The 129,283-nt window shown below is 40.9% G+C and overlaps 2 protein-coding genes and 2 long non-coding RNA genes across 4 annotated transcripts; all 4 read left to right on the top strand.

The window, feature by feature from the left end:
* Positions 1–12,142: 12,142 nt before the first annotated feature.
* Positions 12,143–42,009, top strand: PPP1CB (protein phosphatase 1 catalytic subunit beta). The gene is made up of 8 exons (XM_027748875.2): positions 12,143–12,368; positions 24,770–24,901; positions 28,213–28,443; positions 28,789–28,893; positions 33,698–33,769; positions 37,167–37,318; positions 38,883–39,017; positions 39,646–42,009. Exons 1-8 carry the CDS (start codon positions 12,317–12,319, stop codon positions 39,748–39,750), a joined length of 984 nt encoding a protein of 327 aa, XP_027604676.1. The 5' UTR covers positions 12,143–12,316; the 3' UTR covers positions 39,751–42,009.
* A 19,576-nt stretch (positions 42,010–61,585) lies between these two features.
* Positions 61,586–93,209, top strand: LOC120322802. The gene is made up of 3 exons (XR_005562726.1): positions 61,586–62,021; positions 79,348–79,408; positions 93,034–93,209. It is a non-coding gene; the product is annotated as an uncharacterized LOC120322802 (long non-coding RNA).
* Positions 93,210–95,339: 2,130 nt separating this feature from the next.
* Positions 95,340–109,872, top strand: LOC120322801. Its single transcript, XR_005562725.1, has 6 exons — positions 95,340–95,482; positions 96,588–96,740; positions 103,653–103,692; positions 105,542–105,625; positions 109,340–109,427; positions 109,546–109,872. It is a non-coding gene; the product is annotated as an uncharacterized LOC120322801 (long non-coding RNA).
* Positions 109,873–114,727: 4,855 nt separating this feature from the next.
* Positions 114,728–128,226, top strand: CALM2 (calmodulin 2). Its single transcript, XM_027748877.2, has 6 exons — positions 114,728–114,877; positions 119,304–119,334; positions 124,268–124,411; positions 124,485–124,591; positions 125,451–125,586; positions 126,996–128,226. Exons 1-6 carry the CDS (start codon positions 114,875–114,877, stop codon positions 127,022–127,024), a joined length of 450 nt encoding a protein of 149 aa, XP_027604678.1. The 5' UTR covers positions 114,728–114,874; the 3' UTR covers positions 127,025–128,226.
* Positions 128,227–129,283: the final 1,057 nt, after the last annotated feature.

Below are 129,283 nucleotides of genomic sequence, written 5' to 3'. Positions count from 1 at the left end.
CATGTGCCAAGGCTCCACTGCACTCCTGGTTCCTGGTTTGGCCATTCAGTTTGTCCTTTCCATAGCTTTCAACGCTGGTGCGATCTCTCCCAGGATTATCTTTACATAAAGCCCTTCAGAGGTCACAGTAACACGACAGACTTTCTTTGCCTGACACAGTACAAATGTATCACGAGCCATAATATCTGACTAGGATGAAGCACAAGTCCTATCTGTGGCAAGTAGGAATCCCCTGGTATTTTCTGTAATAAAGATGCAATGCCCTAATTTAATTCCATCTCGGCTAATTACATTGTCTAGTCGCATTTGCCAGTGCCATCACCAGGATGTAGCATTGTGCATTTACTGCTTTGATTGTTGCTAACAAATTGTTTAGCTGTCACACTGTTGGCTAGTGGTAACACAGGATGATCATGGACATTCACATATCTGTAAAATAAGTAAAGCTGATTGAACAAGTTCATATCACACTGCAGAATTAATTGCATCTCAGAGAAAAATTAGGTTTCTCCTTTATTTAGTATGGGCCTGAATCTGCTTCCTCTGAATTCAGTGGCAAACTGTGAGTAATTCCAGGGCAAATCTGGTTCCAGTCCTTCATTAGCAGATGGACTTTGGATATCAGTGAGTGAAATTTGAACTGTATATGGAAGATAGTATTGTCTTTCTGTGGGATCTAATAAACAACTTTCTGTGACTTCTTCAGGTCCTAGCCTTGCCAATTGTAAAACCTTATGTCATTGTTTTCTGAGGAGCAGCATTTTCATTTTTGAGGAAAGCTAGCAACATTCACGTGCAAGACAATTAAAACATGGTAGACTATTATAAATGTAAGATTGAATTACTGTCCTTTGGGGGAAATTTATCTGAGTGTGCCTGATGACATCCTTTAGCAAATGACACTCAGCTGAAAAGATATATTGTCATTTGTATTGATAATCTACTATGTTAATGTTTGAAAATAGTTTAAATTAAACAATTAAAAAATTGTAGGGAGTCTGAATTTAAAGATCCAGTGGAGTATCCATCAAAGTGACAGACATTTCTTTCTCATTGGTGTCTCAGATATGTTTACTGTTCATGGTATCAAAAAAAAATGGAAAAAGCCTAAAAGGAAAAATGACTCAACACACTTAATTGAGATCACAACCAAAGTAACAGGTGTCAGAATAAGTATGTCAAAAAGCCAGTGAAAAATCAACTGAAATAAAGCAAATTTCACTCTGCCACTATTAAAATTAGATATAGGCAAGTTGAATGATCCTTGTCCAACCACAGCTATGCAAAAGTCAAATTAGATTATACCACTCCACATACATGGTTAGTTAATATGTTGCTAAATGGGATTTAACTTCGTCTCTGATGACTATTCAGTTGTGGTCAGCATGTTTTAACAGATCTACCTTGATTTTCCATAACTGTATTTAAAGCACAGTAACATCTGGCTGGGTAGACAAGTTTTCAGTTTGCACTTGAAGGCTTTGTGTTGTGTAGGGTGATTTTTATGACATAACTACTTCAAGAAAAGCCCTACAGTAGACACAATTACACTGGAGAGGGGCGAAGTGGTTTTGATGTTATGGCTTATATTGCTTGCCAAACTGGAATGCATTTTACAGGCAAAAAGCACTCTAATTATGTGGGAGGAGTTTACTGGCAGAACTCTACATGACAAAATTTTCAAATGTAAATGGTAGCTAGGTGCTTATTTAATTCACTGTGTCTTCTAACCACTTAACAAAGTATAATTTGTTTTCCAAAACCTCCTCTTCCCCAGCCATGCACTGGGTGTGACTCTTACCCAGTTCAGAAGTCAGCAGCAGGATGCCAGCCCATCTGAGAGGGAGGATCAGGCCTGCTCCTTTAGAGAAAGGCTGCACTATTGGCATTCCCCCACTAGCGGACGGTGGTATAACAAGAAAAGCAACACCCTGGGAAATACAAAAACGTGCAAAAAATTAGTCCTTGTCCTACACTCTTCTCTGCATAACTGACAGCTCTAACTTCCTTACTAATCAGTATATGGGTGCACCTGGGACAAAAGGGATTTAAGAAAAGTGTGTGAAATGTTACCCGGACACCAGGCAGGCTGCACACTGCAGAGGGTGCAGAGAGCAGGTTCTGCCTCACACCACAGAGCCGCCAGCTCTGGCTGCCATAACCAGCCACAGGAGACTTTTTTCTTGTCTGTGGATGGGCTGCTGGACTAGACTGCATCTGTGTGATGCTGTGGAAGGAAGCCTTACCAGCACAGGTTGTTGAGAGCTTGGCTCATTCTTCCAATTCACAGTGCAGATTTGCCCAGGAAGGCTGGGCAGGAGGTCAGGTTTAAAGGATTACAGCAACTGGACATTACTGTACCTGCCTTTTGTTTTTTTGACTGTTGTCATCACTATTTCAATAAGCTCTGCATTTACCTTTTCCGCTCTCCCCTAACCAAAAGAATCCAACATCAAGTCAGATGTGGAAACACCTGTTTTGTACTTTTTCTTGCATTTGGCTTGAAAAGGGCAAAGGAAAAAAAAAAAGAGAGGGAGAGAGAGAGAAAACTGTAAGATCACGTTCCAGAAATACTTTGGAAATCCACAGGCTTAATGAGAGAAAAGAACTAAATGCATGAATGTTGTCACTGGCAAGCCATCTGGAACATGGAAGCAAAAAATGCTTTCAAAATCTTGAAAGTAAACGATCATGCAAGGCACAGATAGTCCGTTCTTGAGGCAAAAGGTGTTTAATTAGAGTGGGAAAAGTCTTTGTTCTAAGTAATTAAAGGTAAAATTCCACAGTAGATGAGAGAAATCCAAAGTCCTTAAACATTTGACAGTTTTAAAGAGAAATCGGAAAGGGTTCAGGCATAAACCTGCAAAAGTAGAGGTAGAGGAGGAGCCCAGACTGCCTGCTTAGGCAGCTCTGCTGAGACATTGCAAGGGCTGAGAAGTCAGTCCCTGCCCATGTAGGGTGATTCAAAGCACTCCAGTCAGGCTCATAGGCATTCCCGACAACCACAGAGTAGAATAAGCAGCCTCCAAAGTGTGATGAAAAATCCCACATGCTGACCAGGGAGCTGCCTTGAACTAGTTGGGCAGTCCTTACTCTCAGAGCTATTAATGGATTTTATATTAGGTGGCATCTTCTTTACATAGGACACAAATAATCCTGGCATCAGGGACAACTAATGCAGCCAAAGGAATGGTAAGCTCAAGGATCCTCATGAAACAGAGATGTTGAGGTATCAGTACTGACCGTGCAGGACCACCCCTGGACACGCTCAGAAATAGGACTGCAAGCACATGGAGGACATCTCAAATCTGAGATTTACCAACCAAAGCCTTCATTTGGAGGTTGATAGGGCAATTATGGGCATCACAGTTTTGGAATTTGGCATTGTCAGAAGGAACTGTTTAGGAGTGAGACACCTCCACAATTTTGGAGGTCTAACTATCAAGATGTACAGGGACTGTTTTACACGACAAAAGGTTCAATCTCCTAAGTGAAAAAACCAACCAACCAAACAAAATCCTAGGAAAAATCCTCAGTGTGCTGAAAATGTTCTTTTTTCTTTTTCATTTGTTATGGGTACCACAAAGTCAGGTATTAATAGTACAATCTTTTGATTCCAATTGTTTCCAATAAAATCCATACTTCACAACAAGTTTTGCTGAATGAAAGTCATGACTAAGCTTCAATAAGTTGGATTCCACTACAATTTTTAATAGCATTTTCCAGTTTAGTACTTTCTCTCTTCTCTGTAATGGTTATCATTATAAGATTATATGCAGATTTCCCAACAAGAGGATTTCTTACCACTCAGAGCTTTCCTACGGAGACACTCATCAATATTAGCAACATTTTTTGAATTATACTTTTGACACAATTATACAGCTACCAAGTGTGCTGCATTTCTCCTCATTAACAAGCACACTGATGTTTGTTAAAATTTGTTTCATTTGGTTTATGGATATAAGAGAGGACACTGTCAAAAGCTCTGTCTTTTCTCAGTGCTGGCCAAGCCAAAGCTTTAAGATTCCGTTCCAGCTTCTCACCAGCATGTGGGAACAGATTCATCATCATCTGCACAGAAGCCTAAACCATTTCCTAGCTCATTATTTTAAAAGGCTTTCCACAAGTGGAAGTGTGATTACCTAGGACTATGTAGTGAAAGCTTATCAACTAAAGCAGGTATCAAATGGTATGAAAAATACACAGATGGTTACCAGAAATCTTTCTTTCCTGGTGGAACAGAAGAGCTAATTTATATGTTAGCAAACAGCAAGTCATATCACTGCTGTCTGAAGAAAAAAGACAAATGTTGAGTCTTATCAAAGATATTGCAGCAATATTTCTGACCCTCGGGAAAGAGTTAAAACTACGTAGTGGTAGCTGAAAACAGCCAATTACAGTTTGCTCTGATCAGAAAGTGCTCTTTTGGAGATCCCTACAGGGGTAGAGGACTGCAATGCCTGTCACCCTTTTGACTTTGGACCGTACACAAAATGCAGCCTTGTCCTTTTACTTCTGCTCCTGTGAAAGTCATGGAAGTGTTTGTAAGAAAATGTTTTCTTTTCCAGTTGTGATAGAGCCTCAGCTGAAATTGCCTGCATGTTCTAAGTTTATAAGCATCATCCCACTAGAGATGTGTTCTTGAATGTTAAATTTAGGCTAATTGGAGGCATATCCTTTAATTTAGCAAGCTGAGGTTACTAATACAGATCAAGAGCTAAAAATTAACTGTGGAACTGATGTATGCTAAATGCTTAAGTGATATCTTAACCTATAATTATACAAGTTCTGTTAATAGTGAATAATTCAAATCTTCAGGGATTTCAATAGTCTAATGGGTTGTAGTTATTTTGAATTTACATTATGGTTGCTAGGTTTCATTAAAATGAGCAAAAGGCTGTGTAGCATAGCAGAGGAAAATTGGTGTTTGAAGTTATCACCCAGAAATCAAAACACAAAATTTAAATTAGAAGGTGTCCAAGCAACACAATGACACCAAAGCTGAGTGCTGATAATGCAAGTAGGAAGACAGTGAGTTTGCAGGGAATATTAAAGAGAGATGGCACTACTAGCAGCACACTCTGTAACAGCTATGCCTTGAATTCTGCACTACTGTATGTAAGGAGTCCAAAACATATTACAATTAAGCCTTACAATTACGATTAAGCCTTGCTGTGTTCTTCTGAATTATTTAAATTTTGTTATCACTGATTTGCAGGTGGCAGGCTGAGGCACGAAAAAGCACATGGCTTATCTGGAGTCGTGCAATGACTCAGTAGGATGCGAGAGCCACAGCTGGGTGGCTGCAGCCTCCTCGCTGACGGGTACAGTTACACCACACTATGGCTTTAGAGGCTCAGACAGCCCCCTCCACCAGTGGCCACTGCCAGTTTCAGCCTCATGCTGCAGCCTTCAGCTGAACTGAGACACGTGTCTTTGGGAGATGTGCTGTATGTCATATCACTCAAAGCAACACGGGCTAAAGCTTGTGCTTTCCGGAGAGCCAGAGGGAGTCGTTATTCATATGGATCACTGCGGATATCTGACTTGCAAGGCAGTCCCACAAACACATCAGCACGATGGCAAGGCATTGTCATGGAGCAGAGGGACGGCGGGAACTTGGAATGACCACCTTCAGCCAGTGCTGCCACCAAAGAAAGCGCTGTGTAGCCAGCCAGGGCCACATGTGTTTCTACAGACCTGCGGCACACTTTTGGGGGGCCATGGTGTACATCCCCCAAACCGAAATGACAGCTAATGGCCTCCTCTGAGCCAAGCCCACCGAGGCTTTGAGAGTAAGTCTAGGTTTTGCTGACTCAAGACTTAAACCTGTCAGTGTGACTCACTGCTACTAGTCACAGTGATGTGGTTTCTCTCAGCTCCTGCTCTTCTGAGCCATACTGTATGCAAATGAACTATTTTTGGAACAAGAGGGATAAATGAGATTACTTGATAGATAATAAAAATACCACGTAAGTTAAAAGGAATGAGCAGCACTTGTTACAATTTGGTGGAAGTCAAGCTGTCTGACACGTTTTGATATCTAAATTTGACTTTAAATTTCTTTTTCATTCTTCTGGAGTGTACTGTAAATATATAGTGTCTCTGTTTCTTATGAGCAGAGTAACAACTAAAATAAATGTTCTTCTCTACCTAAAGATTAGCTATTTCCCTAACATTTAGTTAGTTGTTCTTGCTACTTTATCTAAATTCAAGTTCAAATTCCACATTTGTATATCATTTCAGTTTCTGAATCTAAATTTAAGTATCTGAATTTCTCTAAAAAGGCAGAAATGGTGTTTTGGTATTGCTCTTTTGGGTTTTTTGGGGGGAGGTTTTTTGTTTGATATTTTGTTGAGGTTTTTTTAATTTAAACACATTGAAGCTCTGCAGTTTCCATGTTAGTGAATAAGCTATGAGATGAAAAGTTATAAGTAGTTCTTTCTTTTACAAAATAGGTCTTCGCGACAGCTCCTTTTTATTTTATTCTGAATCAAAGTAAGGTCTTACATCTCAGTCTGAAATACATGTATCCATTTTGCAATGTGTTGCTAAATCTCTCTAATTTACACAAGAAGCAACAGCAAAACTCCACGTACGTTGTGTTAGTTAAATTATTATTATTATTATGTAATTACATAATGAAGAAATAGCAAATTCAAACTCTTAAAATGCTGATCATGAAGTATATTAAATTATAGCATTGCCTCAACTGCAGGGCAGGTGTGCTCAGTGGCACACCCTCCGTCATGCAGAGAATGGGACAAACCAGAGCACAACACAGCTCTTCTTTGGGAAAGTGAAGGAGATATTGCCGGCCTCTGCTGTGTCCTGCAACCAGGACTAGAGGGGCTTTAGGACTTACGTTTGTAGGTCTTAGAAGAAGAAATACCTAGTGATTCACAGGAAATAATACATTTCACTAAGTGATCCAGAAAATTGATGTGCTTCTGTGGGAAGGTTCACTCTGAAATTGCAAGTACATAGAGATCCTTCCTAAGCTTACTTTTATATGCTGCAGATGACAAGGAGTCAGCAGGGTCAGATTTGGCTTTGGAACATGTGCTGCAGACATCAGTGACTACAAGGCCAGAAGGCCCTGTAGCCTTGCCCTCCAAGCTGACTACCTCATCAACCTTCCAGTAGTCCAACAAGACACTTTACCTATCAGAATCACATACTTTAATAATTCATTGGTTGAAAACCACTTCCAGATTGATAGATGCCTTGTTACTACAGTCATGTTAAGCAATAACAACACAAATCAATAAAAATCATCAAATAATTCAGTCACTTAACACCCATTGCAACTGCCATTAGCAAGAGGTTTGAGAGCTGTTCATAAATCTCTTTAGCATATTATAAATTCCCCAGAGAGCACTCAGGTGCCCCAGCTATGGTGATAAATGGTGCACACACTCCAATCCTGCTCCTGTACTATTAACTGTAATAGTTTCACATTTAAAAATTGTGTCCTGGGAATATGGCTGAGGACACAGCACGCTAGAGACGAGTTAGCAAGAAAAGACATGGATGGTCAGAGCACACAGGAGACCAGACCATGACTCACCACATAACCCTGAGGAACTTATTTACTTTCTCATTTTAAGTGTAAGCCTCTCTGATAAATGTATATCAAAATGTAATCACTTCATGGGCTTTTATGTAGTCTGATTAATGATATTTAGAGAGCACTTGGAGATCCCTGGATGGAGGTTGGGGGGTTTTGTCAATTTGTCATTACTGCCTTCAGAGCTTTAATTTCTTGTGTCAGGTCCCTCAATTTAGAGAAGTTCTTTCTAATGCTCTGCATGCACTTTGTGAAACTGACTGCTGGTGTCAAATGCCAGCATATTCACAGGGCGTAAACCATCTGGTTTTGCTGAAGTTAAATATTCCCATGTTTACTGAGGAAAATAGATGTGGACACTTTCAATTCTTGCAGCTGTTCCTTCCTGACAAACAGGAGGAGAAGATTTTTTTCTCTCCAAAGCAGAGGAATAGTAAGCTTGATTGACATTCTTCAAACTGCAGATCCTGCAGGGCCAAAGTATTTACCTTGTTTTGTTTCAGAAGTCCTTCCCCCTTCCTCGCTTGGGAGTAACACTTCAGCAGGTGTTGTGTATTTCTGATAGTTTGTGGGCAGTAGGACAGGCTGTCAGAGGAACTGAGATTGTATCACATGCCAATAAATATAATCTAAAGAAAAAAAAAAAACAACTCTTCTCACACTTTTAAATAGTTCTGATATGGAGAGATGAAGTAACCTGTGATACAAACCCCTGATTATGTCTCACCTTGTCCTTATTTTGCATGTGGCTCCTGGAGGGCTCTCTCCTGCCTTCCAGGCAGTGCCTGTCTCGCCCAGGCTCTCTAACCCAGCTGGGAGCTGTCAGGATAGGGCAGGGGGAGCTGCTCTTTTCAAAAAAATAAGATTTTCGAGTCACACTTACTGGATTGAAATATTTATTCTATTTTTTTAACTGTTTCAGCACTGGTTCTTGACATCAACAATCTGTTTTCTTATTTTAATTCCAAATACAGGAACATCTAGACCTGCCTTGTCCTGCCCTGCCTTTTAAGTATGCATAAAAGGCAATGATAGCATAACTACATTTACAGGAATCAAGGGTCAGTATTAATCTACAAAAAAATCTTGTTCTTCAGAAAATACTATTAACAAAGCTTTGATGAGTACAGCATATGTATTTGTGTATCAACCAAAGATCTCATAATGTGTTTCAAATAATAGCTACATCAAGAGAGACGGACCAGCACTACCGCTGAATGATTGGGGCATTCACGTGGCACAGATCCATAATCGAGTCCCTGGCCCAGTGGATATTTAATTGTTTATACAAAGTGTTTCAGCTCCAAACAGTGATACCAAGAGAGCCGGTATGGATACAGCAGTTCAGAAGAAGATACACTCTTCTCTGTCTATCTTAGGTATGTGCCTTCAAATCCAAACCACTGGCTAGTCTGGGACTCTTCTCCTTCTTTTATTTCTCAGGAATGTTGAGAAAGTCTTGGTTTTATCCCAGTGTAGAAGATAATTATTTATTTTTACATCTTAAAAGGATATAACCCAAACCAACTATTTACCCAGTTTTAGTGCAAATACTGACAAATGATAAAGGGTCATAAGGTACTACGCAGTGGGATCTGTTGGGTGTTCTCCACCTATCTATGAATCTAAACTTTTGGGACAAAATAGGGATAATTTATCTGCAGTCTTTGTTAAATTTTGAGATTGCCTTGATACAATTTCCTGCCATTTCTGATTAAAGAAGCAGGATCTGTGAGTATTTTTGTAAACAAACTCTCCTAAGAAAATACATTGGTGATTTGGATCAGTAATTTCTGCTTCAAGTAAGAAACTGGAGAACAACACTGAGGAGGCAGCAGTGGTTCAGCTATTGCCTCCTAGGGAGAAACTGCTCCTAATTACATGCTGGAAAACTAACCACATGGCTCCTACTGGCCTCTCCCTCCCATCCACACCAGAACTGCAGTCAGCCCAAGTTACAGTTTGCAAAGGTTATAAAGTACTCTAGAAACAAGCTGTAGTGACAGGATAATATTGTAAAATACTGCCATGTGCTATCTAGCAGATAACTGATGACAGACCTAGGAGGGCAATGTAGCTGAGGCCACGGTTTTTGAAAGTTACAATGGCATAATAAATAACTTAAAAGTGCATGTAGCGCACTAAATTTAAAGTGCAGTGAATAACAGAAGTATTGTTTAAACCAACGTAAGGTTACTAGGAAAGAGTAGGTAACAGAGAGATGCTGAGTCAGTGCTCTGTAGCTGGGGAAGCAACTGTTTCAAATTTGCAGCAGCAGACAAAGTGAGAACTCATGTCTAGAGAGCCACAGTTTAGGGAATGGCATTAAGTAACATATAATTGTTTTGCCATCTTCTTTGGAAATTTCTGCCCTGCAGAGCTGACAAACTCAGCAGAAGAACACTACAAATTAAAGGACACCTTGAGACAGCATGTGGACGAAGAGAGGAAAAGTGACATACAGGGTATTAACAGTAAATGAGGGTGAGACCACGTAGGGCAAAGTTAAAAGAAAAGCCATGTTGGTGGATATGAGAGGAAACTTCAAAATGACTGAAAGGCAATTTAGAAAGGTGAGCATTACTAATGGGATTTTGACAGAGGCATCAGTGACGCTCAGCTGCCCTTGCTACTTGAATTGCCAGTTAGGTATCTTTGGCCTGTATCTGTGTACCATATAATGCCAAAAATTACTAAACATCTCCCCTTGATCAAAGAAAATTCACTCATTCCACATTAACTGTTTCTTTCTGAATCACAGAAGACAATGAACCTCATTCTCTGATCTTTTAATTCTGTTTACTGTACTTGGATTATGCCAACATGAAAAACGGGACCTGTCAAGTTTTACCCACTGAGGGAGAAACTCATGTACTTGTTTCCCTGTTCAAGCTATGAAGAAAGGGGGGGGCAAACTTTACAGGGTTATGCAGCACAGTGAGGTGACCTTCCAACTGCTTGACAACCCACATACAGCTGGGGAGTAACAGTCACCCAGCCATGTTCCCAATAAAATAAGACACTGGCACAGAATCTACAAGGAAATTAGTGAGGTATTTTTTGTAGCTTGTTCTTTTTCACAGCATCTCTGCTAATTAAATTATTTTGTTGTTTTGATATGCTGCTGAATTGTTTCAGGAACATGCTGATATGCCTAGTAAAAAAGAGTTCTTAGAGAATTATGTTTTGCTCAGTGTATCTGAAACTTTAGCATCTTCTGGAGTTTTGGAAGATATTAATTGTATTGTTATGCCACAGTAAAAGATAATTTCATATCCCCATTTAATTGTCAATGCAGAATGTTCTGTGATAATATGATATAATTATGTCTGAACCTGATGTTGTGATGGCTTAAAATAACCCTCAGGGCAGTTTGGTTGTGTGAAACAAAATTGGGACAATTCCTAAATGCTCAAGAGGGACTGCGGATCTATTAGTTTTGGCAGCAATAAAGTAGCTGGGATAAGAAAGAATCTTTTAAAAGACAAATAATTATTTTTCTTACTTAATAAAAAATGAAAGAAAAATATTTTAAGATATCTTTTTTTTATTTAGATCACAGAATTTGAAAAATAAGAAAGAATAGCTGTATGTGCTTTCAGCAGATGAAATTATATTTCCATATATCCTGTCTACCTGTGTAAGTATTTCAAAAGGGTGTTCTTTTATTTGACTATCTGGACACCTGGCATCATCTGATGTCTATTCATAGCCCCACCTTGTCCTAATTGCTTTTGTTTTGCTCATACTCCCTTTATTCTAATCAAGAGATAAAAAACTAGGTTTCGAAATTATGTAAGGTGACAGGATTTTGCTGGCTTGTATGAACTGACGGAAAAAATTCAAGTTCAAGCTCACAGAGATAAGTTTCTCCATCGACATCTATATTTAGCCATATAAAGAAGTGGTCTGTTTTTTTCTAGAACATCTGCACTTTGTTACTTTGTCAGCGTACATGTATTTGTGTGCTGTCCCAGCTCACAGTAAGTTTTCACCACCTCCATTTTAAAGCACTTCTCTGTCCAATCGAGGCAAGCATCTGTTGACAGAAGTATGTAAACACGTCTTTAGAGAGCTCATCTTAAAGAAAAAAAAAAAAAAGGTTCAGAAATCACCAAAAAAAGTACTCTTAGCAGATCTAGCCGCGATGAAACACAGTGGTTACGAGTTTTTTCTGACAACTGCGCGAGAAAAAGAGCACAACTCGTCACTCCGGTCATGACAGAATTTTTTTAATCAACTGCGAGATTTCACAGGTGCAGCCTTAGCACAGGAAGGGGTGACACGCGGCCTCCTCGGACTGTTTTCCCTGCCTTTTGCCCGTAACTGAGGCTGCCAACGCCCCCGATCCCGGGGGTTCCCGGGACACCCGCGGGGACGGGGCACTGTGGGAAGGAGGAAAGGAGCGGCAGCTCCGCGCACGCGCCGCGCTCTCGGGCGGGCTCGGCGGCGCCTGCGCGGTGGCGGAGCGCGGAGCGGCGGCGGCGGGCGAGGCGGCACATGCGCCCTGGCGGCTCCTGGGGCTCCTGGGGCGGGGAGGAGGCGCGGGGAGGAGCGGCGGCACTTCCCCTGTTTTAGCTGCGAGACAGCGGGCGCAGGAGAAGCCGGGCGGCCGCCGGGGACCGCCGGAGGGGGGTGGGGGGAGTGCCACTGTCGCTGCGGCCGCCGCTCCCTGCTCCTCCTCCTCCGCGGAGCGCCCTCCACCCCGCCCTCTCCCCGCCCGGGACCGAGTCTGGTGGCCACAAAATGGCGGACGGGGAGCTGAACGTGGACAGCCTCATCACCCGGCTGCTGGAAGGTGAGCGGGCCGCCGGGCAGCCTCTCCCGCCCGCCGCAGAGGGCACGGCCGCCGCCCCCTGGGACAAGCCGAGGCTGCTGGCGAGGTGTGGGGGGAGCGAGGGCAGCGCCCTGCCCGCCCCGCCGGGCCCGGGGTGGCGGCCGGGAGCGGGCTCGGCGCGTCCCGCCGGTGCCCCGAGCCCCGGCCCGGCCCCGCAGCCCCACGGAGGGAGGAGGTGCTGGTGTGCGCGGGGGGTGCAACCACCTTGTCGGGGTGAAGGGGCTGCCTTCCTATTTAAAAGGAAGAAAAAATTATAAAAATGCCTAATTTTCCGTCTTCACTTTTTTCACCTGGCTGCAGCTGCCTGGCTAAGGGGCGAGCTGGGGACCCACCTCTAGCCGAGCTGAGGGCGGCCTTTTCCCCCCCTCCCTCTGGTCGCGTTGGTAGTCGCAGTGCTCCGTGTGTAAAATTACGTCTGCGAGCAGCGCTAGGTGTGGAGTTGTGTGTACGTGAGTGTCGGCGGGAGCAGGGGGATTTAGTGCGCTGACATTCCTCAAGCCTGCCTACGGGGCAGTCTCCAGAAGTGGCTCTCATGGGTGGCTGATAAAGGCTAGAAGCTCCTTTTGGAGAAGCCGAGGAGCTATTGCGAGCATTTTCTTTTTATTTAAGTTAATGTTCTGAATGTTAAGTCTTCTTGGGTCTCTTCTCCCATTAATCTTGCATTCCATATTCAACAAATACCTGGTATGCTGGAAATGAGAGTACTTGCATGGGTATGTTCTGTTCATTTATTTGGTTGCTGTACTCCTCAGATAGTTGGATCACATTGCAGAAGGCTTATAGAAAGGAATTCATGGAGTATGTAGAGTTTTAGAAGTGAAACGAGTTTTGTAAGGCTGAAAGTTTTTTGTAACTACAAAGCAGAGTTTTTAGGTCTTTGAGGCTATTTTAATATCTGCTATCTGTTCTTTTTTCAATGTCAAAATTAATAACAGAAAAATCAGTATTTTAAAATACAAAAAGGCTTTGGGCAGTTGTATTTATGTTTGTGATTTAAGGCATGCAGTTTAGTATGAAGAAACAAGTACTATCAGTAGATCACTATTTCAGATAAAACTCCCTTTTTCTGGATGTTGAAACAGATTATTAAGTAGGTTGTTAAGAAAGACCACAGAGTAACCTAGTAAACGTTTACCCTGTACGGCAAATTTTCTTTTTGGACATCAAAATGCAAATATAATTGTGGTGGTGGATTTTTTTGAGAAATGCTTTAAATAATATATTTGAAGGATACTTGTTGCTCATCAGTGTAGCTATTTAAATATAGATTGCCTCAAGAGGAGGGGATTCTGCAGTGTTTTGGTATGCAACTTAGATTGTTCTGTTCCCTCCTAAATATTACTCTGCTTATCCTTTTTTTTCACAAGGTCTTTTAAAATACATGTTCCATGCCTTTTACATAAACCATAAATACTTGTGTTGCAACTTTGTAGCTTTTTGGGTTATGATTGGGTACCTTGTTTTGGAGCAACCTAACCTGTGCTTTTTGTCTTCTGTAGTACTTTAATCTTTGGGGATATGATGTGCAACTTCTGAACCAAGCCTTGTGTGTAATTTTTCACCTCTGTTTCTCAGTCTGTTTTTCTCTCTGAGCAGAGGTTAGGAAGATTAAGGGAAATGTGTTTTCTCTCTGCTTGTCATCTACTAACAGAAGTGCCTTGTACAACATCTTGTACCTGAAACGTAATAGAATCTTAAGAGTTTTATTTGAAAAAACACAAGATTAAAAGATTGCATTGTATATGCATTATCTTTCCTTCCATTTAACATCCTTTATTTATAGCACTGCTAGCTACAGTATTCTAAGCTGTGGTTCCAATAGTAATGTTTCACAATGAAGCTTTTTTTTTTTGTGCGTACAATTGGCAGCTCACATTCTGGAGCTCATGCTGTTGCTTAGCTGACCTGTTCTGGTAAAGTGAGTGTGAATCCTCCCCACGCTGGTTGTGCAGAAAAAATTCTGTTGACTCTTATCTGCAGTTAAATCGTTTAAAGCAAGTTTTTTGGCTCCATTGCTGCCTCTTCAACTTTGATTTAAAGGATAAGGAAATGTGGCTTTTGAGCTTTCAGTGTAAGCACAGTGAAATAATAAAAAGACACTTTCATGAAATGTTGTCGTGCAGTATATATTTAGTCCTTTTGGTTCCTTTAAGTGAAATGGATGGCTTTAAGTTTGAATAATAGTCTACAATTATCTCTCAGTAGGTGCTGCACAAATTTTTCAAGGGTAGCAAATACGTATCAAAATCCACAGCAAAAGGAAGCTTCCCTGCTGTCATTGGGTTGCTGGGTGCTGACATCTGTTTCCAGGCTGTCATATTAACTGTCAGGAGTTCTTCCTCTTACTTTAGTTAGGCTGCTCTACCTGGTTTTATTGTTATTGGTTTTGGATTATATGACATGTTAACTTACCTTTTGACGGGGTTTACCTTCTTAGATTGTCTCACCTTCCACATGTTCCATTTTGGGTTTTTTCTGGTTTTTCTGAGATACCAATATGACGTGACCTATAGCCGGGCTGTTGGGAGGATTCATCAAGAACATCTTCCCAATCCTCTGCGAGCGTGCAGGCCTGCTTATCTTGAATGTATACTTATTCTGGAGATCTTCTGAGTGCTGAAAGCCAGATTGATTAACTCTTGAGCTAAACTGGAGATAGTTTTCATAAAGACTCAACTGAACCATGGTGTAATGCGTGTTGATAGTCTTCCAGGATATTAGCTTTTAATTTCCATGTTCTTTTGCGTATACTAAGTTCTTATCCTCTACTTATTGGTCAAGTGATGAATTTAGGAACGGTAAGAGTTCATTTTGAATTAACTCTCTCTTGAAATGTGTCTAGTACTTTGTCACTAATTAGTGATACCTTATAAATAACTTCTGTTTGAAGGAAAGTAAAACTAAAGTGTATGCCGTAGGCATAAAGTCTGAACATAGCAAGGCTTTCTCTTACTTGTTTGACCTCTTCCAGGTACCTTCTGTCATTCCTGTTTCTTTACTAGAAGAGTGAGGGAGATGCTGGTGCTCTTACACATGTACCTCGCTGTCTTGGAGCTACTTCAAGTTTTATTGCGGGATTTCTCACAGGAGTGAATCTGCAAGGATTTGCAGGTCATATAAAGACAAAATTCCATGGCTTTGCTAAAATCCTTTTGTACTGGTATGTGACCATGAAAGTGAGCAATCCGAATCCTTCTTGCCCTGGTAGTCAGAATCTTGGGTCAGGCTTAGCTATGTTATGGGACACAAAGATGATAGCCTTATTTTTGCTTCAGTGTGTGTGCTTTTTGCATGTTTTTATTTTTTTTTCTTCCTACCTTCCCAGCTATGCCATCTGGTGGATAGATTTTTCCCAGCCCATTCTAGCTGTGGACAACACAGGAGTATGCACACACACGAGGCTGCCATGAGTACAGCAGATGTGGAACACAGAATCATGGAATGGTTTGGGTTGGAAGGAACCATTAAAGGTCACTAGTCTAACCTCTCTCCAGTGAGCAGGGTCATCTTCAACTAGATCAGGTTGCTCAGAGCCCTGTCCACTTGACCTTGACTGTTTCCAGGGATGGGACATCCACCACCTCTCTGGGGAACCTGTTCTGGTGTATCACCACTGTCATTTAAAAAAATTTCATCCTCATATCTAGTCTGAATCTACCTTTTTTTAGTTTAAAACTGTTATTCCTTGTCCTATTGCAACAGGCCTTACTAAAAAGTCTGTCCCCATCTGTCTTTATAAGCCCCCTTTAAGCACTGGAAGGCAGCAGTAGTGTCTCCCCGAAGCCTTCTTTTTTCCAGTGTGAACAGAGTTTTTCTGCTTTCAACATAGTTTTTCTTCCTAGTCCCTGCAGCTGCTTCTTGTGTTTTGCCTCATCTTGGAACACCATGTATCCCTATGGAGGAAATGCCCTGATATTTGCAACAATGCTGAGCTGAGTGGGTACGTCAGTCTTACATTTAAGCCAGATTCTAAGCCAATTTAAGCTTTGGCGATGTGTGGAAAAAGTTCCCTCAATATCAAAGCAAGGAGACTGGAGTAGGGTAACCTTACTAGTAGAAAGTGCTGTGCGAGGTGTTAAGTGAGACTGCCATATTACTGTCCAGGTGTTGGGCTTCCTGTTTCTGTGCAGTCTCTTAAAATTTCTGGATATAAGGCAGCCCAGCTGGACTGGATTTCTGCTCTTTTAAATGTATAGGTGTCTTGGTGAATTCTAAGAAGTTTACTGTGTGGCAGAGAGCATGTACTTAGGGAAACACAGACATAGAGTAACCTTAAATACAAGATGGCTTTCTGGAGTTTGGGTTCATGTATATTGCTGTACAAAAAAATTTGCCTTGTCTAGGGAAGACTCCTTGCTTGCCTAAATTGGCTAACCTATTTAAAATTAACAATGTAAATTAATTTGATGGAGCTTAATGTGGATCTTTTCTAAAACAAAATTGTATTTGGTGAGGCTGAGGGCTACTGGTTCTGATGGTACCAATCCACCAAGAAAGCTGGGAAATAGTTATCCAAGGAGATAAGTGTCAGGCTACCAGTATTTGTGGAGAATGGTTACTGCTTCCATGTTCAGCTCAAAGTTGTTTTGTTTTGTTTTTTTTTTCTGATTGCTGCCTTAAAGCTGGTTGCGTATTGTTCTTGCTGTGTTGTGTGATGTCTTCTAAGAAAGCTACAAGCTTCATTTTCTTCTGATTCCAAAGTTCTTACAGGTTGACTTAAAGATAGAAATTTCAATATTACTTGATTTTTCAAATGAAAGTTGGATTTTAAATGCTTATGAAATAATTGGAATTTTCTTTATTACTTTTAAATGGTATAGAGCTACTGGTCTAATGTATTATGGTCAATAACATATTTCTTGTTTGGTTAGTGTCTTAACTAATTAACATATCCAGCCACCCAGGTGGTATTAGGATATGGTAGTAGTGCCTGCAGTTCCAGGCTCTGTAACTGATGCTGAAAAAGAGAGGCCATTGTAGAGAAGAAAAATAGACCTTAATGATCTGTTGCAAAACACTACAAACAAACCATGGAGGTGAATCTTGAATAAACAGGAGTTGTTACCTGGTTTGGTGTGAAATCATTGGATAATCTGCTATTAGAAAAATAAACAAGGAGAACTCTATGAGGAGTTTTTTGCCAAAGATCAAATTATTTTCTTTTTCCTTTAAATAGTCTTTAAAAAGAGAAAAAAAATAGGCAGTTTTTATAAGTTTCTAGGAGGGAGAAGAGATAGAAGAGTGAAGTTTGTTTCTGGGTTTGTATGACAGGGCAGATATCAGCCAGTTCATCTTTAGCTTTATAAGTGCGTGACAAATGAAATGGTTGAAAAAATTGCACTGAAGGCCAAGAGCTCGGCATCAGGTAGCGTGTGCTGGTGTTCCTTTGTTCTGACTGTCTATTTGGCCACTTGAAGGTTACATGATTCAGTAACTGTTTCATTTAGATACTCTGTGGCACAGGCTTTGCTTGAGTCATTCAATGTCTTGCTCATAATACAGCTAAATCATGGTATAAAAGGAGAAAAATGCTGTTATTTAATGTAGATAAGAGGATTTTTAATACTTTATAGTTGCTGTTAAATACTCATTAGTTACCACTAAATGTAGGTATGTAACTTTTTAAGAAGTAAAACCCTGCCACGGTCTGTGGTCTAGCAGTGTGAAGGCAAGCATACTATATTTGGCTATTACTCAGTAAGGTCAGATGCTGTACTTGGTGAAGGGGAGTGTGTAGGGGAATCCACTCTTAACTGCAGCCTGAGGCACATCTAATGCGACCTGTATCTAGTTCCTAAGTTGAACATTGAAATTAACCTGTTCACTGCCTTCTGTTCCTGTTGTGATTTGTCTTAGTACATCGGCTAGGTTGTCTTAGTGTCACAGTACCATTTTTTCTGTGTCATGTTGGGTTTTTTTAATACCAAGCTCAATACAAAACTTTTGTGTGTATATCCCACATTAGTTAAGTACCTGAGACACTGATGTGCAGAAGTCATGTTAAACCCAGCTTTTTGTATTATAACTTCAGTAACTTCTCTCCTTGGTACTTCTTAGGAGTTACTTCATAACTTTGTAATTTGCTTTTGCCTTCCTTGAGTTTTAGGAATTTTTTTAGCACTGCTGTAGAGGAAAAGAAAGTCAGCTTTTGAGAAATAAGCTGAAAATTTTTGTTTCATGGAATTTTTATGCTAGGTTAATCTTCCAAGTAGACTAGAACAGGAATTGTTACTGGTCTGTATATACAGCATGATGAGAAGCTTCTACCTTTACTCTGCTGGTTGCTTGAGTTTTAGCTTCAGGTGTAATTAAGCAACCAGTAAATATAGAACAATAAAAGACATTAGAGTTACACATTTTGTTTATGGAATGGAGTAATTCGTGTGATCTTGTCCTTGAACCTTGAATTCAGCAATTCTTGGAACCATGTATGATACAGAATGACTGAAACATCAGTTACTTTATAGAACTCTGTATAAAGAAGCAAGTGGTCCCTAAAAGTTGGTGTAGGTAGACGTGCATGTTTTCCTGGGCTTATTTGAATATCCCCTGAAGCAGGTTTATGGACTAGTTTCTAAAAAAGCTCCTCCACAAGCATTGATTCCGCTGGATAGCGTATGTATTAAGAACGTAAATTCAAGTTTGGGTAAAAGAACACCACTTCCTTGTTTGGTTTTTTTTCCTGGTTGAAAATTAAAGTTTTGGGCAGTCTGTTACTCTGCAGTGGATTTGTGTTTGATGGTAGTAAGTCCTGCTAAAATGAGTCTGCAAGCAATCACTGTCCTTCAGCAAAATACTTAATATCAAGGGCATCCAGTTTATAAAGATTTTAAGGTTACTTGGATATAAAAGCACAGTTCTTCAGGAAAAAACTCCTTGGGAGACTGATTCTTCTATTTTTAGTGGGAAGTTTGGGTGAGGCACCCTTGGGAAGGTACAGGTCTTTGCTGTGTACACTGTGCAGAAGAGCTGTACGCTCAGCAATATGTTCTTGCTGAATTGAGCAAAGCTCTAGCAGAGGTTCATTTATATTATTGTTGTCCACCAGTGTAACACGTGGATGAAAGCCATTCTAAGCTTAGTTCTGTTACAGCAGTTCTGAAACTTTGAAAACTTATGTTGCTGGCTTAACTCTGTTTTGCTGCAAGATAGGGAGTCATTGCTTCTGGATGGCAGCTGAACAAGTTAAATAACAGAAAATACTTTGAGGGAGTAGAAATTCTGCTTTCCAAAATGAAAGATGCATTTAAAATCCAGTGTAGGATTCCTGACTTAAACTCATGAAAATATGTAACTTGGATTTAAAAAATACTGAGAGCAGATAACTTCTGAACGTATTTCCAAAATCAGTGTAAGGATTGTTGGGGTTTTTTTCCAAGTCGTAGGTGACACCACCTTTGGCTTTCAAATCCATTCTGCTCCTGCTTGTGACAGGCTGTTCAGGATTCACCAAATACTCAGAAATACTCTGAAGTACAAAAATTAAATAGTTAAATGTAGTAGTGTTTAATCACCAGTGATTAAACATCCCACAGAGTGTGGGGGGAGTGTAAGCTTGTAGGAATTGCTTATGTGCAATTTGTAAAATTGCATGCTTGCAGTCTCGTGTTGTAGTTTTGGAATTTTTTTAGATATACTCTGGCAAAATAGATCTGTAAAGCCATAATTTCAGAAATAAGCTTGGCTGGAGCTACTGTGAAAAGAAGCAGAAACAGCTGCTTATTCTTTCACTAGTCCTAGCCCAAGCTCACAGAGGATGCATTCTTCGGCTTGGGGAACTATTTAGAATATGTTTTTGATTTGTTTTATCTTTGTACTAGAAAGAAAATACCAGTTTGCTGACACAGTTTACTGTGTGGCCACATAAATGCATATGTCTGCAAAAAAAGAGTGCTTCTTAGCAGTAATGCTGACCTAATTTTTTATGAGGCTTGGGTGAAGTCTGTCTCAGTTTTAATGTTATGATAAAACCATGAGTGTTAAGTCCAGTAAACAAGACGTGTGATGTTGGAGAACAACACTATGTAAATGCTTAGGACAGCTGTGCATACCACAGCTGACTTAGTAATTGAAGAAACTTGTATTAGTGATGCCACAAAATGAGCAGCTTAGTTGCTTAGAGAGGCACACCAGAAGCAGTGTGACAGAAGAGGTTAAATGTATTTTCTCCATTTCATGAAAGACTGTGGCAAAAAGGGATGCACACAGAACTTCCAACAGCCAATTCTTGACGCACTTTCCTTAGTGTTACTTGTTTTCTTCCTTTCCGCTATTGCCCTGTGCTATCTGCTACTCTCTGGCATGAGCTTGGAGGGAATAAAAAAATTATTATTCTGACCTGCCACTGTGCAACTCATGTCTTAGATTACTAGTTACCATTAGTAAACTTGTTAAAGTTGCTTATCCAAGACTGTGTAGATGCAGAGATCATTTTAATATCAATTAGAGCAGCTTATGGATTACTATCAGCTCTGTCATGCTTCTCAGTGTACCACATATATATTTGCTTTTATTTTTCCTTATTCCCTGCTACATCACTCTGCTTGAAACTCCTTGCAGCAAAGGCTTGTTCTGTTAAAGCACTATGCACGTATGATTGTGTATACAGCAGGAATTGCTGTCCCTACCGAAAGGCTAATTTTTGTAAATCAAAGATTGTGTACAGCATCTGCATTTTAGATTAAAGAGAATTAATTTACCTCTAATGTCAAGACACTGTTTCTGCTCTGGGTAAATGACAGCCATTAAAAATTATGGTTTTCCCAATACTGTTAAAGGCTTTTTGTGAGCTAAAGATTTTGCAATGCATGAAGCTATGACTTGCATGTTTTAACAGTGGTTAGCTATAGTAATTCATAAATGAGTCTGGAAAAATCACGCTCTTCATCTCATTCTTATAACCTCCTCTTCAATCTGTTCTTGAAGATTTGGCTTTTGAAAAACTAAATGCGGTGTTGTTTACAATCCGTATAGGGCTCAGCTGAGTCAAGAGAACTTGAACAAAATTCTAGTTGTAAGCTGGTGAAATAAGTGCTTAGTCTTGCTTGTGTACTTGTACTACAGCTGTGGCACATCTGTTCCGGATGACTACTTGGCAAACCTTTCAGTGCCTTTGTGAATCCAGTGAAGTGCTGAGGCTTTCAGGATGGGTCGCAATAGCTTCTCATTTTCAATATGTATTACTCTTATTGATGATCAGGGAACTGTGGGAGGAAACTACTTTTCTCTTAACTCTGCTACTGATGATTATTCCTCATGAAACCCTAGGCTTTGTACTACTTCAAATGTAACTGAACTTATGTGTTTACTACGTGGAGCTGTGGACTGTTTGGATGGAGGGTGGAGGGTACATTTGCAAAGGTGCAATGGCTCAGATACGCACCCTTCCCAGGGGCTGGAAGTGATTGCAATCATGAGATGTGTGTGTTCTCCTCATCTGAGAGTGATATACTTGCCATAGTTGTAGAAATGTCCTACCTGGAAAATCTGCAGTGTGGTAATAAGTTACTGCCTGGTTTCTCTGTTAAGAACTTGCAGCATTTAGAACTTTACTTTTTCAAGTAAAGAACTAATATCGAGGCACTGGAGGCACTGGCTCTGGCTGGTTAACTATGAAGTCAGAAGCTGTATGTTCACCACATCTTCTCATGCAAGAATCCAGCAACACTTAAAGCATCAATCTTATAAAGCAAATGTTCCAAGTTTAAACCTCCATGTGAGTTTCAAAAGGAGTTAAAGGCTAGTGTTTTAAGAAATATTGTTTGGATCCAAGTTATTTTGAGTGTTATGGGTGCCTTCCTTGAACTGGTATCTCAGTTTTGGCCTCTGCTTGGTCTGGGGCTGCTTCTCATAACATGAATGTTGCATATGGTGGACTTTCCTGGGTTTGAGTTCCAAAACTAGAGTGTATGTATTAAGTGCAGTTAAACCATTTCTTGGGTTTGCTCTCTGTGAAATGGCTTAACTCTGGTGTTGCAAAACGCTCTGAAAGTAGGTAAATACAGAGGGGAATTTCATTGCTAAGCAAAACAGGTTAAAAGAATGCACAGTTTTTAGTGGGAGAATGGCACTGGAGATATAGTTGTGCTGCATGGAGCTTTGGTGTGACTTTATTGCAAGCTATGGATTTAAAATACATAAATTGTTTAAATAAAATTATAGCCATTGTAATATGAAGACTGGTTGTGTGGGTGGAAGCTTTCTTTTGTATAATCACAGTTTATTGTGCCCATCAGAAGGAGTTCTTGGTCTCTGAAAGGCATCATTATATAATCTATTGGAATGCAAGCATTTGAAACTGAGATTATTAGAGCATCTTGGTACCTCACAAGTTGGATAGTCCTGTGCAAAGCTGTGAAGCCTGAGATTTATTTTTTTTTTCTTTAATAACAGGGCTGAAGATATATCTGTAAGAACATCACTTAGATGTTTGTGATGGGATGAAATGGAAGCCCGCAGGCTTATATTGTTTGCTAGTCACCTTGGTTGTGTCTAATGTCTGCCTTTGTATTCTTCTAGTATGTGAGCACACGTCTTAATGCCTGAAGAATAACAACACAAAAAGTGTTCCTAAAAAGCTGTTTGCTTTCTCAAGTATAGTTGAAATCTTAATTAGCAAAAGGAATGTGACTTACCATATGGTAAGTATCACCTGGTACTGATTCAGAGCTTCACTGAAAGAAGTCCTGTATGCGGCAGCCTTTTTCTCGAGGCGTTCTAATGGGCTAAGTAATTCCAATGTATCCTCAACTGCAGATAGGCTATCCCACTTGCTATTTTGGCTCTCAAACTGGCTGTCCCAGGATCTAGTTTCCTGTCTCTTCCCTGTTTTTGAAAACCACTTTTAAGTTCTGCCTTCTCATGTATTCCTGTGATTGCTTCCTAACCTCAGTTTAACAAGTGTCTGGTGTTTATTGAAAATAGATATTCATAGCTCTGTGTTGGAATGGTCAGATATGCAGTTACACTGGGACAATTATGCAGTGATAACCAGAGCAGAGCTTTTTGAGCTTAACACTTTGGACTGTAGTACTAGGTGACATAGGACAAACTGTGATCCCTCACATCCTTTTTTCCCCATTGCACAGTGTAGTTAATACTAGATGTAATGATACTGATCTTCTTTATAAAGTAGGTTTTCTAGGAAATAAGCAGAAATAAAAGGAAAGGGAACTTATATTAATTAATTTTTTAAAAGTTGCAAGCTTTCTCTTCTGTTTTGGAGGGGGGAAGCAGGTGACCTAGGAAGTATGAAGAACTAGTTTCTGCTCTTCTGTTCACAAATCTTATTAAACTTAGTAAAGTTGCAGCTAAAAGTTTGCAAAGTAGTCTGTTACAATGTTTGAATTTGAAAGCATTTGGATTTGAGCTGCTAAAGTTTCATACCACCTTCCCTTGTAGGTACTGCTGTGGTTCAGTGATGAACATTGCTTTCATCTGAAACAGATGGCAGGACAGGATGTTCGCCTGTTGTACACACTGATACATTCTGGCTTATTAGTTTGAACTCTGAAGTTTGGTTTATGCTGAGATGCAAGACTGAACTGGATCAGCCAAAGTGCAGACACATTTGTTCTATTTTGCTGCCTCATTAAAGACACATTAAAGCCTCTGACAGAGGAATCATGCAGATATTTGTAGAAAGAAGCAGCTGCAGATAAACTTGCCAGAGGATGTTGGTTGGAGTGCAATGACATGCAAATGCTTTTGAAAACTTAGTGCTAAATATAGGTCTGAGTACCTGACTTACAGGTTTCGTGAATTCAGTTTCATTCTAATTTGAATATCCTTGGCTGTAAAGGTTTCAGTAACTTAAGAGCCATTATATATGATTGAAAATTTCATCAAACTATCATAGTTTTTTGTGTGATGTTTCTAATATGGCAGTTTCAGCTGCCAAAAATGTAAGAAAACGTGCCTATGGTTTTTCTGTGGTATTTACTAGCCCTGTTGAACGTAACAATCCTGAAGAAATTTATTTTGTGCTAATATGGAAGTGTTTCCAGGTTTGGGATTCCCAGGTTGTTTTTTTTCTATGGTGAATACTCTAGCATAATGGGATTGTTAAATTAAAAACTTTCTGAAGTTGCTATTTATTCAAATATGGACAAAAACAAGAATTAAATTGTTTTCTTCTGAGAACCTGATTTAACAGGAAGGCATACAGACTTTAAAGCACAGAATACCACACTGTCAGAGATTAATTTTAGAGTTCATTGGACTACATACTTCCAGGGCATTTGGTAAATATGTGGAATGTGCTGCTCGCTTTTTGTCAAATGTAGGTTTCAAATACAGATCATTTGGACTTTGCTGTATATCTGTGTGATAGTGACCTTCAAATGTTAAATATCTCATTTCAGTACGAGGATGTCGTCCTGGGAAGATTGTTCAGATGACAGAAGCAGAAGTTCGGGGCTTGTGCATAAAATCACGAGAAATATTTCTTAGCCAGCCTATTCTCTTGGAACTAGAGGCACCTCTGAAAATTTGTGGTATGTAAAATTGATATGTGTTTTATGTAGGTGTTTTAATCTAGTTGTGTGCTAGGTGGGTTGGAAGAATACTGAGATGGGCAAGTGAGCATGAGTTGGCATTGGAGTGAGGTCTTCAAAATCTTAAATGTAATTTTCAATTTAGATGGGATTAAGTGAAGAAAAAGCAGCTAGCTGTTGGTAGATTGCTGATGCTCCTGGTACTATTTGAGAGCAAGTTCGCTTGGTGAAAAGGGGTGCTTGTACCCTCATCTAGTGTAAATTTTGCAACCTGTCCCTTGCTTGCACAGAGCTACTACTCTTTAGATCGCTATTTCAGAAAGAAGTTAGCTGCTTTTAAAAAAAACACATGCATGTTGTAGTTACTCACTTCAAAGCATAAGCAAAAGAAAGACCTTGTGAAATGGAACACTTGAAAAACAGAAAGCATTGGTAATCTTTCAACTGAGAAAGTAAAATGCAGACTGTTTAATTAGGCTTAGTTGCCATGTAACAAATTCCTTGAGCTTTACAACAAGTTTTGACAAAACATCATTATTACTGTGAAACTCGAATAAAACTGAAATGTGTATGTTCTTTACCTCTCTAAGCCTGTATAAGATGCTAGACTTCTTCCAAAGTACACTCTTGTTAATAGGTATGTGAGCTTGTAAAAAAACTTAACTGAAGTATTGTAAATACTGGATTGTAATCACCCTTCAACTTATTTATTAACAATAGGCGTTGTCTTGAAATGCATAAAATTCCTTGAGTTAGGCTTGCTAAAGTGTCATAGTATTAAAGTGGAAGCAGTCTCTGACTTTGTTATTACTTGCATGCTCAAAAGATACATTAGTCTTCCTGGCAGAGCTAATGTAGCAGTGTTTCTTACATTGAGAGGATGTTACCAATTTAAAAAACACCCCACAAAACAGCCAAACCCACAGACAAACCACTAAGGGCAAAGTCATTTTTAAATGACTAATTGCTTGGTAGGGTGGGGAGGAAGAACCAGACTAGCTTTCCTACTGACATAAAGTTGAAGGTAAATCCAGCTTTATCACATCGTGTTCACTTTAGTCTTTTCAGCGTGGTACAGTCTCATCGTATTCTGAGATAAAGAAAACACAGAAGCTCAGGTAGATTGAGCATAAGTCAAGGTCTGCAAAGAATAATTAGCTTACTTCAAAGTTAGTTTTTTCTCGTTTGCTTAAATTGAGACAGTTGAAAGCACGGTTAGATGAACAGTAATAGGGTGGCTAATGCACAGTTAACTAAGGCATTTGTTATTTTTAAATCTGATTCCAAACACAGTGAAAGCACCAGGAAGTGTCAGGTGCGTCTGAATTTAATATTAGAGCAATTGTCAAAGATGCATTTAGATAAAAGTGAAAGGAAGATGATCACTTTCACCAAAAGCAAAATATGCAGCTGGTACAGCTTTGAACTATTATTTTAGTGTGCTCAGGCAATGCCTGAGGAACCATTATAGGATTGTCTTGTCTTACAGTCAAGTCAGTTCAAAATCAGCTCTTACATCTTGAATGGCTGTTTTATAATGTAAGATGAAAGAAACTCTTATGTAAATGTCCATTTTAAAATAGATGTGGCTTTTACTCTTAAGGCTTTGTATCTGGTAGACTTCAATTCAACTTGTGCTCATATTAAGCTGTATTTTAAAATGCTGAATACTTGGAATGGAATAGTAAATGCTTTGGTTCCTCTACAAAATTGTTTCTATAAAATGTTCTTTTACCCACTAAGTGCATTGCTTCCTCATGTGTGGGCTCGTATGTAACTGAAAATTGTTCAAGATTATGAGCACAATAATAATATTTTCTCAGGATGCTTACTTGGTAGGTAATTCTGGTAGTGTTGAAGTCTGGGGAATGTATTGCTAATGTGATTCTGGAGTACTACACTCAACATAGAAATGACTTTTTGAGGAGTTTGTTTTCTTTGGATTGTGACCTGGAGACTTCTAAATATTACTTAAAATAGGAATCATTCTTGTTGCAACATACACAAAAAAGATTTTAGCCAGTGAAACTTCAGGTTGTGTCTGGAATTGGGTAGTGGATAATAGTTTATTAGATGAAAATTGGAAGGTTATTCTTCTCCCTGTGTGAGAAATAGTTATGGAAGAATGCTACCTGAAGAAGGAAATATTGCATTTCTCATGGAAAGTGTAAAGAGGAATGTAATATAACATGTATTCTTACCGCTGTATGTTTTAAGAATTGAACTGGAGAGCATACAGGTTTGGGAACCTTTTTAAGATGGAGAAAGTTGTGTGGGGTTTTTTTCCTCTTTTGAGGCCATAGTAGCTAGTGCTCTGCTAGAGAATAACTGTGCTGAGCAAAGTCAGTATTTTGCCACTGAACAAGCAGCAAAAGTGAAAATGCATTTATGTAATGCTTTGTGTATGGGACCAGGAGGTACTAAGTTTAAATAGCATTACAGCTTGCACTGAAGGCTGTTTGCATAGCTTTTTTGCAGTCACTCTGGTGATGAGTTGTGCAGTCAGCTGGAGTACAGTGCATGTGTTCTACAAGTTACCGTAGAGCAGCTTTGATATCTTCAACCGTATGGACAACTCACGGATAGTTGGCTTTGACTAGTATGTGGTGATGTAATTGCTGCACAGAACTGTTCCATGGAAAACCTACTTAATTTTAAAGCTGGCAGTGTGATGAGTAACGTGACAGTTATTTTTCCTAAGAACAACCTGCAGGGTTGAATATCTTGTAAGAAATACCAGTCTTTGAGTCTTTGTATTGTTTTTACATGAATAATTGCATCAAAGAGGAGTTAGTCTAAATGCTGGGGGGTGGGAATCTTAGTACAGGGAGCTGACCTTTAAAGTAAGTTCTCTTTGCCAACACAATGTTCAGTTTCTCTCCAGTCTGTTTGAATTCTTGACTGATCTGTTTTTGCAGTAAATAATGTGACTTTTTCTTAATACATTTGCTTCCTGGTTGTATACCTGTTTAATTAGAGGTTGTCTTTCTGACCTTGTTGTAATTTGAACAAATTAAAGGTTGGTCGGAAAGCTTATGCTTAATTGTTTGAACTTCTGTAGCTTTTAGTTTTCATATTGGATTCATACCTGACATAGCAGTTCTGCAGATAGTATGAGCTATTTATATTTAGTGAGTACTTCAGTTTTTAATATTAGCATAGTTCTTACTTTTCTGATTAATATTGCCAGTTTTAAAAGGCAATATTAATGCCTTTTTTGAAATCAATGAATAGAAAATAATTGGCTTAAGTTCTTGACTTGTGTAGTCTTTGTTGTTGCACTAATCCTTGGTAAACATTTCTTTATTCAGGTGATATTCATGGTCAGTATACAGACTTACTTCGATTATTTGAATATGGAGGATTCCCACCAGAAGCTAATTATCTTTTCCTTGGAGATTACGTAGACAGAGGCAAACAGTCTCTGGAAACAATTTGCCTATTACTGGCATATAAAATCAAGTATCCAGAAAACTTCTTTCTCCTCAGAGGAAATCACGAGTGTGCTAGCATCAATCGGATCTATGGATTTTATGATGAATGTAAGCAAAACCCATTACTTTTGAAAGATTATAACAGACTAATATTGTGTTTTGAAGGTGCTTCTAGTACTGACTCTCATGCTGCAAGGGTTTCAACATTCTGTGAAGCTACTTTGAAACTTTCTAAAAATACATTTCGAACCAAGGTTAAAGTCACTCAAGAGCATTACTGTTTTCTACTGTCCTTGAAATGCTGTTGTAAGAGATTGAGACTTAACTATGCTAACAGAAATAAAGCCCTATGAAGACAGTTTGCTAACATTTTTGGTCAGGTTGTGATATGTATTACTGGTTGGCTTTAAAAAACCAGCCTTCTCTTCCTAATGCCACACACTGTTCTCGCAGGCAAGCGGAGATTTAACATCAAGCTGTGGAAGACCTTCACAGACTGTTTTAACTGTCTGCCTATTGCAGCCATTGTGGATGAGAAGATCTTCTGTTGTCATGGAGGTAAGCTGATGGCTGCTTTTAAAACTGTGTCTACACTGATCTTTGGGTTAATGCTATACCAAATGGGGTGTGGATGAGCATACCTGATATTCAGCTGGAGATGTTTAACCTTGTATTGTCTGTAAAGGTCACTTTTATGCCTTGAGCTTTCCTTTGCACTTGGCAGTAGACAGATGTCATTCTTACCTGATATTCATGGCCCTCTCATGCCTGAGGGAGAAGTACCTCTGTAAATATTCCCTCAGTGTATCCCTCTCTGAAAAATACTGAATGCTACAATTATTGCCTAATTTACCACATGACTTTTTGCTGTTACTATTAGCCTTAGCTAATGTTAGCATCCTTAGCAGCGAAGAATAACTTTCACAAGCAAAGAGAGCTCTATAGTCTTGATGTCTTTAGCTGTTTTCATAACATGTTGGTGGAAGGGACTTCTAAGGTTACAAAGCCTGGGGCTTCAAGCAAGACATTTGTTAACATTGGAGCAGGTCAGCCATGGCTTGCATGGACTCCAAAAAGCCTTTGTTATTAGAAAATCTACATTCTGTGGGCACCTGTCCCAGTGTTGCTCTGTTCTTGTACTGAAAAAAATGCTTGGTGTTGATCTGACTGAGGGTTGTGACTTGTCTGAATCTGGGAACTTACCTGGGCTCTCTTCTTTGTAGAACGGGCCCCCCATGACTTTACAGGCAATGATGCTTAACAGATTTCCAGGAGCTTGCAGTGTCAAAACAGTTGACAATGATTTAAAATTACTTCTAATAAGAGCCATCCTGCCTTTTGCAGCTGTCTTTGCAACTGCCTCCCTTAATAAGCAACTTGATGCCTTGCACTGAATGATCTAGAAATGTTTTGGTAGGTGTCACACCTGTGTTGTCAGTGAGATGGAAATTAGTGGAAGTGAAAGCGCTGCAGAAACCTGTAGTTGGAACAGATCCATTTGGAGTTAAGAACTGTGTGATCCAGAACTCCTGAGGAGAATCTTTGAGGTTGTATTGCTGGCTTCCATCCTGCCTTTATTAGTTGCAAGAGCTCTGCCTATATAGGATGTGCTATTAAGATGATGCAGGGTGTTCTTGCATCTTGTTTTCTTACAGGTCATCTTTTAATCTTGTTCTCAAACAGTATGGTGCTTTTTTTTTCAAGAACTATCTTACGAGCTGGATCAAGTTTTAAAAATGTGAGATACAAAAATCACTTCTACACCGAGGTAGCCAATTATCAGTGTCTAAAAACACTTGTAATAAATTTGTCTCCAAAGAAAGGATGTGAAAGAATTACTCTCTTACTATCATCCTACTTTTTTGAATTTTGTGTTTTTTGGGAATGAATGGTGACAAAAATACTGGAGTGTTTCAGGCAAACAATTAAGTTTAGGTGGAGGGTAATCGAAGCAGTTTAGGAGGTGGAGTGGAATGCTGTGACAAAACTGGTAGTTTTGTGTGTGCAATTGAGACCCAAATTACGAGAAAGAAGCTTAGAACGGTGTTTTTCAAGAAAAAAGATTTAAAGTTTTATTGTAAATGGGGAGGGAGAGAATTAAAATTTTCCTACTTGATTAAGCAAGAAGTTATTTTGTATGTAGTGTGCTTCAAGGATCCTCTTAGGAAAAGCAGTATTTACTGATTGCTAATTGCCCCTTAAACTTGTATGGGCTTCATCTGTAACCGAAATTACTATCACTCACAACTGATCTGCAGCTGTGAAATAAAGCAAAAAGATTACTAATGTGCTGTGCGCTCCTAATAAATGGAAATGGACGTTCAGCACGTGAATAAGTTTTGCCCTTTTTCCACTCTTCTCCAGTCCTATCCAAACTGCATTCCAGATCCAATGAAGTAATGGACTGTCAACGCCTTTTCATGATGATACTACTGTAATAAACACTGAGGCAGCAACACAAACCATTCAACTCTGCTGGAGGTTGAAGCTAGCATGTAGATATCAGGTAGGTGCCTTTTTTACTATATTGCGCATTTTTGCATAGTTTATTTTAAAAATATTGTCCTCTGGGATATATAATAAAACTTTGCAAAACCGCATAACATAGTAAAACAAAAGGCACCTAACTTAACCCCAGTAGGCTATCTACAGTAACTTAAGATCCTGAGTTATGTTTTTTATCTAGAGTTTTCTGGGCATGTGTTTTGAGTTTTTTTTATCTCACAGTATAAGTCAAAACACTCTTGCTATCCCTGTTTTTAAATGTTCGTGCTGCTGAAAGGATCTTTTATTGTATCCTTCCCATCACCTCTCTCTCCATTCACACTCTTTATACGTTGCTCATACCTGTCATAATTTGTCCTTTTTTTGGCTGTCCTCTCAATTGACTTCTCACTTTGCTCTTTATCTCATTTCATTGAAGCTTATTCTGTAACTTTCCAACTTTTTCATTTTTCTCTGCTTTGTATTCTCTACAGTTTTCCCCTTTTATCTGTGACACCAGTGTCTAGTCCTAATCTTTGGAGAACTTACATGATTACTTTCAAGTTTTTATAAATAAAGTCCATGTTGTAGTGTCATGTTGATGAAGTATATTCGTCTGATGTTGGATTTAAGCTCTGAGATGGGAGTTGTGTTAATTTAGTAAAATACTGCATTTATATACTATTTTTAGGCTCTGGAATTCTGTTTTTCTTGTGACATTAATGACAATGAAATGTATGTTGAAGTTTAAGTCTGCCAGCAGTAATGACAGTTCTTTGTCTTCTCTTATGGGAGAGGAGGTCTTACACTTCAGAAAGATAGTGTACTGAAAGATACTTTTTCTGTGCTTAGCTGTATGTGACAAGAAAGCTTAATGGTGTACTTTTAGTACATTGTAGGTGGCAGCAGCTTGACAGTGAGCTTTAGCCTGTGTTTGCATTCTTATTTCCTTCATTTAATATTGATTATGTACAACTTTTATCTATAGATAGGAATTTGAGACATGAGCTATTTCTTTTTGTGCAGGGGGAGTTAGGAAAATACTTGGGAAAAGAAGACCTCTTGGGTGGTTACAAAGAGGTCTACAAATGTGTAGGCAGTTTTGTGGGATTTTACTATTTTACACTAGTGTAAAATAGCACAAAAATTAACAGCCATGGGGTTCAGATGTGTTTTTTAATAAGATTTCCTTTTAAAGAATCATAGAATGGTTTGAGTTGGAAGGGATCTTAAAGATCACCTAGTTTCAACTCCCTGTTTGTGAGCTGGGAACCTTCCACTAGACCAGGACGCTCAGAGTCCCATCCAGCCTGGCCTTGAACACTTCCAGGGGCGAAAGATGTTTCGGGTGCAACCTGAAATGCTGAGAGCTGTAACTTCATAGAAGGTCACAAACTGGTTGTGCTTATTTCACCGAGCTTGCCCATTGCTCTCTGAGTGTGATGCTGAGTGCTAATGTAATGTGTACACAAAGAGAGTAGATCTGGGGAAGGGGAAGTGGTAGGTTGGTCAGTTTAAAAGCTGATTATCTACTTGAATTTATATTAGTATTCCTGTATTGTTTTTTAAGTAGACTTGCCTAAAACTCCTTTCATAAGCAGTTTAATGTAAGACTTCTGCCCTCCCTTACAACCTCAAGGTAATATCATGAAGACAGCTTTAACAAGCTGGTGATGATGATAAAAGGCTTTTATTGCAAGAGCACTTTAACAAAAATAATCTACCACTTGGAGGAAAAGTTCCTCGAGTCTTTGTATCCAATTGAAGAGCATTGGCGTGTTGCTCCTGTAACACACACATTGCCACTGTGCAAACTCTGTTACCTGAAATTATTGTACATGGTAACTCCTTTCCAATGATAAGTTTTCTTCTGTCCTGTTCAGAGTTCTGGACTGACTCAAATGGATATGGTTTGTTAATATAAAATATGTTTCATCACAAATTGGGTCTTGATGTTCTAAAGTTTGCGATTCTCTTAATTAGCTAATTTGACCTAAGTCATTTATGTCCTTAAATAAGGGCCCTAAGTGACTTGTTAAGATTCTAGAGCGTATCTTTCATGCCTGTGTTCCTCCAGTAGAGAAGCTTTAAACTGTGTAAACTGCTCAAAGGGTGGCTTTGGAATCCCATGCTTAGGTTGTAATTGCATGTTAATGGCAAAACTTCAGAAAAATAACTGTGGCGTTATTGTGATTTTTTTGAGTAATTGAAGTACTGTGGTTTTACAAATGACTGAGCAGCTGGGCTATAGTAGATGACCACCTCTGTGGTCCTTAACTATTGCAGTTGCACAGTCTAGTGTTTGTTCACAGAATCCAGTGAGTGCTGCTTGGCTGTTGTGTGGTAAAACTGTGCCATTCAGATCTGACTTATGATTCTAGTTACACTTCCAGGCTGCTTTGTCTTGTAGTCTTTCAGACCTTGGCAGCGGATTTTCCTTTAGCTTTTATAAAGGAAGGTGGTTGTAAGGAAAGCTGTCTGCACCCAGTTTGTGTTCAATAATGGGAATGCTATCCTTCACTGGTTCTCTGTAGTGTCCTTGGCAGTGTTAGGTTAATGGTTGGACTCAGTGATCTCAGAGGTCTTTCCCAACCTAACTGATTTTTATGGTTGTAAGCTGTTTAAGATAATGTCCTTAACTGTAGAGGTCTGTGCCATGTGGCTGAAAGGATGATAATTAAAACCCCTTGCTAATTTCACTTGCGTTAGTATCTGTCCCTCTTTTCAGCAACTTGTCTTGCAGCAAACTGCCTTTTGTTTATATTGCAGTGGAAACAATGGATGCTGTGTGATTTTGAACCTGAAATTTTGTGTTCTCTGGAACTTTTTTGCAGGTAAAATACATATATAAGTCACTTGTTTTCTTGTACTTTTACAGGACTGTCTCCAGATCTCCAGTCAATGGAGCAGATCCGGAGAATTATGAGACCTACAGATGTTCCTGACACAGGTGAGTGGCATGGAATTTACTGTAAATAGATCTTAATGATGGAACAGGTTTAATCAATTTGTGTGCAGGCAATATGGTGACTTAACGCAACCTTCGTTCACAGTACAATATTCCTGATGCCTGTGTAGGGTGTGAGTCTTGTTCCTCCCGATGGCTACTTTATCTGATACCTTAGAGGTTATTGCACTTTGGCCAAGATTGTTATTGCCTGTTATAACAGAGTAGGATACATTATTCAGGTTTGGATACATTATTCACAAGTTGCCCTTAAACAACTGGGAAATCTAATGAAAGATAAAGGAAACTGAACAGCTAGTTCTTTTTCTTGCCTTAGGCACACACAAACAAATCTTTTAGTCTATCAAAGAACATAACACTCAGGAATCTTTGAACAGTTAAAGTATTTGGGCTTCTCTTTACTTGAGACCTTGTCTCCTTTAAATTTGAAAATACAGCTGCTACTTCACTGCAGATTTCAATTGCATCTATCAATGTGATAGTTGTGAAATTTTCTTCCAATGCTTAGAAATTTTGGATGCAAGTTGCCAGTGCTTTCTGTACAATGTTCTTTTGAATGGTTCAACTAATAATACTCAGTTTCCCATTTATTACAAATTTTTTTACTAGTGAATTGAAAAGACTAGCAGTACAGTGGGATAGTTTTTAGTGTTGATTTCGACAGTGGTCTGAATTAACTTTCAGAGGAAATACGAGATCTAAACCTTTTTTAAAACATAAACTACAATTACAGTTAAACCTTGGAATAGAAGAATTCTGCTTCATGTAATTTTCCTCGGTGCTGATGCATGGCAATAATTAAGGGACTAATTAATATATCTGCTGTCCCTTAAACAACCACACTTGTATGCAAGCTAGTGTAAATACACACTTGACACCGAGAAGTGTTATAGACTAGTGAATGAGTGTTTCTGTAGTATAAATTACTACATTGTTCTTCCTTTTATGCTACTTATTCACTCAGTGCATAACCAAATAAACGTCAGTACAAATGAGTCAATCTTTACGTTTATCAGAGCTCTCAGGAAAGATAGTTCTGTTCAACAGATGATTAGTACTGTTTTAGCCACCCCCACTTCAGGAATGCCCTTTCAGAATGTAATTCTGGTTTCCATGGACACTCCACTGTAGTCATATGTCTTCTTAATACCTCCTAAAAATAAGTGTAGAGTTTTTTTTTTTTAAAAAAGGCTTTTGTTTTGTATAGTGTTTTGTAGTCTTAATGCTATTGCTTGTGAAAGTAAAATTATGTGTACTGTCAGAGGGGAAAATGAAACATACCATGTGTGCATATGATAAAGTGACGTAGAAGGTCTTGCCCTTTTGGATGTACTTAAGGAAACCAGTATTACATAATGGAAGTAAATCTTGTGGAAAATGAAAAATAAACTGAAGTAGTCTCACTTCCATGAAAGTCACAAGCCCTTAAAAGCTATCCCTTTGTGGAGAGGTGTCACTTGGTGAATGTGTAGATACAGAAGTTTTTGGTAGATGTTTGTGAGGCTGTGCAAAGATTAGATCATCATGAGGATTTCTTTTAGCCTGATGGAAAAAAAGCCTTTTTAATTTGAACTGCAATTTAAAGACCTCTTACTTAGGTGGCATTTTTGTGTGGTTTGGAAGCTGTTTTCTCAAATCTGACTTTGTATTCCAACTTAAGTCACTTGCCTTTGATAAACACTGGACTATTTGCATTTTGTGAAGGCCAGGACATAAGTTATGTGTTTTGGTCAACATTGCCAACCATTTGCTTATTAGGAGATTGTAACTCTCTGTTTTGTGTAATCCTGAATGCCTTGTATCAGCCAAATTATGGTGTGCTCTTGGTCAGCCTAAGCTATTGCAATGGTAGATGTTGCATATTAAAATATAAACCTACCTGGGCAGCACAGTTTAGACAAACTTGTTGCAGGGTTCTTGTATACCACTGCTAACGATTCTAGCCTATTGCTCTGTATAAGCCTAAAGATTGTTTGATTTTGGGGAGAGAATAGAAGAGGAAGCACTTCCTAACCAACTGAGACAAGCAGCTTCTGTCACTTACTGGAAATTCATGGTAAGAAACCATTAGGGATTGCAGTGCAACTGTTGTTTTGAAAAACAAGTTAGTCAATATAGAACTAAATTTCAGTAAAGCTAAGCTTTTTTCATATGCTGTCTGTATTCAGTAGTGTATTTCTAGGTAGAAATTGTATCTAAGATGCAGTTGTGCTTGTTCTGTTCTTTGTCTTCTAAAAGCAAATAAAATTTTAGCTTCTCTTAGAGAGCAGCTGTGTCTGGCGCCAAAGACCATTTGATAACTGTATTAAATATAAAATGGTCTAGTTGTGCAATAGGTTTCAGACATTGGTTTGCTTGACTACAGCTTGAAGGATCTCCTGTTTAAGAAATAATGTCTTCAGTATTTTGTTCAGCAAATAACCAGGTGTAAATCAAACTTCTGAGTGCTTAAAGGAGCCTGTTGACATATCTTTCAGATTATGACAATGGTCTTAAGTATTTAAATGTCTGTGGGTTAGTCATCACAGGTAAAGAAAGTACAGTTTCATGGCAAGCTATGAAATGCCTTTTGAATGTTTTTGTGTTTGTCTGTGTTATAGTTAAATTGGCCTGGTTCTTTCCCATGTGAAAACTCATTGAAAATTCTATGTATAAAGGCATTGCAGTTGATCTAGAGAAATCTTTTTTTAGTACCCAGTTTTAACTCCAGAGTTAGCTGACCTTTTGTTGGCAGGAGAAAAAAAGATCTTGCTAAAACACCAGAGAGGCTTATTGTTCCAGCTTAGATTCCAGAGTGGTTGTCATGAGGCTTTTTGAAAAGTCAACAGCGGTCGGAACAAACTGACAGTGCTACCTGAAACAATATATCAGCATTTTGCTGTTACATTTTGATTTAGTCAACTAAGGTTCTTCATGTACGGTGAGAAAGGTAAGAATCAAAGCTGTTCCATGTTCAGAAGCTTATGGTACAAGTCTACTTGCTGTATTTATGACAGGCCTTGCATAGCATGTTTTAATTTACTGCAGCTTTCAAACTAAACTTTCTTGGTGTGCTGCAAAATTGATGGTTGCCTTTTAATACCCATGCATTTCAGTGTTTTTAAACTCCTCAAACAGCGTGAGTATTACAATTAAATATTATTTCAGAGAACTGTTTGGCTCTGACTTTTTTAATCTCAAGGTGTTGTCATTGGTGAGGAGGAACAGTCTCCAGACTTACACACAACATACCCTTTGAGTTGCAGTGTAAAATGTTGCTGCATTTGTTGTTAAAACTTATTTTCTTTAGCAGAATTGCTGTTAATTACGATAGAACTGTTTTACATTATAAAGTGATGCCTCTGAAGACTAGCATCTTCACTTGTGTTATCTTTCAAAGGTTTGCTCTGTGACTTGCTGTGGTCTGACCCAGACAAAGATGTGCAAGGTTGGGGTGAAAATGATCGTGGGGTCTCTTTCACTTTTGGTGCTGATGTGGTCAGTAAATTTCTGAATCGTCATGATCTGGATTTGATCTGTCGAGCTCATCAGGTATGAACTTTGCTACTGTTGCTTCTTAAAACCTCTCCTAGTCTTTCTGCCTCTTTGGTGCTCCTTATAAGTAGGATATATTTGAAACTTAATTTGAATTCTGTTACTTCTAGAGAAAAAAAGATCTTCCTAATAAAGGGACTGTACAGCTGTGTCTGTTGACTCATGTTGAACTGTGTGTCTAATGTCAGTGAAGTAGAATACTAACACTAGATATCTCCATTGATCTTTTCCTTTTGTACTGTCTGCTAAATGTTAGATTGATGTACGTAAACATCAGAGGTACAGTGTCCAGCTTAAAGTGGCGAAGTGACTTGAATTTGAGATTTACACTGAAGTTTCAGAGTTCTTCCATTTCAGTAGTAGACAGTTGGTAGTTGTGGCTTACACTACTTCTGCTTCACTTTGTCAAAGTATTAAATGCATTTTGAATATTTCTGAAACAAGTCTGTACATAAAATCTTTCAGTCTTGCCTTTGTTTCAACTGTTTAGAATACTTTGGCATAGACTGTTTTGCTTTCTGCACATTTCAGTAAATCAGGTTGGTTTTGGCATTGTCCATTTTTAGTGCACTTTTTTTATTAAGTTATTTTAAGCAAGAGTCCTACCTAGGTGGACATCAGGTTTCAATTTCCTGTATAATATTTCAATTTCATTATTTAGTCAATTTTAAAAGCTTTTTCCTGCTGTGAAACAAAAATAGGCTCTTTATTCTGTGTCACTGTTAGGCTTGGGTACACTATCAGAACACTTAAATATTTATCTTTGTAATTTTACCACTAAAACATTACAGAAGATTTAATATTTCATTCCACATACTGGCTAGATTTCTTAACTGCTGATCAAAATTGCTACCAATTTCCTGTACTCATATAGTCACTTCAGTTCTTTGTAAAAGAAGTATGTCTTTTAAAAGATCGTGGTGATTGCACCAAAGTGAGCAACTGATGCACTGGTTTCACTATGTTGTAACATGAGGCTTCTGTTTTGGGGAAGAGGGAACATCCTTAGCTGATGCATCGTACTACTTGCATGACTTTAAAGGTGTGTTATGCTCTTAGGCAAAATATGTCAGCCCCACTTTGCTTTTGGAGCATCAAAATTATAAAAAAGCCTACACTTGAAATTTGTAGGATCAGCACCAGTGTAAGTGAAGCTTGATTGTGACAAGTTGCAATGAAATGGTATCCAGGTTTTGTGGGCTCCACACTAATTAGGTCAAACATCCACATGCTGTGAGTAAACCATAAAATGCTGGGAATACTTAAACTAGCAGTGCATAATTGGACTTCAGCTATGAAAATACTGAACAGTCAAGCTGATGAATGTTTAACATTGGAAGTGTCAGACACAGGGTATGCTACTTGGCTTGGCATTCAGTGTCAGGTAAGACAAAATGAATGAACCTGTCCTGCCTGTCTGAAAGTCAAGATATAAAATACTGTTTTGATGAGTTCTTGTAATCTTTCTAATATAAAGTCCTGTTGGCCTCAAGATTAGCTTTTTTTCTTCAAAATTTGTCTTTTCTTATGTAAGCTATATTGATTTCTCTGATGTTGACAGGTGGTTGAAGATGGATATGAATTCTTTGCAAAACGGCAGTTGGTCACCCTATTTTCAGCTCCAAATTATTGTGGAGAGTTTGACAATGCAGGGGGCATGATGAGTGTGGATGAAACTCTGATGTGTTCCTTTCAGGTATGATATATTTGTGCATTAAGTCTTACTGTAGGTGTTGGGCTGTATGGACCAAGTTAGTCTTCTTGTTGCGCTCATGGTTAGTGTAGAGCAATATACTTGAGCTACAGAAAGGACTGTGCAGGAGGCTGGTGTTAGTGAACAAGTGAACTGCAAACCAACTGTTCTCCAGACAACTGGGATTTGATGTTTTCCAAACTACTGCATAATAAGTTATTCGCTCTATTCAGATGCTCATTTCAAAGTTTAACTGGGTGATTATTTTTAGTCGTACCTAGTGGCTGGTATGCGATTGGTATGCGACCCGATTATGCGAACTAATAGACTATAAGGGACCCTTTTACTATGGTTACTCTGATCAGATTTTAGTCCCTATTCCCTCTTGGACATGTTTTCAGCCCCTTTTCTTTCCTGTTCCCACCCGATTGTAGTGGTAGCACTGGAAGGATGTAGAAGTAGTATTATTGTTGTATGCAGAATTAAGAAATCTGTAGGATTGTGATGTGATTTCCCCCCCACCATCCTCAGCCCTCTTGTTCCTGCAGAACAAGGTTTCATGTTGGCTTAACAGTATTTGAAATGTTCTTAGTTGTTGCTGACTCAAAGGAACTTCTTTATTTTCTCTAAGATATTGAAACCATCTGAAAAGAAAGCCAAGTACCAGTATGGTGGACTGAATTCTGGGCGTCCAGTCACTCCACCTCGCACAGCTAATCCACCGAAGAAGAGGTGAAGAAAGGAAATAATGTAGAAAACACCATCAGATCTGTCAAGGACAAAACTCCATATTACAGTATATAATAAGTGTGCACTGTAAAACCATCCAGCCATTTGACACCCTTTATGATGTCACACGTTTAACTTAAAGAGACGGGTAAAGGATCTTTATTAATTTTTTCTAGTAGAAAGATGTGCGACACTGTATTGTAACAAGCATAGCTCCAAGTTCTAATATCCAGCATAGAGTGAAAAGAAAAATTAGGAGGAAAACTATTGCAACTTACATATTCACATTCACCACGGTTTTTAAAGTTGACCAACATCCCAGTTAAAACTTGATGTAATAGTTAAACCGGATGAGAGCATGATGTTCCATTTGTGTTATGTGGTCTTATTGTTGCTTGATTGCTTTTACTTTGGTTATTTTTGTAGCTAGAATGATGCAAATACAGTATCTAGTCTTATTTCCTGGCTCTATGAAATTGAAATGAGGAAGGGGCGTTTTAGAACAGCCATTGATCTCTTATCCTCCCCCTAATCCCTTGTTTCTCATAATAATGCCGCCCAAATGTGTGCCCTATTATAAGGCAAAGTTTATAGTACAGTAGTGATTAAAAGACAAACTAAATCCCAAATGCCCAGACTGGACATCTTGACAGCCAACATACATCGAGACAGAAAAACCTGTCCTGACATTTTAGCTTAAACTGCCACACAATGGATTTGTGCACTACACTATTTTAAATTATTGACATTACACTGTGCGATGGCACTTCATTTAACTTAGATAGGACAAAAATGGTATTGCCTACTAGTTGGTAACTTGATTAAGTGGTACCTTGGCTTTAGTTTTATTAGCATGAAACACCTTTGGCATGCTTAGCTTCCAGGTAACTCCCTACCTGCATCGAAATTCATTTTACATAGTTCCACAGAACATGAAGATCCTTATTTGCTAAGCCTTTAAAAGCTGACATTCTTTTTCATAAAGAGGGTGTGTTTAAATGGATGTTCATCACTGTAAAATAGGCTAGATGATGAGTGATGAGCTGAAAATGCTACAGGAATGTCCAACTTCATAGTAAGGCTTATGTCACTAAAGATTATATCATTTGGATTTTCATGATCAAATTTCATGTACTATTGTATAGACTTCTGCTTTGTAGTGTACTATAGTAGCAATAATTTCTGTACGTGATCGAGAGTTACGCAGTATTTCTTTTCACTTCTCTCCTTTCTTAAAAGAGTTAACATTGGCAAACGGCAAGATATAGAGAAGATACAGACTATAGTAGGATAAATGAAAGGCACAGATTTATGATGCTTTAGGATGCAATACTTATTGGACATAACTACAAAAGCTTTTACTGAATATTGTCAAATTTGTAAGATTCTTTGGGGGAAGGCTGCAGATTTATACCATTCTAAATGTGCATCAGTAGATGTGAAACTCTTGACTTCAGTATTGTCTTTGAAAATGTTAAATTGAGGATTCTGGTAACTTCCGTTTTATGAACTGGCACATTATATAGTGCAAGAGATATATTGATTTCTGACACTGAGCAAGTTCTTTAAAATGGATTTCAGTCTCTTTTCTAATTCCATTTTGTTTTAAATGCATATTTTAAATGTAGGTTTTTTCATTTAGTAAAAGTTGTCTAATTCATTTGAATGAAGTCTGACTGGTTATTTTAACATACCTTACTGTTACTCAAAAAGTGTGGAGTTGGTTGTTTTTTTAAAAAAAGAAAACTTACAAAATATATATCTGTTACTGATTTATATTGGATTGGTCTGTGGTTTTGAACAATGGTTTATTTTACCCCACCTTGGAGCAAACACCAGTTTCAATGCTTAGAATAAAATGTAGAAGTAGATTTCTTTTGATACTGTTTGAAGACACTTGTTCTTGAAAGTCAGTGATGAGAGCTGTATGAGAGTAACTTCAGTTTGTGGCAAGGCAATTAATGAAATCTAATCTGTAAGCCTTGACATGGTAACTTCCTGCTCTAAGTCATTGCTTACTTGAGGTTTAATTCTACAAGTTTTGAAAATGCTGGGTTTTACCGAGCACCAGCCTTTATGTTACCAAACATCTGGATTAACACTTTCACGTTTTTTCTTTAGTTTCTGGAACAATGTCTTCTGTATCATGAAATGTCCAGGTGTAAAACTGTATGTTGTGTGAGTACCTAACATGCTCGCTTGTGTTACAGATGCTATGTCAAAAGAAAAATAAAGTCTTTGGGCCTTCTTCTGTGTCCTAAAGAAATAGGAAATTTTCAGTTTATTTTATGGCACTAGAAAGCCAGATCTGGTGGTGGTATTCTGAAGAATTGGTATTTTTATGTAGCAGCAACCACTTGAAAAGTATTTGAGTGGTGGTTTGATTTCTGGAGATCTGAGATGTCTGCTAACATCCTTCATCGCCCTATATTGTGGAAAATATACATGATTTAATAATCTTACCCCTACAGATATGATAGATATTCCATACTAAAAGCAAGTCAGATACATAATAGAACTCGCCACTTCAGCTTAGGTTTACAGTGTTGATATAGATCTCTATTTTTAATATTATCCATTCTGAAAGAGGTAGAAAAGAGAACCTGAATCTAATTCTACTCAGATAAAATCAACTTTCTTCCATGGAAATTGCTAGTGGTCTAATTGCTAAGAATTTTTTTCCACGTAAACGTCTTGTCTATACAAACCTTAAATGCTGTTAAATAGCACAGCATGGTGTGCTAGGAATTAACAGGAGGATTCTCAAATGAGCTGTGAGAGGCATATAAAACATTACACCATTTGAGATACATTTTTGCATATTCTCCCCCCCACACACACCTTTATCTGACAGTAATACTCATTCCTGATTTCATCGTAGAGTACACCATGGCACTTGTCTCCTTCTGGTTACTGAGCATTTTGTGATTCCCAAACACTAATTTAAAGTGTGCTGCAAGCAGTGCTTCCTTGGTCTATTCTCTGTTGATTGATCCGAGATTCTTGTTTTACAGCACTTTTTTTGTATGCTTCATAGTTTTTTATGCATGGAATATTTATGATTGATGCTTTAAAGGAGGAAAAAGTGTTTCATGCAGTTGTGGTTGTGCTACTCTAATACCTTTAACACTATTTCTGTTTAGGTAGCATTGTTTGTACTGAGCTGATGTATTTCCAAAAGGTGCTGTAGAAATAGTCTCACTGAAAACACTGTAAGGGTTTACACTAGTGGCCTGTATTTGGTTTGCTGCATCTAGGCACATAGAAATACTTGTAGCCACTGAAGTCTGAGTTGATCTTTTTGCTTCTGAGTTTAGAGTGCAAGTGTGCTGCTGCCAGGCATCAACAAGCTTCATGATCCTGTTGTGAAGGTAAATCTGCATTTGTACTGCGCTCTCTGAGAGAGGAGCATCTCAACAGATGTGTCACACCTATGTAGGTGTGACACAGCTTGTAACACCCTAGTGCTGTCAGTGCTGTGTACTTACTTGCCTGGGAAAGAGATGGAAATTCTCCAGATCTGAGGAAGGAAATTGCTTTTGTTGTCAATAACCTACATCTCTGTGGTAAAGTTGTTTGAACATAGAGATCCACCTTGCCATGTTTCTACCAAAGTTGGAGTCGATGAGCAAAAAGGTATGAAGAAGTGTTTCTCTCTGTGACTTATCTTTTGATAAGTGCAAGAGGATCTTACCATCATACCGTGGAAACTGTTAGGTTTAATTGCTGGAGCTCTATGTAGTTAGTTTGGGGTTGGAAGACCCATTTTTCCTTTGTTGTAATAGAAGTATAAAAGACGATATTGCTGTTGAGTATGGTTAAACTGAAGGTGACCTGAGAGTAACTGTTATGGATAGCTGGAATTATCAGAATATGGAGTTGACAAACACAAATATTTCATGCTTGGCCTTTAGTGTAAAGTCAGAGGTTAACAGAAGAGGGAATCTGCTTTGTAGAGGCTTATGGGCATAATAGTTGTAAAGACCTAGTCTTTAACCAGGTGCTGAACTTCTTCCTGGCAGACTGTTAATGTTGTATCCATGGCTGGTGTTTCTGGGACTGTCCTTGATGTCAGGTTTGTTGGAGATGGAGATGCCTTTAACAAACCTGACAGGTAACATGACAGCTTAGTAAAGAGCAGAGACAGCAATACTGTCAATGCATTGTTGCTTTTGAACTTATTTGAGTTGTAGCTTGATTCCATGATTGGCATCCATCTGCTTTGTAATGTACATTAGGATAAAAATGGACATTTGACTTCAAATGAACTGTGAAAAAAGCAAGGACAAAAGAATATCTCCTTATTCTGGAGCAGAGATGACTACAGCACAGTCAAATGTCTCTTGAGTCCACGAGGGCTAATATTCTTTAATGAACAGCAAGGGGTTTTTAATACAAACCAGAGTTGCAGTAAAGTTCATGCACATAGCCATTCTTGTCAATAAAAAGGAACTCAATCAATACCAGGGTTGGGATATTTAGGCCAAGCCCTGGATGTTTTTTCTCTACTGTCATCTGTTTCTGCTAATTAGGAATAGAAGCTCTCAAGCTCACTCTCAGTGCAGCTGTATACTTTTTGCTCCTGGATCATACACTGATTTGCTTGCCTTGTTCCAAAGGCTTATCAAGGTTTTGGGGACAGCATCTAACCAGGTGGCTGCATGCAACTCATGTTGTGTGTACCAGATGATGAAAGCTGAAGGAACCTCAGGCCACATTGGACTGAATATTGGAAAACCATGTGGCAGTAAGTCAGTGTTGGGACAACAAGTAAGTTTTATGCAGGTAAGACACAGGATTGGGTACTTGTTTTAGGCTTGCCAGATTCTCATCTTCCATGGATTTCTGGAACTGGTAGTATCTGAGCATCTTCCCTGCAGATCCCTTGAGCTGTTGGGAAACCAGCAAAACTGTCTGGTTACTTGTTATGTGTCTTAGTGTGCCTTGTTAAAATAAACAATAATGTTAATTGGTAATAAGGACATCTCGTTCTCTTCCCCAGTATCCCATTTCAACTCATATTAATCTCTGTATCTGTATGTCCCAAGAAGTGAGAATTAAAGAACAATTCAAAATAACTGTTTGCCACAAACTCTTACCAATACATGGCTCTAATCTTTTCCAAGAAAAGCATACTGCTGCCTGAAACAGTCAAAACAGGTGGAGCTTTCAACAGGGAATACGTATTGCATGTGGCCTAGCACAGCTCCTTTCCTGGGTTCTGCTGCCTTAGTTAACAGAATCTGCTGCCCAAGCTTCCTTTTAGTCTGCTGCAGACAGTCTTGGAAGCAACCATATCAGAAAACAGGTAAATAATTAGATCTAGCTGTTAATAAAGAACAGCAAAAGCTATTTTGTATCTTCAGGTAAGCTTTATGTTAAAGATGAGAAAAGCTCCTAGGCAGAGCTGTATAAATGAGCACCACCAAATCCTCTTTAAATAGGATAGACATGCCCAGATATTGAGTTTCAGTGCTTTAACTTCACCTGAGTTACCGTTAAATGGAGGAAGTAGGCAGGATAATAGTTAGTCTACTCTTACAGAGAGCTGGTTTTCAAAAATTCAAAATTGTATTTGCAGAGAGCAAAATATAAAGCTACTGATTTTTCTCCTTGGTAGAGAGTTCTGCCTGCTCCTGTTGTTTTAAAAGTTTGATTTTTTTCAGGGTGCAAGAGAGAATGATGTGGATGGATCCAATTAATTACTGAAAAGGCTTAGCCAGAAAAAAACCCTGGTATCTTGAGAACAAAACTGGTGCAGCTCATGACATGAAGCAGAGGAGCGCACAACATTGATAAATGCAGAGGATAAGTGTAGCTAGTAAATATATTCCAGTGTAAGTTTTTTCTCCATTGTTTTTAAGTCCCAACAAACGTAATGTGAAAATAATCCCAACTATTTCACGTTATTCCCTCTGGCTACTTCCAAGCAGCATTTCTGCAGTTCCTCATTGTCTTGTCAAATTTCTGGCCATGTATAAATTAGTAATTTTCCACTAGCTGGAATATTTATATTTCAGATTCTGTTCCTCAGTGGCTTCTTGCAACTTCCCCAAAGACAGAATGTATATCATTACTGGGGAATGCTGGGAGAGGGAACATGTTAGGAAAACTACATTTTTATAGATAACTGCACCTTAATTGCATCTAGTTTCCACGAGGCTAAGTTAAGAAAACGAGCTAGAAGATGTAAGACCCCTTTCTGTTGAATCAATAATGGAGAAGAAACATCTTATTTATTTCTTTCCTACTTTAGGCTCTTTACCTAAAGGTACAACAAACAATTGACTTGCTAGGCTTAGAGGTTCTCTCTTTGCCTTTACCACCTAGAGTAAGAAGACAGATATTCTTTTCCTTGGTCTGAATTGTTTAAAACAGTACTATATGAGGATTTAACACAGTTGATGAAAAAGATGCAATCCAGTTGACGTAATTTTTTCGTGTTAGAATTAGTCTGGCATGCAGATGCCATCTAGTGGTCGAAGTGCAGTGAATGGAAAGCTGTTCTTGCAGCTGCAGTATTGACATTTTATTGCATGTTTATCCTGCACTTGTCTCACATGGAAACCTTATTCCTTGGTGAGTACTGAAATATATCCGTAGTGCATGACTTCGTAACGACTCAGATCTTGCTCCTTTGAAACTAGGCTTACCCCAGATAGATGTACAAATTTATTTCCCTTAAGTTTTGCAGACTTTGTGAAGTCTCTTGACTTACCTGAGGATTCTGAAGGGCTGGGGGGCAGAAATCGGAGCTGCCATGAAAAGTGTAAAAAAGTTAAGCTTTGTCTTAGGTGAAGGTTTCTGGGTTTCTTCCCTAGGCTAGAATCTTCTGTTTCCAAGTTTAACCAAGTAAGGTGGGATTATTTGTATTAATTTCCAGTGATTGGATGAAGACTGGTGGCAAATATGTAAGAAAAAATATGAAGTGTGTGTAGGTCTGGTATAAATCAACACTACATAAAAGGAAAAAAAATGGTTTGGGCTGAGATGGGGAGATGCTATCGGAATAGGGCTGGTATTAAATTTTAATATCTAACCAAATATTGCATGACTTTTGTTGTTTTTGATTAGACAGATCTTCTCTGCTCTACTTATGGGCTTGGTATTACAGACATGTACTATTGAAAAGAGATTTGTACAGTTTAGACCCGATTTGAGGGAATCATTGTTTAGCCACATTTCACTAGTCATCTATACTGAGTTGCTCTTGAAAAGCTGTATCTACACTGTGTTAGTTCAGAGCAGTGATGTGGTATTGAAGTGATTCCTTCAGATTGTCTCCATGTACTGGTGTTGAATGCAGAACTCGTGCTGTTGTATGCAAATTAGATTTTTCAGTTCAGTTTCGTTAAGCAGAAGTTTGTTCCTAGTGTATGGCCGTAGTGTCAGGGATCCAAACTACTGAATAGGCCATATGGCTGTGAAGTCCCTCAGCAAGGTTGGATGTCACTTAGGTCCATCAACAGATAGAATGGAATCAAAGTGTGAAGAGCTTATGTGACACAGAAGTGTCACAGTGCTGCGTGACGTCAAATTGACATCTGCTCTTCTGACACTGTCAAGAGTCACACTGCTGTTCTACAATATACCCAGCATTTTCCTCAGAAGCCTTTCCATTCCTTCTGTCGTACTTTCTGTTGCTCTGATTTTTTCTTTATTGTCTTTCTTCTGGCTTTTTCTACCCAATGATGGAAAAGTCTCTTTGGCTTCCCAGGTGCTCCAATATGGTGGCACCTTAGGCTGCAAGGAAATACTCATTTTTCAGTCTGTTGTGAGGACTGAAATTTTTGGTGCCTGGATAACCTCTCAGCAGTAGGCAGAGGCTATGCCCCTCAATAGTCACCAACTACCAGAAGAGCAGCAATTGAGGGATGTGTACAGTTCAGAAAGGTTGAAAAAGTCTTCTTTAAGACCAGGGCAACAAACATTTTAAGGTGTCATAGCATGTGTCTACTACAACAATACTGAAGAAATCTCTTTGGAAGTATTCAGCCTTTTGTGCTTGTTGCTACTAATATTCAACCCAGGCAAACCTACTGTTTTCCTATACACCTTGTTATAATGGATGAGGGGGACAGGCACGTGAGGCTTCAGGTGGAACTAGTGCATGGGCCTGAGTGTGTGGACCGGCAATGAGTTGCTAATCTGAACAGGAGGGCTGTTTAGGCCTCTAAAAGCAATTTGATATGGCTGAGAGCTGCAGGAGAAATCTGCCATGGAATAATTTTGTCTCAAAGTGCTGGTTTCCTGCCATGTGAGGTCTGTCCAATGAACTGCACCAACTGCACACAAGGATAAGGTGTTTGTGTAACCTTCCTCAACTTCAAGAGACAATACAGCATTTTCCCCTCTATAAATGCTGAAGGGTATGAGCTGATGACACTGCATACAACCCTACGAGCAGTAGCAGTGACAAATACTGGTTGAGGTGTCAGTTTACTTAGAATGAAAGGCTGACCGTGTAGTAATGTTTTTTCTCTTCCACATTCCTGAAGAATTTCATGGCTGCCCTTCCTTAGTCAGGCCCTGGGAGCAACAGCATGAAGTTTGTTCTAGAGGAGATGCCTTGTACTGCTGTGTGGTCGCTTCAGGATCAGAGACTTGGATATCAGGTACAGAGCTGTTATTTCAGTAGGCAGCCTGCAGTCATGGATTGGTTTTGTCCAACTACCCCTGGGGTGAGAAAAAGGAGAAAAAGGATGTGTTGTCCTGCTTGCTGACATGATTTTGCTCCACATATGTAGCAGTCCAGTGGAAGGTAGACAAGCTGGTGTCACAAGAATTTCAGGTGGTTGGTTATGAAGGGTAGGCCATGCTGGAAGGTGTGCTGTTCACAGCTGCAGTCTAAGGCAAAAGTGAGAAGGGAATAGAGAAGGAAGAACTTGTAGACAGCCATGGTCCTATCTACCTAGAACTTGTAGCAGGCCTGACAGCAGTTCTTGGGCAGCCTGTGTGCCAGACGCTAAAGTTCAGGAGACTGGAAAGGTGGTAGGAAGACCAGTATCTTCAGGAAGCATTTGATTTCCATCCAGAGTTTGGACATCCAGCTCTTTGATAGCGAGTCACGGGCCAGCTACAGAAAGAAAGGAAAGTGAAGGTCAGCCTGATCATTCAAGAAGCTTTCAGACACTTCTGATCATCAGATACCCTCTCTGCTCGTGTAGGTGAGCATGAGGTAATGTTGTGTGGAAGTGTACTCTATACAGAATGCTTACTGGTCCTTCAATCTTCCTCAAAACTGGGAATGTGATACTTGCCCATTACATTAAGCTGCACCGTTAAGTTTGGGCTGTTAGTCCCCATATTGAACCCCTAAGAGAAGTTTGTATTGACCCACTCATTCCTATCTGTACTTTCCCTATCCCTTCTGACCACTCCTATTTTTGTGTTTCCACCTCAAATTACCTGACTTGCTGACTTGTCGTTTTCTAGAGTGTGGGCTGAGCCACGTATAAAGCTGGAAGGACATGATAACTCCAGAAACGATGTTTCAGCAAAGACTAAGCTCAGAATAACTGGATGCCTTCAGCCTTCTGCATGGGATGAGTATAGCATGTACTTGTTTTGGCTATAAGATATGTTCAGCTCTTCTAGTAGTATGTGGTAGTTCAGAACAACAAATAACTTATGCCCTCAGGGCTGTGCAGTGTTGAACTGAGGAAATGAAGAAGCTCTGAAGCTTGTGGCCTGCATGTGGAGATGGGATTGAACATGCCTCACTGGGTACTTCTGGTAATCGTGCAAGAGCTTGTTTGTGACATAGTTGTCAGGCATCAGTTTGTTCCCATACAGTGCTGCATATTCTTTTTTTAGGTGAAAATAGAGAAATTTTAAGTATTTTTGCACTCAGATGAACTGCTTAAAAAAAAAAAAAACAAAACCACTAAACAAAATTCAGTAGTAGATGCAGGAGTTGGAGTTATTAAAATGGCCAGGCGGTGGCATTAGTGCACTGCAAATAAGCATTTGAACCTCACTTAAAGAGAGACCAGGGCTTGCTTAGTCACCCACGTCTGTACAAGTAGGCTTTGTTAGGTAGGTGAGGTGCAGCATTTTTATGTAACTTAACTAATTATTTGCAGGAGATTACGGTCAGCTATTTTTCAGGGTGTTTGGATGTAATTTTTGTACACAGTTACTCAAACTGTACTTGTGTGGTTACCAATTTGTGCACGTAGGTTTGTTATAGTGATTTCTTCAGTCACTGGTTTTGGTGTCCTGGTCTTCAAACTGAAGAAGATGTGGGTGGCTGAAGTTTATAATGTTAATGCTTTATGAACATGGGATGTTTGCTCTCTGCTGCAAACATAACTCATTCCTATCCCTCTTTCATGTTAAAGTAGTCTATGATCCACAAGCATCTGAGCAATAGATCTGCTTCACAACCTTTAAGGTAGATAAGTATGATGGTAGAAACTAGAAATATCAAAGGATTTTTTTGACAGTAGAGTGATAGTGAGGATTAGAGCGAAGATGTGAGACTTCTTGACTCTGGCCTGCAGTCAGGGTTAGATTTCTGCTTAAAGACAGCAATAGTGTCCTGTGTACAGTACTGGTAATGCTAGCCAGCATTTCCTAATAAAGGGTTGTAGTTTTTTGCTTGGTACAAAACCAACACTTTGGTTCTTCCTCAGTCTTTGTTTTATCCTTTTATTTCTTTCTTCATTTTTACCTATTCAAAGAAAGCAGTAAGAAAAATCTTCTCCACCTATATCAGACACTGCTGTGTTCTTGTCTTTTTGCTGTCCCACAAATAGCACTTCTAAGCAGTAGCTGAAGCAAACACTGCAGTTCCTCCTTCACAATTGTCATATTGACGGTAGCACTGACCTGCTGCAGTGTTAATGTGCAATGTTCTAATTGCCTTAGGTTGTTGTCTGCTCATCTTCCTATGCTAATTGCTGCTAGTTTGTCCTTGGAACTGATGCCTGCAATTCTTAGAATCAGTTCAACAGAGGAAGAAGCATTGCGAGACAAAAGGAAAAAAAAATGTGATCCTTGCTCAGCTTTATCACTAGCACATCTTAGAGGATGTCAGGCTGATTGTTTGGCACTTCAGTGATCTTGCATGTGGCTTTGATAGATAATTACTACAAAGACCGGGGAGGAAAGCATCTGTCTACATTCTTCCCATTGGAACCATATGTTGGTTCCTGGGGAAGATTCCATGTCATCATGCTGTCAATGATGTAGGAGTTGGACTTCCGCAACTTCATGAGACGCTTCTCGGTGTTTCTGTCCACAAACTTCAAGTGTCTGTAATTCTCTAAAACCCAGTTTTGCATTTGTTTTGCATATGTCCCCATTTCTTAGAAAACCAGCATGTATACTTACATTTACGTGGTATTAGCCTGTGATATCAAGTTATTGTACATCTGTCCATGTAGGAGATAGTACACTTTGCTGGGTACAATTTACAAGAGAAACAAGAGCAAGTGAAACAAAGGGAGACCATTGGAGTGATACATATGCTGCTTTGAAATAGGCATCTGAACCTACTGCTGGCTTTTACTGGAAACCACTCAAAATTCTTCTCTGAAATAATATTTGGAAGTCAACTGGTTTTATACATTTTCCTATAGGAAAAACAAAAGTGGTGTGTGCTGCAATTGATGTTTACCTCTTGTTTCAGTAAGACTGCCTTTTTTATTTTCCAAGAAAATTGTCCACGTATGACTGCAACCAGCTTTAGTTATTTCCTTTCTGGGAGTACTAAGCATTGTAGGCCTGGTGGGAAATAAGGTACTTGTTTCTTACCCACTTATGGTGGTCTTTATGTATTCACTTTCTCCTGTCTGAAAATCTGCCTGTATTTCTGTTACCTCTGCTCCATGTTTATTAGTTTGTAGCTTCTGCTGATATCCTTTCTTATAGGTACGTGTTTGTGTGTGGTTATATATACATTTTCAGTTATCACAGAAGATTGTAAGATCACATAATCACAATATTTGGAGTTGGAAGGGACCCACAAGGATCGTTGAGTCCAACTCTTAAGTGAATGACCCATATGGGGATTGAACCCACAAACCTAGGTGTTACTAACACCAGACTTTAACCAACTGAGCTAATCTCAGGGTCATCTTCTGCCTTCTTTGACTGGAGTAGAGAATTGGAATGGCCAGCTTGAGAGTTTGTTACCCCTAAATCCCCCTAGACACCCAAGCTCATTAAAAACAGTTAAAGTAAGCAGTTTAATTGTAGTTGCAAAAAGTAAAGGTAATATACTCTGCTGAAGTGTTTATGTCACAGATTATGCTGTGTTGTAAGGGACCCACAAGGATCATCGAGTCTAACTCCAGGCCCTATCCCCAAGACTCCCACCATGTGCCTGAGAGCATCATCCAAACACTTCTTGAACTCTGTCAGGCTTGGTGCTGTGACCACTGTCCTGGGGAGCCTGTTCCAGTGCCCAACCACCCACTGGGTGAAGAACCTTTTTCTTATATCCAACCTAAACCTCCCCGACACAACTTCAGACCCTTCCCTTGGATTCTGTCACTGGTCACCACAGAAGAGATCAATGCCTGCTTCTCTTCTTCCCCTCATGAGGAAGTTGTAGCCTGTGATGAGGTCTCCCCTCAGTCTCCTCCAGGCTGAACAGACCAAGTGACCTCATCTGTTCCTCATATGGCTTCCCCTCAATGCCCTTCACCATTTTTGTAGCCCTCCTTTAGATGCTCTCTGATAGCTTAATATCTTTTTTATATTGTGGTGCCCAAAACTGCACACAATATTCAAGGTGAGGCCGCTGCAGAGCAGAGCAGGACAATCCTCCCCCATTGACTGGCTGGTGATGCTTTGCTTGATGCCCCCCAGGACACAGTTGTTCCTCCTGGCAGCCAGGACACTGCTGACTCATATTCAACTTACCAGGGACCGGGACCCCCAGGTTCCTTTCTGTGGCACTGCTTTCCAGCATCTCATTCCCCAGTCTGTCCGTACATCCAGGGTTGCCCCCTCGCAGGTGCAGAATCCGGCACTTCCCCTTGTTGAACTTCATATGGTTGGTGATTGCCCAGCCCTCAGATTTGTTGAGGCCTCTCGAGGGAGTCAAAAGCTCCTCCCAGTTTTGTGTCATCTCTAAACTTTCTTAGTGTCCCTTCCAGTCATGCATCCAAGTCATTTATGAAGGTGTTGAAGAGCACAGGGCCTAAGATGGACCTCTGTGGAACCCCAGTAGTGACAGGTTGCCAGTCTGATATAACCCTCTGTGCTCGAACAGTCCAGGACACATGTTCTGTGCTGCTTTAGCAAATGTTTTCCTGGTATCCAAGCTACCTATTTTATGACTCTTCAGCTGCAGGTGGTTATGATTGGTAATACTGTTTTATAAACAATACAGCTCAGTGTGAACAACTCTAAGAACAAATACATCTTTGAAATGTGTGATGCTGCTGGCCAAAAGAGTAGACAAAGTGGCCTTTCATACAAAGTTAGAGATATGCATTTACTCTCTTGAATTTGATCTGCAGATATTTAGGAAAAAAGCATCTAGATGTTTCTGTTGCTACCTGAAAGAATTCTCTAGTCGAGTTCTGTAATCGTCAGCAAAGATAGTGATAGAATTTATATCATGCCTCATTGATCATTTACCACAGGGAAAGACTTTATCTGGCAAAATGATGACCTCTTATACTACCAATTAGTACTTCCCAAGAATTCAGTGTCCTTCAGCAATAGTCACTTGTATAAGAATGCCTAGATACAGAAAAAAAAATGGAAAAATGACTATTTTCAGTGGCAGGACATCCATATATCAAACACTTTTCTTCCTCCTGACGTGATGTTCTTAAGGACTATGGAGATGCTACAGGGAGATTGGAGGATTGAACCGCAAGCCTAAACACCTAGAGTTCGGTCTGTGTGTCCTGGACCTAGTGTATTTCTAAACATCCTTGACTTCCAAAGAACTCTTTAGGATGTTAACCCCTCATGCTTCTGTTGGAACAGTTCACACTCTGTTTATGACACAAGGTAATACGAGACTGTCTTTTTTTAAGAACTCCAAACTGTCACAGATTGGAACATTAACTGCAGTCATGTACCATCTGTTGTTGTCTCATGGCCAGTCGCGCATATGAGCATGTTCCTGAATGTCCCCAGTGTCAGTATCCCACGTATGATAGGTAGAGAGATTTAACTGTTTTTTGACAAAGCATTAGTGTATTAATATATTTTTAAAGCAAGTGATTGTCTTGCATTAAAAGGAGATTTCCCTGTATCACATGCTGCTTTATCTCAAACCATTGTTACAGTAGATATTTTGGACAAAAAACTTGTATTTTGCCAGGCATGTTAAATGTTCATTGATTTCAAATTCATAAAACTCACATAGTTACAGAATATAGCTGTGTCCACAACCAATGTATTTCTCTAGTTTATGACTTTTTTGAAATGGTATTTCACTAATAAGACCAAGTGTTGTTCCATAAAAAGCAAGAAGCTTATGTTGATCCCTGTAATTACTTTTTAAGCAGATGGAACATACATGTCCAGCTCATTTCAGAAGCCCCAGGCACAGCAGTCTTGCAGTTATGAGAAATCAGTCTCACTTCCATGAAAAGGAATGGCAGTAAATATAACTTGTTAACTCTTCTTGATCCTTACCATACAGCCAAGTGTATTATTGAAAGGACGTGGAAAGCCTTGGAAAATAGCTAAAGAGAAATGAATGCTGCACAAGGTGCCCTGGGCACTGAAAAATGCTTGTTTTCAATGTCAGCCATTCCCAGCGTGAAGCTTTCATTGCTGTGGTAGTTATATTTTTGAGGCAGGCCAGCCCTGGTGAGTCAGCTTTTCTGGCCAGAATGCTGCATGGATCATTAGCAAGTAATATCCAAAAAAAACAGGGGGGCAAAGGTTTCATCTCACATTGTACAAAAGCCGTTTATTTGGGCTCAAGTTTTATCTACTGCTGCATGGAATCAGCCTTTTATTGAGCATAAAAGTCTCATTTGAAGCTTCTCTGATGATTAATATCTGCAAATTGTCTTTTCTTGGATCCCAACAAAAAACCTGTCAGGTCATGTATTAATTGAAGCATGACAACCAACTGTTTTTTCTCATGGATAATGGCAAAAAAGCGACAATGTAAAGTTGCTAATTTGAAACTAAACTAAACTAAAAGATAGGATCTGGATTTCTTTTTTTTGGCTTGTACTTTAACATTGGGATTTCTGAAAGCAGCTGGAACTTCTGTTAAACAGAAACAAGGTCTGGCTGGCTTCAGCTGATGAGATGTGTGTTGTACTGCTTGTGCCAGCTGAGCCCCATGTCCCAGAGGAAGAGTTCCACCCTGTGGGAGGGCACACGGTGGTAGCGCCTCCTGTCCTCCTCCTGGCTCAGTCAGAGCAAATCCCAGCTCTGTGGGAGTCCAGGAGATGATGCCCAGAACCTTTGCACTCTGTTGTTGCCCTGGTAATAGCATCTTCCTTTCTGAGCTGCCTCTCTGCCACAGCTACTGTTGCATACCCCAAGGCTGCAGCTACCTTTTGCTATGTTCTTTCTGTCTGTGTTTCCAGTGATGCAAATCAGGTTATGCAAGACGTAACCTTGCTGGTGAAAAGGTCAGTGTCCTCTTGCATATATTCACCTCCCACTCATTCTGGTGAGACAGCATATCCAAGAGAAGAGCTAACACTACTTAAGGATTGGATTTGGTGATCTTGGAGGTCTTTTCCAATCTAAATGATTCTGTGATTCCACATAACCATGAAATAAGAAACTAAATTTACTAGCTGGTTCCTGTAATATGTATGTGTACATAATAAGTCTCTTCAGATCAAGCACTCACCTCAATCTGTTTCTGTTGTCTTAGGCGTTTTGTTAAATATTTACAAAAGAATGTCTGTAGTGAGATGTAGCAAGTCCAGATATGTTCTGCTCTCTCACTCTTATAATAAAAGTTCTTGTGCATTGCCAGATCTTTCTTCTGCAATGTGGAAATGGTACATTTGGATGTTGTGTGTAAATGGCATTTTGACATGGGTGTGTCAAAATTTGTGCTAAAAATTGAATAATACAGCAGCTGTATGACAGTGCTTGGACCCAATCTCAGGCCCTCTCTTGTTTACTCCTACAGACATATCTGTGAGTCCTGCAAGACTAATGAACACATCCAGAAGGGAGCTGCATAATGTGACCTCTGCAACCTCTTTAGTCATAAATTGTCAATAAGTTGCAACCTCAATGAAGCCCTTTCCAATTGCTCCTCTCATTGTAGTCATCCTGTTTGGTATCTAATGACTGTACAACTTGAATTCCAGGAAAGTTGCTCCAAAGCCGAATCCTATATTTATGGAAAAAAGGTGACCTGGAAACCTCAGAAACCTGAAGATTCATTTAGGTTTATCTCAAGACTGTTAGTAAGGCAGAGACAGCTGCCTCCTGAGAGGAAAAGGTCTTCATTGAAGGGAAAATGGCTTTGGACAGGTGCCATGCAATAGAGCTGAGCTAGTGGAAGTAGGAACTGCACTTGGAGATTGTGTATATGATGTTGTGTAACCCTCTGTTGGTACGGGAAGAGCAGTGTCTGCCTCTTTACCTCTCAGGAAAGTGGCTTGTAAGTGTTTGAGATAAGCTGCTCGCATTCCCAGGGACTGTGTTAGATGCTGGAACCTGTGTAAGGTGTATGAGGAAGAGGAAGATTATGCCATGGGAGCTCCACATCAACACAGCCTTAAGAAACTGAATTCTCACTCAAGCAGTCAATTGGCTACTCCCTTGTGAGATTGTTCTCTAAGGAAGAGAAAAAAATCTCATGATAAACCTGACTGCCTTCAAGTTGCTGACCTGTCCCAGGAAGATGCTTTATTATGCTGAAGATGAAATAAGGTGATATTGCTTCCTCTCTCCTTATGATGTTTCCAATAGAGGCCAGATCTTCTTCATCTGCCTTTCACTAATCACAGGGTTTTGAACTTTGTAATTGTTGGTGAAAAAGTATTGTAGCCTTTTCCACATATGGACTTTGGCTTTGCAGAGTCTGCAGACAGTAGTACCTGTCACTTGTTCAGATAGATTTGTTTAATCAGATTAGCTTGTGTGAGCAAGAGGACAGGCCTTTCCTTCCACTTGGGTAATCAACCTCTATGAAATAATTTGTATGCCAAGAGGAATAGTATATAATTTAAGATTTGAAGTAGTATATAATTAAGGATTTGCTGTATATGTATTCTTCTCTAGTGTGTAAGATGTTACAAAAAAGAAGGCTTTGTGCAAATGTGAGAATTAACTGGAGATGAAAGTGAAACCAGAAACATCAGTCATTTCACACGGTACTACCATCCTGTGATGTGAGTGCTGCTTCTAAAGCCAATAGGCCTTGCTCATGTTAGGGTTCAGTTGGTTTTGCTTTATCTTTTGGTACTTTTGCACTATTGAAAAGTAGTGTAGAACAGTATAGAAATTAGCCTTTCACATCAATTTATTCAATCACATTCTTCAAGTATGTAACCTAGAAGGAAGCTTTTCTATGGATTAGCATTCCTTAATCCTTTTAAACACTGATTCTGTGGAGAACCTAAGTGTATATTTAATTAAACACAGAGCTAGTTCCCTTTCGGTCATTAGGACTATTTGTGTACTGAACTTTATGGAAGTGTTCAATCACTTATCCAGATCAGGATCATAAACAGGAGCAAAGTACAGTAATGCCAGCTCTTATCTTGCCTTAACTGTTTCACATGCTTTCTCCAGTCAGTAACTAGAGCTTCTACATGTCTGATCTTGAGAAGTTTCCTGGTCCTTTAGGGTTAGCAAAGCGGTGTTTTGTCATGCATTCCACACATCTCTTCTTATTAAAAGTAAATAACCATCTTTTTTCCAGTGTTCTTTGACCTCAGCAAAATTACATGGTTGCATTTCAAAGCAGAATGTGGCTTTTGACCTACTATTTCATCCCCCAAGTTATGCCATTAGTTTTAATTTCATATATATACTGTGCTAGAGGAATAGAAAGCTCTTCCATCTGGTGTACCCCTAGTTATGAATCAACACCAAATAGGAACCAGATGTTCACCAAAGCTTATGACGTCTGTGTTCTATAGACAAGTCTCCCCAGTCCTTTCCCATATATTCTCAGAATCACAGAATGGTTTGGGTTGGAAGGGACCTTAAAGATGATCTAGTTCCAACCCTCTTGCCATGGGCAGAGACACCTTCTACTAGTCCAGGTTGCTCAAAGCCCCATTCAGCCTGGCCTTGAACACGTTCAGAAAAGGAGTAGGATACTGCATCTCTCACATGAGCTTCTTGCAGTGCTGGCACACATAGAGCCCTGGCAGCCAGTGAAGCATAGGTCGTGGTTAGCAGAGAGCCCCTAGAATCACATACTGTTAACTTTAGCTACTGTTCCCAAAGTGGTTGTGGGTCTCTGGGGTCCAAACAGGCCTAACACCATTGCATCAAAGATGACCAGCCTTTAAACAGATATGGTCTGGCATCATGTATCTCATGCTGCATTTGAAGACAAGATGTTCTGCGGTGCCCCAAATCAGTTTACATGAACGAGGGTAACCCCTGCGCATTTCTGACCATTATCTGTCTGACTGATCAATCTTTTAATCCTAATGCTAATTTTTGACATAATTTCCCACATTTTTACAAGTTGTGATTGGAAGGAAGGAGATGGCAGAGATGGTCCCACAGTATGTCAGAGCCCAAGCAGCTGTGGCCAGCCCATCCAGGCACCAACTCCAGCTCCTGGGGCCAAGGCGACAAATCCTCCACAAAGGGATGGGGAATCGCCCATGCTAGGGCACTCTTTCCCCAGAGCCACATCCTAGACTCCAGAGAAACTTTCTTCAATTTTCAAAGCCTGTTCTTATTTGCAGGATTTTTTTTATGTTGGCAAAATACATTTTTAACATCATCCAGAAAAATTGTTGAAGTGGGATTGTTTGCTAAGAAGGCGAAAAACGTCACCCTGCAAAAACCTAAACCCAACTGGTATCTAAAGAGTTAACACTGGGGTAATTAGCAGGCATCCACCTGCATGTCTGTATACTATAGACGTAGTTTAAGATCAGAAGCAGGTCTTAAAAAAGACCTGTACCGTTTCTTGAACATATTTGCTGCAGTAATTTGGTATTATACTGAAAATCTCACAGAATCATGGTTCTCACTAGCATTTGTGCAGTTGCCTGCAGGCTCTGTTCTGCAGTTTTTTTCCCAGGATTTCCCATAACTCAAATGCCTCATTAAGTTGCTGTTTGTCATTTTCATGAGTTTCATAAGTTGAATGCAGACCTTAAAAAAAAAAAAATAAAGAAAAGAAATTGAATGCCTCAGGCCATTTGAGAGCTGTAATTATGTTCTCCTTTCTTTGAAGGGATAGCAACTCAGCAGGAAACTTGATCCAAAGTTTAGAGAGGGTGGTAGAAAGGCGAGGAATCTTGTTAGCATTGTATGAGATATATGCAGGTGCGGATTTATCTCCTTGCCCATGCAGTGTCCATGTGTTGCAGCCTTAACATAGAATTTTACTCTCCCCTAAATATAGCTGCATGCAGAGGTATTGAAGAAACTTTAAGAATGAAATTAGAAGCAATAGTAAATGCTGGTGTCACAAACTGTTCGCAGAGGAGGCTTTCAAGTCCTTTGGAGTGATCTGAATGTCCAATTCTTCTCCTTTCTAATGGGAAGTACATGTATACCCAAGAGGCATTGAGAATCTCAGCCCCTGTTTATATTTAGGTGTAGCCTCTGTATGTGTGACAATGTGTTACATATGCAGTCTTTCACACGTGCATGTTGCCAAGCTAAAATTGTCACTTTATGGTACTGTTCCCTCCCATCATTGTGATGTCTGTTTTATTTTGGGAGGGGGGAGGGCTGTGGTATCAAACTAAATAATGCATCTTGTTTATTGTCCCTGAAAATATCTTGTTTTCTATAGTAAGTGATTTTGTTTGCATCAACAGTAGAGTCAAGAGAAGAAACACAGTATATCTTAGCCAGCTTCAGTAAATTTAGTCTTGTTGATGTTTGAGTAGTAAAGGGAAAGAACACAGAAGAAAATGAATGAAGGAAAATGTTCAAGTTCTGCTGTATAAGCCTGTAGCTTTGTAAAAGTATCTGTAAGTTACAAAGCTTTAAAGGAACATCAAGAACTACTGGAAAAAGACCTGAAAGCAATTCTGTGTATATAGATCAACTTGCAAAGAGACATCAGTATTGCATTGTGACCAGCATTCTTTGTTATCTGTTACCTAAGTGATATTGCTGTCTTACATTGAGATAATGAATTAAGACTATTTTTGTTTTTTCCTTTTTAAATGTATATAAACCACTTAGCTTGTACAGTCAAAGCAAACCCTTTTGCTGCTAGAAAAATTTGGTGTGTTTCTGGTGCTGTAGTGATTGTACGTGCAAAAGAGGCTCCAGGCAGCTTCACTGGAGCATTTTGTTAGGGAGACTTACCAGTAATTTAGTACAGTCCAGGTCAACATCTGGGAAGTTCTAAAGTAGAAGGAAAAAAAACCCACAAAAATTGTACAGGGAAGGCTATCCATTGGAACTGCAAATATATATAATAATAATATAATATATAATAATCCAGAATGCAGAGCCTCATAAAAATATACCAAGAAGTGATCAGCCTGTGGTCCATTTTCTGTGTGTGTATGGGCAGTGTGTATCCACTTAAAAAATTAAAAGCAGCAAAGCCTATGGTTTCTAGCTGTCTTGTTCCACTCACCGCAGTTTTAATACAGTCTGAATGTAACGCCCAGTGTGCACGTCAAGCTGTCGTGCTTGGTGCTTCCTTCTCAGGAGTTCTATAAGCATGTTACAGCAGAGGGCAGTAGGAACCTATCTCTGCTTAAAGTTGTTTTGGATCTCAAGCATGCAAGTACCTGTTTTCTCCTCATTCCTCTTCCCTGCTGTAATGATGTTCAAGGACCAGATAAAGCTTACAGAGGGGACCTGCCTCAACTGTTGTCACTGTAGTTGTCACAGCAAATGCAAGGTCTGTGTTTGTAGATCCATTTCTAGTCAGTGAACTGATTCTCTACATTCGATGGATGCTGCAAAGAATCCAGGCCCAAGCTGGTGGCAGAAACTGGGCAGTTTTTGTCTCAATTCAGAATCCTCTAACAGTTTGTAGAAGAGAAATGATATGGCAAACTATACAGCTTATCCTCAACTCTATTTTCCTGATAGTTGCTGAAATATCTTAATCTTCTCCTGGAAGGCTCTTTCTTAATTTCCCAGTACAATATCTAGGATCTGAATACCAGAGACTTTTAAAAAAGTGCATGCATTTAGGGAGGGGGAAAAAGCCAATGCTGCAAAGCAGCTTCTGCTTGGCACCTTTCAGATCCACAAAGCATGATGATGTCAACAGCAGTGCCAGGATTACCTCCCCTCTGTGCATCTCCTCCTTTAGTCTTTGCTCCCCCTCAGCATCTTCTGCCAGTGCTTGGAAGCCACTGCAGTTCGCTTGGGCTTGGTTGCCATTGTCTCCTGTCAGTTCAAGTTAGTGTTCCAGTACTGCAAGCCACTTGAGTAGGTTTGGGGGTTCCCTCCCATCTTGTTTTTATTTCCTGAAGGGGGGCATGCTCGTACACCTTCTTCTCTGGCTCAGCAGAGTCGTGTCTCGGCAGCAAGCACAGTCATCTCTGAGCATAATGCCAGTTCATAGCAGAGATCAGCAGAGGCTTTGAACTTGCTCCCTCCTTTATTTGGAAGTAGCCTGGATCCGATGAGCTTCCAGACAACATTGCAAAGCTCAGCTTTCCCCCGCCCCCGGCTTCTCCAGGCGTGTGAGAGTGTAGGTGTGTGGGAAGGAGGGAGTTGTCATTGTGAAGAATTGTTCAGGAGAGTGGGGGATTACTCATTTCCTAGTTTTACTGGTGAGGATCTGCCTTATGTATTGCTACACCTAGATGTATTTTTAACTTTCCTGTGGTAACTATAGCATGCGTACAGATGGATTTACTGAAGGATGGATAAAACATACTACGAATTACACAGACTGTGCATAGGGATACTGGGAATGTGACTGGCTGTAAAAGTACCTAGCTCTTGCAGTCACTCACATTTTTTCAACTGAGACAATATTAGATAGTTGGGTTTCTTTTTTGCCTTTTTTCTCTTCCTTTGTTTGCCTATATGCTGTAAAAGACAGGTTGAAATCAGGACTCACATAGCAGAGCTATTCACAAAGTGGGTTGCTTCTGAGGCCAGACCAGTCCCATCTGTAAAGGACAAAGGCTGCTCACAGCATGGTTGTTCAGAGCCATTCAAGGATGGAAAACACAAGGAATCATAGAGGTGAGCTGCAACTTCCAAAGATCTCTTATATCTTGTTCTGGTGCTTTTCTTTCCCTATTACTCAGATTAAGCCCATACTAGGTGAAGACCCATTTTGGGCAGAGAACTGTCTTGTAGGATAAGCAGTAGAAGGAGAGACAGGGAAATGAGTTATTAAAGTATTTTGCTTTAGTGATGTCTGCAGCTTGTCACATTAACTCTAGCATTGCATTATTGCAGCTCCATGTTCAGAGAGTTATGCCCTGCTCTGATACAGGAAATGTCCGCTAGGTACTGGATGGGGAACACTCTTCTCTCTAGGCTATATATACTTTCAAAGCTTAATATTCCTGCAAAATTCCTTTTAGAAGCTTGTTTCAATATGCATAGCTATAGAAATTGCTTTTACAAAACTATATTAAAAAAAAAGCACTCAAAATTGACCTACACACAATCACTGAAATTATTGTAACATAGATACTCATTTAATGATTGTTCCCTTAAAATTTAATCAGGTGGACAGATAAATATGTATTGAAAATATGTGTAATTTTAAATTTCAGTACTTAAACCTTAAGGAACATCAAAGGGCATAAAACAGACCTGTACAGTTTATTAAGTCCTTAAATAGGCCTTGTGTGATATAGTGTCACAGTTTCACCATGAACTGTGAAGAATGCAGCTTGAACCTCTGTTCTCAGCCCAGCCTCTTGGACAGATGGGTGTCAAAAGGCTGTTTTCTTCTGTGGGCATCAGAAGGCTGAATGATTTGTCATGTAAAATGTACCAGGGCTACAAAGACAAAAAGCATAGCTGGTTAAATATAAAACTTCCCTTTAAATTTGAACATGCTCTTTTGTCAATGTGATTTTTAGTGTGAACTTTTGCACCAGAATCACTGAAACTCTGGGTGGAGAAGCTAAACCACACTATTCTTATCTAATTCAGAGCCCTCAATATGCTGTGTGGTACCAGTGAGGTAACTCCTCTCCCATCAAGTCATGCTGCAGTGGTTAACTTGTTTATGTTTAATTATGTGCTGCTTATTAACTGAAAATTGTGAAAACAATCAGCTGTTCAGAGGACAGGAGAAAAAGTACTAAAGCAAAACAGCTGAAAATTTTCAAGCAAACAGGTTTGGTGTTAGAAATTGCTGGTTAAGTAAAATAGAAGTATTTCACATACACAGACACATTCTGTTTAAAATTTCAAGGAAAGCTTTTGAACCTTTTTTAAATTTGACAAGCCAAAAGCATCTCATTCCAATTATAATATTAGATGTTGCATACAATCTAAGTTGGTACAAAGCACTTTGAAAAACAATTTCAGTATTTTATTTTACCATTTTTTGTATTTTTAATTTTAAAGCAAACTTGAATGTTTTGACATCTTCCAGAGAGGATGGAAAGTCTATTTTTGAAGTTGATACTGCCTGAGGTTGGTCAGTATCTTATGCAGATGTGAGATAAGCACCCTACATAGTTGGGTGGAGGAATTAGATTGCAGGACTTAAGAGAAAATAGAGAAACAAATATTCACATTGAAGCTGCACAGCCTGTCTATTTTAAGCTTGGTTAGATTTTAAGGGGTGGCTGTTCGAATGTGACTACCTCTAGCTGCATCTGAACCAGAGGGGTGTTAGAAATGTTAAAATTCCTAGTGTAGGGTCTTAGGACTCCATCATCATTGAACTTCTCCACATTATGGAAGTTTTGATCAGCTTTTACTAATACAGAAATTTGAGGAAAGATTCAAAGTGGTCTCAAAAAAAATCAAGATTTATTCACTACACAGGGAAAAGCACTTGATGAAGTAGAGCACCCAACTGTTGAGCATCAGATAGTATGATGGTATTGGCTTCATTATATATGCTTAAAATACAGTAACCTAGAGGAAATAATCCTGTTTCTACAAAAGGAGAGAAGTGCTCTATTATCTTATAGGTCTTCTGGTTTTCAGTGTCTGAGATCCACAGTCAGCCCTCCTCAAAGTGGCAGGTGATGAAAAAGGAAGAGAAAAGCTGGAATGGTTCTTCTACTACCTGACTCCTCCTACTGAGCATGAATTGAGAGGAATTTGGGCACTGTCACTCTTTGGGGACTAAACTGCTAAAAAGTAAACTGTGTGTCCTAGTTCATTCTCTGGTCTGCTGCTGGCAGAATGCTGAAATGTTGCTGACTGGATTTGTGACAGCACAGTTGTGGCAGTGCCCATAAGGAAAAGCATTGAGGCAGTAATTTGTCACACAGGTCTCTTGAATATCCTTAATAAGAAGCTTCTAGCACATGATTAAGAGAGAAGAAAGCAGCAGTACAATTGCTTCTTTATATTCAACTGTTGTTTCCCAAACTAAGTAGTAAATTCTTAAGACTTACACCTTGAGCTAATCTCCCCTGGAGTAGCACCCTCTGCTATCTCAGAATAGTTATGATTATTGCTATTGCATGAATATATAGATGTGCTGAGGATCAAGGTGTGCAGCATATAGAGCAAGAGAGGCCACCTGATGATGAGACATTCAACCTAAACAGAGTGGCCAATATCCCAGAGTGCTGTTCAGCTCTCCAGAAGGACCTTGACAGGTTGGATAGGTGAGCAGAGAAAAACTATCTGAAATTCAACAAAGGGAAATGCAGGGTCCTGCACCCCAGGCACCAGTACAGGCTGGGGGCCAACCTGCTGGAAGGTAGCTCTTTGGAGAAGGACCTGGGAGTCCTGGTGGACAGCAAGCTGTCTATGAGCCAGCAGTGTGCCTTTGTGGCCAATAAAGCCCATGGGGTCCTGGGGTGCATTAGGAAGAGCATGGCCAGCAGGTTGAAGGAGGTGATCCTGCCCCTCTACTCAGCGTTGGTGACACCACAGCTGGAGTGCTGTGTCCAGCAGCTGGGCTCCTCAGTACAAGAGAGACATGGAGCTCCTGGAGTGGGTCCAGTGGAAGGCAACAAAGATGATTAGGAATCTGGAGCATCTCTGTTACAAGGAAAGGCTGAGGAAGCTGGGCCTGTTCAGCTTTGAGAAGAGGCAACTGAGAGGGGACCTCATCAGTGTGTATAACTGTCTGAAGGGAAGGTGTCAAGAGGATGGATCCAGGCTCTTCTCAGAGGTGCCAAGCAATAGGACAAGAGGCAATGAGCAGAAACAGGAACACAGGAAGTTTCACCTCAGCGTAAGGAAGAACTTCTACTGTGTGGGTGACCATGCACTGGAATAGATTGCCCAAAGAGATTATGGAGTCTCTCTCACTGGAGATACTCAAGAATTCTGTGCAGTGTGCTTTAGGATGACCCTGCTTGAACAGGGAGATTTGAACCATGGTAGTGCCTTCCAACCTTACCCATTTTGTGATTTTGTGATTCTGTAAATGGAAAGACAGATGAAGGAAAGCATATCAGTATGCTTGAGTCATGTATTATCTCACTGGCATTTGATTAACAGGCCTTACTGTGAAATACAGTTTTTGCTTTGCACCACTTCCAAATTCTTTAAAAAATCCTTTTAGAAAAAATTAGGCAGAGGTTAATAGTGGCTTTACTTTGAAATCTGCTTATGCTTTACATAACATAAAAGCCTGCCTGTCTAGGTTAGATGTCTGCTTAGTTCTGTGCCACCTTGTATGAACATAACAAGTAAGACTCAGTCTTAAACAACAGAAGGTCAACTGAATTCCAGTTAATCCATTTCTTTCAACTGGCAGAAAGAGGGGGAGAAAAAAAGAAATCTGTGCAGAATAGAATGACACTCAAATGGTGAACTTCTCATATAAATTCAGAGTTCAAACAGAGGTAAATTTAGCCTGTTCATCCACAATCTCTGCTTTGGGATCAAGCACAGCCTTTTTATATTCCAAAGAAGAGAGTTCACCTCCTTGAGAACACCACTGTGGCCAGCAGACAGCATCTAGCAGATCTTCTAACAGCTATCAAGAACACTTCAGCTCTTCAAGTGAGTGCAACCACCCATGACAGTCTGTACAGATGATTCCTGGGTGTTGGTGTTTTTTTCCCACAGCCTTTCGTTCAGCAGCTGGGAAAGCTCATGGAGACCTGCATGGTAGCTGAAAATCAGTCAGTCTGGGTTTTGCCAGCACGCAGTTCTGCTGGCCACGCTCGCAAGCTGCTCTGATGCTGCCTGCTACTGAGGTAAAACATTCTACTCCTCTGAGATCAAATGGGGTGCCAAGCAAACATGGCCATAGAGGTTTTGGTTACACAACTACCTCTTTTAGAGCTAGCCTGGATCACTTGGCACAGCACCACGTCATGTATGCATATGTGTTTGCAGCCCAAAATATATTAGCTGGCATAGCTGCCAAACTGCATGACATAGTCATACCTAGCTAGCTCCCTCCTTTCACTTCTACTTAATTTTCATTATTGTTGTTTTTCTGATTTATTTCTGGGCTTAGAGGAGCATCTGCAGCTTTGTTTCCTGCAGAGAAAATGCTAGTTTGAATACTTCTCACTTAAGAAATATCTAAAGCATCACTGAGTCAAGGGCTTTCTACACTGAATTCAAGAGACTTCAGGTGAGGTCCTAAATCTGCTTGTGTTCCATTTTCTTTCTACTTTAACCACGCTTATATTACTTCCCTTGTAATATTTCTTGGCCCTTGGTAGCACTTGAGAAAACTTCCCCTTTAATACTGTACATGACCATCATTATTGTGTCAATGACTGTCTTACATATCACCGAGGGAGGATGCTGAGAAAGATGCCTGGAGATGTCCCCCTCTTTTCATATTTCAGATTCATATTTATTTATACTCTGTTTAGGGAGATCTTAGTTCACATGACCTGCCTCATATCTGAGACATTTTGAATCAATTTTGAGAGGAAACTGTGTGTAAATTATCTCCTGTAATCTAACCCTGATGCTTCTTTTTTGTTTGCTGGGAGTATGTCTAAAATGAAACAAACAGCAGCAATATCAGCAACTGAAATTAACCAAAGATTTGTGCTTTAGAGACCCAAACAGTAGATTAGTCTTACTTCTCTCTGTATGCCTATAGGTACGTTTTTTGCCTCTCAGAATTTGTTCCTTGTTATTTTATTGGCAATAGATGCCATCATTACTGCCACAGAGCAGAGCTCGGCAATTTTTCAAGGATTCTTTGCTATATTGCATTTTCTTTCCCAAGATGGAAGTCAAATGTGCTGGCAGAAATTTAGGAGAACCCAAGAGACACTTCCTCATGAAGAAATAAGATGCAGCCAGACATCTTAGCAAAGGTGGTGGTCTAGCTCTGGCTGAGTTCAGTGCTCAAAGAGCACTAAGAGCCATTGCCTTTCATGAGGTTTCCATAGGTGCTGTAGTTCCCAGTTCCTTGCACATGGTTCAGTATTTGTCCGTGTGAGATATTTGGTATCTAAGTGTGGTGGAATGGCCATAGCTTGCAGCCAAACTCCCAGCAGCTGCTGGCTCGCTCTCCCCCTCAACAGGGGTAGAGAATAGGAAGGTCAAGAATGAGAAAGATTATGTGTTGAAATGAAGACAGAGAGATCACTTTCAGTGACCATCACAGGCAAAACAGGCTGGACTTGAGGAAAATTGACTTAATATATTGCCAATTATTTATGTATTTAATGATTTGGGTATTGGAAAGCAGAAAGACAAACACTAAAACACTTTGAGAAAACACCTTTTCTTCCCCCTTTCCCAGGCTCAGTTTTGCTCCTTCACCCTGAGTCCTCTCTTCACCCTTGTTATCACCACAGGTTGTGTGTGATCGGTCCCTTCAGCAAGGCAAAGGGGAGTGGACTTAGGATCAGTACATCGCAGTTCCTCTCTGCTGCTCCCTTCTTGTCATGGTCCTCCACTCTGCTGCGGGTCCTACCAAGGCTGCCATGAATATCGCTTCCCCAAATCATCAACTGATACAGGATTCGGTATTCCAAACACCCAGGGCTCACCACTTTGCCTGTTGCTGGGTCAGGTCTCCTAGAAGTGGTGGCACTGCTGAGTGCCACACAGAGCAGCAACGTCAGGAGGAGAAATGAGGATGCTCCATGGCTGGGAGGCCTGCGCTGGCCCTTGTCTCCATGTCCATGGGTGAGTGGGAAGGTGCTCAGCACATTCCAGCATAAGGCTATCAATAATAAACCATTTTAAATATCTCAAAAGCAGTGCTGTGATGACAACCCAAGTAATTAATTGCATTACTTTTAATAGACCCTTCATATACTGCCAAGTCAGTGACATCTGCTGCAGTGTGGAAGTACCTTCAGTGAAGAACATTTTTAATACAGTGATACCTCAAAAGGCAGGCCATAGATAGATAGGGTGAAAATGGCCATGCAGGGGATAAAATGCTTTAACAAACTGTTAAGCTTTCCTGCTTTAATTGCTCAGCCAAAACAATGACCATTTACCCACTTACTGGTGGATGATTTAATTGCAACCTATTCTATTAATTTAATTGCAACCTAGCGCCATGTTCTCCTGCACGTTATTTCTGTTTTGTATCAGTATTACTATTCCTCATTTTAGCATAGTTGTCTTTGACACCAATCCAGGGGAGGCCTCATCCTCAGCTGATGCAAAGAGGCTTGTCCCAGAGCAATTAAGAGCACTGATTAGCAGCAGCAGAGTATGTGGAGCTGGAGTTTTCATACAAACACAAATTCACTCGCTGCTCTGGTTCTCTTGGGGGAACAATGCAAAAGAAGTTATTAAAATAGGGTTTGTTTATTGACCTTCTCTAATTTCTATGTTCATAAAATAATCTTGTTTATTAACAAGTAATCTTTAGCTGAGATGGAGTGTGTTTCCTGAAACATCTTCTGCAGAATTCATGGATGGAAGCTGGAGAAACTGAATACCAGGGAATTAATTTCAGAGGATATGATCTCATGATCTCACTATTTATCTCTGGAGATGGAGAGATTTTGGCTGGCAGCTGCAACCCTAGAGATAAGTGCATTTAAAGGAAATGGAACCTTTTAAAAAAATATATTTACTGTTACATTTTTATGCTTGTGTCAAGTCTCAGGGTTTGGATTAAAGGCCAGGCTTGTTCTTGTTTTAGTGCTTGTACCTGGCCTACTCTTATTCAGTGGAGGGATTTAATGTGGCAATAAATAGCGACCTAACTTTATGATCCTGCTCCAGTGAATCTCAGGAGGACTGGCAGAAATGCAGTTTGCTAGGGTCTCTTTTCAAGCCCTCATGACTCTCTCTGTACCAAGAAGTGTGTGCTGCAGTGGCAGTGCAGGGCTGGTGGAGTTGGCTTTATGTCTCATAGTAGCGGTCTTGTACATCTTTTTTTTTTTTCTGCAGCCATTCTGCAGCCCCTTCATTCTGTACACATAGCAGTGGTGAATCACAGCTCCTACTGTGCTTCAGAAATGCACAGAGGGAGAGTGACAGTGTCCCATGCCAGGTGGAAGTTTTTTATTGTTTAAAAATGTCACCATGTAGAAAATATCGGAAAAGTTGTGTAAAAGCAGCATAGAGGCAGGGGAGGACTGTTCAGTGGAGCTTTGTTATCTCTGTGGAATGGAAATAGAGAACTGGCAACAGTGTTTCAGTGACTGGAAATCTCCAAGGCAATTTCCAAGATTTGCTGATAGCTAACATGGAAATTGGACAAATAATTTTACAAAATAGTACTTCCCAGTTAATTCCTCTTCTCTGTATGCTGTTTCCTCAGTAAATGGCTGTTTTATTGCTAAGATTTAGTTATTTGGCTGCATTTTTTGTACAATCTTCCTTTACACATTGTGTGCCTAAATTTTCAGACAATTCCAAAGGACTCATGATTTCCCCTGACATTAGCAAAACCTGCTGGAGTTCAGTATCTGAAAAAGGCTGCTTGCCATGGTCCTTTAAAGCAGCAACCAAAAAACTGAGCCTCCAGCATTTGAATCCAGAGCCAAAGCTAGGTCACATCAGCTCTGATGCAGTTAAGCATTTAGGTAGGTGAGTAGGCAATGTCACTACTTTGATTCCTAGGGGCTGTTCTCATGTTTCGAGTTAAGCATGTCTATCTGCTTTGCTGAGCTGCAGCCAATGTCCTGGAAGCTTGGGTGGAATGAGCATTTATATGCCGACGGACCAAACCAGGAAATGTGCCAACCATCCTGTCATGTGGTGAGCTGGACCCCTCAGAGGAACAGGAGTTCAACCTTAATTCTGTTTTACTCATCCTACGTGAAGGGAGTGGACACAAACTCACATGAGGAGGGAAATAGTCTTGCTGGGAGATACAGGACATCCATAGGAATTAAGACTGAAGATCTGATAGTGACGACTCTGTTAAGGAAGAGAGGCCCTTGTTACAAGGGCGTCAAAGCCTTAGGCTGCTTGTAGGTAGAAGTTTTGGGGAGAGACATTAGGGAACAGTGCGAAAATGGGAATTGCAGAGCCTGATGCTTTAGAAACAATGGCTCCTAGGGTCTGCAATGTGTGGGAATTACATAATGCTGCTGATGCTGGTTTGCTTACCAGGAAGGGGGAAAAGTCTTCAACTGGGTTGAAGACTCAGAGGTTGGTTTGTTGGGTTTTTTTTCTCTTTCTTGGACTTTGGTTCTGGAAGCTGTGGAACAATATTATGTCATGACTCTGTGATAACAGAATCTGATAGAAATGAGCCTATGGCTAAACTGAATAATCCCCTGCTTGAGTAAAACTTGTTCCTGTTCAGTGTAGTAGTAGTAGGCTATGTTTTACTAAGTCCAGTGGAAGTAGTCACCTTGCTCTGCACTCACTGCTATGTGAACTATCCCACCATCTAACATATCCAAAGTTATGACAAACTAAGTGGGAACAAAAATATTTTCATAATGTGATGAGGAAACAGCACTAAAAAAAAAATGTAAGCCACCTTGAAATGCTGATCTTCTGCTGAGGTATTTTGCATGTTGCAAATCGTAATTATATTTTCAGAAGTGGGAGAAGAAAGAGCAGCCTCAGAAGAACACTTGCAAGAAGGGCTGTGCCAGACGCTGAATGTGTTCTCCTTCACAGGCACACCATGAGTGAGAAGTGTTGCATGAGATTGCAGGATGAAAAGCAATAGGTATTAAAAGAGCAGAGATAATTAAACCCCCTTTTTGCTACAAACTGCTACAAACTTCATAATGTACTAGTACTTCTTGCACCTTGTAGCTGAAATGCTGCAATTGTCCTTTGAACAGGTTAATGGGTGAACAAGAACAAAGGTGAGCAACCACATAACATGGGGGAGGACTGTTGGTGCATCTGTCAGAGGTTAGCAAGAATTACACTCTATGACAGCAAACGCCACAGAGAGTAGACTAGTAAGAGGACTGTCTTCTCCTTTGCCTTCTGACTGATTGCCCAGCAAATTAACTGAAATACCTGAAGGCTTTTGGTGCTGATCACTGATTTGTTGAACCCAACAAGTCCTTTCTCACCATGGTTGTTGAAGACTGGAAGATACAGACCTCTTGTGTGTGTTGCAAGCATGATTCAGTGATTCAGAGTGTTTCCATTTATTTTCACTTTGGCAGCTGTAGGCCTATGGGATGTTCTGTAACTTATGCAATAGACTCAAGTATTAAAATCTTTTCTTAAAAAAAAGTCATCTTGTCTAAAGTAGATCTTAGTAAAACTGCACAAGTTGGGTTTTGTAAGGGCTTATTTCAGTGCCCATTGGAATCCATAGAAACGTTTCAACTGATTTTGGTGACTACTGATGAGATGAAGTAGGCTGCTTCTTGGAAAACCTGGAGGAGAATGGTGACGATGCTATATTAAGACTGTGAACAAAACCCATTACTCTCACTAGCATCCGTAAATAGAGGAAAAGATTTTTTTTCTTAGTCTTTCTTACAGTGAAAGAATATAAAGGTTAGGAAGAGGAAGTATGAGAATGAGTCAGAGCTTTCAGCAGGACCTGACTCTGGCTGGGGTTTTCGTCTTTGTGCTCAAAGTGAATACAACGTACAGAACAACTAATGAAACCAAGACTTGCAAAATAGCTGAAGTGGGTGAATTTGGTTTGTATGATATCTTAATTTTTTGATCTGCAGAATAAAATGTGACAAACTGCCAAAGAAAGGCAGTCATCCATGTTTCAGTACTAAGTGCTCTGTGAGAGGTGCAGCACAGATTAAGTTGTAGTCTATGGGTGTCAAGGGCCCTTTTTTGAGTTTGGCAGTGAGTGTTGTTGATAATGCAGTTAAACTCCACGTGGAAACCAGGTGATTCAAAGGAGCTGAACTGCAATGCTGCTTTCTGCACCATGATCTGTGCCCTGCTCAAAGGCCAGCTGGAACAGGCAGACCTAGGAGAAAAGCAGTGAGTGAAAGCCAGTTTTAATTTGCCCTGATACAGAACAAGAAAGGAAACTTTGCCCTCTTCACTTCAGTTTTTCCACGGTTGCACTGCTTTGGCAAAGAAAGTACATAGAAATTTGTTTGGGGTTTTTTTTGTAAGACACTAAGTTTTGCTGATGTGGACTCTGCGCAGTGAGCCACAGTGAAACCAGAAATGTCTATACAAGTGTGGAAGTGTCCTATGCAGAGATCTCTGACACTGTAAGGTTTTAAACAGTGCATGACATACAAATTATTTGCTTCACAACAAGCAGTTTTGTGTTTCAGTGTGTTTCAACAATATGACAGACTTGAAAAAAATTGCTCCCAACTTTAACTGAAAAAATAATTGCTAAGAAGAAAAGAATGGAACTGCTGCTTTTCTTGTGTGTTACCTTCTTAGTTGGCACATCTCCAAAATCAGCTGATACAGAGATAAATCTTCGTTTTTTGAGAAAGCCATAAGTAAATGAAATTTCTATACTTGACTATGCATTCCCAATCCACTCAAATCCTTTTTTGAAGTGATAAATGCACAAGAAACTTGAATACAGTGCGGAGGAATAAATGCTGCAATAATTTCAAAGGGGGAAGAAAACCCACGAAGCATGCTGAGCTGCTATTTTCCAACTTACGAGTTAGATTTTTTTTTTCCTGAAGCTGTTGCATTGGTCTCCTCTCTCGTTCCTTTCTCTGCCTGCAGAAGGATGAAATGAGCCCTGGTGAAAAGAGAAGTCAATGGCTTTAAATCCTAGTCTATGGTTTGAAGTGGGTCTTCATTTCTGCTTAGACTTTGTACCAACTGTGTCCCAAGTGAATTTCATTAATTAAAAAAATACAGCTTTATTTCTCTGTTTTATGCAAATTAAGTTTGGATAATGTTCAGACCCAAATACTGTTTAGCTCCATGAAGAAAAGTTTTGTTCTTCGTTAACACCCACAACTTAATCAGTGTTTGTGGATATATCATCTTTTATTTTCTCTTTAGCTCCATTTTGACCCACCCGTATTTTAGATGTATGATTTTGCCATGTTCCTTATTTTTCCTTCCACCAGGCACTGTGTTGTATGCATGTGACAGAGCAGGATGGAGTTGCCAGGCACAGTCTCATGGACAAAAAACTCCAATTCCCTGCCTTCCTGTTAACCAGGATTCAGACAGATCCTGAAGTATTTTTTTCTAAATTTCTCCTTCAGTAACTTGTTCATACCAGGATCAATTCTGAGAGAGACAGAAAATTCCACATAGGTGTGGAAGGGCCTATCTGCTGTCACTGGGCCAAGGCCACCCTGCTCAAAAGTACACAACGCCACACCAATACTCAAATACTAGTCCAGTTTCTTCTTAATTGTCTAGTGGAGAAAATACTTCCCAACAGCTCAAGGTCAGAAAGGGGAATCCAGTTTTTGGCCAAGACCCAAACTGAAAGAAACCAATGCGTCTTTTGTGCAGGAAATGTGAAATGCTGCATTTCCTTCCCTAAGTATAAATAATTATCTCTGTAACCCCAGTTGCATGATCCCTTGTAAGTGATATATATATATAGTACTTTCCAACAGAAGTGATGAGATGCTAACTTTTGGGGGAATGTAGGTAGGCAGGCTTCTAAGACCTATTTCAGTAGTGCAGACAAAAGCTGGCTTTCAAAATTCATGTTATCAGCTTTTTCATCTGCAGAAGCTTGGTTTTTTTCTAAGGCAGGTTTTGAAACATATTATTACAGTAAATGTAGGGCTCTAACAGTGGTTCTGAGCTGATAATCCTGGAAACCAAGATTTCAGCTTACCCAAGAAACCCAGCACAGGACAAACAGCAAAAGTGGATGCTTCCCTACCTTAGACCCCTCCTGGGAGGGGAGAGCATAGCTGCCTCCCTATTCCCAGCAGGCGCTTTGCCTGCCGAGCTGCAAGTAATAGAGTATTGACTCACTGCCACTCGAAATATCTCGCATGCTGATGTTGCCCAGAACCCAAAGTGTATTACCTCTGCATTAATTGAAATGTAGCTTTCAGCAGCCCTTATAAACGTGCTCAACTGTAGTGTGAAAGCATTTGTTTCCAGCGGAGATCCTGATAACTAGTGAGATTCAGGAGCGGTGACTGACCTTTGATCATCGGCTTTCAGCTTGGCTTGCTGCCGTGCTGGAAGGAGGAAGGGAAAGTTCTTCCTTATAAAAGCCAACTTCATGTCAGTGTCTCCTGTTAACATTTAGTTTGTTTAGCTAAAAACATGCAGCTTTGAAGCTCCCTTTGTACTGAATTGCTTGGTTCCTTTTCCCAGTGGTACTCGTAGCTCAGAAATTATGATTTCGTTTTTAGTCCATATGTGACTTAAATTTCGATGGATATTGCAGCTGCTGCATTTCCAAGTTTGCCTGTCTCCTAGCTTTCCCCTCATTTTACCTCAAAAACTGCCTTGAGATTTTCCTCAAGGCTGCCAAAATCAATTTTACCTCTTCCTTGGAACCTCCTTAGCCCCACCGTTTAGGGACAAAACCTCTTCTTGGATGCTGCCCAAGTGCAGCTCTGGCTGTGCTCCCCAGAGGGCTGGCACGGTAAGAGCCAGCGGCCCTTCAGACTGCTGCATGCTTTTGCAGTCCTCAGACTTCTGGGAGAACCAGGGCTCTCATGCCCGCTGCTCCTGCCGGATTCGTTCCCGTTCATCCTCCCCTTGTGCTTTTTCTGATCGTTCTTGATGGCAGGAGGGTCAACTGACACCTGTTCAAATCTAGGTTTTAGATTGCTGTCTGCTATATGACCTGGTTCCTCCTGTGACTTTGGAGTAATTTATGCAATCTGAGCTTGACTCCATGTGTTTCTCTGAAATTATTCTGATTTACCCTGATTACACAAAACCCCTTTAGCCCATGTCACTGGTAATGTAGTTCAGTATTAGTAGAACAATAGCAGATAAGTATGTTTGACTTCCATACCCAAAACCAATACAAAAATGAAAACTTACTAACACCCACTTTTAAGGCAAGCTTAAAAAATGAAATGCAGAAAGGGGATCAGAAAGGTCACAATATTTAAAATAAATGCAAATTGAACACACAAAACGATCTCTTCCCAGGATGACAGTTAAATCTGCAATGGCAGCTGCCCACTTTGAACTGTGGTTTTTTGCATTGCACTATTACACTGTAGGTTAAATAACCATGACCTAAGGTCAGTGGCCCATTCAGGAACATGCCAATTTCACACTGTGTCATGATTTAATGGGAGTAACTAGTACTATGGTATCTGGTCTTCTAAACAAATCCTAAATAATTTTAATTTGCCTTGTTAAGAGGATCAGTTAATTGTTTCTGGCAATTTTCTTGTTTGAAATCTAGTCTAATCTTTAAATACTAAGAGAGATATGGGTTTTTATTTCTGTTGGTGTTCTCCTCTGCTTTAGTGTCATGTTTTCTGGTGTTTGACAAGGTCCATACAAGTAGATGTGCAGAAAAGGGGGGAAGAAGTAAATCTGTGAGTAGGTTAACTCAGCTCTGGGATGAGTTTAGAAATGCATCCATTTTCCATTTTTGTGAACATTTTTGCTATCACCTTTAATGGTATATTTTGAATCTGCTTTGTTTAACAGGTCGTGAGACACTTTGCATTTTGCCTGAGCCATGGATTCTTTGGAAACCTGTGTTAGTGTCTCCATTTAATCCATTATACACCACCATTATATAGTTTCCTAGAGAGCACCAAATTTTGATCTGGTGTGATGATTTTGATCCGATACAACTCTATTGGCTCAACCAGTGCTGCTTAATTTTTATAGTAGCATACCTAAGCGATATTTTGCACTGTACTTATGAGAAGAGGCTGGCGACAAAGGCCACCTGCCTGTGAATCTTACTGCCTTTTTGGTCCCTCCCCTGGATTTTGCCACCTCCCTTGGGTTGTGAGTATTGCCCTTAATGACCTGCTGAATGAGCATTAGGAAACATTAGGGCAAGTACCTTCACCACATGCCTGTTGTTAACTCTGCAGATTTATGTGCCACAGCAATAGCAACCAAACTGAAGCCAGGAGGGCCTTCTCAAAAAAAGAAAATTGAAGGCCATTCAAATTCTGGATTTAGAAGCATGTAAGTAATAGGTCAGTGAGCCTGTCAGAATCTGAACAGCATATTTGTGTATTCTGGTGACTTACATATTAAATTTTGGCTCTCAGTAGCATCGCTCAGTAGCCCTCCAGGGCTGAAAGGCCCATCTTTATTGGGCTGAAATCCAGCCATGTGCCATCCTTGCTTAAGGGGAGTTTCTGAGCAGAGGGTGTGGTCTGGCCTGGGTTTTGATGGCTTGAGATACGGTGAGGCTCCAAACTAAGAACCTCTGCTTTTTTAGGTGGTAAGCATATTTTGAAGGTCTGCAACAAGAGAGCATTTAACAAGCCTGTGCTGGAATGAACACCAACAGATTGTAAATTGCAAAGTGCAGTGTAATTGAATCTGATCTCTGGCTTTTACAGACTGTAGTAATTGGAAATTGTCTTTCTTTTAAGTGTATGCCATTCCTAGGATGGCTCCTTCTTGAAACTGTGATCTGATAATTTTTAAAGGCATAATAATGTGGAGTAAGGAGTGGTATGCAGTCCTTTTGGTACTGGTAGAGAACGGCGAAGTACAGACTTTTGGAACTTCCTGCTGTGTCACTGGTATTAAACTAAGTCCTACACTGTAATTAACAGCTTAGCAAACATGAATTCAGTCCTTGAATAGCTACGGCCTGGAGCCCAAATATCAGTGCCCTGTTCAGGTCCAAACAGATGACCTACAGCAGGGCTGAGTGGAAGCAGCCCCGGCTGGCACTTGGCAGCAGGAGGCAGAGCACTGCACACCCACCCCTCCAGCCAGCTCCCCAGGCAGCTCTGTGCTCTCCTGAATATACTCTGCACACCTCCTTAGTCCCAGCCTTTGCCTGAACACTGCCCTGCCCAGTATCTAAGCAGTTCTGTCTATAGTGCAGGGGGTTTAAATTTTGTCTTCAGCCATGGAAATACAATGATCTAAAGGTAAGGTTTGAATATAAGGAAAGAAAGTAAAACAGATGAAGTCCAGAACTGAACACTGTCTTTTGTAATGTTGTAGACTTCCTGTGTGGAGCACACACTCTTTCTCCTCGTATGTCCCTTTCCTGTCTCAATATCCTTTATTTTTTGGTATGCAACGATGGATACATTAGTTGCCTAGATATTGATTAAAAGTCTATTTGTGCAAAAAGCCACAAACAGATTTGAGGCCTGAGGTCTTTAGTGGAGAACCTCAGTGCAGAGCCAGTTTAGCTTTATCAGAAAGAAGATTAAAAGTTATCTTGCTTAGTATAAAGTACTCTCATGGTAAGGTGGTATTGGTCACCAAAAGATGATTGAATGGCTCAAGAGAATGTGTGGAGACTCGTGGAGTACGTCTCAGACATCTGGAACCTGAGGGGTAATTCTAATTTCAAATTAGAAATTTGGCTTAACTTTGAAATTATTTTTATTACTAATAAAAACCTCCTAACAAGTGATTGTTCATATACTCCTCTTTAAGACAAGACTCAATAACTTTTCAGAAGACACATTTTAGCCAGATATTTATTCAAATAGATGGTTATGGCATTTTTATAGGGTTACTAAGTTGAAAATAAATACATTGGAGATTAGAAAGAGTGATTGTAATGGACTATTTTTGCCTTAAACTCTCTGAATCTATAACAGACCAATTTCTGACCTGCATGTGCCAGATAAGTGGAAACTCAAAACTGGCTTTAGATCTAAGCCAACAGCTGTGAATTCTAGAAAATTCAGGATAGGATGGAGGATAAGAATTCCTGTGAACCTTTCCCCACATCTACCTACATTTTCCATAGGGGAAAGAAATATTTACAGTGCTCTTACATGATGCCACAGGTAGAGAAGTTGGCTATCACCTTCTCCTTGTCCTTAAAACTGTTGTTGTGTTGTCATCCCTGTTGATGAGGACATACCACCACTTCTATTGTTGTGCATAGTGAGTAACAGGAAATATCATGATTATGAGGTGCTTTGGAGGGTCACCATGGGAGAGGCTGACTAGCACCTATGTGTTCCAAAGGCTGAGTCTCTTTTGTAGTTTCCAAGTAGTTCAAAGCTGCCATCCACCTGCTCTGTCTGCCAGTCAAGATGATCATGTTCTCAACTTTCCATTTCATGGACTGGAAAGAGCATGAGAATTTGGACGGTGAAGACAATCATTACCTGCAAGTGCATGCTGCCAAGATATGGTTACAAGCTAGGTTTCAATTTCACATTTCTTCTTTGCTGTAACTATTTGGACTGGCTATGGCATTTTGCTCAGTGTTTTTCCTTCATGAAATCCATCTGCTATGGTATCTTCTTACTTAAAAAACGTATTTTGCATGCAAGTCCCCAAATAGCCAATGCTTCCCCAACTCCCACCTTTTTAAGGAAATACAGCTTGAGTAGCCATGTGTGCTGAGCAGTGGTGTTTGAAAAAGTGGGAATGTGTTACTGCAATCATAGGGAAGGAGAAGGAGATGGGATTAGTACATATTGCCCATTGCTTCCATTATTTCAGTTGGAGTGAGATGGAGGTGTGCAAACTTGTAGCAGTTGGGTGGTTTCAGTGAGGCACCTGAAATTAGAAACCACTTTTAATAAACACTGTATAAATAACATTAGTATGAGGGATTAAAGAAAGAGCCCTGAAGGAATTTAAGGGCATAGGGTTGATGGGTTCTCCTTACAACACTCCTTCAGACCTGTGACCAAATCCCACCATTTACCCTGCAGTATTACTTACTCTGCTGTGCCAAGGCAGTTGTCTTTTTTGGAAGAGGTAACAGTTGCACATATGTACCATATTTTAAGAATGATTGACTGGCTTCAAGGAATCAGTTTTAGTTACACCTAGGTAATTCTGCTAACTAATAAATATACTTAGCACTAACCTCTTTGTGGACACTCAGAAATATCTGCACACACAGTCAGAAGGATTTTCTGTGCTTTTAACTCATTTTTTTTCCATGCTAATGTCAGCATTGGGATCCACTGTTCTCCGGTAAAGGTAGAAGTGGCATTGTTTCTCTTTCTAGGACACAACGTTCTGTCTGCACATTTCTACCTCTGAATTCCCAGCGAGGCTTCACCTAGAAGGTACTGACATAAATTATTTATATTGTGTTTTGAAGGTTCCCTGTGATCATATAAAATATATTCCATTTGAAAGTGTTTTTCATAATCAAATTTGCTTTTAGCATTTAAGCCATACAGTTGTGCTGAATGCACTTGCATAGAGCATACCCTTTCAAGTAACTTTTGTGTTAAGAACCTTAAATCAGATCTGCTTAACAAATGTTCAATGAACATGTTCTCTGCTGCTCCTGTGGTAGTGCAGTGTTGTGAGAACACTTTCTACAGAAAGGCAAACTGCAAGCAGTTTGGACCTGAGAGTGGTTAGCAATCTGTGAAACACAAGTCAAGGCTCTGCTGTGAATTCCTCTACAAAGCTGTTATGTGATCCTAAGGAAGTCGCATTGCTTGTCCATTCCTGTGTCTTCCCCATGTCTCATCTGCTGACAGTACTCTACTTAACATGTTTCCTTTGGAAGGTAGTAAATATAGCATTTTATGGTCCAAAACTGTACATTTTCCAACTCATTTTATACCATTTGGATTAGACAAGACATATGAAAAAGAATTTGGTCTTTACCTGTTGGTATCACACAACCTGAGCCAGTCTTACAAAGAAATTATCTCCTGCATAAACAAGCCACAGACATATAACCTCATGAGGATGTTTGCTCAACATATGGTTTTGAAAATGCAGCTCACTGTCTTCAGGCATTGTGTTAAATATGTCTTGCTCAAAAGTATCAAATGCATTCCAGTGGACAATTACTAATTGCCATGAGAATATAAAATTCATGAGCATGTTACATCTTACAGAACAAAAACTACCACAAAACTCCTACATTTGATACTGATACCTCACCCTGAAGATTTCTTAGTCAGCCGCTGATGAATTCTGCTTAGAAAGTTAAAGTGCTGTTTATTTATGCCTTGTTTGTCTGCATAATAGAAGGTAGCAGTTTGATTTTGACTGAGTACCACCATACGCCTTGTGCTGCAAAGTAGTAATTGAGTTGATAAAGTTTCTCGGAAAAAATTCCACTGTTTGCAACTTTAAAAATCATGTTGAATGATTTTAAAAATGCAAGTTTGCTTTTCCTCAAGTTTAGTTACAGAAACCATTTAACTGCTTAGACCTTCAGAAAATCAGTCTTTCCTAATAATGTATAAAGATTCTGCTCAGTACTATGCACTACATATATGTGTGTGTATATCAACTTACATAAAGTGTTCATGCAAAACCTTATCTTCAAAATGTGACATGAAATATGGTCACTAGCACACATGCCAGTAGGCTGTGCAGTGGAGGCAATGCACTGATAGCTGCCCTAGCTTTCCCTGTAAATCTGAGGTGGCATTCACTATATTAATCTACATCTGCACAACCTATGCAGGCTGTGCCACACACAGCACAAAATGCTTCATCTACTAAATGTATTTTACAGAGATTTCCATGGGGAAGGAAGCATCTAAATACCTTAGGAGCTCTGCAATCAAATATATGGCAATTCTGAGATTTTTCAAATGGTCCTGTATTTGCTTCCTTTTGAAAATGTAGCTGGTTAATGCCTGTGCCCGTCATTCAGACAAACAGCTATTCTGTTGAGCATTGCTGATCAGCTGGCTGTGATCCAAAAGCAGAGCTCCCACTTCGCCAGGCTCTGCCGTGCCGCAGCCAGCGATGGACTCTCCTGGCTGTGATATCTTCTGTTTCCTGATCAATGCCATTCCACTAAGCAAAAAGAAATACAGTATTCATAGGAAGGGAGTAAGCAAGGAGCTGTGTCTCTGTTTCTCAATGATGCTAGCCTGCAAGAAGGAATGCAGACACCAGGATTTTGGTCTCCACTATCCTTTTCAGTATGCTACACATAACCCAGGACCTAAGAGGGAAAAGGAAATCTCTTTTCAGATAGCAAATTCCATATTTAGAAATTAGCATCAAGTCCTGTTTCTGTGCCAAGCAGCTCCTGGCTAGCTGAAGAACCTATCTTGCTACTCCCACCTGTGGATCTTGTGGGATGAAACTAGGTACAGATTTCTTTAAATGGTCTCTTTAAATGAAAAAACAATCTTCTTGGTCTCCTAGAAAGATTTTGATAGTTTGGGCATCATTTTCCATGAAGGATTTGTCCAAGACACATAATCTACTGTCTGCTAAGTAGTTGAAAGCTTTGGGGCCTTAAAATGACCATTAAGTAGTATCTATAAAGCTCAATATTTGTCTCAGCTAAATATCTGTGCATGCTGCTGCTCTTATCATTTAGCAGCACTGTTAAGCACTGTCTCAGAGAAATTTTACTGTTGCATCACCTCAACTCATCTGCAGTTGCAGATTAAACAAGCAGGAAAGCAAAGCTTTCTCTACATGTTTTGCAGCTCATATGCTATAATCATTACAAGGACAAAATAAATGGAGAGGGGGAGTGGGGAGAGAGCATGAGGGTGTGAGCAATAAGTATAGCTGTAAGCCTGTTTTCTTTGTGCATTTTAATAGAGATCTCCTGCTACACTGAAGCCTGTATGTGGCTCAGTAATAGCCTCCTCTGTGCTGCTCTAGCCACGACTCATCATTTGCTGCATGTCTAGTACTAAAGGCTGGACCCTGCCTCCTTACACAGTGTCTTAACCTTGCCTTGCCCTTCTACCCCACAACAGCTGCTTTGTTTCCTTTCACTAACAGTCAGACATTACAAATTCCTTCCCTCTAAAGCCATTATAACAGAACCGGCACCACCCCAAGTGGTTTCAGAACTAACTGATTTAGATGCTGGAATCTGCTGCAAGGCCAAAAATAACTCCCCATTTCTTTCTCCTTCATTGGTGAAAGTAAGAGAGAAAGTGGCCAATGACAGAGACACAAATCCCCTGTAGGCATCGGAGACAAATCTATTTTGTGTCAGAAAAAAAAATAATGCTCTTGAAAAATGTTTCTTTGCTCAGGCCAATAGATACAGACCTGCTGCATGCAATTTTGCTGAACCGATGGTATCACTTGAATGGCTCACAGACTACATAAAATGCATTACATAATTATATTTTTAAACACTGTCCCCAGCTGTGCTGATGCACATAAAAGCTGTGTTTACAATGGACTCTGCACATGTAATTATTTTGTGGCACTAACTCTGTGCATTTCCTTGATGGATGCTCCACGGTGCATAAAATTGTAGCTTTTATCATAGATTCTTGAATGTATTCTTTGGATGTTTCAGCTTTAAATACTTTGTTGTCCTCACATGGGTGAACAGGACTGATGCCTGGAAGGGCTAAATTATTACATCTGAGGGAACACCTTTAAGTCCTCCGGGAGCAGCAGAGGGGGAAACATGATGAGTGTTGGATTTGAGGCACCTGGGTCACTGGAAGCACTGAGCAGCAGAGCCGGCTGCTCCTTCATGAGAGGTTTCCTGTGTTGATCTTCTGGATAGAGCAAGGGCCCTGCACCTATTTGGCCTGCACAGGTTCATCCCAAGCTAATTAATGCTGCATCAACCCAGATGCTTTGTAGGACAGGGAAGCTAAACAATGCCTGGTGCCCGTGTGAGTGCAGGAGCAAAGGGGCTGGAGGCTGCCCGTGCGGAGTCAAACAGAACATGGCCTGGACTGTTGGGATCAAAGAACAGCTTTGATTAATTTCTATTCTGTTTGTATACAGTGAGTGAGCTCCCAGCATTTCACTGTGAGCTCTCCCTTCTCTGTTCTCCATGCAGTTGTGGAATACCAGGCATTTCTTCATGCTAGAGCAGTAGTTGATGCATAGGACCCAGCAAAGAAGACAGTGTGTATTTATTTTAGATCTGTTCCAATATTCTTGAGTATTAATATCACTGTGAAAACCTAGATGCTGAAAGGATTGGTACATAACACAGTCCAAGAGTTTTGCCTGCCAAACAATAACACTTGGAAATAAATAAAGACAAAAAGTAATACAATATCTTGAACAACAGCTTCAAAATTATGGAAGAGCAGCATCATGGGTAGCTACCTTTATTTTTTTTTTTACTATTGCTGCAAAGAACTGGCAGACTTTTATTGTCAATAAGCAAAATGGTTTGGCATTTTACCTCTCATGTCTGGCTAACCTTAGGTATAAGACTGCACAAAGGAAATGCAGGTTTTATTGTAAACTAGTTTTTAATGGCAGATGTTTGTTGGAAATCAGGTCCGCTTTCTGGTAATAGATGGCTTGAATTCCTTTGTTATCATTCCTTGCCCTTTTCAGTCCTCTGTTTGGTCATGGAAGTTGGAAGCCTATGCTTTCCCAAGGACAGTTGCACCATTTAAAGTAGTAATTGGTCTAATGCCAGTAGTGATCAAATTGTTCCAAAGCAAATGGCTTGACTGTTGGTAAACCAAGTTTTCCACTCTCACATGAATATAGTCTTCTCCCATCATAGAAACTCTTCAGCTATGGATGTCCTTAGCATTCCCTCTCTTTGGCATGTGAAGTTTACATACCAGCTTCTAGGCTGTTGATGCATTTTGCACCAAAATGTCAGGTGATGGAAGAACAATCTCCGGAGTGGAAAAAATGTGGAACTGCATAAGTTTATTGTATGTTCGTTTGCATAGTCTACCTTTCAGATAAACCTTATCCCTGTAAGTGTACTGGTACTTGAAAAAGAGTCCTTGAATAACCTGCACAAAAGCTGAACCACCAGAGGTGCTACTTTGGAAAAGCAAGCAGAGGAAGGTATCAGAAACAAGGCAGAGGAAATGCTTCTGGAGTAAGCACCCCCTGGTATTGTTCAATATATGTCTCTATCCTGTTTTTGCAACACAAGGTGTTATTATTTTATTAGAGATAACATGGCTTGTACATATGAAAAGAGGGTACATTTCTCACTGGGTAAGACAGACATACATTACTGAAGTATGTATTATTTTCTAAAAGGGCTTATTTCCTTCTAGTCCCTTACTCTAGAGAGCCCTGCTGAAAGTCTGTCAGCCATCTAGGCCAAAATATGTTTTTCAAATATGTGATCATCTTATACAAATCAACATAATTCCATGTGCTTTCATAGAGCTATGACTTAAACCAGTGGAGGATCTAACTCCTCGGTATTTTATGTAACCCAGATAAACACCAAAATTTGTGATCAGAGAGGAAATATTTCTAGGTGTGACATGCTTGCATCATTACTCTTCCACATTAGTTACAGTCCTTTGCTGCAGCCACTTGTGCAAGACTTTTGTGCTTATCTTTACAGTACATGGAGATAAGGGTTGCTTGTATTTTGCAAAACGTTAGTGTTGTGTACAGATGAAGGCAAGAATCCACACTGAAATTAGTACAAGTTTTGCAGACTACTGTCTGAACCCTGATCTTTGCCTTTTTGTGTCTAAGTCATCAGGGACTTCTCTTTCCAAAAGCAAAACAATGCTTTGAGAAGTCACAGTTCAGTATAAATTATGTCATCACTATTAGGTGTTGAGGTATCATCTTTGTTGCATTAAGTCCCTCTTGGAAACGTCCAATAAAGCCAGAAAGAAAATGAGACTTATTTTACAGATTTTTTGAGCACTCTAATTCCATTCTTGCTATAATATTATCTGTGAGAAGCTTTTTCTCTTTTAATTCCATAAAGCTCTATCACTATATTATCTAAGCAGCTAAGTACTGAGATTATGTAAGTTGAACATAATAGGATGTCTGTAAAACTTTGCTCCTTCCAGCTTTGGAAATTTCTACATTGCTCTTCTACAGTGACTCAGCTGAAGATCTTCCATATGATCTAGGAGAATGTGTGGTAGGGTGGGATTTCCACCCTTTGGAGGAATGTAGAAAGATCCTCGGGTATGACCTCAGCTTCAGCCTTGCTCTCTTCTCGTGTCCCCTTGACTTTGCTGGGCAATCTTTAACCACTGAGCAGCAGATGCTTGCTGTAGTTCCTGCCAGGCATTTCACTTCTGTCTTTCTAGGAATGTTTACCGAATGTTTTCCTAGGAAAAAAAAATCCACCTTTTGATTTTGCACAGCAGGAGAATTTGCCTGTTGTACCAGATAATAACCTCAATATGTACTTTCACAGTCTGTTTCTTCTAGAGGATATTTTTGGCCCATAAGTGGTGTTTTAAGAATAATTCTACCAGTACTATTTTTATAATATGTATCACTTCATGGTGCATTACCAACCATATGGCCAAGCACACTACATGCAGCTACATTGCAAGGTTTACTGCCCAGTAGGCATGAGAAGCATTTATTTTGAATGATATGTATTGAGGAAAAAAATTCCGCTTCAAAGGTACAGGCTTAGGACCCTTCTTTCTCTTCTTGGTTCTCCCTTGGTTTTAAATGAGGTTCAGCTTTTCTCCCTTGGAATCTCACTGCAATAATGTGGGCTCAGAGCAGCTGTTTTTACTTTGCCTTGCTGATAACTGGCAGGAGATAAAATACGGAGGAGTAAATTCTGCCTGGCTGCTACAGGTTGCATCACACAATCACTGACTGGTAGGTCTCTGAGAATTGTTACTGATAGCTAGATTTTATCTTGGTAGGGGTAAGAGCTCATGAAACAGGATGACTCAAGGAATGACTAATGAACAGTTTATGATGAAACTTCTGTCTAAGCCATGTCAACTGTGACCAAAAATTATCACCAGGGAGTTATTTGACAGTCTAGGGTGAGCGAGCAGATGCCCTGAGTCCACCTTGTTGTAGAGAAGTGTCTTGAATGTAAAATCCACTAACTCAGTTTGTATCAATTAATGTCAGTGGGGAAAACCACAAATGGTGATGTGGCATGCTGGTGAACTATGCTGTTACCCCTCAAGTGGCTTCTCCCATTTAGAGCTGGCCATTTAATGAGGTAGATGATACTGCCATTACTTTGCGTTTTTCTCTTTTGTAAATAAATCATTCCAGTTAGATGTATACACACAGCTTTGTTTTGTGTGTTCATACAGAAATGCAGACTCCCAGGAACAGTTCCAGCTACTCAGCTGGGATTACATTATCAACACAGGCATCATCATATTTAGGTGGGCCTCCTATGCAAATGTCACGGGGAGTTCCCCTGTGTGACTCTAATTAATGACTCTACCAAAATATCCTTCTTCAGTTCCTTGATCCTAGGCCCTTTATATATGGTTTACAGGTACCTTTGCTTTTCTTGGGACACCAGTAGCTCCTGTACAATCCCAAATCATTAGTTACACGCCTAAGTCAATGTGGAGGTATCAACTACTGTATTGACTTAGCAGTGGTCAGTAAAATTACCTTCTGCCTTCTTATGCCAATGGTCATGTCTTGCTTTCTGTACAGCAACATCCTGCCAAAATGCATTATTTCCCCTGGAGAACAAACTCCCCCTTTTGGGCAGGGTACAAATGAGTCCAGATGTGCTCAAGGTGGGGGGGCTAGAAAGGGGATATGTGCAAGTTTTGCTCTGGGCAGTCAAGAGATGAGATGGGGATCATGGGAAGTCAGAGGCTTAGCCTTGGCTCTGATAATGATTTTTTTTGTGTGGTCTTTTGTAAGCTCTTTCATGTTTCCACCTCATTTTTCTCAATCCTAAAATGGAGTTCAAAATCATCACTTCTCTAACACCTCCCCCTCCACACACACACATAGAGTTGTGAGAAGCTTTAATGTTTATCTCAGAGGCTTTGAACAGTATTATACATCCAGGGAATGTATACAGGCATTTAGACCCCAGAATGAGCTTTAGAAAAACATCAGTAAAGAAAACAGCATTTATATTTTAATCATATTAATCATAAATTTAGGATTGGAACAGAATATGTGATTAACAAACCTGCAAAACAAGCTCTGTTTCATTGGCTTGAGCTGCTTTCTAGTTCTGTTTGTGTACGTCAAAGTGATGTTCAGTCTTTTTAAATGAGTCACAGGACTGGAAGAACAAAAATATTTGATGGTAACATATAGCAGCAAAACAATTACTCTTTTCATTCTGACAGGCATGATAACCAGAATAGCAAGTTAGAGCTAGAGGTCTAGGCTGGTAGTTTCTTTCCACATATCAGGGATTTTAGATCTGCTTGCAAGACAGTGAAATAGAACTGAAATGTCATAAAAATTAAAAGATAACACCAGATCAAACAATAAAAGCAAGCATGCCCGTTAGGATACAACTATTTACACTTATAAAGGCACTACTGATCAGTGAGTCCATGCAGTATTCTCACACAGCACAGCCTTGTCTAGCAGCTTTCTGTACCTTTATCCAGAGGAGACTCCTTTCCACCCTGCTTGCTGCATTGCACCACTGATTTAGTGAAGACATCATCCTCATAAGGATGCTCTTCTAACTCACCTCTGAAATCCGCTTGCTTTTCTCCTCTGACAATTAGGTTTAAATGTGCTGCAGCAAAGTACTCATCCTTAGCAGTCGTATGGCTTTTTAAGTGATAAACTGCATTAGCAAATTCCTTATTAGATAATCTATCAAATGAGGTCATACATAATTTTAGCAGTCTCATCTTGATTTATAGCATGATCACAGCAAATTATGCACACACAAACCAGCATGCTAGCTGTCAAAGTCAGGTATTTTTACTCTGCTAAAAACTATTGCCAGGCCAGCCCAGTGGCCTACTGGTAGAACTCTGCATCACCATGGCTTGCCCAGTTTGCAGGATAGCCCTCAAGCTCACCCCTCACCTTTTATTAGGACTGATGAGAGTTCAAGGCAGTAGGTTAAGTCCTTGCTTCATACATTCTAACAATAATCCTTAATGGTGTTTGTTCTGACAGATTTTCCATACTCCTCTTAAGTAAGGGCAAGGGTAAGCTTAGGTATGGGGAAACTGGGTCTGCGGGGTGCTGATCTTCTCCCTGCCTCCCTTCTGTGTTCCCAAGGGAATGAAAAGCTAGTTGGAGTGAATCATCAGGCAGCATTGCGCACGACTGTAACAGAGTCTGCTTCCCAGTCCAGGCTGCTTGGGCTGGTAGAGACTTGGTTGCCTGCACCCACTGGCACTGGAGGAGGCAGTGCTCCATCTCCTACAGCCATCTGCACTGGGGAGCCATGCCACCTGCCTTGCTACAAGCACAAGTGATGAGATGCAGAGAAAAACGGGAAGGATCTTCAGGAGAAAATGCTGTTTCTGAACTGCCCTTCGCTATCACTGCTGCTCTGTTGTTCGCTGCAGCGCCCATGCTGGAAGTAAATTGCTCCCGGGATCCAAAAGGGACACGATTCCTATCCCCCAGCTTCAAACTTCTGCAAGTAACATTTAATCCATGGAGATTTATCTGTAACTACCATAGGGGGGAGCTGCAATAAATTATCTGATCTTGCCTTTCTCTTCACCTGCTCTCAACTCACATTGCTATTTCTAGGGTTTAAGCTGTGCAAAGTGGCAAGAGTACGTCATCTCTATTTCCCACTGGACTTATGGCCAAACTCTGTCTGTGAAGGACCAAGTGGGATGGAACAAGATGTGTTCTTTGGCATTCCAGGTATCTTGCCCCTAAAATGTAAAATAAAAATTAATTGAAAATCTGAACAAAAATTTCCCCTGGAAATATTAGATCATAGAGGCCTAACTATCACTATATGAAAACGTCTTGAAACGCTTAATACAAAAGTCTCCATGTTGTATTCACAATAATATTGCTGGGATGAGAGTCTGGGAGAAACCAAAGTCATTCATCAAAATGAGCTAGCAAAGGGCATGCTTTCAGCGGATGGCACTGCTGTTTTGCACACACTATGGTAATTTGGCCTAATCCTGCTCAATGAGCTTTTCATGCATATGTGTGTATGCTTATCTGTCATGAGTGAAATCTATTGCATCCGCAGTTGACAAGCTGTGTGTGGCAGATTGCAGCAGGGTTTGGGGAAAGAAATTCATGACCCAGGCTAAGAGCAGAGCATAGGAGTTCCCTCTGGAGCTCACCAGCCAGAACAGCAATTGCACCCCCTCCCCACACTGGTACCAACACCAGTCTGGGGTCCCTCTTCCCTCTGCTCCTTTTACCCCATGCCAGAGTGGCTGAAGATGCAGCAGAGAGGATGATGAGAAGGGATTTGTTTCTTTGGGGCACAGGTATACCGTGAACATCGGGCAAGTGATGGAGAACCTGGGTTGTGCCAGCCCTGCAGTAAGGCTATGCCACAGGATGGAGAGGGGTGAATGGGCAGGAGTGGAAAGCTGTCTGCAGAAGGTGTGAAATGCCCCCATGCACCTAAGGATGAGTGCTGAGGGAGAGTGAGAGGCTCTGTGGACAGCCCTGCAGACCACGCAGCACTACCATGCAAACCTTCTCACCTGGGTCTGTGCTGCAGGGGCATGTCCCACTGAGCAGCACTGACCAAAACTGCAGCTGGAAGCAGGGCAGAAAGTCTCCTTTGATGCAGTGGGCACTGGGCTCCCTGAGTGCCCTGGCTCCTGGATAGGGACCCTCAGGTGGGCAGGGAAGGGGGTACAGCCCCATCTCCCCACTTTACCTCTGTAGGAGTCCCCTGGGGGAGCAGCAGTGGCACCCCCCGGCTCCGTGGGGTGATGGGGCCCCCTCAGCAGCCCCGGGTTGGCCGCTCCTTCTGTAGACCTGCCTCTGCAGAGGTGTTTGCAGCCATTGGCACGGGCGCTGCAGCGCTGGTTGCCTGGCAGCAGGAACGCATCCTCTTCCCCATGACAAACATCATCTCCATCGACCCAGACCACCTCCCGTTTCAAATGTCTGTCCGTGCCGGAGAGCCCAGCAAGGGGAAACGTAGCTCACCGAACAGAGTAGAGCAAGCCCCATTTCATCACTGGAGCGATGCAGGGACCCTTGCACTGATCAGCTGCCCCACAGGTGAATTCATCCAGCACCATAAGTAAAATCGCCATTCAGCACAGATTAGCACTAAGAGGACAAGCCCCCTTAAAGAAGTACGTGCTAATTAGTTGCATGAATACTTAGCTTTCTACAGAGCTGTCAGAGGAAAAGTAACTGTGAAGCTAAGCCCCACATCTGCCTTTTTGTGTCTGGGTTTTTGGGTCCTGCTGAAAACACACTAATGTTCTTGACGTGCCGAAAGAAGGCGAAGTGTGGTATCTGATCAGGAGCACGGCGTTGCTACAGGTCTCTGTGGCTTATAAAGCATGTGCAGTGTGTTTCTCTGCTCCCAGCTTGGCACTCAGCCCCGCGCGTGCCGCTGCATCCAGCCTCTGTGCTGTAGTAACTCTAGTGCTGAACATCATCACAATCACAGGATTATGAATTTGAGAGACACAAAACCCACCAACTTCAGAGATATCCATCTTCTTTAAAAGAAAGCAAGTCATTATGAGTCAGGCACATTATCTACCAGCAGCCCACTGAAGAGAGCTGTCTTCTGCAGGGAGGTGGAGGACAGGAGGATGCCTGATGAGTGCAGCAAGGGCGAGGGCACAGGGAATGGAAGGGGAGAACACAGGAGCTGTGATCTCCATGACATGGTGCCAGTGCTGTGCAGGGAGCACCCAGGAGAAGAAGCCAGTGAACTCTGCCCAGGGGACTGTGGTGTACAGCAGGGATGTGGATTTGGGCTGCTCAGGCTCTGAGAGAAACTGGGTTTGATGGAAGTGTGAAGGTGCCCAGCAGTGCTGAGCTCCACACCACCACAGCTGATTGCTGCCTTGCAAGGTGGGGTGGGTACCTCTATGCTGGGGTGTAGTTATTTGTAGAGACAGAGTATAATGAGACCCTCTCTTCCTGCCTGCAGGAAGGCTGAAATTAGTGTGGCCTATCAGGCATTTTCTCAGTCTACTCTGAAACAGATTTGTCTCGAGGAGGCTCAAGCTACATGAAAGCACTCACATCAGGTGCAGAGGCAGCTCCCTTCTGACTGTGACTGGTTAATATGATGTGGGAATAAGCATCATGCCATTTAGGAGCTGTAACTTCATCCTCTACAACATCAGCATCAGCCTGTCCCCACCTAGTGCTGTGGCTCAAGGGAGCCAAAGACAAGGCAAAAGGAGGGGAGTGCAGCAGCTTGTCTGTTTTCAGGAGAAGAAGGAAATCTCTGGTAGGTGCTGCACAAGAGGAGCTGTGGCGCAGGGGTGTAGCTGTTGGGAGGAGGGTAGGGAGGAAGGGCTGCTATTTAATTGCCAGCCCTGGTTCTATCAGCAAATAGGAGGACAAGCTGTCACTGGTGTGCAAGGTAGCAGATGGCCTAATTGTGAGATTTCTCCCTTGCAAGAGCAAAATGCTATACTGTTTTTAACATCTTTGCCTAAAGCTGAGTGCTAGCTTCAGATACTAGCAAGATACACTGTACAGAGGCACTTTGTGCCAGAAATGTGCTCTAGTGATAATCAGGAGAAAACGGTCCTTGAAGTGACATTTAAAAAATAATTATTATGGCCTATTGCTGTTAGTCACACATCCCGAAAACTGATCTGGCTAACAGAGCTTTCCAAAGCATCTTCTGCTTGACAGATCATCTGGAAATTATGCCATCATTGTGTCACCGTGTCTCGCCTTATAACCCCCAGGACACTCTCTATGCACACCATTTCTTCCCTCTTCTGGGAGGGAAATAATTCTCTCCGGCTTCGGATTTTTCTCGTGCTGTTTCAGCTGGTTTTGTGCAGATTCTTGTCTCAGCCATTTGCTGGAGAGCACAGGGCTTCCTTTCCCAGAGGCAGCTATGAAGCATTGCCACCTCATCTCTCCTTGGGTGCCTTATAGAAGCTCAATGCTCTGCAAAGCTCCAGGCCTGCAGACAGAGACAGCAGAGCTCGCCAGTGTCACACTAATATCAGGTGCTTGAAACTTTATATTGAAGGTGCAGGGTCGTCAGTGGTGAGTCGTTATGGCAGGTGCATTTTGTCAGCTCCAGCTCTGATCTGACAACAGGGGAGAGGGCAGTGAGTAGCACCTCTCTCAGCTGGGTCAGGTTTGCAGAGAAAACTCTGATAAGGACTTATGTGGAGAGAAAACTTTGACTAACCTGTAAATGTGCTTAATATTACTTATCGGTGAGGGCAAAACCCATGGCAAGCATCAGCTTGGAATGGAATCAAGTGAATGCTCTGTTTGAGGATAACAGCCCTTGTTGCTTTTTTTGCAGGCCAATGACCATATTTTCAAGGACTTTTGCCTGCTGAGTACATTATGTATTGCCTCTTCCTGCCAGGCCTTTAAACTTCATGATGTCTGTTGGGGATTTCTGTTAATAAAAGTGTTTTAATGGGTTATCTGTAAGCTTTGTCTCCTAAGTATTGGGATGTATTAAATGTCCTTTAAATCTACCTTTCCCTCACTGTCCCTCTTCAAAAGACTCTTATCTATGCAATAGATGTTTGTGCTGCAGCACTGTCCTCCTTCCTCTCCTCTGACTTTCTTTCCCTGTTTGCTCTCCTGCTAAAAAACACACAGCTGTGACACACCAGCCCATCTTTCAAATCCCACTGATTTCAGGTCTCTCTCAGCCTCTATGTAAATCTCCCTATCTTCCCCTTCAAGGCCCTCTGTAATGTTACTTTGCCTTTAATCTTGTTCCTCCCACTCCTCCTCCTGCCTGTATTCTCCCAGTCATCCCTCCTTTCTGCTCATTTTATCTTGTTCTTAGATGGTTCAATCTTGCTTTTTTTCTTCATATTCCTCAGACACCTCAATCCATCTCCCATTTGCTGTCAGACAAACATTTTTCCTCTTGTTATGTCAACTCTACCTTAAATTCCTATCTTTTCTTCCTTACTAGCACTAAGACACCACATACACTTATGCAGAGTCACCTGAGCTGTTGTCCCACGTGGTTTTCCTGGAGTGCATGTTCTTCACACCAGGAATTTGTAGTTCTCCTACAGTGCACACCCCACAGATACAAACGCAAGGATCTTTTGAAGAGCAGCAGTCATGAGTAAGTAACTATGTATTATTAATCCCCTTGCTTATATGATACACAGAAAACTTTAAACTCTCTCTAGCTGGGTAATAAGAAGAATCTTTTCTCTGTTGATGTGAAGGCACACTTTTTAAAATTGCTGTTTAACTATTTATTAGCTAGATAAATGCATAAAAATGCATTTAAACTTACAGTGACTTAAACTTCCTATAGGCAGCGAAGCCATTTGAGGAACATAAATAAGAAGCAGGCTATTAGAAGAGGTTTGCAGTCTCACTGTACTACATTGCCTTACACTACCACGTCACCACTGGCTGTGTTCAAATTGCCTTTAACATCTTTACATTCCTGCACATGACAAACAATGGGGACCAGCTCCCATAGGACAGAGGAAATACAGCACCGAGTGTTGAGTCCATTTCTCAACTGTCATCAAATAGCTTTTATTCATGGCATAGCACAAGTGTCAGCCAACTGGCAAAGGCAGCCTATATTAAAAATGTTGGGGATTATTCATGTCAACAGACACAAGGCAGCTTTTCTCACTTGGTGGATCTGTACCAGCAGTGGTATGAAAATGCAGCAGGTTCTCTATAGTAATCTCAAATCTGAATAACTTTAGAAGGAGGCCAGCAGCAGACTGTCATTTCCAAGTACAACTAGAAAATTAATCTAGCACAGTTAGATGAGAGCTTGGATAAGGTGAGGGGTTTAACTGTGTGGTTAGATAGAAAAGGCTATACCATAAGGATGTCATCTAGAAAGACTAGGATGATTTTTTTTTTAAATGCTTAGATTGAAGATGGTCTGCAGGTTGTGAGCTGGTAGTGGCTTCTCAGGTTTGCTTCTGATTACATAATTAGCTGTTAGGTCCTTGGCCTCTTTGATTGCAGGCATTTACTATGCTATTTGGAATATGATTTCCGTGGGCCACATGATTTGTCTTTTATGGACAAGGTGCAATTTGGAAAGGGATTCATTTTTTTCCTTTTAAAAGATTAAAAAAAAATTGCTGTTTAACTAAAAATAACTTTTATTAAATTTTTGAGACTATTAATAGAAAAAAAATGAGATGGACACAAACAGTAAAATTGCTTACCTTAAAAACATCAGGCAAAGGTGGAAAATGATGGAGGTTTCAGATGTCTCAGGTTAACTGTTAAGGCCAATTCCCTGACCAGTTCTTTGAGTCTCACTGTATTTGCAGAAGACTATTATATTCTGTCATCTTGCATTTTAAAATTTTTCTTTTGAAACATATGGCCTGCTTTTTTCCCCCCCTCAATTATTTTTCACTAGTTTAATTCTCTGAACTCGGTGATGTTATGTGGATATGAAATCAGGAGCAATTTGAGTGGAAAATAAAAAATTAAGGCCCATGCAAGTCATCATGAATAAGGTGACCTGATCTGCTCTGACACAGATCTATGTTCCACTTATGCTCTGGAAAACTTTGGATACTGTATTTTTGTGGAAACCTAATTTCTGTACAAATGTGTGATGCAGAAGAAACCCAACTGGCAAAACCCTCAGACAAATCCCATGCCATCTCCATGACAACATATAGATGCATAGTCTGCTATATACATCCTTACTGGGAGACTGACTGCTCCTAGATTTTTTCCCACGAGGAGCTGAAAGGCAGACTGACCAACAGGCTGCAGAGGATGTTGCTGGGGTTTAAATGTGGAAACCACAGATTATGTTTCATGCAGGGTAAACCAGAGGCAAATGGAGAACCCTTACAGAAGAGGTGAGCCTTGCACTACAGATTCCCTTGCTGAGGCTGCTTGGTCGAGTAAAGGAATGGGCACTGGCAAGTCTCCACCAAGTCTGAAAATTCACGCGGAGGACTTTTGCAGGGCTCTGAAAGTCTTGCTGAAAGCCCGTCAGTGTGACTCACAAGCAGGAAGAGATAAGAATGGAAGGTAATTTGGGTTAATAAGTTATCCTGAGAGGGCTTTTTTCCTGCACATGTAGAAGGAAAAGAGAGAGTGATCCAGTCCTCTCTCCCTAGTAGAGAACTCTAAATTCTGTGGCAAGAGGTTGGCTTTCCAGTCACCAGCAATGTGCAGGAAACCAGGGTCAGGGAGCCAGGCCAGTGACATGTTTCATGTTAAATCAAAAAATAAACGTTGCTGTGTCATTTACTTGCTTTCCAGAGCAGTCAGGAGCAGGACCATGGGGTCAGGAGACTGGCTCTGTCCTTTGGGCTGCTCTGCAGAGCATAGAGTGACCCTGTGCAGCTGCAAACACCGTGCCAGGTCTGCCTTAGGCACTGGTGCTGCAGGGTCCCTGCTCCCAGGTGAGCAGGAGTTTCAGAAGTGTGGTAAGGACGCACCCGCTGGGGTAGCTGAACAGCGATAGATTCAGTAAATCCCCCGTCCTGGCTATCTTCCTAACCTTTCCCCAGCTCCGTCCTGTGCCGGAGTGGTTTACATGCCTTCACTGAAGGCTGAGCGGCCTGGCCTCGGCGGTGGCGGCCCAGTGTGCGCGTGGCCGCTTCTGCAAAGCAGCTGAAGTGCTGTAATTTCATACTCCAGCTGACGGTGCAGGAACTTGTTCGTCTGCCTGTCCCCTACCGTAGGGGTGGACCTGGCTGCCATAAGCACTCCCAGAGCTGTCGGTGGAGCTGCTCCATTCCTACTACAAACAGAGTACTGTGTAACTACCTGAGTAAAGCACAGCTGGCCCCTTTATACTTCTGACTTTTGGACTGGAGAAGTCTTCTGCACTCCTATAGCCTTCTAAGTAAGGCTCCTTAGGCACCTTACCTCCACTCTGCTGCTCAGCTTTCCGAGAAATGGAGATAACCATATTGACCTCCTTGGTAGAGCACTTTCTCATTTTTTTATGAGATGTGCTACATAAAAACTGATTGTTAGGTTTTGTTCAGCTATAAAAAGTCCTTAACAGTGGGGCACGGTATGTTATCAGCCATAAAAAAAGCCCTTACACTGGACTTTAGCATTTGGGGATAGACCTTTGTTCTGCTTAGTTACTTATAATCTTTGGAGTGGTGTGGCCTGGGTTTGGTTGTGGTTTGGGGTTGTTTTGCTGCTTTCTGTGTGCATATGTACCGTGTACCTATGGTTGACTTTTGCTTCTATTAGGGCCAAAGATCACTTGGTTTAGCTTAATGTACAGATGTCAGTTGGCATTAGTCGAGTGACTGGCCTGTGATCTGCCACTGAGCACATTTCCTATGAAATATAAGGGAAATTAGCTTCCCAGCAGACAAGAAACTGAGTAAAAAAACCCACTGTACCAAGAAGGACTATGATCCCCAAAAAATAATCTGCCTTTCCTTCAGCATACACTCTATGAACATTTTATGCTGACAGATCTCGTCCATTCATTGCAGATAGCCTTTTCCTCTACCATAATAACACATATTTCCCTCTCTGTAGCCTCTGAAGAAGAAAAGGAATTCCTTTTTGTCTATAGGGCAGTTGAAGGCTTTGTCTCCAGCCTGAACAGCGTGGTGCAAGGGTGGCGGTGTTGAGGATTGCTTGAATTCACGGCAGATGGCATCTGGACATGATGGAACTCAGGAGCCTTAGGTAGGTTCCTATTTAACAGCATTTCCAATGCAGTATCTAGCTATGCATGTCGCGAAGATGTAGACAGTCAGAAAGACATCACAGATAATACTAGTTCAAAGTCAAGACTGTAGCAGAAGCAGCAAAGGCAAGCCCCAAATAGTTCTCCATGGCCTAATACTTCTTGTTCTGAAAAGCAGTGTCTGGAAATGCCAGAGGGGTGTATAAAGTGTGGGGAAGTTCTGGTGCTGAGCTAGGTGATGCTGGGACAGCATTTACAACAGTGATGACTGAGGTTAGAGTGTTTTAGAAAGGATTCAATACATCCTGCCAGCTTGAGCTGGCAACTATTGTCAACTATTCAAGTGAGATCAGAATAATTAACCGTTCTTTGTCTTAACAGATCACTTAAACAACTGGAGCTGGGCAGGTTCCCCATAAGGCTCTTTAGGAATGTGAACCCAGCGGCAGGGTACTTTGGTTAGGCACTAATCTATCCATTCAGGTAGAGATTAACTCGAAGGCAGCAATTTCCTTGGGGGGTAGAAGAGAGACAGAAATAGCACAGAGAGCCAAGCAAGCTCACATGTAGCTGGAGGAGTCTACATGTTTGTGACCCCAAACAAAACCTGAGGGAGGGATTTTGGGCACAGTACTTTCAAGCAAAAGACACACAGAATTGCAAACAAAACTCCTTCCTTCTTGTTTGGCCTTGATTTTAAAAGTTCAAGGACAAAGGGCTTTGTGCATTCAGTGTTAATCAAGAGCAGTGTTGTAAGGAATTACCAACTCCATCAGGATTCTTATCCCAATGGAACCAACCCAAAATAACTCTCACCCCAAACTGATTTGGGCTGCATAACTGATATGGGCTGAAAATAATAATGATTTATATATTTCTTAAGAAAAGTTCTTATTTTAAAGAGAGTTGAAGACAGCAAAGAGTTGGATAGGCTATTATTCTCCAATCAATTCAATTTTTAAGTCTTACTTAAAGAATGCTAATTTTAAATGAGATATTCTTCTGATCATTTCTACAACTGAAGGGATGTAAATTCACATTCATAATGAATGCTTTTTTTTTTAATATTTGATTGCAGTAATCCAAATGATCCTATTTAATATCAAGGACAGAACTGGTATCTATTTTTTGATAACTGCTTTGCATAGCATACTCCATACAGTTAAAATTTCTTTGAGAACGATTTTAGAAGGCATGGCTCTTTGGTAGAACAGTCCTGGTGGGTGGCATGAAGAGGCTTCTCCTGCACACAGAGTGCTGGAAAGCCACAGTGCTAAAAGTCACAAATTCCAGGTTCTTTATATTTTGTCCTAATGATCTTTTACTGCCTTGTTCTAATCTTGAGCATGAACTGTTCAGACTTCTAAGAAAAAGATGTGCTCATTATACCTGTTGGCTCTTTTTAGTTTTCCCCTTACCCTGTTGTCAGAGGCTACAGGTCTTAGTTTGATTCCCAGTCTTCCTGTCCAGTTGTACCTTCTCAAATCTGAAAACAGCCTCCTTCAACCTTGCAAAGTCCATTTGATGGGCTTCCCATCCTCAAGGTGATGAGTTTGAAAAACTACAGTCTCTAGAAATGAAATTAAATCTTCAGTTCTCAGGACTGTACATGTGAAAAACCCGGGAAAGGAGTTTTGGAGGGCTACTGGCCAATGCAATTGAGTATGATAAAACTACTTAAAACTGTTTAGCTTTTGTATGGTAATTACATGCACTTAGAGTCAGTGAGAAAGTGTAATAAATGTTTTTTGTTTCTATGTCTAATATGAATAGTCATCATTATCATTGTTACAGAATACGGAAGAAGACAAAAACCAGATATTGTAGATATGTTGATGATAATAGGCTGTTGATAGCAGGAATATATTTATGTGTTCCATGTGGTCATATGTAAATATATTTCAATTGGGCAGAGTTTTAGGTCATATATAGCTTTCTATAAAAAGAACAAGAATCAGATTTGCAGAAAAGCAGCAGTTGGGTGTAATGCACATGAGAAGCAACACTGTCCCCTGTGACACCTTTGGGTATCCTGAGCTGAAAGTTACAGCTAGCCAGATCTCAGGTGGTTACAGGGCAACTGTGTACCTGCTAGCCACTACAGTGCTTTATCACGAATTATTACTATTCAGACATTATGTTGCCTGCAGTTTGTAGATACTGAAAGAATTTTAAGAGGGACATAGTCAGAATTTCTCAGTATAAGATCAGGAGCCAAACATTTCACCTCTAACAGAGACTTGCTTCATGGCTTCAGACAAAATATCCACTCTCCCTTCATTCTCTCTGTAAATGAGGGCTAGGATTTGTGTCTTGTGAGATGTTGTGAGATTAATTTTTTCTTGCATGCATAAACTGTTTTGAAGGTGGAGAGGTCCAAGTCCTGCTTCACAACAGCCTTGAAATTACAGCACAAGTGGAGCAGACCCCATCTCTCCTCAGAAAGGGGCAAACAGCTTGGAACTCATCAAGTACTCTATCCAGCTAAGACAAATACAGTTTTGCAGTCCACTGATTTACATTTACAGTGCCAAGTTTTATTTTATTTATTTTTTTAATATTTATGTGCCACAACACCAACATTTTTTTCCTTTTTAAATGAATTGTCACTGGCATGTGGTCCTCATTAGTTGAGAGAGATTTTCAATAACTTAAGACAAAGGATCAGCAGGCAAACAAAGCAGGGCCATTTTGGACAGCACTGATGATGCAGGCCATAATTGTTTTCTCCTCATGTGAGAGCGTTCAGGATTTCTGAGCATATTGGACTACTATATAGATGCATGGACTATGTAAGGAGGCCTCATACATACACATTTAGGGCCAGAGTTACACATCTGCATCCCAGGTGTTGTTTTCATAACTCTTAACAAATAATGGTAGCAAATGCATGACTTTTACGCGGAGAGAATTCTGTCCTCCCATGTGACTCTCCCTGCACTCCCCTAGCACTATGTGCTGCCCAGCACAGTCCTGCAAAGCATCAAGCCAGAATCCTCCTGGTGTTGAAAGGCTGGTGCTGAAGAGTGGATCCTGGTTTGGGATCCTCTCCTCAGAGTCTGGTTGGGGGCCTTTACACCAACTGGGTATGCACCCTTCCAGCTTCCCTTTAGCTGGTGTATGGGTTGCTGTCATTGATTGTGGCCATGACTAAATAGTGCCTGCCACAACTGAATGAGCAGAGAAGCCTGAGGCAGGAGGGTACAGGTGTTGTCTCAGCCAGAGAAAGCAGGCTATTGCAGCTGCCACAGGCACTGGGAGAGGTGGAGATGGCTGGGGAGGGAGGAGGGAGAGAGAGGGAGTAGCCACTGCTGACAGGAGCCATGCACTGATACCCTCTAAACTGTTGGAAGAAGGAAAGTTCTGGATCTTAATAGAAAGTACACACAATTCTTCAATGTTGCAAAGAGAATTTGACCTATCAGTGATTACAAATATAGGGAAACTTGCATTGTCACTGCTCACTCCAACTGGTGCCTTTGGGTGAATGGAAGATCAGGCTGTCAGGCTGTCAGCTCCTATGAGCACTAACTTTTCCCAACAATGGCCCCAACTATTTCAGTTACAGCCAGTCAAGTCCCATGACATCAAATATTAATCTGGCACAGAACTTGGGCTGTCCGAGTACATTTTATAACTAACAGCGTATCAAATCCTTTGGACCTGATGACATTCGCTCCTTTGTTGTCACGTCAGTCAGTCACTTTATCCCAGATTCTCAGTCGATTCAAAGGAAAGAAAATGGTGCTTCAGAGAACTCACTGCCACAGAGGTACTTTAAAAACATGAACTGAAGGAAGGTAGGACCAAAACTCGTCACAAAAGATCCCACCATAAAATCAGGAGAGCACACAAGGAGCCTTAGATGACCTCACAGCAAGAGGCTGTGGTGCTGGTTTGCATACAGTTTCTCTGCGGGGGCAGACCTTGGATCATCCCAAATCTAGTCGTTGGGTTTAAAGTTAGTTAAGAGCCTTGGGCCTGATCTGTTTGCATAACAGCAGTTATATTTATTTTATAATGGAATTTCTGTCTGTATAACAGACGTTTCTAATACTGTGAAAGTAAACTAAGTTCAGAAATCAGATTTCCCAGGTGGAGCATGAAAAGGCAGGTCCAAGGTACTGGTCTCTTCCAGTTGTTGCCACAGCCCCTCTAATCCGGCAGAGAGATGCCACCTTCAGAGGGACTCTGTGTCAGGCAGCTCCTGTGTATGCTGTCCCTAGCATTCAGAACTGGCATGGTGCTTTGATTCACCTCTGATTTTGCAAGGCAAAAACAACTCTTAAGACAGTTAGCAGAGGGCTGAGCATAAAAGCATAACACATTAACAAAACCACTCCAATTAGCTGGAGGTGAGGGCAGGGAATGATAAAAATTAGAAGAATTTTGCTCTTCTCTGCACAAGCCTAGAGACAGTGAGAGAAAATTATAACTTGACCCTAAATTATTCAAAGGAAGCAAAGAAATAAAATATATGCTAAAGAAGAATCCTTCCTAATAACCAGAACTAAAAGCCAAAGCACATTAACATATGAGGACTGAAAGGTTCAGAGAAATAGCTGGAAGGGAATTGCGCTCCTATAGCCACAGAGAAAATGTAGGAACTCAATTCAGTAACATACCTGGCATACCTCAAGAAAGGGAAAGTTTCTACATTGTATTAGCACCACTCTTGACCTTATCATGTGCAGAATAGATGGCTCAAGGAACAGATAACGAATAAGAGGCAGCTTTTTTAACGGTCAGAGGGATTCTGCCAAGGAGTTTTCTTTCAGAAGGTGTTTCTAAGTGGGCTGGAGTGCAAGAAAGGGTTGGAAGCCCAATGTGATCATTCTCATTTGCAGAATTGCCTACCAAATGATGCTTAGAGGCATAAGCTACTCCAGCTATGGACAAAAGTGTGTTTTCTTTAAGACACATCAGCATACATTCTCATGAGTGTCTCCCCAGTTCTTGGAAAACTGGTAAGGACCTTTGATATTTCCAAAGTTAGGTACAAGTACCTGAGCCTGAACTGTTTATATTTAAGAACAAAAAGTCAGCAAATAAAGAAAAAATAGACCTGAACATGTTGTTTAAGGATGTGTCAGAGAACTCATGATGTCATGTGAAATGGAGTGCAAAATCCAAATGCGCTGCTAAAGCTTAAAAGTAATTACTGTCTGGAAGGACTGATAATCTTGTGTCTGTTCTAGCAAGTGTTTAAACAACCAAGCACACTCATCCACAGGCCATCTTAGTTGCTACAGCTTCAGCAGCAAGGACAAAGGCAAAATTAGCATATGGATGGGAAGACCCTCTCAGTCCTTGATATTTCCATTACAGGAGTTTGCAGCATAGTAGTCAATGCAGCAGTTATTCTGCAAATGGAGAGCTCTGGTCTAGTGCTGTCAGTCTCACACCCACTGTTCGTGAACACCTACATTCCCTTTAAAAATAAAATCGTAAGAACTGTGAATACAAATGTGCAAAGATTTTACTATTTAAAGGGTTCTTCTGGAGAAACTATGTCAAATATGTAGCTCTTTCTAAAATGCCAGTGATGCCCAGGATTACTCGTTCTGCAACCTTTGCTTTCTGTGTCCAGCAGATGGATGAAGCTCACATCTGGTGTGGAGCTATCCCTCCTCTCAACTGCCTGCCTCCTGCCATGCTCTGCTTCATTATTGCTTAGGCAAAACCATTTGCCAGGGACTGGGAATTGCATGGTTTTCCAGCTGGCAACCTTAGTGGTTGCCCTGAGTGGTCAAAGCCAGTGGCCTGGGGATGAGCAGCAGGTGGTGCAGGAAGTGTGACCACTACTTCAGAGGGATGCTCCAGAAAGGGAGAAGCAGCTGGAAAAAGAATGCTGTGGACAAATGCCACCCACCCTGGGAGCACAGCTTTCTGGAGATCTCATAGCTTCAGACAAGTGCAGTTGCAGATTATCACGTTGTGAGGAGTTGTGGAGGTGCAAGGGGAGTGGAGGGAAGGCAGGATGGTGGAAGATGAAAGTGGAGGCACTATACTAGGCCTGTAATGGTCTTCAGAGGTTCAGGTTCCCCCCTCGACCAACCCTTTGCTCAACGTATGTTGGTGAGTTTTAGTGGGCATTTGCACAGTTCTCAGCTTTCTGAAGAAGTGAGATGACTTCCACTTATGCATTACTGTTATTTAAGGAAAGCAGGGTGTTAGAACAGGAATGAAGGCATCAATACCTGATATCCCTTTCACCAGGTAATCCCATTCACCATTTAATGCCAGTCTCAAGGCATTAAATATTTCTGCTCTGACTTTACACCAGCTCCAAACTGTTGTCAGAAAAACCATTAGCTGTTTACATCCAGAAATTAAGCCAAATTCTGGCTCCAGTGAGGCCAGTCATAAAATTCAAATTGATTTCAGCAGCAATAGAAATTAGTCTCCTAAGTGGAGGTGAAGAAGGAGGAGTTGCATGGCAGTTTGCTATTGCCAAACAGTGCAAGTTCAAGTTAAATTCACTCAAGTTCGGGACATATTGAAACTTGGTGTGTGAGTGTGCATACAGCACCAAGGCACGGCAGTGTGGCACTAGGAGACCTAGTGTTGGTAGCTGCTGGAAGTGATTTCCAGACTTTCTTGCAGATACAGATGACTATTTTAGGAACTGAGGGACATGGACATCCTGGCTCCCAGCTGTGCATGACTGACAGTGTCTTCTCTATCTCATATCACTCAGCACTGATATTCTCTTAATTTAACTACTCAGACAGATAGAAGTATTAAACGGCGTTTCAGAATTCTTTATTAAGATATATGCTTTCCAGTAACTGCCTCACTTATTCTCTGATCGCAGTGGGGAAAAAAATCCTCCTCCTGGGTATTTCCTGCTTGTAAGACTACACACCTCTTAGAAATGGATTTTGTCCTTTAGCCTTTTTTTGTTTCAGGTTGCATTTAGATTGGTCTCAGGAAGATGTGCAAATCACTGTGAGTACTCTTAAACGTACATTTACATTTTCCTCTTGCTTTTAAGGAAATGCACACATATTTTTCTATTTCCTCTTTGCTTTTTATTTCTTTGTAATTTCCCTTGTGACCACTTTTTTAACGCATTATTTTCGGACTCCATTCTGCACATATATGAAATAAGTAAGATTTTGTTCTATGCTAGACCTAAATTTTACATTCACCATTAATCTGAACTGTTTCTCTTAGACTGCATAAAAAAAAAATCTACAATTCAGAGTCCTGTCAGCTCTGCGCTGGTAATTCAAGTCTTAGATTTGTTATAATCACCAACAGTAAATATTGTATCCATTTTTAGAGAATGATCCAATCTGCTTGTATTTCCTGATCTTTCTTCTCATTCCTTTGTTATGTTTTCTGCCTCTTAATTGTTTCCTTATGAAATGGCCTCAGTCAAAGCAGTTACAATGAATGACATTCATTTCAAACTGTCAGCGTTTTAGGCACAGCAGATAACCACGAGCTGGTTACTCCCTGCTTCCAGTAGGACTCCTTAAGGCCAAGTAGTAAGTTCTGAAGCCTTGTTAAGTGAAAAACAGCAAAGACCAAACATCACAGGCAAAAGACAGCTTAGCAATTGTGACTTCTGTCCTTTTAGACAATAATCTCGATCCAATTTTTGAGTTCTGCACAGACATAAAATTTTACTTTCATTGTAGCTGAATAGCATTAGGAATCAACTTAGGTTCTCTCCCATGAACTGTGTTTAAAACATCTTTTTTTCAAATAACTCGGGAGGTGCCTTTTATGTTTTCAGTATTGAGGCTGCTTTATTGAAGTATAAATCCAAGCCCCTTCATCGAGGCAGAAAGCTCTGCTGGTTCTTCTGCATTTCCACAGCTTGGTACAGGGCTAGATGCACTTAACTAGGAGGTGTGAAGGAGCATCCTGGAAGAGATGGAAGCTAAATATATTCTGCTACAAGATTTCTTCCATTCCACTCTCCACCCCCAGATCCCAGAGACTACAATGGCTTATGCAGGGTTTTACATATGCAGCTAATGGTGGAGGGAGGAGAATTCCCACGGATAAAGAGCTTTAGCCCAGTACCAGCACAGCACACAGCTTGAATTGGTGCTGGGGTGGATTCTGAGGGAAAGCAATCCCATCACTGCTTCCAAGGAGAGGTCCTACACAATTATTTTTAGGAAAGGATCCCTGGCTAGAAGGAGATCCTTCTCTACAACTTTGATATAGGCACCTGGACAAGCTGAAGACGGGATGAGATTTCATCTAGATCCCCTGCACTTAGTGTTTCCTTTTGCTTAGCTCCAAGGGGCTTCCCAGTGTGAGGAGTTTATTTTGTTTCAAATCACTCTCTAACACCCAGCTATCTGTGTGTAGCGTGTGACTTGTAGGTCTGAAGTGCCATGGCAAGTCCTCCTGAGGCCAGGTGCCTGTTGACACACTTTCCATCTCTTACAAGAGTATCACCTTACTTGTGTTTAAGGAGCCCAACTCCATAAAAATATAAAAGAGCAAACAAGAGTTTCCTTTCATTTGCCCCTGATTCTACGCTTATATAATTCCACTAATTTTATTTGCAAGAGAACAAAACCAGACCCCTAGTCTCTTGGTAGAAATGATTTTACAGGGCTGTTATCCAAACCAGAAGGCTGAGCAGGAGTCTACTTCTCATGCACAAACCACCACAGCAGAAGTGACATGCAAAGGGGTTATTTTATTCCCACTCTACCTTTTTATGCACGTTTATGTACGTTGTGTGTAGTGGGATGGAGGCAGAGAACAACAGCTGAGCAGCCCTCCATCTTCCACACGTGATTGTCTAGCTCACTGTTTTTATCTCCAGGTACACAAAAGGAAATGAAACCATTAAAAGGGATACCTGTGAGCTGTAAACTCCGAGAGGAAGAAATTACTATCAGTTTGACAGGTTTGTCGGTGAATTACTTATTTATGTAGCTCAATAGATTTAATATTAATCACAGATGACAGACACAAGTTAAACATGCTTTGCAAACACATGCAGTGCCCTCTCCTTTACTCGAGAATGGGTCAACTTAAAATTGCTTCTGGTAGGGGCACAGATAATCAAGTGGGAGAGCTGAAATGAGAACCAAATGAAAGCAGCCCAAATTGCTTTTAAAAGTCTCAAATGAGTATGCTGTTGGAAGTGCTATAAAGATAGCACAAAAGAGCCAGCTAAAAATCGTGGCTCAAGCTCAGTTTTTTGCAAGCAATCATAAATCTTAATTCAGCAGCTTTGTGCTCATCTGGGGGCACTGGAAAAGTGAAAAAAAGTTGACCTCATCATCATATGAAGTTTCCTATTCCTGTCCTAAGTTGTCATTGGTAAAAGCCAGCAACAAGAATTCCAGTTGTAAACAGTGATGTGCTGCCAATGTTTCAGCAAGGGTAGCTCAAATTTTTCCTCTTTGCATCTGTGTGTAGTGCAGCTTGTGTGTGAGGGGCTGCATGGCTCCAGAGGAGAAGGATACAGAGCAGCCCTCTTGGCCCTCCCTTCCTTTGCTTCTCTGGTGAAATATAAATGCCCTTTTTCAGGTGTAATTAAAAAGGGAGGTGCTGTAATTTGGCAAATAGACTTTGAAAGTCAGAGGGTCTTGTTTCTGTGCATCTGCTATGGAAATAGGAGAGAGAAGCCCTTGTCCTCTCTTGCACCCAGTGCAACAGCACAGCATAAAGATGCATCTGCAGGTCTTGCACCCTCACAACCCATTCTCAGAGCTTGTAACCCTTGTCCAAACCATCCTTCTGGGAGAGAGGCGGGATGCTTGATTTTTGGGTGGCTGGCTGAGAACCATATGGGTGAGGTTGCAGCCCTTCCAGCAAGAAGATATTCCCAAAATTTGGGGTGAAATTCAGCTCATCCAGACCACTGTGGATTAGACTTTGGTGCAGAGCTGAAGGACATGATGCAGCAGAACAATTAGTTCCCTTCCAACACATCTGCCAAAGGCAGCAGGCATGTGCTTCAGCATGCAGCTCCCACTCTTACTTGTGGGATGGCTCCCCCAAATTTAGTTTTAAAAACATAGGGATTAGCGACTACCTATTAGCTATCTCACTACCTGCCTGACTGTTTCCTTTGGTGCAATTAAAAATGTCTCCATAATGCATAATGAGAGTCAATTGAATTTTTAAAGCATCATGTAGACAATGTACATCATGTGGAAAAATACACTTGGGCTGTGGTAGCCCATGACTGAAACAAAAAGAAAAAAGCTCTGGGTAAAGGAAACCAGAAAAAAAGAGCTTTGGAGAGAATTTCAAGCATAGTGACCTCCCTTTGAAATGTGTCTGTGCAGTCAGTGTCTTGGAGAACCTTGAAAATGTTTGTATATTTTTTTCTTGCTTTATATCCTTAAAAATATCCCACTAATTTTTTTCTTCACTCTCAGGCCTAGTCAATGTTGTCATTTAAACAACCAAAGGACCTCTTCTAAACAATGGAAAAAAATGTGTTTGTAAAACTGCGCAAATACCTATTTCCAAAAATAATTAAAACTGCTGTGGTTTCAGGGACACAAGTGATGCATTTTGAAATAGGACTAAATGTTTATTTACATGAGAGAGCATGTTAGCTCTGGTCTACTGAGAAAATAATGGGCATTAAACTCTATACAGCATACAGTCCACTGAATAAAAAGTAGATTATATTTTAAAAAGAGGTCTGTGGTTTAGGGATCTACTTTTGCTTTTTAAGCAAAACAATTCACTTTGAGACTTTGTAAAAAAATAACTATTTTGGTAAAAACTTATCTCTTTTGATTCTAAAACTCTTTTAAGGACTTACTTTAAACATAATGAAAAACAATGAGAGGGGATAATAAGCCACAGCAAGAAGTAGATTTATTGTGCCCTATAGAAAAGTATCAATCCAAAGTCTTCTTGGTGTCACTGAGTTGATGTAGTGAAGCTAGTGGTGGATTTCCTCCAGGCAGAGGATGTTCCCAGAGGTAAGAAAGCTATCTCATGCCCCCACCTGCCTTCATTGCCCAGTGAAGGAGACGGCACGAGAGGTTAGAGGCAAAGGGATGCAGCCTGAGCAGAAGAGGGCTGTGATACTTGACTGCTCGAGCAGCTAGCACTAATTTGAGCAGCCCAAAGGTCACGACTATTTATGCAGATAAAAGGTCAATGGCAAGCTGGCATGTGGCTGCAGGCTATCTTGGTACGCACTTCACCCGGGGCACTGATACAGGCTTCTGATTCACAGTTTGTCTTTCTGCATGAACTTTCAGGCCAAGCTTTGGCTGGGAAAAAAAAATCTCTGCCATGGGAGTTGACACAGTTAGGATCCAGATGCAATTTTTTGTGGCTCAGGCTCATCTGTAGCTAAATCAAACCTTTGAATCATTATTTATAAAAGCAGCCAAATTCTGAACTGTTTGCTCAGTATTTAATCAGCCCTTGTGTGCATAAACCCCTCTGAAAGTGTGCCTGAGTATAGAGAAAGGAAAAAATGAATAAGATGCTCAGGATGTGACCTGCTGAAAGAGAGCCAGTGAAAAGCCTACTGAATTCAACAGAGATAGGTTCTTCAGCTGCCAGTGTGTGTGGATTTAATCACTTTAAACATGTAGGACCTTAGAGCACAAGACTAAATGGCATGGCTTGAATTTACAGAACAGTTTCCGTTTAGGTGAAACAATATCTATTTGAGTGAAAAAGGGAAGTAGATATACTGTGTTTAATCTAGTCAGATTCTACACTATATTTGAAGTTTTATAGTCAATAAATGCTTTATCTTGTACTGTCATTAGAAAATTAAAGTATATTTTAACATTCAGTTCCAGCAGCTGTCTGCTGCACTGATTTTAACCAAAATCCTTTTGCTTTCTGCTGTATATCAGTCCCATATGCTCTGATCTCCAGTAGGAAGTGTGCAAAATATTTTGTGACATTTCACTACCCCAAAAAAAGGTAATGGGAAAGCATCATTACATTGATTTGCTTTTCATCACAGAGGTATTTGGCACTATGCCTTAATTAAGGTTGCAGCAATAACTCTATTATAAGCACTGTTTTGCCTCCCCCGGTAATTTTTTAACTGCAGTTGCCTATTATTCTGTCATTTTTGCTTGTTAATAAAGAAAAAATATGTTAGGATGAGAACCTTCCATGTAGAAAGCCACTAAAACTAAGAGTCTTCAGATATAGAAAAGCGTATTTTTCTTCCAGCCATCTTTTCCTGTCAAAATGGAGAATTACCAAGTTCTTCCTTGACCACTGTCTTCCTAGATCTCCACATGAGGGGAAGTTTAAACAGTTGCTTGGATACATTTTGTCAAGTTTATGAATTCCATTATACTACTACTTCATATATTGTGGGCTTGGTTTTGGATGAACTGAAACCAACCCATAACAGTAGCATAGTCTGGTTGGGAAATAAACATATTTTGTCTGTGTTTTCCCACTGAAAATGGCAAAATCCTGGCCACTGAGCATTTGCTAGTGCTTTCTCTGTCATATTCATCAAACTAAAGAGAGTCTCCATTCTAGACTGAGGTTCATTCCTTTGTAAGCACTGATGATAATCATTGGCTGGTGGTTCTCATGGACAAAGGCTTCTGCCCCACGTGTGGAAGAGCAGATAACCCTTGAGAACTTTCTCTTTCTCTTACAGCTTATCAAATGAAAGAAAAAGAAGTCTTTGAAGAATCTGAAGGCATTGGAATACATTATGCAATTTCCTGGACTTTATGCTACCTCTTGTAAGTGTTATGATATTATTTCCAGTCCCTGGAAAACAGAACTGTACTATAGATGATGACTGTGGGATTTCTGTTATCTTGGAGCAAATATCGGTTTTATGCTTTCCTTCCTATTAAGGCATTTTAGAAAATGAAACACGGAAAAAGCAAGATCTTCTCATAGTGTTGAGGGCCATCTATTCTTGTACTTCAAGAACATGGTTTAGAAAGGGGATCTCCTACTGCCTCTGCCCAGGCAGCCTTCTCATCTTCCAGAACGATATGCTTGTGAAACGAAGACCTACAGCTAGGTTTTCCTCATAGGAGCACAGAAAATACTGCAGGTTTATAGACAGTGTTCCATCAGAAATCCTCATAAAATGGAAGCAGTTGTTTATCTCTTTACAATAATAATAATAAAAAAAAAGATTCTGAGTCCCACTGGCTTTTTACTCTTAAACCTAGTCTAGAGCCTGTGATTAGATCTTGCATCTTCCCCCAGCCTCTCTCAGTTTTATGTGAGTGCACCCATCTACTTTTTTGGACTCTCCTGTCTTGTTTCATGTCAGTGAATGGTCACAAGATAGTTAGACTCAGCTTTAGGTCACCTGAATCAGCTTTACAACATCTAGCCTCAAGTAGGGGAGCCATGTAATCCTCACAATAGAGCTCTGTATCCGCTGGCTTCAAACCTGAATGGCTTCTTGAGAGGGTCTGGCAGTCTGTGGTAAGCACTACACTTCTAGAGCTACCTTGCTATCCATATCTGAGTTACCAAATGCTGATTGGGATATGCCTGCATTGCCTTCAGCATTGACACAGCTATAGGCATGTTCTGAAAGCGTGTAAGGCAGTCCCTTTTGCCTGCGACTCAGACCATGTAGTGCTCTTATCTGTGCACTTCCTACAGAAACTGAAGGGTGGGAGGAATCTCCTGTACTATTCTGTAGGGGAAGAAGTGCCATCCCTGTAATTGATGGGTACTACGTAGTCCAGGTGTGAGTCCTTCAGGGACCAGGCATAAAGGACAGGGTAAGGTTTTCAACATGCAAGGGAAAAATGCAGCTATTCCCACAAGCATGTTTGTATTAGAGGAGGTGTCTTCCATCCAACACCATCCGTAAACCTCTGTTTGTTAATATCTGCTGCTGTCCTCCACGTGAGGTGAGGGTACCTGGATGAGCAGTCACCCCAGCTCCTCCCAGTTCTCAGCATTCTGGGTTGTTTGATCAACAGATGATCTCAGGATACCAGAAACAGGGATGTCTCATTTAGCATCTTAAAATTTGCACACAACTAAGTTTTTCCTTGCTAAGGGCTGAATGGGCCTACCATTGGCTAAGTGGCTAAGTATTGATTTACACCCTAGTTTTATCCCCATAAAGTTGGAACTGAGGATAAAGGCCTTTCTCAGAGAGGCAAGTTCTCTATTACAGACAAAGCAGGAAAAAATCAGACCCATTATGCAAAAAACAGCCATGAGCTATTTTCCTTCAGTATGTAGCAGTTAGTTAAATGCTGTGTTAGTACTCACTGTAGGTAGAGAACTTTTGCTTCTTATCTCAGAAAATCACTCATAAAATTTACAGTTAATTTCTAATTAGGTTGTTCAAAATATAACTATAATCTTGAGGAAGCAGCTATAGCATTTTATGCCACTGCACTGTGGTCTGTGTACATCAGTCCGAATGATCCATTAAAGTATTACTAAAACGATAGAATAAATTGCAATTTTCACAATATTAAATATACCACAAACAGTAACTGTGAAAATTGCTGGCATATGCAGCTCATCTAACCTTGGAACTCAAATTGCTTTTCTAATTTGCTGCCATAATCGTGAAAGTAGACTTCTGTAAAACTATATTTCTGTGTTGGGAGAGGGGACAGGGGGAGAAGCACAGCGGACAAGCATTGACAAATCTATTAAATTACATACCAGAGAGAGAAATTATCACATTAAAAAGCCCAAGTCGGTAGAGCTGTATGTACCTGACCATTGCAACAGAGAAATTACCGTCAATTCCCATTATTGCTCTGTCAGAGGTGTCAGTCGCAGCCCGCGCCTGCGGCACGGCACATGCAGGCTGCGAAGAGCGTCAGCTGGGCTGCTGGAAAGCAATTCTGCTTCTCTAGGCTACTGGGAGAGGACCTCAATATACCTGAGAATCTGCTGGTTTACCTACCTCAGAGTGCCAACAACCCGTTTGTGAGACGGGAGAACTCCCCCCCTCTCCCATTAATTTCACTGGGTTGTTCACTTTAATGCTTAGTAATGCCGCTGGAAGTGTTGGTGTAATTTCACGGGTAGTGTAATTGCAAGTTAACTTCGTGGCTGATCTCTTCAACAGATGGAAGCAGGGTGGGGGTGGTGATGAAACCCACAGGAAATGGGTGCTGCTGGAGGAAAACGCAGATGGAAAAAAGGAGACACATAAGAACAGAGAAAGGGGAGAGAGAGAGATCAAGGAACCAGGGGGCATAAGAAACATATGGCAGAGGGAGGATGCTCTGAATGACCACTTTAGAGAAAACTGAACACAACTAAAAAGAGTACGAAGAATTAAATATAAATTACAGATACCAAATACTTTAATGGACATTATAAAAACCCAAATGCTATGGTGGTCAGATCTCTGGGACCAGACATTCTTGCATTCAAGTACCTGCTCCTCAGCAAACCCTTAGGCCATAATTAAGAGCCTGCATTTTATTTATGCTGTGGGCCTCATGTTTTCTACAGCCTCCATGCTCCTGAGACTCCAGGAACAGGACTCAGGCAGAACTTGCTGTCTCAATACAGCCCTGCCACATACTTTTCATCAAATCTCTCAGGACCAGCTTCATTCAGAAATGTTTATATACCTCATCTTAATAGATCACTTGAGATTTGGCACCTGAGTAACCCAGGTGTCACAATGTTTTGCCTCTCCATGGTACTGTGAGGATAAAGGACAGATGCTGAGGAAAGGGCCTGGCACATCAGGCCCAGCACCATGCACTCGTGGGCGTTTTGTTGCCAGGACCCAAGCTAACATCTCCACGGGAGATAGTTTTGCTCCACACAGACACGCCAGCACTCTGCTCTGCTCTGCTCCAGATTTCAGGGTGTGACACGCACTTACCCTGAGTGCTGCTATGCCACTTTTATCCCAAATCTAGAGCGGTTGATGAATTTTTTTGGTCAAGAACTTGTCTGCAGTGATTCACACCTCTAGAAATGTATAGAAGTTGTGAGTGTCAAAGGAATCCTTAAAACTGAACCAAAGGGGGCATTGGGGAGGAGGAAAACTCGCTTGAAGCTCATCTGTCTGCGTGGAGCATAGCATGACCACAGGTGGGGATTTGCTCCTGCTTCCTATGGCAGAGGCTGGAGGGGGCATATGTAACAATAACCTTGTCAGTCATTGCTTTCTCAGGAGAGTATTTTGTTCACCTAGGTACGCACTACCTAGGTTATCAGAGTTATCAGATAAAAAATATTATCAGAGTATACAAAGACAGTAGTTCAATGTGCATGATTTGTGGGCTATAAATACAGTAAGAGGAAAGGAGGCCTAACAAACTAGTGCATCACAAAAGAGCAACTGCAGATTGATTTCAAGGCTGAAGGCCAAATTTAAGTGTTGTTTTCTGTGTTCCCTATGATCACAAAGTGAGGAAGAGAGATGAGAGCCACTGGACTCAGTCAAGGGGTGCCTAATTATTTTAAGAAATCAGGTCTTGTTCTGGGTTTGGGGTTTTTTTTATTCCCCTCTTTTTTACTGAATTTGGTGGACACGAGGCTATCCGGAAAAGAAATCAGGCTTGAGGATTTCCATTAATATTCAGGGGGAAAAACCTCACAAAATTTCTGTTAAAGAGTTGGTTCATGCCAGTCCCCTCCCAGGCACATCCTATTTCTATGGCCTATAAACCAAAGAGACTGCAAAGAGCAGAGATGACTGAAACCTCTTTAGCGTGCGAAGTGAGAGCCATTGCTCTAGTTTTTGTAATAACAGTGAGTAGATAGGTATAAAATACTGTATAAATACCAACTAAATAATTCCTTCAGTAGATATGGAAGTAGGTAATTTGTATTGAAATGTGATTGGTAATTTGTATTCAAACTTAGGTCAGAAAACTTTAACTCAGGCCCCCCAAGTTTAATAATGGATTTATCGTCCCAAAAATGAGTGTTGTGGTTTTCAGAGATGGCAGGTTGGTCTGCTTTCACTGAACTCAGCCAACATTGCCGAATTGTCTTTTAAAATATACATGCAAGTTTGAAAGTTATGTCTGGAGCTATTTGCCCAAATGCATCTTACAGAAAATGGTGCTAAGACTCCAGATTTCAGCTCAGAATTTCTGGCCACCTGTTCTCAGGCACAGGATTTGGGTGTACACCGTTCCTAACAGGGAGAAACGGGAAAAATGTCTAATTGGGGAGGTTTAGGTTGGACTTTAGGGGAAATTCTTCATAGAAAGGGTGATTAGACATTTGAATGGGCTGCCCAGGGAGGCAGTGGAGTCACCGTCCCTGGAGGTGTTTGCTTCCAGCAAAGTCTGGACGATGGCACTTGGTGGTATTCGGTCAAAGGTTGGACTTGATGATCTCAGGGGTCATTTCCAACCTAACTGATTCTGATAAATCTGTTCTTTTAAACAACGCTACCAAACGACGAAGCATCTCTGGCTTGCAGCGCGAGATGGGAATTTTTTTTCTGCACTGTGTTGGATGCGGAGCGAGTCTCATTTAGTAACTCTGTGTGGGTGAGGCTTTCCGGGGCACAGCGAGATAAAGGCTCCAAACATTCTAGCAAACGCGGTCCCAGGGATACTGTTCCCGCTCGGTGCCCAGGGAGCGGGACAGCGGCCGTGTCCCGGCCACCGTGGGTGCCGACGGGGCCGGGCCGGCCCCGGCCCTGCCGGGCCCTCACGCATTGCGGGCGGGGGGAGGGGGAACCGCGTTCCCGGCCCAGACTGTGCATGTCCGAGTGACGCATTGCAGGTACGAACCCACCAATCAGCGCCCTCCTTACGGAGTCTCTGCACTCCTCGGCATTTTTTTCCTAAGATCCCCTTCCGCCCAGGGAAATAGTCCCTCGCCCTGCCCCCCTGTGCACCCCCGCTCCTCTCCACATCGTTTCACAAGCGCAGACCCCAGTTTTTCCTGCACCTCACCCTTTCGTGCGCCCGGGCTCGGGGGCTTAGGGGCACAGGGGCCGCGCTCTGGGCGCGGGGGGGCCCTGCCTAGAAGGGCGCGAAGGGCCGGGACTCGTTTCGCAGCTCCGCTCGCTGCCGGGGGAAGGGGAGGGGGGAGGGAGCGGCGCGGAGCGATCCGGGCGGGCGGTGAGGCGGTTTATGAGGCGCCGGCGGCGGGCGGGCAGGGCTCAGTGTGAGGCGAGCCGTGCAGCGGGCAGGTCGCGCAGCGTGCGCCCCGTGCAGCTCTCAGCTCCCACCGCACCCCGCAGCCAGGCCGGGCCACCATGGTGAGTCCCTGGGCACGGAGCAGCCGCAGGGTTCGGCGGGCGCCGCTGTGGTGCTCGGCGTGTGAGGCGGGGGGTGGGGGCGGCTGGCTTGGGTGCGGATGGGGGGGGAGGTTGGCTGGTGTGGGGCGAGGTCGCCTGCAGAAGGGCGGGGGGGAGGCAGGGTTGCAGGCGTCCCTCGCTTCGGCCGACGGGCTTAGTCTGGCGCGGATGGTCCCGCTCGGAGGCGCCGTGTGCGTGGGAGGAAGTGGTGGCGGCGGATGGGTCCCGCCCGGGTCCCTTTCCCGCCCTGGGGCGTTGGTGCGGATTCAAATCCAAACGGCCCCGGGGTCGGCGGGAGCGCCGTGAGGCGGCGCTGGGCGCGTGCCGGGGGGGGAGCGGTGGATAGCGGTCCCGCCTGGGAGGGGACCTGGGGCGCTGGGAGCAGGGGAAGGACCTTGCCACGATGGCATCAGCTCCGCGTTCTTATCGCTTTCCCCCTCCCTGTCCCTGGCGTGTGCGGCTGAGAGTGCCTGGGGAGGCAGCCTAAGATGTCCGGCTCGCTAGTGAGGTGTGCTGCGCCTGGTCATAATAATGCACTGCGGAGCCCTGCAGCTTCTGAGCAGCATGATGATGAGGGGCAGGCTGTGCCTCACTGCACCATCGCCCTCCTCGCTAGACCTGTTGTCAACTCGCGTTGGAGCCCCTGCCGATTCCGTGGTAGCGCCTTGGTGTTGGCGGCTCTGTTGGACAAGGGATTATTTGTGTTCTGTGTGTTTTTTTTTTTTAAGTCAGTTTTGGCTTCCCGTTTTGGTCACTGCAGAGGACAGTCTTGCGTTTATAATTTTTTCAGTGATGCCTTTAGGACTTTAATCCGCTGTCGAAATAAAGCGCATTTTGTGGGATCGGAGAATTGTTTCAAATTCGGTCTAGACGATGTGAAATTAGGTTTTGTTTTTGGTTTTGTTTTTTTTTTTTTTAAACAAGTGGATAATGAGAAACGTACCAAAACCAATTTTGTTGCAAAAGCAGCACCAGTGATCACTTAGGGCTATCTCCGCATTAAGATATTATCTCTGCATTAAGATAAGTATTGTGGAATTGTCTTTTCATTCATTACGTGCTTCTGAGGAATCAGATCACTGTCAGCTCGTCATGTCTAATGTGAATGATGGGTACTTAAAATTTAGGTTTTTTGAAGTGCTCTTTCTGAGCAAAGAAATTAGGTGAATTGAAACCTGAATTGGTTCTTTTGCTTGAATTGTGAACCTATACAGCAAACCATCTATTAAGGAGGGGGGAAAAAGAATGGATCTAGCAAGCAAAAGACTTGCTGCATTTAATCATCATCTGTAGAGAACCAAAAATGGAGTATCTGCAAGCAAGGTCTGTGTTAAAATGGGTGTGTCCAGGAGGCACAGTGACACTGAATGTGGTTATAGTTCATCCCGACAGACCAAACTGGCTCAACCTGTGACTGAATGTTGTCCAGTACTCCCCATGCTAGATAAGGCAGAATGATCTGCTCCTAGAATAAGCTAACCTACCATAAGCCTAATTTTAGTCCGTATATGCTAGTCTGTGTGGTTCTTGTTCCACGGTTAGTCCTGCCACAACAGAACTGTCCCTTCAGATCCGATGCCTGTGAAATACACCGAAATGCCGAGTTTCAGAGAGGAACAGTGTTTGCGATTTGCTGGTGGCTCTTTATCAGGCAGTGTTAGTCAGTCCTGTGGAGGATCTCCCAAACTGGTTACTGCAGAGCAGCTACGGCTGTAATGAAACACTACCTCTAGAGGCTGTATGTGCCACAGAAACCGCCGCACACACAACAGCTCCCCTGCTTTTCTAGGAGGTTTAGAGTCTTTGTCAGGGCCTCCGCACAAACTGGGGGTGGGGGGATGGGAGCTACTGCAGTGAAAATGAAAGTACTGCAACGTGAATCACAGAATGCCGTCTCATATCTATGATGGCATCAGGAGTTTTTCAGGTGGGTCTTGGCCATGATAAAGGGCATGTCAAACCTTCAGCATAGGCACGTTACAGTCAGCATTTAAACGTTTGGATCTGAAGTTGCGTTGCCTCGATCAAAGTGCGCACCCTGTCACAGGTATGGTGCACGATAATCTAGCTTAAATTCGGGGCATAGAACTCCAGGAGGCCCCTCTCGGAAGGGCACAGTGGCCTGTAACTCGCGCGCACGGTTCCAGGCTGATAGTCCTCCACCTGGGTGGCACGGGAGGCAGGGATCTGGCAGGCTGCTGGCTCCGCCCTTTACTGCTGTTGCGCAGCAGTCCCTGCAGAGCCAGCACTGCAGAGTGCAGATGGTGTTTGTTCAACCTTGCCCCACCTCCCCCCTTATCTTTCAACTGCTCCATACCTGTGCCTTCTAATAAGGTTTGTGCTCTCCTCAAACAATGTACCTCTTACAGATACTGTCAGAGCTTATCCAAATTCATGGTTAGGGTGTTTTAAGTTTCTGGAAGAGTTAGAGAGGAGGAAGAGCTTGAGAACGCTTAACAGCTCACACATTGCTATGTCACGTCTTCATTAAAATTGTTTGTATAAAACAGTACGTGACTCAACTTGGTAACCCATAAGTACTGACCTAAATAAACTAGGTTCTTGTTGCTTAAATCTGATCTGCAGCTTTCTGTGGGTATAAATGTCTTATGGAAATGTAGCACATCGTTCTCCTCACTCGAACAGTAAAAATGTAAATAGCATGCAAAGGTAGGAGCCTGTGTTAATGATACTCTCCAGACAAGCAAAAATCCGTTAGGCTTCTGCCAGGTGACCGGCAGAATACTTCCATCCCAAAGCCTAGAGTCGAATCGGTGATGTTCTCAGCAGTGTTGCTCCACCCTAGTCTGTTTTTTGTTCGTTGTTTGTTTTTTGTTTGTTTTTTTTTTTTTTACAAAAAGTAGAGCCTACATGGGGATACTTCCTACAGCAGCTGAAATTTGGACAAGTGGAATCTGTAGCTTCCAATACCCATTGGCTGCTAGTTTAAAAGTTGCTCATCAGGGAGGTCTTGGTTCTTAAAGTAGGTGAGCCCCAGGCAGTCTGAGAAAGGAACTGATTGAGGCCTTTGTCTTGGGCTGTTGCTGTATTGTATGCAGATTTTTTTTTTTTGGTAAGCAGTTTAGCTCTTGTATGGCTGCTTGAGTAGCTGTCTTTCCTTCTGTTGTAGGAGGAATAACCAGCAGCTGGTAATTTCTAAGTTTGTATGCAATATAGGAATGTAATTCAAATTGTAATTACTTAAGTAAAAATTGACAGGTGGTGCATATACCTTTTTCTGAGTCTTCCCTTGACAGATGGTTAATGTGTAGGGAGAGTGTGGTGGGCATGCCTAGTGACTGAAAATTTTTCTGTCAGTATTGCATTAACTACAAAAAGGGTTGTTGCTGAAATGGTCACAACGGGAACAAAACTGAAAATGCACTGTTGAGCTTAGGCAGTGAATGTGTCTTTTCTGTATTTTAGTGTGGGTTTTACTCTTCAGTGGGGTACTATGAAGTAAAGAGTTCAAGAAGCTTCCCTGGAGGAAATGTGTGGCCTTGTTACTGGAATTGAATTGAAACTATCCAGAATTCGTTTGAAGAATAAGCTGACTTGAGACCCTGGGAAGGTGTTTCTACACTCCTCAAACACTTGTGCTCCTTCAGGAGCGAAGTCCATTTTGGGTTTGACCTCAAAGACTGAGGGTTTTTATTGCTGTCAAATACAGTTGATTCAAAACTGGTGATAGATGCAGAAGAGGTATAAACTGGGGTTTACCCAACTGATACAGAAATTACACCCTAGACCACAAAACCTTTCTCTGCTGGCCCTGTTAACTACCTGGTAGCTGAGTCAGTGTAGACAATGGTCTGAAAAGGTCTAGACAGGTGCACGTCACTGAAATGACTGTTTTGGGCTGAAACTGGTGTCTTGTGTTTTACAGCCAGGTCTTGGACATGTTAATCAAGGGATGATTTAATTCTAGCAAAGAGTATATTTTTCTAATTTTACCATTGTAACTTAGCAGAAGATACTAGTCTGCCTGAAATTTGGCTTTTGGGAGTTACTGCTGCATTACTTAGACCTAAAGTGTTTCATTTGAAACTGAGCATGGTAGTGTGCTGTGTCAATGAGGTTTTTAAAACCAGTCTATAGAGAGGGGCCTGTGTGCCTTGAGCTTGGTAATGTTGCTTGGGCAATTGATTGATAAAAGTGGTAATATATTACTTGGGTGTATCAGATATTTCAGGGTCAGGAAATGAGGATAGGCTACCAGTTTTACTTAGCAAGCAATCCCGATGACTTTTGAGCTGTATTAGTTACAACTATTTCAGAATGCTATAGATAAGTCATGAAGAGCAGCTGCCATATTTAGAGGTTTCTACAAGTCTTATTTTGCCTTGAACTTTTGGTACAACTATAATCATATTCTCTTTTATTGCAGGCTGATCAACTGACAGAAGAGCAGATTGCAGGTGAGACTTTTGTGCTGTGTTGCTATTCCTACTTGACCTGGCGCATCTCTTAATCCAGTGGCAGTCTTGTGTTACACAAGATATTTTGCTTTCTTAGATACTAAAGCAACATGGTGGAATGTTTTGATATGTTACCTAAGTTTTAAAGGCTCATCTGGATACAATGAATGTGTAGTTAAACAATCCTCACATCTTTACTGGCTAATAGACTTGTGACTCTTCATTTTTGTCTCATGACTACAGAATTGTCTCAAGTGCAAACTGAAAGGGGGTGAGGCAGGGGGAGAGTGACAAGTCTCCGGTGAAGGCTTGGAATCTGCAGTACTTTTGTAACAGAAGGCAAAAATAATGTACTGTGCTGTTTCCTGTCAGCAGAGATGTTTCAGAGTGGCTCTTGTTGATGACAGCAGAGATTGGCTTCAAGATGACAACTCTTAATATTCCATATTTGGAACTGCATTTTGTGCTTGGACACAAGTGTTGTGTGTGTGCTGTTCTGATGGTCTGGCACTTGCTCTGAAATGCTTAAATATGCATCTCTTATATCTTAGTATTGGCCCCTTAACTATGGGTTACGTGCACTTATAACTGCTTATTAATGACAAAAACTTTGCGTTATCGTGTCTGCTACTCATGCAGGCTGCACAAACTTGGGTGTTTCTTATTGTTCTCTGTAGACTTATTTGAACTCCAGTAATTGATGTGACTTAAAGCCGGTCATGCAGAATTCAGCTTTGCCAAAGACATTAAAGAACTTTAGGGTTTTGATCTGACAAGTGTATAGTGTTAATACTAGAAAGTCTTAGTGTGCATAACTGTCATGTGAATTTATTCTTGAGGATGTTAGGGTTCTGCTAATCTAATAGTGCCAGGTCAACCATACAAATAACATCCTCTGAGAGATACTGCTATTTAATGGTGGTGTATCTCTTAAAGACACTATTAAACAGAAGTGTCATTATGAGCTGGTTTGTTTTTGCCATAATTGCCAAATCTGAAGTGTAAGAACACTTTTCTGTAGCTTTTACACTTTAGAAGCTTGCTTTTACTCAAAGGAGACTAATTATGGTTTTGTGGAAAATCCTTAGTCTATTTACTTGTTGCCATGGTACTGTCTTGTGAGTAAGCACAAGCCAAATTTAGTTCAATTTTTTTTTTTCTGGAACTGGCCTACATATCTTAAAGGTTTTGTGACGAGTTTAGTTGGAGCAGGCTTTATCAATTGTCACTGCTGTCTTTTCAATAATGTTGTTCCAGTTCTTAACTGTAGAAGCTTTATTAGTTGATGTAGCTGATTATGGAATATAAACAGGAAACTTGTTACCTTGGGATTAGTGCAAATTTTAGCTATTCATTTATGATGATATAATTCTTGGAACAAAAAGTGAGTATTGATAAGCCTGTCATGCTGGAATAGAGGTTTTCATCTGCATGGAAGGAATAAAAGTATATCTTTAGTGTTAGTATTCAGGGTAAAATGTCCTACCACTTTCAGTTCAGTTATTGATATTTCATTAAGCAAATGTGTTTGCAAGAAAACCATAAACCATGAACCTCAGAGGTGAAGACATGAGCCCACTGGTGGTCCGTAAGGGAACCATCCCCAGTGCTGCTTAGGAAGGGCTGCAGCTGACTAAGCAGTCTGCTTAGTTTTGCTGCTGAAGGCCAGTGTCTTCCCATGAAGACTTCCAGGTAAAATTTGTGTGTTCTGCATACTGTGGCTTGGAAAACTTGAGCCACTGCCACTGTAACTGAGCTTCTCTGAAGATACCTAGCTTTTAATTTGAAGGTAAACTTAGTAAATGGTACTGCAAGGTAGTGACAACTTTACCTTTCCTAAATAAAAGGCCAGAATACTTAATGCAACCATTTCTCCTGGGCTTAAAATTTTCCACCTGTGCTGCAAAGCACCAGAATAGAGTTGTTAAAGATTCAAGATGTTATTTTCCATGGAACTCATTAATCATATAGGACTGAAACTCCTCGTCAGTGTAAGAAGAGGTGAAGCTTCCCAGAGTTTGTTCATACAAGAGACTGAATTTTGAAAGCTGAGTAGGTACAGAAAGTGAATACTGGCTGCAGTTACATTCAGTAAGAATTGAAGTTGCTAAGTCCAGTGGCCATCCCTTTGGTTAAGCGTTGTATTAAAAAGGTACGTAGGTCAGGACCACTTAATGTGGGTGGTCGAGTGGGGGAGCAGCCTGAAGATGCCTTTGTCCCAAAGCCAACTGGTTTACTGAGCTATCCCTCCTCCCATTAGACCTCAGGGTTCTAACTGGGCTCTGAACAAGTAGGCCTATGTATGGTGTCTGTTATATCTTGTTCCTTTACTGTGCTGTGCTTCTCTGTTGGGGATCTGACCGCAACAGTGATTTTAAATTGATGCCGTAATAGAAATAGACATGTTTAAGTGTTGAGCTCCTGGTAGCTGTGAAGAGAACAATCGACATTCTCTTATAAAAGTTCCAGACATAGCTTGCTAAACTGTGCAAGAGTGGGAATGGTAGTCCTGGTTCACTGAACATATTAGGTCACTGAAGACTGCTACTTCATCTGGAAAGGTGATGTGATGCAGAGATACCTCAGAAACTATGGTGAAAAAGAACGTTTTGAGCTAGGGTGGTGGTGTTAACATTCTGTTGGATTAGCCTTTCTTTCATGGGGCCTGGAAGTAGTGTTTTTCGTGATGCAGGACGCTTTTCAGAGGGAGGAGACCTTGTAGCCTTACGAGAGAGTTTTCATTTGCAATCTGGTATGGAGAAGTGGAATAGAGAGGATTTGCTTCACATGCTACTTGGAGTCATAAAGTGTATGAGGTCTGTCTTATAACCTTATGTTACAGGAAGCCAGAATTGAATTACTCACTAAACTTTAGTCATAGCTGCCTTCACTAGCCATGGCTGCAAATCTTCAAAAGCTATGCTACATTCCTCTTGTTCTCATCTGAACTGTATCTGTGTAGGTTGTTACTCCTTTGTTCTAATTACTGGAGGTGGTTCCCAGAAGTGGTTAAAGAGGTATTTTAATTGTATTCCTAACTTGATTCAGCATTTCAAATGGGAATATGCTGCTAATCTTTGACTTGCTTTATTTTCCTTATGGTTATGCTTATGATTTTTAGCTGGTTACTTCTTAGCCTACAGCATCTTTGAGTAAAAGAAGGGTAGAATTGTCCTTTGAGTGGTTCCTTTCAGGTGTTCAGAACATACCACTGAAAAGCCTATTTTTGTAGAAAGAAAGCTTTTAAATTTTGTGTTAAAAAAAGTTAAGTATTGCTTCTTCTAAGCAAGGTCACTGCAATGCTGAGAAGTCTGCTTCATGGTTAGGTTAGTGATGGTTGACCTTCATGTGAAGGACAAAGTTGTTAACAGCTAAACATTTTGAATAACACTTGAGCACTTGACTCTTCAACTTTCCCCTCTTGAGGTCCTTCCATGTTTGACTATGAACTTCTGTACTAGCCTCGACCTGAAAGCCTTTCCTTCCCTGGTGTAAAACATAAACCTATTTGTTACCTCTAAGATAACTGAAACTAGTCCCAAAGACTGTTTGGGACTGACTATAGGTACAGGTGCTTGGTGATTATACAATACTGGCTTCAAACAGTTTTGTTTGGTCCTGTAGTATCCTTGCTCCAATTCTTATGGGCTAAACAGTGGGAGTTGGCTTTTGGAACACTTCAAACTGTTAGATGTAGAAGAGTAGGGCTTTTTTCCTGAGACTTGATTGTGACTCTGGTATTATAGCTGCATTCATGAACTATAAAAAGCCTATTTTTGTAGTTTCATTTTTAACACTTGGCAGCTTGTACTTACCTCAAGGGTTTCAGAGTATGAAGTGGATGAGGTAAGACTTCATGCAGGTCATGTGAAAACACAGTTTTTACTGTGACTAATTCTGGTCTGGGAAACCCACCATCTGGAATGCTGGCTGCTTGGAAATGTTGAAAAAAAAAAAAATACTTGGAAGTATTTCTGATGAAGGAGTACCCTTGAGCTGACAAGTTGTCCAAAGGCATGATCTTAGGTGCTTTGGAAGCTGTAAAAGGATCTGAACTCTAGAAGTTAAGATTTTCATGTTTAACTGTCGTGTGTATGAGCTACTACAGCCCAGTGAGCTCGTTTAAGGTCTGGGGCCAAAGACAAACAGATGGCATGGATTAAAACCAGCTCCATTTTTGGACTGGACAATTAAACATGTTATGCTTGTATTAATATTCCTGGCTACAATACAACCATTGTAGGGGGTTAAGAGGTAATGTTGAAACACAGCTAAAGCAGTCTTAAAACTAGTCAGAAACACTTCTGTGAGTGCTGTTTCAGGATGCAGTAGGGCCAAAGCAATTTTCTAAGCAGCTTTTCAGAAATGAAGACTCCAGTGACTTTCCTCCTTGAACAACTGTGGTAGCGTTGCATTGTTCAGACATCTGTGTCTAGCAGAAGTGGGTTATAATGAGAAACTTGGTTTTAGTTTGGTCTTTTTCCATTGGCTCATCTCCTCAATTAGTAATAAAGGTGCTGTTAAGCTATAGCATTTATATTTTAAGTACCAATTTTCAGTTTTCTCACTTAATTCCATGCTGTTTTCTGTTGAGATACAGTTCCTGCCAAGAATGTGGATCATTCTAGTTCCAGATAGCTATTTCAATTCTGTGTTAAGAATCCTTTTCAAGATAGATAGTAACAAACATCTGAGTACTTCTGAAATGGATGACCTTCCATCTTAGTTTAGGTCAAAATGTGGTTGATTAGTAGACTGGTTGGGTAGTTTTTCAGATGTTGGTGCTTTGATATTGGCATTACAGTTATACTGGCTGAGCAGTATACCAGAATTTTCTTGCAAGAATGAAATCAAGTACCTTAGAACAATAGGCAGCAGTGAATTAAGTTAACTTTTCAAAGCTAAAGGGATTAACTTTCTTGTTGTTGTACAGAATTCAAAGAAGCTTTTTCACTATTTGACAAGGATGGGGATGGTACTATAACTACAAAGGAGTTGGGGACGGTGATGAGATCGCTTGGTCAAAACCCCACAGAAGCAGAGCTACAGGATATGATCAATGAAGTAGACGCTGATGGTAAGACTTCACTAATAAGTAATTTAATAAAGTGCATGAAACACATTTTTCTAACAAAGTGATTGTCTTTCAGGCAATGGCACAATTGACTTTCCAGAGTTTCTGACAATGATGGCAAGAAAAATGAAAGATACAGATAGTGAAGAAGAAATTAGAGAAGCGTTCCGTGTCTTTGACAAGGTACTATAATGTTTACCTTAAATATTCCTTTTGAGAAAACTGTCTGACTTTTAATGTGCTTCCTCCTGAAACTGAGGGGAATTTGCAGTCCTGTTATCTGGAACCTGGATTGGCCAGTCACCCTAAAGTTCAGTCTGCTGTGGTTACTGTAGCTGAAAGTCAAATGAGGTGTCAGGATAGTAGCAGGTGACGCCGTTTAAGGTACTGCTTGTTATGATACTAAAATACTTGTACACAACTGGCAGGGAAATTGGTTTAAGTACTTAAAATAATGTTTTAAATCTTTCATGTAGTCTTTGCTAAGTGAATTGCTAAAAGAGTCTAAAGTTACTTGATTTACTTAAGATGCACCTTTGAGCCGAAAACATACGATGTGAAGTACCTTGGGTGTTGGAGAGGAAAGTCAGTTGAGTTAGTATACACTAGTACTTCAATATTTGGTGTTCCAGCTAGTGTGGACCTTGTGGCTTTGTGCTGGAATCCTGTTAAATAGGTAAATCAGATAAGTAGCTTGTTTTAAGAACCGCTTGAACCACAGTCACGTAATTTAATAGACATCCATCACCTAAGATGGTTGCAAAAGGTGCTGATTGCATTGTCAGTGGTATAAAAATGTCTCTGAATACGACAGCCAAAGTAGACTATATTGGATAGGTTGATCTTAAAATGTCTTTTCAAGACTAAGAGATTGGACAATGTTGAAGGTACGTTTTCAACTCTCATTTGCCTTGTGCAAATGCTAGTGGTTAAAGCTATGTTAACTTCTTAAAGTTCAGTTTGCTCTGCAATGTTCTTAAGTTATAGTTAAGTCACTAGGCCTTAGGCAAGTCTATTCCAGTGTTCCTTTTATCTCTCCCAGGATGGCAATGGTTACATTAGTGCTGCAGAACTCCGTCATGTGATGACAAATCTTGGGGAGAAGCTAACAGATGAAGAAGTTGATGAAATGATTAGGGAAGCAGACATTGATGGTGATGGTCAAGTAAACTATGAAGGTAAGGAGACGTTAACTGATTCTTTTTGTGTAGCACTTCTCATGCTGGTGCTTGTGTGGTTGCTTATAGCCACACCAAGTTTAAGTAGGGTAGTGTTCAGACAAGTTCATCTGAACACGTAGTGTTCCTTTAACTAATGTTCAATTAATATGTACATTGTGTACCTCTCAATGGGTTCAAGTTTGAGTGTTATTGCTGCCTTTGTGCCAAAGGCAGAAAAAGACTATTCAGCTGTGCAGTACAAGAATTAACTTCCTAAATCTAATGATGTCTAATGACCATTAGAATAAGCAGGTTGTCAGATGTTCACATACTGTTCTGTTCACTAACGAATGTTGATCTGACTGTAGGAATTCACTCATTTGTCATAAATGCTTTTAAAATTGCTTATTAATCAAAGGGGGAAAGCCTCTCAAATATGCGGAAGTTTCAAGACCTTTAGAAGACCTCTTCAGTATATTTCACACAAATCAGATGTAACTTTTTATTTCCTCCATTCTTTCTGGCATTGAAACTTAAATGAAGTAATGCGAGCAGGAGGAGTTCTTTCAGACAGGTGTTTGCAGCTCAGACACGCTAAGCTTGTTTTCATTTTAACTTTCCAAATGTACTGTAGGAAGTAGTGAGGGTATTTTCAGATAATACCTGTACTGTTTCTGAGGTGTAGGTGTGCTTTTCCTTTAAGGCCTCTTTGGTTGTGGCCTAAGGACGAGCACTCATCTGTGAGTGAAGAGTTATTTTTATGTACAAGGCTGCTGTTTCATCACTGTGCTTATGGGTTCAGAGACTGGCACTAGAGAGGATCATCATCCCTCTTGTTTCCAGTTGCTCTTCTGAAACTTAAGCAGCCAATTAAGTCAGTCCTTTTAGGTTTCCAATCTCTTTTCATTATTGTATCTGAAACTGTATGTTCCAGCACAATAAATGAATCCTATTCTGTGGGTTCTGATTTACTATGTGCCACGAATAAGCACTAAAGCCGTTGCTTAAAGACAGGCAAAATTGCACAACTTGGGCTGTTCTGCTTTGGAAAACAAGAAATTCAACACTGTACACCTACTTAACTGATTGTCACTTCAGTGTGATTTCTACTGTTAGTCATTCCTGAGTATCTCGTCCCCATCTGTAAGTCAGTGGACATGAGTAGTGTTTTATTTTGGAAGTAAGGTTGTTCTCTAGTTAACTGAGGGACCAACTTTTATAAAAAAGTAGAGGCCTCTTGCCTATTAAAAATAGAAGGGGGTTTAGGTGTGATTGGTGAAAGAGGGGACTGTCTTGAGGATGCTTTTATTTGACTGTAACTGAAAACATAGTTTTCAAACAATGTTCAGCACCAGTATGGTCACTTTTCAGATCTTGCAATTCAGTTTTTTTCTCTGAATAACTCATACAACTCTTTCCTTTTACAGAGTTTGTACAAATGATGACAGCGAAGTGAAGACGTTGTACAGAATGTGTTAAATTTCTTGTACAAAATTGTTTATTTGCCTTTTCTCTGTTTGTAACTTATCTGTAAAAGGTTTTTCCCTTACTGTCAAAAGAATATGCATGTATAGTAATTAGAAGGCCATTCCTCCATGTTTTTCTCCTTTATCTTACTGTCATTGTTCTGATTTTTGGAAAATTGATCTAAGTAACAAATGTTGCATGTGGCTTACTCTGGATATTTAAGCCCTTCTGCACATCTAAAGTTAGATGGAGTTGGTTAATTGAGGGAACATCTGGATTGTCTATTAAAGTAGCTTTCTTTAGGAGACTTAGGTATGACTAGTGTGACAAGTTACATTAAGTAAGCTAGGGTTTACCATGCATTAGCAATTCCTCAGTTAAAGCAACATGTTGGCTCTCCTTCTGTAGTACACAAGAGTTTATTCCCCTTTCTGTGATGGAGGAGGACTCTTGCAGTAAACTGAGGTTAATAGTATCTGTCGTGTGGCTAATGCACTGTAAAAGTCATTCTCCTAACTTACTTCACAGTAACTTGTTTGTGGCCATACCTGTAACATGTTGTTGAAATGTGGAGTCTTAACGTTGTGGACGATTGACAGTCAACAATATGAAACTTAAGTTGCACTAATGCAAAACGGGTGATTTATCCAGGTACTCGTACACAAGTTTTTTTTGTACTGCTGGTCCTGTACCAGAAAACATTTTCTCCTCTTGTTACTATGCTTTTTAAACTTTGTTTAGCCACTTATTTTAAAAAAAAATCTGCTTATGGCACGATTTGCCTCAAATCCATTCCAAGTTGTATATTTGTTTTCCAATAAAAAATTACAATTTACCCATACTGTTTCAATGTATCCTTGAATTATTTACAGGAATTGTTCAATGCAGTTGCTGCTCTATGTTTCAGTCTGTAGCAGTTCGGTTTGCTTATGCAATGGATTGGCTGTCTTAAAATAGCTTGGAAGGTGAAAACTTAGTCCTTAAACTCTGGCCCTTAATAGTATTGTTGACTTGAAGAAGCTTTCTTACTAGTAGTTTAAAATGTATTTTACAGTCTTGTGTGGAGCTTGGTGCTTCAATAAACTTACCGTAGTGACTGGCTATGCCCACTATCTGTAGACATTGTGAACTGGATGTTGACCTAGTTCAATAGTTGACCTAAAATTAAAATTCCTTGTTCAGACAACTAAACCTGTTTGCTTTCTTTTAATTATTTTGGAGTTTATTCCCTGTCAGCTGCTACATCGGGGTAACTTAGTCTCACACTTGGGCTTTTCTGAAACTGCCATATCTGAGTTCCCATTCAGGATGCAGCCAGCTCAAAGTACAGAAGAAAAACATTCTCTTACTCATTTGTTAATGAGCATAATTGTGCTTCTTGCACTAGTTTTTTGTCAAGGTTTAAATTTTTTTTAAAGCAGAAAACAAACCTGGTTTTGACCAAGGACAGATCTAAGAACTCAATGCCAAAGGCTGCTCGTGCCTGTTGCCTCTCTACTCTCCTGGCAAGAACTGACTTGACCTTACATGTGCTATATGGTTATCTTGTTTGGGGATTCTGGTGGCCTTTAAACAAAGCATTGGCCCTTGCATCTGGTTACCCTCACTGGTCCCAGCAGAGCAGTTACCTAATGTTTTAAAACTGTTTCAGTCATCTTTGAACTGTAAATGTAAAATTAGGACAGCTGTTCAATCTGAATTCAGGAACACTTAATCAAATGTTTATGGTCACCGATCTTAAAGCTCTGCTCTCTAAGGACTATGAACAGCTCTACTGGCTTTTCAAAGAGGCTTGTCAAAAGTATTTAGGTTGCCAGCATCAGAATTCCTTAGAACTGTTGTTTGTGCACTGGCAATCTGATTCAGTAAGCTTATGCAGTCTAAATTTTCTAGCAGTTAGGGTTTGCCTTCTACGGAATAAGTGACTGAAGCAACACTTCCCACCCAGTCTTCAGCTTATGGTCTAGGAGCCTGGGGACAAGACATAGGTGTTAAAGCTGGCACTGGTCAAGGATAATTTGACAGAACCATCAGAACAACCACTTGAGATTCTGAGTTGCTGGAGTATTGGAAATCTCATTTTTAAAGGTAAGTAATGCAAACAGGGATCTGACAAGAATTTGATTTTGCCGGTCTGGTGTCTTGACTTTGAGAGTAGACTGAGGATCACAGTTCAACCTATGCAGGCTTCTACAGCTGCACATGCCTGTGGAAGCATCTACAGTAAAAAGGAGAGGGCCCTCTCCAT

Source organism: Pipra filicauda, unplaced genomic scaffold (genome assembly GCF_003945595.2).
Source record: "Pipra filicauda isolate LSUMZ 115617 unplaced genomic scaffold, ASM394559v2 scaffold156_size1729456_pilon, whole genome shotgun sequence".
In the NCBI taxonomy this organism is placed as follows: Eukaryota; Metazoa; Chordata; class Aves; order Passeriformes; family Pipridae; genus Pipra; species Pipra filicauda.
Note: the sequence above shows the minus strand (reverse complement) of the source record. Positions and strands in the feature narration are given on the sequence as shown.

Excerpts from the sequence above, each read along its gene's own strand:
- PPP1CB (XM_027748875.2), top strand. The coding sequence starts at position 12,317 with ATGGCGGACGGGGAGCTGAACGTGGACAGCCTCATCACCCGGCTGCTG. Across the intron at positions 28,894-33,697 it reads GATCTTCTGTTGTCATGGAG|GACTGTCTCCAGATCTCCAG; the intron begins GTAAGCTGATGG and ends GTACTTTTACAG. Across the intron at positions 33,770-37,166 it reads TACAGATGTTCCTGACACAG|GTTTGCTCTGTGACTTGCTG; the intron begins GTGAGTGGCATG and ends TATCTTTCAAAG.
- CALM2 (XM_027748877.2), top strand. Across the intron at positions 124,592-125,450 it reads CGTTCCGTGTCTTTGACAAG|GATGGCAATGGTTACATTAG; the intron begins GTACTATAATGT and ends TATCTCTCCCAG. Across the intron at positions 125,587-126,995 it reads TGGTCAAGTAAACTATGAAG|AGTTTGTACAAATGATGACA; the intron begins GTAAGGAGACGT and ends TTCCTTTTACAG.